Source organism: Rousettus aegyptiacus, unplaced genomic scaffold (genome assembly GCF_014176215.1).
Source record: "Rousettus aegyptiacus isolate mRouAeg1 unplaced genomic scaffold, mRouAeg1.p scaffold_m13_p_1, whole genome shotgun sequence".
Lineage (NCBI taxonomy): Eukaryota > Metazoa > Chordata > Mammalia > Chiroptera > Pteropodidae > Rousettus > Rousettus aegyptiacus.
This window is the reverse complement of record NW_023416284.1, coordinates 30,758,931-30,903,109: the sequence shown is the minus strand read 5'-3', so window position 1 is coordinate 30,903,109 and position 144,179 is coordinate 30,758,931. Positions and strand designations below refer to the sequence as shown.

Sequence of the window (144,179 nt, the reverse complement as noted above, 5' to 3'; positions counted from 1 at the left end):
TCAGTCCTAACATCCGTGCAACTGCAACTCCAAAGATACTTCTAACTGCGTAGACAGAAAAGCCCCCGGAGGTGAGACCAGCCTGAGATGATTTTCCAACATCGGGGAAACGAGCAGAGAGCACCAAGTCCCTGGCTCCCTACGGCAAAACGCGCAGGACTCCTGTAGCGGCGGCTAAGCTCATCTTCCTTGTCACCCGGACGTGCCAGGTCTGATGCGCACCCCTCCGGGCCGCGCAAGTCCAGTTGGCTGGGCGGGGGAGGGGGAGGCACGGGACAGGTGAAGACCAGGACCCTGTCGACCCCCTCCAGGAGGACGAAACTGCAGCGAGGAGGCTGGCGAAGGCGAGAGGAGGGTACCCAGCGCAGACCCCTGCCGCACGGAGACAAGCAACGGTGCGTACAGCGAGAGACTTCCGCTTGGAGTCCGCGTGGAGCGAAAAGAGAGCGCTCCGCAGAGACCCAGCACTCAGAGTTGGGAGTGGAGCGAGGGTCGGAAAACAACCCCGACAGTGTCAGCGCCCAGTCCGGCCTGGGGGCACAGGCACCAGAGACGACTGCCTTCCTTCCTCAGCAGTCCGAAGCTTCGGGGACTCCGAAGCGGCCGCCGCCTCCCCTCCTCACGGCTTGCTGGGCTACGAAAGGAGGCGTTGCCCGCTCCGCCCCGCGCGGCGCCGCGCCCACTAGCTGGCGGAAATATTCGTTCCCAAAACCAGAGCTAGGAACCTCTGTCCTTCTTACAGTTTTCTGTTAGGACGTGTCTCCGCCGACCTTAAAAAACAATAATTCCGCTCATAAACTCCAATTAACATTTGTTTTGCTCTCAAATACCCTGGTAGATGAAAAGCTTCAGAGGTCAAATTATCCTGTACGACCTCTGCCACCTTTAGTCCTCTTTCACTATTTCTCCAGAAATCTCAGAGAGCCAGCACCCTGGACCAATGTGAGCTGGGTCTCATCATCCTGGACGGTCCTGGACACATCTCCAGGTCCCAGCCTAGACAACCTATTGGACCACGTATCCGAATAATTTAGGCGCAAACCTAAACTCTCCTCGCTTCTCTTTGGCCGGATGTGCGGGGTTTGAATTATACTCCGAATCTGACCCGTAAGGACCCTTTGAGAGCAGCCTCCTCCCACCGCCCCCTAAACTCGAAATCCTACGAGGCACGCTCCACACTCAAAATCTCTACTCCCTTTCTCCTGCAGGGACCCTCGTTTAAACAACGTCGGCGTCTTTATTCGCCTGACCCAATGCGGAGGAAAACCGGCCCGATCGGTCATTGTCTGGTCCGCGACCGCCCCCACCCCCGCCGCAATCAGTGTCACAAAACGGCCCTTTCAACAGATTCCAAACCCTCTTCACCCGGGCTCACCGAGCCTTCAACTTCATTAAGTGCGCGCTGTGGCGGCGCTGGAGGAGGCGAAGTTTAAATAAACCCGAGCGGAGAAGGAGGAGGGGTGAGCCTGGGGAGGGTTGCTAGTTGAAGGGGAGAGAGTGAAGTGTTTTTGAAAAGGGGAAAAAAGTCATCAGGGGAAAAGCGCTTTGTAACCACGAAGACGCGCCTGCTGTGGCGAGAACAAATTGGATGTGGAGGGGAAGTGTCCGCCCCCACCTCAACTCCCGCTCCTGGGTGGTCCAGGGTGCCCCAGGAGAAAGAAGGATGGGGAGGAATCAGCGGTGAAAAGAATTAACCACTTTAATTGGCCTGCAAGAGAGAAGTGGGAAGACGTTCACCATGTGCCTCGATCACCCAAACCAAATACCCTTCAATAAAATAATATAAAATAACTGCCCTTCGCCGTGGCAGAAAGAATGTCAAAGTTCGAGAATCGAGGCTGTTCTCAGGCACAGAAAATAAATCTGCAAGATGGGAGAAATTCTGTCCGGAAAGACCCCATCCCCCTCCTTGTGGCCTCGGGCCTCCAGGCACCGGATGAAAAGGAATGAAATTGAACGAAATTGAACGAAATGAAGTGAAATTGACCGGTGAAATTCGCCAATTTTCTTCCCCTTTAAACTGCCCGCTCTTGGCAGCACTCTCTGAACCCCAGTCCGATTTCTTAGCATTTTTTTTCTCACCTCGAGAGATAAAGGTGTGCCCTGGATATTTTCTTATTATTGTCACCGATTGTTGGGGCCCACCGGGTCAGAGCTCAGCTATCTCCACCTAGACAGCAAGAGAACCCACAGCAGCAGCTGAAGCCGGGATGGCCTATTTCTCCTCCCTGGAGGCTGGCCTTCTAAGTAAGCAGCCTCACACTGAACATCCACCCCTGTGCATCCACTGGGTGGGAAGGAGCCATTTATAGGACCTGTCTGGTCTGGGGAAGAACCCTACCAGACAAACCTGCAACTTCCTCATCCTTCTCCTTGCAGCCTCCCTACAGTCTGGGTCCCAGGTGGGCTTTCGCCAGCTCCTAATTAACAAGTTTCCTGGCCCACACAACCTAAAGGAGTCCCAAATTCCTAACAACCTTCTTCTCTCCACCTTCAGCATGCAGATCTCTCAGCAATTGTTTTTATATTTTTCAAAGTCAATTAGGTATCAGTGGCTTCTTTCTGGCCCCAGGCCTCACCCATAATTATATCTGGCCCATATCTGGCCTTCTTGACCCCTCAGGGAAACCCAGCTCTGAGTTATGGGTCTGGGGTCCCAAGCCCCTAGAAACCCCTGCAACTGTGCATCTCACTTTTCCCTAATCCTTTTATTTCTGCATTTTTCTGATACAGACTCTCTGACAAACACATAAATACAAAGCAATACACTCAGATAAATTCTCACACACACACACACTTTCATTAAGTCGCATTAAGGAATCCAGATCTGCTGCTTCTCCTGGAAGGTGGTAGTTGTGGGAGTATCTCATCTATCCATCCACCATCAGATATGAATTCTGGCTGACTTAATTTTCTCTCTTCTAGAGAAGAAAAATCAATTGATAAAACTTTAACTTGAAGCCCCAACCTAATATCTGGGAGTGGCATATTCATGGTAAGTGAGATCCCGTAAGCCACAAAGTGTTTTACTGAGGGTGAACACAGTCATGTTCAACCTTCCTCAAGTGAAAAGAAAATCAAACCCAGCAACATAAGTCAACTAAGCAGCCAGAGACCGTGATCCCAGTATCAACAGATACTCCCTCTTTCTACCATGGAATCTAGCCTTACTTCCCCCCGGGCGATTTGATAAAATCGTGGCGAGGTAGCCAACTGAATTTAATCTCCCTCCACTCTGCAGTCTCCCAACAAGATGGAAGAGAGGGCACCTCACCTCTGACTGAAGGGCTGCATTTACCATATGCACCCTAAACCTTGTCTGAGGAATCCCAACCACTCTTCCTCAGCCCTGGTGCGTCCTTCCTACCCTGACTCTGACCCTCTTCCTACAGGGCACTCTGTCCTCATTCTCCTTTGCCCCTACTATTGCTAATGCCTGGTAATCTGGTTAAAGAGACCTATATGGCTTCTCCCTACCTGCCCAAGTTCTCCACATCTGTCTTTTTCCTTCTGTCACTTGTCTCCCAACCCTCACCCTCTGCATGTGTCTATATTCTGTGAAAGCTGAACTGCCTCTTCTGTACCTCCATAACCTCAGTAGAATTCGCAGAGAAAAGAGCTATAAAGTAACCATCTTTGTTTCACCCAAAGCATCACCTCTCACCCAACATGCTTGCAAGTCTGGCACAGGCATCAAGCTGGGAGGGTCAAAGAACTTATGTAAGACTCCAGCCAGCCCCAGTGGCTTTGCACTGGAGCAATAAGTTCTATTTATGAGCACGGACGTTTATCCTAAGTTCATGGCTTTGAGAGATTTACCCTAATGGAGTAGGACTGTACTGACTCTTTCCTTTAGCACACAGTGAACCTCTAATCTCCTTAGACTGGAAAATAGAGGGGTTTCACAGTCTCCAATTCAAGCCTTTTATTCCAACTGCCCCACAGAGGGTAGGGAAGGGGGTATCAAAAAAGGCCCCACAGTGGCCAAAGAGAAACGTCTCTCCTCTTAGGGACATAAAAAGAGACAGTGACAGAGAATCGCAGAGACACATTCACGAATACAAATAGAAAAACACAGATATCCTGAAATACAAGTCACCCCCCCCCCCGCAAAGAAAGACAATAAGGCGCAGATATGTGATGACCCAAACGAAACGAGCACAAACACAAATCACAAGCTCCATAAAAGCCTCCGCACACAGAAGCACACAGAGGGCACATAAAAAAAGCATCAAAAAAACAAAAAAAACCAGACACTTGAATTGTACTTAATGGGTGTAGTATCCATATGCACTGGGCACCCAAATCTGCTGAGATCACTCTAAAGTCTAAACCAAAAAAAAAAAAAAAAAGACTCCCCAGGTGCATTTGAAACCAAACCTCTCTGCAGAATCCCAGGCAGAAACCTTCCTGGACCAGAGCGAAAATGAAAGTGCTGAAGGGGTCACAGGCTTCCCAGAGTCCTGGCCCATTAACAGTGAAGGCCCATTAACACAAGGCCACAGTATCCCCTGTACCTGATAAGCCCAAGCCCTCCTCTGCCTGCCTGAGGCTGGCCAGGGCTTTACCTTGGTCCATCTCTGCCTGGAAGCCGGGGGTCTTCTGGGAGAGCCCAGACTGGGAAAAAGGGGAGTGCAGGCAAGCAGACTGAGCTGGTAACTGCTGGAGTTCACATACATTTATTCAACTGACACCAATGGGAAGTTGGGGGAGACAGATTTTTCTTTTCTTCCACACAAACCATCAGACGACTTCAGAGTCTCCTCGCAGTGGAGAAGTCTAAATCAATGCACACCCAGTGGACGGAGAATGCAGATAGCAGCCCGCTGTACAGATATTTACACATAATTACAGGACCCCCTGCCACAGGATGCGCCCTCACCCACCCCACCCCCACCTCTCCAGCCCCTGATCCAGACCCTCCTCTCCCACCCCAACCTCATTGCCTTTAGCCACAATAAATATCCCAGGGCCTGGGACAGCGCAGAATGCTGAGAGGGCTGCTGGCCCTGGTTGGCTGGACCCAGCCGGCCATCGGAAAGGGGGAAAGTTCCTTCAAAAGCACCCCAACACAAAAGAGGAAGGATGTTCCCCAGTGGAGTGGGATCCAGGGTTTCCACAGGGATTGTGGAGACTCCTCGCTTCACATCTCCGTTCAGCTTCGCCTGTGCAGACAGAGCTTTGGGTTTCAGAGATAACGAGCTTCCTTGGAGAACAGCAAGGGTAAAAAAAGTTGAATTTTCCTTTAAGCACGAAGCGGATAATGGGTGTCTTTAAATTATAATATTGGACAAACAGGGCCTCAAAGTAGGGGAAGGAGTGAGGGAGAGGCAGAGAGGAAGACCTCTGCGCAGATGGTGTTTCTGGCGGGATCCGCAGGGCCCGGGCGGGCATCTCTCTGGGAACGCATTCTTCCGGGGCTGCCAGAGGCGCAGAGGCTGGGAAAAAGCGAAGGCTCCCCCCTCCCCCTTTTACAGTTCAAAATGAAATGGGATCCTGGCTTGCGACCTCGTCGCGTAGACCCGAGCCTCTCCCTGAGCGATGAAGCCCGCTTCGTCCCAACTATCAGATTCTGAGCGTGGAGCCTTAAGTGCCAAGTCACGCGCGCCGGCCCAAGGTCTTCATAAATAGACTCCCTGAGTTCTGGGACGGCAGGAGTTCCCGGGAGAGGCTGAGGAGTGCGGGCCTAAGTGGCCCTGAGCACGACGGGGTTCAGAAGTGGCAGCCACTGAGACCGGCGACTTTGCTGGCAAAGGGGGGACCTGAGGACAGGAGCGCGTCCCCGGGGTGCGAGAGGCGGATGTGGCCGGCCACTGGAGCCAGGGCCGGGGCAGTCAGCATGGCCAAGACCTGGGCTTGACCCCCAGGGCCCACCGCCGCCGCGAACGGCGATCCCGGCGAGCCCTCGCCTCCGCCCGGGGGTGCTGCCCCGCCGCCACCGTGGCCCATGATGTGGTCTATAGAGAAGGAAGGCCTCTGCCCGGCCCCAGCGCCCCCGCCGCCCGCACCACCACCCGCGTCCGTCTTGAGGCCCTGGCGCAGGAGTGCGGTGGACAGACCAGCCGCGGTGCCGGCTGCGGGAGGGCTCAGTGACGCGGGATAGAAGGCTTTGGCACAGCCCAACTCCGCGCCCAGGAAGGAGGGCAGGCCTGCGGGGCCTGGGCCCGACCCTGTGCCCGGGGCAGGCGCAGGGGCCGGAGCCGAGGCTGCGCCCGCGAACACCGAGGCCGTCGGAGGTCCGGGTGGAGGCGCAGCGGCACGGCCTGGGGGGACCGACAGCTGGCAAGGCGCAGCGGCGGCTGCGGCAGCGAAAGCGAAGGCGTGCGGGTGTGAGTGCGGATGCGGGGTCGGGCCCGGCGGGGGGGCGCCGTAGGCCGGGAGCGCCAACCCGTAGCCATAGCCGTAGGCGCCGTAAGCGGCGAAGCCCGGCAGGAAGGCGCCCGGGTCCCCCGCCGCCGCAGCTCCGCCACGCAACAGCAGCTCCGGATGAGGGTGCGTGTGTGGATGAGGCGGCGGTAGCGGCTGCCGCTTGAAGCGCTTGCGGCGCCGCAGGAAGCTGCCGTTGTCGAACATGTCGGCCGACTCCGGGTCCAGCGTCCAGTAGTTGCCCTTGCCCGGGTTGCCCGGCTCACGGGGGATCTTGACGAAGCAGTCGTTGAGCGAGAGATTGTGGCGGATGCTGTTCTGCCAGGCGGGGAACTTCTCCCGGTAGTAGGGGAAGCGGCCGCTGATGAACTCGCAGATCTCGCTCAGCGTCAGGCGCTTCTTGGGGCTCTGCAGGATGGCCATGGTGATGAGTGCGATGTACGAGTAGGGCGGCTTCACCAGCGGGCTGCGCGTCGCCGCGCTGCCCGACGGCGGTCCCGGACCGGGCCCAGCCGAGCCCCGGGCCGCCGCCGCGCCTGGCCCGGGGCTTCCCGCTGAGGCCGCCGCCCCCCGGGACGCTAGAGCGCGGGGCTCGCCGTCCGAGCAGCCGCCAGACTCCTCATCTTCAGCTGCGTCCGCCTCGGCTTCCTCCGAGGGAGGCTCGGGGCCGTGGGGGAGCACGTCCCGGGGGGCGCGGGGCCCGGAACGGACAGGGAGCTCCCCCCCACCGCTGCCGCCGCCTCCGCCCACCACGTCTATGTCTGCTTCGGCCTCGGACAGCGCGGCCGGGGAGCTCTCGGAGGACATGATCTCGCAGCAGCAACTGCCCAGGGTCATGGTGCCGCCGCCGCCACCGCCGTTCTCCGGCTCCGCTCCGGCCGCGGCTCCGGCTCCGCCGCGCTGCCTCTAGGGCGAGTGTGTTTTGCGCGCGGGCGGGGAGGGGGCGGGGGACTGAGGCAGGCGGGGAGGGGTGTCCCCCAGCGCCGCAGCGCCCCCTCGTGGCCCACCTCGGCCGCTCGCACCTCTCAGTGAGCACCGGACTCGCAGCTCTCTCCGCTGCCCCGGGAGCCCGAGCTCGGGCCTGCACCCGGGGCGCGGGAGGAAGGAGCTGAGGCCTCCCCTCGACCTGACCGTCCTCGGCCCCCAGTCTTTCCCGGGGTGGGGGGTCGGGGAATTCGTCCCTCCCACCTCGCGGCTGCCTAAGGCGGAAGAGCGTGAGCCTGGGGCGGAGCTCCCTGGACCCGGTGGGGCGGGGCGGGAGGGGGCGGGCGGAGTGCCTCCGCGGAGGGGCCCGGCGGGAACGAACAGATGCCGCGGCGGGAGCTAGGCTTGGGTGGCCCGAGGCGGGTCCTCCTTTTCCCCGCAGATCCTGCAAACCTTCCATTCCTTGGAGTCTCTGCCTTCAGTGCGCTCGGCCCCTGGATGTTAGGGTTCACGCGGGCGCCAGTCAGGAGAAGTAGCGACAGTCCCCACCCATCATCTCTCCCCAAGGCAGCGCCCGGACCAACGCCACGGGAGTCAGGCCTGCTGGAGCCCGAGCGGCTTCCGGACCAAGGGGAGACGCACTTGAGTGATCGCAAGGAGCAAACTTGGCGCTCTCTTCGGGCCTCGGAGAGGTGAGAAATTTCGACTGCTCCCCTCTCCTTTAAAGGCGGGAACCCCGCCACCCCTTTCCGCGCAGTTGGACTCTGGAAGCGGGAGTGTGCGCGGGGAGAGCGTGGGAGTGCACCGCCTGCCTTTCGCTTCCTCCCCGAAACTTCTGTGCGGTGCCCGCATTCCGGGAACGCTGACCGGTCGGTCGCTCTGAGTTTGCCTGTACTCAGATTTTTTTCTGTCTCGGTATCCATTTGTCTTAGTTTCTGTGACTCTGTCTTTCTGGCCTTCGGTGAATCTTTGTCTCTGTTTCCTGTGGAAACCCTGCATTTGCTTAGATGTCTCTTCGTGGGTCTGGGAATCCCTCCCTCAGTTTTCCGCTCTCCCCTATTCCTAGTCTCACTGAAGGGCTGCCCCCCCCCCCAACTCTCTAGGTGGATTTGTAGACCCTACTGACAGGCAGCAGGACCTCCTTCATAGAACCCTGACCGCAGCCCCGAGCCAGCTTTGCCTTCCTCTCTCAGAATCCTATGCACAGAAGGTTGGTCCTGTGTCCTTTTTCTTGTGGGCCAGGTTTCTTATCATCCCGTTAGGCCTCTTTTTCCCCCGACTCCCTTTCAGGAACCCAGCAATGAGTAGCACTAGCTCAAACTGAGCCCATCTCAACCTCTGGGAGGTGAAAGGGGAGATGAGCACTGGACGTGGGCAAGAGCTGAGCTGATGGACCGGCCGCTGCCCCGACAGCGCCGCGCAGTGGTCAAAGCTGGGCATGCGAGGCCTGAGACAAGGCTGCGCTCCACTGTCACAAGACTGTTTAACAGTCAGCAGGTTACTTCATCTTCCCAGCCTCAGTTTCCTTCTCTGCCTAGTAATTAAGAGCAGAGACCCTAGAATCAGGCTGCTAGAGTCCCAATCCTGGATTCACTATTTACCAGCTCTGTCACCTCGGATAAATTTCTTAACTCTTTGTGTCTGTTTCTTCCTCTGAAAAAATGAGATTAAAAACGCCTCCATCGTGACTAATATGCAGAAGTAACCAAATCATTCTGGGCTACTTTTGAAAAGGGTATTGCAAGACTTTGCAGACTTTTGGTGAGAGAGAAAGGATTTGGGTGCGATGTAGTCTCTCCCACCTGATCTCAAGCCCAGGTCCAGCCTTCTCCAGTCACTGTACTGAATTAGATCCCCTGTAAATAAGCATACTGGGAACAGCCGGGGGGGGGGGGGAATTTGATGATAGGCTGTATCATCAGGGTCTATGTGAGGGTGGACGAATACTCCCTTTCACCTAACAGCAGCCTCTAATCTATGGAATAAGCTAGTGTAAATCTAACTCTCCCATTCCATAGGTAGGGCAACAGAGGCCCAGAGTGGGGAGGGGCTCCCCTAGGCTCTTCCAAGAGAGAGCAGGGCTTGGTGCAACTTAGTCAGGGAATCCTCTGATACAGTTCTTCATCCTCCTGAGCCAAAGGAGGGTGGAAGGCAGGTCTGGCTGTTCATCTCCTGTGAGAGCAAGTCCTCTGCTCCCCCCGCCCCATACACACACCTCAAACCAAGGAGATCCCCTTAGTGTGCCGGACCTGCATGAACACCGTCTTTGGGAAAAAAAGAAGTCCAGTCCTCAAGCCATGGACAGGAAATTAGGCAGGGACTAGTGACCCTGGAATCAGAATTGCCTAAGTGATAGGGCTGTCCAGGAAAAAAAAAAAAGGCTTTGGGGAGAAGTTTCTTCTATGAGTCCAGATAAAATCACATACATAGGATTGCTAGATTTAGCAGATTAATTTTATGTGGCAACCCCACACATACCCTAAGCTTGCTCTTTATTACATGGAGCTCCCCCTCACTTCACAGACACCCAACACTGTTTACCACACATCAACACCAACTGAGCTCAGTTCTGCTAGTGTCTAGGTAAATGGAGAGAAAAACAGGAATGGCACCATTCTACTCCATCTCACCTTCTAAATGTCTTCATTTCCAAAATGGCAAATGTGAATAAGTTGTTTTCTTTGTTGCCAAAGCTCTCCTGGCTCCCCAGACTCTAGGTCCCCTGCCCTGCTTCAGGGTAAGACTAGCTGAGGCATTTGCTGCCTGGATATCTTGGTTCTAATGCTCTAGGCAGGGCTCTACAGAGTAGCTGTTGCCACCAGCCCCTTCCTCTGCCTGGCCTTGCTCTGCAGGTGCTGCTGCTGAGACCTTGTATCCCTTTGGTGAAAGGGGATGCAGGCTCCCACAGCCCCCTCTGTTCGGCAAGGTGGGAATTTGCATGATCTCAAGGAATCACCCACCCCCTTCAAACACACACACACACACACACACACACACACACACACACTTTTACTGGAGTAGAAACTGTGGTTCAGGAGATCATGTGACTTGCTAGGCTTTTGAAGGGCTCAGAGTTAGGTTGGACCCGAGTATGTGGACTCCTGGCCCAGATCTGGTCTGTTTATCCAAATGACTGATTAGCCCCTTGCTGAGCTCCACTCTTGCCTGAGGAGAGGTATTTCTGTGAGCCTCTCACCCCTCCTAAGGTTCTGGGCCAATTTGTTTTGAACCGTCAGGAGTGAGTGAACCGGGGGCTGGGAGAAAGGAGACCTGGGATTCTTCTGGTTTCTGCCTTTCTCCCGGGCTCCAGCCTTTACTGCCTCTGCGACTCTGCGTGAGTCTGCCACTCCCTTCCGCGAAAACCGGGATGCTTTTACAGGAGCTTGGGCTCCAACACCCATGCCTGCAGCCTCTAAGAAGCAAGAGGCAGTGGGCACTGCGGGTCTTGGTTACAGTGTCACCGGTCGTGCCTCAGCCTCTTCCTTCGTCTGCCTCGCTGTTTGGCTACCTCCCCTGAGCAGCTCAGAAATGATTGGGAGGAAGCGTTTGTGGAGGGAGGGGGGAGCTCTTTGGGAATTTTCCCGCTCCAAAATTTTCAGATAAGCGGGGAGAAGTCGTTGCGTGTTTATTGAGATGTGTTATCAGTGGCATCCTTCTCCTTATGGCTCCTCCCTTACCTTCTTGTAGTCCGGGTAGACGTGCTGTTCTCAGCTCGGGGTGGGAAATTAGTGCTCTCTAGTGATTGTGAGAGTATAATTAAGTCAGTCGCGAAACTGTCGAAGCGCGGTGCTGATCTAGCTAGAGGTGGGTGGCTGCGCAGACCGACCGCACGCGGCCTAGGGTTCGAGTTCCGCAAGCTCAAAGGTCCGCCCATCGGTGCGGCGGGGCTGCAAAAAGCAACCTGAGCTGAGCAGGGGAACACCACGCCTGAACACTTCTTTCATTTTATTCAATAACCTGGCCAGCCCGGAGGAAAGCGGCGAGACCTGCGCAGCCGCCCCTCTTTGCGCCCCTCCACCGAGCTGCAGCTCTGGAGCCAAACGGTTGTTTGGCGGCAGACGCTACATCTCCCTACCCCAGCTCTTTGCCCGCTTCAGAGCGATCGGCGCCCTCTGCCCAGCTGGGAGGCTGGAGACTCCAGATTATGTGACCTGCAGAGCGAACCTCAGACAGTTGGGCTCCTTACACACAGCGGGACTCCGGATAAGAGTTCAGGAGAGGCCGGACCCTCTACAAGCACAGTATTAACTGGACCTCCAACGTGTGCGCTTACACCACCGCAGCCCATCTGCCCACCCCCAAACGTCCGCAGGATGCCTCTGCGGCGTCCACTATATTTGCGTACCCTCCACTTCTCGAAAGAAATATCTGTCTTTCCTTACGTTATGCCTGCCCACGGTCACCTCCCAGCCCCACCTTCCCCGGGACTACGATACGAGGTGGGAGTCTCGCTAAAGCACCTTGTGGCCCGCGCACTGCGCTGCGGTTGAGACCAGGGCTAGCTGCGGGGCCTGTCGACTCGCGTTCGTGGGAAGAGGGTTGCGGACTCAGGAGACGGTGGAAACAGCGGAGCTCCCAAACGGCCCTGCCTAGGGACCGGCTTCGCAGCGACCTGTGTAGGGCTGACTCCACACTCTTGGGAGACGTGCACGGGAGCAAGGGAGTAAGGCCTATGTCCAGGTGCGTCCGAGAGCGAGCCTAGGTCTAAGTGCCCCTGATGTGTAAGTGCGTCCTGGGTTTCCGGGTCCAAGGGTCTCTTTCTCTGTCCACGTGAGCGCTCTGAGTTCTCCAGTGCTTCCCTGAGCGACCCGCGCCTGTCCCGAATCCTCCGCTTCCGACCGCATGATCTGTGCCAGGGACTGCCCTGAAGGACTTGCCTTTACCCCAGGGCCTGAAAGGGCGCGACCTGGTCGGGGGATTGCAAACCCATTCCGAGCACGCAGCGAGACCTGGGAAGAGAAGGAGCTGGGAGGGTGCGAGCTTGGGCAGAGGTCTGGGACAGTGGCGGGGAGAGGGGAGAGAGCGTACAGGGACCGCGCTGCAGACAGCCAGGCCGACTGTAGCGGCGGCCACCTTCCGACAGATTACGCGCCGCCTGCTGGAGCAGCAAACCTCGGGAATCTGACGGCCTTCCCGAGCCTTGAATTGGTGTGGGGTAGCAAGGAGGAGGAGGCAGAGCCGTCCGAACCCGGCTTCCTATGCAACACACACACACACACACACACACACACACACACACACACACACACACGTACGTTCGTTTAGCCTTGGATCCCCTGCAAGGTAACCTGTAAGTCTCGCCTGGGCGGGGAACGTTGCTGGCTGCCTGAGCCCTCGGGAGAGGATGGCGAGCCTCGTAAGCCCCGCAAAAACAGCGAGGGACCAGCGGGAGTTCTGGCTTTGCAGCTCCGACGCTGGCGAGGGATTCCTAGAAAACAGCGCCCTCTGGAGGAGCTGCGCATCCACGCGGAGTCAGAAACTGGACCGCAAGGTCGGGGACCAGAGCTTCCCTTCCCCACATCATCCCTTAGGCAAAGTTATCTGGAGACTCATCACCTCCGAACTCCTCTTTGCTCATGCTTGCTTCCTTTCCCAACCTGTACACTTGCTTCAAAACCCTCCTCAAATCCCGCCTCCTCAAGAAAGAAGCCTTTTCAAGAGCCCAACCCATCTTCCCCTCTTCCTGCTCTGGGCATCTCAGAACCTGAAGCCTGAACCCTCGACTTCAGCGCTCAAACGCACACGCCGCACTGCACAATCGACCTGCTTCCTGCCTCGCCCTTCTCCAAAGAGACTGTTAATCCGTCCACTCCACCCACCCATTGCATTGCATACTGTTTTTCTTTCCCCCTAGTAAAGTAAGACTGAAGTCATTTATTCCAAAATGGGACTTTTTGGTTTTCAAAGTTTATTTCCTATATGGGGAACTTGAGACTTTGCCCAGCGTCATACAGCAAATTGGTAGCAGAGGTGGAACTAGATCCCTAGTCTCCAGTTTAACAAACCAGACCCCTCTCCATGTCACCTGGATGAAGAGCAGGTAATGTGGGAAAGCGCTTATTTTGAGGAGTGGAGACTGGTTGGAGGAGTTTTGACATAAGACGGGGAAATGCAAGAGGGAACTTGGTGTGCGTGTAGGGATGGGGGGGTTAGGGCTCCAGGATGGGGCAGTAAATAAGGACAGTCAGACTGCTCCTTCTCCCAACCCCACCCCAGATGAAGCTACTTTGATGGGCTTCAGATTTCAGGGGTTGGCTGGATGTCTTACAACAACAGACAGGTCAGCTGGAGGCTGGGAACAGCTTCAACTCAGGCAAATACTACCCTTCCCTCTGCCCTGGGAAGGTTGGGCCTAGAAACCTCTGCTGTTAATACACACCCAGAGAGTGCTGCTGATCTCTAGATCAATGGAGGAGGCCTTCTGGTCCTTGCAATTATGAAGTTAAGGGAGAAGCTGGGAGACTGATTTGCATGTGATTTGCATGAGGCCCCAGCTGACACCTGCCCTGAGGTTTGAGGCCTCAGAGATGCTAACAGTGCTTGTCCACACAGGCTACCAGGCAGCCCAGTCTCTGCCTGTCCAGCCTCATGTCTAACCCCTGTACCCCACTCACACCTGATTTGCTCTTTTTTACCTCTTCACCTTTGCACTCATCTCACTCCTGCCTGGCCTAATCTTTCTAATATTTTGTCCATTTCAAATGTCAAGCTTTATGAACTGTTTCCCCCAACACCACCACACACTGGTCAGGCTGTGAGGGGTTCTGCCTCTGAGCCAGAGACTTAACTCCCTATGTTGTTATGGTTTGTTTTCCAGTCCGTCATCCTCTGTCAACTGTGAGCTCCTTGAGAACAGGCATTATATTGTATTTATCCTCATTTTTCCTCCTCTACAAAATGGGGATAAGAATTGTACCCTCTCATTGAGTGGCTGTGAGAATTCAATAGAATAATGTATATAAAGCACTTAGCCTAGTGCCTGAAACTTTGAAAGAGCTCAATGAATGTTTCTCATCATTATCATCATCATTATTAATCACTCTATTTTCTGCCAGGCACAAAATTCAACACATAGTAGGTACTCAATAAATGTTAGATATTTGGACACATGAATGAATGAATGGTATGACATATCTCTTCCTCTTGACCAAGACTCCCCAGAAAGTTAGCTTACATCATCAATAGGAATATATGTTCTCTAAGGACAGAGATTGTTTTTCCCCCATCAGTCCTCATCCCTGAAGGAAGAAAAACATGTTCCCCTATCAGAGAAAGTTTTTTTCATGGTCCCTGACCCCAGCAGTCATTGGATTTCTCTCTTGTACTCTGTCTCAGTTTCCTTTTTTAAAAATGGTACTGAAAACCTTCCAGTTATAAAATAAGTCATGGGGACGTAAAGTAAAACATAGGGAATAGACTCAATAACATTTGTAATAACTGTATGGTAATAGATGGTTACTAGACATATTGTGGTGATCATTTTATAAGGCATATAAATGTTGAATCACTATGTTGTACACCTGAAACTAATATAATACTATATTTCAATTATAATTAAAAATTAATAAATTTTTTAAAAAATAAAATAGTTGTGACCAATTATATCAACCAATCCCTGCCAAAATCTTCCAGGGTATTCCCACTGCTTATAAGATAAAACTCAATCTCCTTAGCCTGGTGAGCTGAACATGTTTACAATTTGGGGGTATGCCACCTCTCTGTTGGGTAAGACATTCCCTCTCATAGTCCATGTCATCCTGATGGGAATGTCCAGTCACCATTTCCCTCATATTTACCTCCAGGAGCAGACAGGTAACCTGGCTGGATGGAACAGCTTTGCAAGTCCAAAGCCCAGTGATTGATCCAGGCAGCAGTAAGTTACCTAAGCCGAGTCAATCACTCCTACCAGATTTGATATACAGACTCTGGGACCTGGGAGGAGTGCTGCTGCTTTTGGACCAGAAGACAAGCGTGCAGGCTTAGCTGCCTACAGCCGTCCTCTGCAGAGCACTGTTTGCCATGAAAGCCTATCCATAAAGGGAAATGCCTCAGGAGAGAGACAGAGCTTAATAACAGTGTTGAGTCCCCCAGCTTTGCCTGGAGCTAGAACCCTTAGACTTTCCAGACATTCTCAGAAATATCCTCCCTTTGCTTAATCTAGGTCGAATTGAATTTCTTCTAATTTGAATTGAATTTCACAAATAGAAGAGCCACAAGAGAGAAAGGTCCTGGGTCCTGAGACCACTGAGGTGCCATACCACCCAAACTGCCTGCAGAGACTCTTATGTGAAATGAAAATAAACTTCAATCTTGGTTAAGCCACTGTTATGGAATATTCTTTGGGGGGCGAGGTGGGTGGAGTCTAATATTCACAACTGAACTTAACCCTAATTAATACAGGGAGGGATGGGGAAATGTTCTGTAGAGAAAGAAATGATCTGGGGTTGTTAGCCTAGAGAATACGGGGCTCAGGGTTGACATGTCTGCCATCTCCATATCTGTACAGGACTGACCTGGAACAGAGAGACCAAGGCAAAAGGGAGCCTGAAAGTTGTAAAGAGATGCAATTTATGAGATTCCACTCAAGGAAAACATTCCAATAGCTTTCTCTCAGAGACGCAGTGGTCTACTTCGGTGATAGTGAGTTCCCCGTCACCGGAAATATGTGATTAGAGGCTGGATAATCATCAGGTAGGAATCTTAGAGGCACCCAGGTGCAACAAACAGAGTGCAGGATCTTAGATCTTAGAGTTGGGTTCAAATTATACTCCTACAACTTACACTTTCAGGCAAATAATCTAAGTCTCAATTTCGTCATTTGTAAAGTATCCAGATAGCTGGATTGGAGACAGAGACCAAGAAAATATCCTGGCCTGCCACTTTGCAGGGACTCCTGAGACCTCATATTGTAGTTGGAGCCAACTATGGGTCAGCATGCCTCAGTGAGGTTCCTCACTCTCCTCTCTGACCTTGACATTTTTGAGGGAGGCTGCTCTAACCTACCAGGAGAATGTACCTCCCTGGTTTGTTCATATAGCTGGAGAGGAGCGGTGGAGCCTAAGCTGAGAGTCCTGTCCCTGCCTTCCTGTATAACTTCAGATATGCCTCTGCCCCTCCCAGGTCCTCAGTTTCCTCATCTGATGTGAAAAGTACATCATCTGTCTGGACAGTCTGGCTCCAGAATCAGGGCTCTTATCTTCTGTGCCCTACCTACAATTCCAAATGAGGGCAATTGCCATTCACAGCAACAATAATAATAATAAGCACGTTTCTGCATGCCTTGCCCTGCCTAAGATCCTGATCATTCCCAAATGGTGCCAACTGCTATATGAGCCGACATCACAGGTCTGGGCTGACCCAGAGGTTCCATGGCTACTGAAGGCCTTGTTTGCAGCCATGAAGTTTGGATCCCCCTGTCACATGTATGCCTCTCACAGGGGCTCTGCTTGATCTTCTTCCGTCATCTCCTTGCTCTCACAAAGCTGGGACCAACTCAGAGTTGAGGGATTAGAGACAATGAAATGGGAAATCCAAGGTAGAGAGGAGTGGATCTTAGAACATGATCCTGTGATCAGCAGAAGGGAATCAGAGTTGGGACCCTGGATGGGGCAGGTAGGGAAGAGGAGATGGCCGTGTTTGGCAAGGGGCAGTTGAGGTCAGAAGAGCTAGCTCTCTATGCCTGCCACTGATTCCCAGGGCTTGGAAGCAGAAGGGAAAAGGAGTCATCACCCCTCATTGACCCCACCTAAGGTGGAGCTGTCAAGTACCCAGGCTTCCCAGATCCAGAGGCCAAAACACCTGGTGAGGGACTGATGGGAAGCCCACCGGGGAGGAGGGAAGTGAGGTTTGAGAAAGTGAAATTCTGACTATGGTCACCTAAGATCTATTTGAAAAATAAAAATGGACAGCTGCCAAATAAAGCCAGTGTGAACACACAGGGAGCTTGGTGTCCTGCCAAGGGCTGTGTGGAAATGCACTTTAAGAATTTTTTTCTTACAGGTATACCTGTACACATGATACATGTACAAGGTTTCATTGCAGCGGGGTTGGGAATGTCAAAAGGTTGGAAACAATATAAATGTCCCTCAGTTTGTTTAACTGGGCCCAGTATAAGGGAATAGTACGCTGTGTAAAATAAGTTTTTTATGTGTTGATCTGGAAAGAGCTCTTATATGTATTGCTGAGTGAAAAGAAAAATCAAGATATATAACAGTGTAGATATGCTTCCAATTGTGTGTGTGTGTGTGTGTGTGTGTGTGTTTAAAGGAGAAAATAATATTTGTTTTGGTTTGTATATGCAACAAAAATATCTAGACTGATGAATAAAAACCTAATAACTGATTATCTGTTGGGGCAAATGGGGAACAATAATGAAAGAGAAACTTTTCACTGAATGCTTTCTTACACTTTTAAAGCCAAGTATAGATATTACTTATTTAACAAATAAATACTTTAAAAGAAACAAAGCAATCATTTGAAAATAAGGTTGAGTGTGCAGAACATAAAATAAAAACTGTTACTATGTGATGAACACATTCTATAGGCCCCAACCTGAAAATATGGGCAGTGGCTGTAGTGCCAAAGGCAGGGCCCTGAAAGCCCAGCCTGGTGGGTACCTGTGAGCATTGATTTGATGCCCTTCAGGTAGGGATGTAAGCGAGTCTGCTAACTAGGACCCCAGATTTTCTACTTTGCACTGCTCTTCTGTTCCTACCCCTGTCTTTGGCTCCTCTCTTAGTCCCATCTAAATTGCTTTGTAAAGTCAGACTTTTTCAGTCTGCCAAGATGGACAGGGATTAGGATGGAACAAAGGGATTTTCATAGGAACTAGAGCAGCAGGCTCTCTCTTCCTTTCTTCAAAACCCAAACCAAAGCTCACCTTCAGGAAGTCTTCCTTGTGAAGGCCACAAAGCCCCCACCCCTTCCACAACTCAGGGAAATGACCTAGTGCCCAGGGTAGGGTCTATGTTTCCCTCAAGTAGGGTCCAGGCCTCTTGTCTCTAATTCTCTTCAATCCCCTAAATCCCAAGCCTGGCCTCCAGACAAGGAGTAACTTAGGCCAAGGCTTGGTGTGCCCAGCCCTAGCCAGGCTGCCCAGTGAGGGAGACAGTGGACAGAGAAGACACAGACCCAGTGCTGGGATACACTCAGGCTGGCAGGATAGAATATCCTCACCCATTATTACCATGACTTTAGCAGTTAAAAAAGCCATCCCACCCAGGAAGAGAGTACAGGGCACATTCTCCCTGTTTCACAGGAGCCTAAGGCTAAACCTGGGTCAGAAGCCCAAATCAGTGAATGACCAAGGTGACCTAATAGTTGCCTCATCTTGTCAGCACTCTGCATGCTATATTGATACACACTGATATTTGAATGTCTGAGCAAGGTAAGTGTCTAATGCATCTCTGAGTCTTCAGCTGGGGAGGGGCACATAATCCAGGAGCTTGAAGAGAGTTGCAAATTACCGTGAAAGTCAAAGGAAAGGCCTTGCCTACGTGTCTGACAGGGGTCTAAACCTCAGGTTTCCTGATCCCAGCCCAGCACACTTTCCTCAATTTCCCTCTTACAAAGCAGATCAATTCTCTGCGCCTAGGACTGGCCGGCCATTCCAAGCCTCTCCACAGTCGGGCAGCTACCAATGGATGCCAAGAAGAATAGAGGAGAACAGAAGATCTGGGAGGGCTTCCCAGAGGAGGTGGAAACGTCAGCCAGTTTTCCTCTCCCACATCAAATAATTGGGTTCTGCACTAAAATAAAAAGTGCCCTTCAGCCACCTGAAGCCACCCCCAGCTCAAAACAGTATCCAAGTGGATCTTGGCCTCATTCCACTGATTTCCTGCTCAAATCAGGTGCACACAAGGTGGCCAATAGGTGGCGCTTTTGTCTCCACAAAATTGATGAGAGAAAAGGCACGTTTCTGGATCCGGACTATGGGTGTGAGTGGGTGCAGGAATATTTAAATTAACTGAGGAATTTTATTGATGCCTGGAGCTCTCCATCCAAGTTTCCACCTCAGCTGGCCTCTTCAGCTCAGAGAAGGAGAGTAACTTTGGAATCAGGCAGACCTGGGTCAAATTTTGAATCTGTCATTTTGTACCTTGATCTAGATAATTCACTTTGCCTTTATGAGCCCCAATTTCATCTAAAAAATGGAGCTAGTAATTTTAATAATGCCACCCTGCATTCCAGGAATAAACTGTATTTGATCATGCATTTTTGTAATACTCCAGTGGATTCAATCCGCTCATATTTCGTTAAGGAATGCTGCATCTTCTTTTGTATGTGAGAATGACTAGGTTTTGTGTGCTCAGCCCTCCTTAACTTTAATCAGGTTTTGATAACATAATGAAGTAGACAGAATTGGGATGACTTTCATTTTTTTCTGTGTTCTGGAACAATTTATATAACTAGAAAAATAAGTTCCTTAATGGTTTGACAGAATTCACAGGTAAAGCCAGCTAGCCTAGGTGCCCTCCAGTAGGTTCAATGGAGGAATAGTCTGACAGTGTTTTGTGTTTGCTCTCTACTAATAGATCTATTGAGATTAATTACTCGCTAAGTCGGTCAGGCCATACCAGGGTGTCTACCAGCCAAATGACCACCCTCAAGCTTTCAGGGTCAGCGACATGAAGCTGTGATTAAATGGAAAAGTGAGTAATCTTCATGAAATAGGAGGATTTTAGCCACTGGCTGAGTGTTTCTCTACCTTTAATTGGTCTCCCAACCCCAGATCCCTTTTAATGGCATATTTGGAGCTATGACATTTCCTCTAAGCACAAGTTTGACTACATCCTATGGATTTTAATATATACTCTTCTCACCTTTATTAATTTATAGTCCGTGATTTCACTTTTCCTCTAACTTAAGAGTTATTTAGATCAGCATTTTAAAATGTTCAAGTGCTTAGTTCAAAATGTGGTCCAAGAACATATTATACATGTAGGAATTTATAAACATTTTTGAATGTTCTGTTCATTGCGATAATAATCATAAAACACATTCATATAGCATATTCTAGGTTACTTAGATGACCTCCTGATATTATCATAAAAGCAGAGACTAGATACTCAGTCTTCATTTACATTTGTTATCAAGTAGAGCTACTTCAGCCTTGATTTGAGGCAAAAAACAATGTGGACTTTATACGTAATTGCTGCATTTGGGCTAGTTTATGGCATGGCCTGCTATATGAAGGAATGCTTGCAGTTCATTCAAAAGAAAAAAATGATGGATGAATTTAGCCATCACATTGCTCAAGACATGCCAGGCTCCAAAAACCTAAGATGGGGCAGTCAGAGTAGGCCGCATTCAAGGTGCAAGTGATTTCATTTCAGCAAAACAATATCTTCTTTCACATTTGATTGTTATGAATTTGAATTTTTATTTTGCAGCTGTTTGATTTTAATTCTTTTAAATTCTGGTTTATAGTCACATAAGAGATAAGTCTAAGGATTTCATACTTGCCCATATTAAATGATAATCTAATTAAAAAAAAAGACAATACTAGAGGTCCACAGAATTTTTTCCTTTAGAAGAAGACTACTTTAGCTTCCTGTATATTGCATAATCCTCCGCCCCACTCCCCTCCCCCATTTGCCACAACCTCATACTTCTAGGATATCCCAAAGAGATACTTTACATGGGCTTAAAACCAGCCCAGTCATGATAATAGAGGGTTCTCCACCTTGCTCATTTTTCCTTCTGCCTTCCCAGGTGAAGCCCACAGCCTTCAACATTGCCTGAAGGAGCCTCTTATGTTGCTATGCTTCCATTGTCGCTGCGAAGGATGTCACTTCTCTGTGTACTCAATTTTCCATGTGCCAGTGATGTTGGCCTCTTTCCAGCAGATCCTCTAACCAGCTCAGCACCATCCTGGCCCAAAACCATCTCTCTCGTGCTCCAAGCCCCCTAAGTTGGTAAGCAGCCCTCTCAACTCATTTACTCCTATAAGGAACTCCGAACCATTCCCCTGCCTTCATCTCACCGCCAAAGCATATGCCTTCATTTTCATAACACTGAGCCACCTTCCTGCCTTCCTGCCTTCCCTTCCCAAAGTTAGTGAGCACTGAACCTGGAAAACAACCTTCCATTCTCCTCTACCTCATCCCCCAACCCCCCCCCCCAATAAAAGCACAAAAGCACAGCTTTAACTCAACCGTTTTTGTCAAAGTATACGGTACACACTCAGCTTCTCATGCTAAAATAATCATCTTAATTTCAGGTGTGCAAAATTTTCCCCAATTTACCTTGACTGAAACAAAGAATTCAACAAAGAAAAAGGGAGATATGGAATCCAGAAAGCAGAGAATACAACACAGGATAGAGAGGGAGGGAATTCCAAGGAATTCCAAGAAAAACAGTGAAAGGAAATTATAGGTCCACATCTGTGCAGCAGACATGGAGAGCAATCAGCCCAGACTGGAGCTGGACAGAGGGCTAGGGGAGAGGCGCACTCAGGAAAGGAAAACATAACAACCAAATGCAATGACAGATTTCCTGAGAAATTTGACCATGTCAAAATTGTACCACAGTGCTATTGGAAGATATGGAAAGGTTGCATGCGCGCGCGCGCACACACACACACACACACACACACACACACACCGCCCATAAATTGTAGCCATGGTACACTGGTGGACTAACAGAGAACAACATTTATATTGTAATAATATGTAAATGCTATAAATGAATTTGACCAAAAGGTGATAATTTGGGTGGGAATGGGAAGAGAGAGAGATTTTAGAGATGATCGATCATCTATCATAGTAGGAAGTTAATCATTACTGTTTCAAGAGATTAATATAAGCATGGAAATATGAAAGTATATTCCAAAAGAGACAGATATGAATTGAAAGTAGATGCTCCTAAGGAAGAAAGCAGGGTCCTGAGAATGGGCAAGGCACCATTAAAACCCCTTAATTGCTATTTGATGTGTTAGATTAATGCTTGTTTCAGTTCAATAAAAACAAAAATTAAGTGTTAAAAATGTGTCCTCAGATTAAAAATGACTTCTAGGTTTCTACAAGAATGAAAGAACAACTATTTGCTTAACATTTCTGAAGTTTCCATTTAGATTATTCGCCCCCCCCAAAAAAAAAAAACAAGGAGAGGGGATGAAACTAATATTGACATCTTGCTTCTAGATAAAAGTGCTTAGTGCTTTGTAAAGACAAAGTTGGAGCAAGGCTTTATTTTGTGTTTTCAACATCTACCCAAGTGTCAAAATTCTTAGGGGATTCTAGGACATATAGGTCTCCAGACAACGAATTCCAAGGGCATCAATAATCTCATATTTGTGTCCTTATGGGCCTCAGAGCCTAGCATAGGACCTGGCACACAATGAGCCCTCAACGCTATTGAGTCGAGGAAAATTAAAGAGGCATTTCAAAATAAAAAATAAAATCTTTCTGGTTTTCCAATTCAGCAGGGACCTTTCTAATATTTACAAGCAGACACTTCCCACCTTGTCCCCATTATTTCAAGATCCCAGGGACAGAGACCTCAGGGCAGTGACAAGAATGAAATTCAGAGCTCAAGAAGCACTTCCTGTCCTCAGCACAGTGAGAAGGGTCCTCTCCTTCCCTGGAAATTTCTTGGACTTGGAAGGAATTTATCAAGAGGTGCTCTGAGGCAGGAGGAGAGGCTGTAACACCATTTCGAATAAAAGAAAGTTTGTGTTTTGTTCTTTTTAGAGCTCTACTCCTTAGAGAACCAGGCTGGATGTTGGCTACCTGCTGGGCCCTAGGGAGGGACAATTTTCTCATCAAGAAATGGGGGAAATAGCCTCCACTTCCACCTCTTTTGCAGGTCATGGCAAGGACTGCAAGTAAGCATGGACGAGATGTGCCAAAGTACTGTCAACCCAGTTATTATTCATTAAGTCAGGCACAATAGACACTGGGGATTCAGTCAGCCAGTCATTTAACAAATATTAAGAGAAGAGCTGCTTTTACATCAGGCAAATGAGATCTGACTTTGCTCAAAAGGGTTAACAGCTGGGGAGGAGATCTACCCAAGGCATTTCACACCAGACTATGCATACCTACTGCCCTACCTCCAAAGGCTACCTTCCCTGCCTCCTCAGATTTCCTGCACCCTTCTCCTCCATGAGCTTCCAGCTTTCCACCCTCATCCTGCATCACCACCACCCTAGAGCTTCACACTCTTGTATCTAAGTGAAGTGCATCAGGCTTGTCCAATATGCAAATCACATTCACCCTGGGCTAAAAGCTCACCAATCTCTTCCCCAGTCATTTCCTAGAGGTAACCCAGGCCCTACTAGACTGGGGAGCTCTGGGACAGAGGAGCTCCGGAAAGCCTGATGCTTAGCATTTGAGTCCACCGGAGAGTAGGACAGGGTCAAGAGCCTACTCACTCCCTCATATGGCAACCTGAGTCTCTGCTCATTGCTGCCCTGTCCTTGGTGCTGGGGATAGTCACGAATAAGCTCAAATCCCTGCTGCCCCAGCTTCCAATTTCGCAAAGGTTAAGACAGGGGTCATAACTGATGGTGTGGGGCCCAGCGCAAGTGTGGAGGGGACGCGCAGGGTTCTGCAGCCTAGTTCCACCCTTTAAATAGGGAGTTTTAGCCTTTTAAACTGAGCCCCCAGTCTTGGCTCAGTGCCTTTCCTCCAGAATAGTGTGCATACTAATCACCTGTAAATTTTGTTAAGATGATTCATTGGTTCTGAGGTCGAGCCTACGATTCTAACAAGGTGATGCATTTCATTCATCCCAGGAGCTAGTGAAGGTCCATGGGCCACACTTTGAGTACAAGGCTCTAGAGCATTTATCTCATTTCTCCGAGGAGTGATTGGTAGTGTGTCTTCCCCACTGGTCTCTAAGCACCACGAGGCTATCTTGTTCATTGTTTAGCGATGTATGTATTCCCAGTATCCGACACAGTGCTTGAAACATTCAATAAGTACTTGGTAGAGAAGTGGCCAATACTCTTTTATCCATGGATGCTGGGAGTAATCTCACACAGCAAACCCACCGGCCAAATACACTCATGTGCACACCACATCTCATCTCTACCAGCCTCTGGGATGCAGCGGGTGATGGTGTTTACTAGGCCTACTATGTGCACAGAGCTATGGTTTAATCCCATCCTAATCCTACTTCATTAAACTTCTTTCTGATGACTCACACCATGTGACAACCTAAAGTCCTAAACAAAGTTCACCCACTATCTCCCCAGACCACTCCTCCAAGTCACCAGCCAGCACACCAAGCCCAGATATAGGTTTCTTCTTTCTTTTTAATCAAACCAAGTTTAATTAAAAAATAATAACCTAATAAGTCCTAAGTTTTCCAGTTGGTGGGGAGCTCCCCCTTTCAGTCAAGAGCCCCTGGTGCTGCTTGTCTCAGAAATCTCGAAGAACTGTCCTCGGAGCTCGGAACAGCACTGCCAGGTGTGTCTGTGTGGAAGGGGAGCACTCTCCTCTTAAGAAACTGAGGACAGACAGGTAAGTGGTGTTGGGAGACAAACGTGGGGAAATGAAGGGAAGAGAGCGAGAGTCAGAAACCCAAGGAGTCTGACTTCTAATGTGTTGTAAAAACACGAGGGAAGGTTGAAGAAGTAAAGAGCCAGTTGTGGAGGCGCCTTGAGATCGAAGGTCTGGCTTCTGACGGCTTGCAATTCACCAGAAAAATGGGGTGGGGGCTCACGTGTGGTGATCCAGCTCGGGGACACGGAACCAACGGCAGTGCCGGGCGAGCGCAAAGGGAGAAGAAATGAAGGGCTCACACATGGCGGTGGGGGTAGGGTGGAGGGTTCAGTCCAGTGGAGAGAGTATTCCCAGGGATGGGGGGTCAGAGAAGGAGGTAACAGGTGTGCTGAGTCCAAGAGGCGAGATAGGGAAGCTCAGAGGTGTGCCCAAGCCAAGGGGGAAGGGGACAGAGAGAGGGGGCGCTCCCAGGCAGCGCCCAGTCCTGAAGGCTAGGGACCCCCGGAGGCCCCTGTCGTGGTGAAAGGGCTCACAGGTAGCGCTCCAGCCCCGGCGCGTAGCCCGGCTGCCTCAGGTAGGCCTCCCCCGGGCCGAGGGGGCCGAGCGCGCCCGGGGGCCCCGCCAAGGCCAACAGCGGCTCGGCGGGGAGCGGGCCGGAGCCCGGGCGCGTCGCGGGCAGCCCCAGGCGGTCCGGCGCGGGCGCGTACAGCGGCGGGGAGGCAGCGGCTGCGCACGGCGGGAAGGCGGCGTCCGGCGCGGCGCAGCAGGGCGGCTCCGGGGCGCCCAGCGCCGCCAGCTCGGGCGGCAGGCTCACCAGGCTGTCCACGCTGAAGAGGCGCGCGGGCGGCGCGGGCCCGGGCGCGGCGGGCGGCGGCGGCGCGAGCAGCGCGGGGCCGGGCGCGAAGGGCGCGTAGGGGCAGGGCGGCGGGCCGGCGGCGGGCGCGGGCGGCGCGGGCGCGGGCGCGGGCAGCTCGGCGCGCTTGAAGCGCTTGCGGCGCCGCAGGAAGCTGCCGTTGTCGAACATGTCGGCGGCCGCCGGGTCCAGCGTCCAGTAGTTGCCCTTGCCCGGGTTGCCCGGCTCGCGGGGCACCTTGACGAAGCAGTCGTTGAGCGTGAGGTTGTGGCGGATGCTGTTCTGCCACTTGCGCGGGCTGTCGCGGTAGAAGGCGAAGCGCTCGGTGATGAAGCGGTAGATGGCGGCCAGCGTGAGGCGGCGGCCCGGGGCGTGCGCCAGCGCCATGGCGATGAGCGCGATGTACGAGTAGGGCGGCTTCCCGCGCTGCAGGGGTCGCCGCCGCCTGCGGCTCGGGCCCGGCGCGGGCGCGCACTCCGGCTCCCCGCGGCCCGCGGCCGCCTCCTCGGGCTCCGGCCCGGGCTCGGCTCCGGCCCGCGGCGACGGCGGCGGCCCCGACGGCGCGACCGAGGGCAGGGCCGGGAAGCCGGAGAAAGCAGCGGGCGGCTCCATGTCGCTGCGCCCAGTCATTGGGAGGCGGCAGCCCCTGCCCGCGCTGCTCAGAGTGCAGGGGCCGCTGACCCGCCTTATATGGACACAGCTCCCCTCCCCCACACCCCTTGACCAGGGCACAGGGCTTGGACCTTCCCGCTGACCAACACCTCTCTCCTAATTTGCTTTCCCTATACCCTTACCATGCTCCCAGCACCCCGCCTGACATATGCCCCTCCTTCGGTCTCCTCCCTTTAAGTCAGTCTTTCTCAGACCCAGCCTCACCCCTTCCCCATCTCCATTGGGTCAGTCCTTGGCCCTGGGCCCCGGCCCCATCCCACCTGCTTCAATCAGCTCTCTTTCCTTTCTACTCCTCCCTCAACCTCCTCCCTTTTGGGTCAATGCCAATCACAAGTCCACCCATTCAGCTCACTCTCTGGGTCCTCTCCCCATTATGCTTCTTCTAGCTGTGTGCTGTCCCCTACATCCTTCCCTCCTAGCGTCCTCCCTGTCCTTCCAACCCCAGCAGGGGCAGAGATGAGAGCCTCCCAGGACCGCTTTGCCAGCCTTCAGTCTCCTAACACTGCTGGTCAGGGCTGTGTGAGGCCCGCACTCAAACATTAGGCAATAGAGAAGGGTAGAGTGGGAGGGAGGGAAGAAGCTGGCTTTGTCCCAAGGGAGGATATTCGGTGGCTTCAGGGTCACCGTCTCTCTCTCTCTCCCACTTCTCCATGACCCTGTCCCATCTAGGGCACTTGCAAGTACCCCTTGAAGGAACAAAATCATGAAAAGTGGCAGGAGACTGCTTTAAATTAAGAGCTCCCAGAAAACATAACTTAGAGTTGCCTTTTCTCTATGTCCCTTCTGGTCTAGAAAAAGGGCTCCCTTATGCACACACAACATTCACACTGGGAAGATGCACAGAACATAGGCCCACATAGCCTAAAGTTCCAAGGAGCAGTTACTGGGTCAGAGAGAGACCCCCAAAGGCTTCCACAGACTGGAGGTCTGAGAGTGCTGCTTACTGATGAAACTGCTACACTCACATTTCACTGGGGCTTGGAGTCGTGGTGGGTCTTAGCAATTTTTTTTTTTTTAATTAAAAATTCACTCTGTGAAAGGCCACCAACCACCACCATCCAGAGGTGATGCCACCCTGGTCAGGAAATCTCTCCAAAGTGACAGGAGAGGTAGCCCTGGCTTGGAGAGAACCAAAGGGTGAAAGAGCCTTTGTCTTAAAGAGGCTTGTCTTGAGGACAGGCAAGATCAAGGGAGCAGGGCTGGGAGCAGGTCAGATAAGTGTGGTGCCTAAGGCCTAAATTTAAGGGGGCACTCATTCTCAGGGTGGTGAAAGTGAAGGGTAGGCACTTGAGAGCCATGGCCTCCTTAAATTTGGTGCCTTAGGTGCCTCACCCTAGTTTTGGCCCTGAAGTGGACTGCCCTTGGACACAGATGATGGAAGCTAGCCACAGTAGGCCTATGGCCTGAGGCTTCAAAATCTGAACTAGAGGCTCAAGGACCCCACTCTCACAACTCCAGTCTCACCTGATAATATACCAGCCACCATTACTATTGAGCATTTTGTATGTGGTAAACACTATATCCATCTAAATGTGAATACCTTCCGAGATAGGTACTATTATTATCCCTGTTTTACAGATAAGGAAACTAAGGCTTTGGAAAGTTAAGTGGCTTACCTGACTTCGCACAGCTGGTAGATGGCAGAGCTGAAATTAAATCCAGAGTTCAGAGTACCAACACCAGACTCTTCTAAGAATACCGTATTTTAAAGCAAAGACTGTAAAAATCATTTACTATAGAGTTCTTCCAGCCTATAGAGTTCTGATGCCTAGCCTCACTCCTGACCTCCAAGTCAGCATATTCAAGTGTCCTCTGCACATCACCCTCAACCTAGCATACCCCCCAACCCTATACCTGCTCCCTTTCCAACAAATGGACTCCTTGCCCCTCACCACTCAGATCAGAGAAATGGACATCATCTTGGGCTCCTCCCTCCCCCATCACTCCCCACAACCAAGCAACCTGCAAGTCCTGTGAATTCCACATGGACCCCAAGTCCATCCCTCCTTCAGTTCTCCTGCCTTAACGTAGCCCCACATCATTCACCAAGCACTTTCGCGCCAGACATTTTGCCAGGAAAGACAGAGATGAAAAGACAGTCTGCGGAGAGATGGACACACAAACGATTACGGCCGTGAAAGAGGTGGGCAGGGGAGCTGTAGAAGCAGAGAGGAAGGAGATGACACTTGAAGATCTAGAGATAATCTTCCACCCCACAACAGTGAAGAATCTGCTCAGTTTATACACAAACAGGTCCCACCTCATACCCTCTTCACCGTGCAGTCTACCGCCTGAGCACAGTGAACACAAGACAGTGCTATCACAATGAACAGCTCACCAGAGGAGGCAAGACAAGCAACCGCAGCAGCAGAGGATTCTGTCCCAGAGCTGAGTGACCTGGGGCCACTAGCTCATTTTAACTCCAGTTTCCTCACCTGCCAAATGGGGCCAATAATGAACTCTCTTGGCTTTGTTATAAGATTCAAAGGAGATCATGTATGGAAGGGCCTAGCCCACACTGGCACTTGGTAATAGGAGACTTTTTTTTTTTTTTTCTACTATACAACTGGCATTTCCAGAATTAAACTAGGAGGGAAAGGAGAAAGGCAGAGCCAGAGAAGTGATGTTGGAGCTTGCATATTTTCAACTAATTCAACCAGGTGCAGCATAATTCTGCAGCTAGATTCAGGCACAGATCCAGAGCCAAGATCTTTCCCACCTTCCCTCCGAAGCCCCCTACCACAGCCTCTGTCTCACACTTCCATATTAGGGGGAGGGGGGTGGGTAGTTCTTATTGATCATGGCAGACTACAGTTTTCTTATACTTTCAATTTTCCAGTACATATGTAAGAACCTGGGACATAGTATATGTTCAATAAATGATACTGAATGTACAGTTGGCTGCACTAATCCTGGGGAGGGTGGGGGCAGGGAGCTGGGCCAAAGGGGTGAGAACCCAGACTTCACCAGTTCTCGGTGCCTGCCTGACCCCCTCCATTGGGCCTGTTTCCCGGAGCCAAGAAGGCCAGTGTCAGGGGGTAGCCCAAGGGCTAATCCATGTTTTCAGCGTGGCTGGGCCCTCTTTTCACAGGCCCTGGGCCGGACGGGATGCGGCTGAGCATCCGGGCATAAGACGGCCAGTGAAGGCGGCCCCTTTCTCATGGGCCTGGATTCCAGGCGGCCCACTGTCTGAGTGGAGCCCCTGGGGCGGGAGGAACACAGTGGCTGGGCCGGGCAGTCCTTTGTCTGACCATGCTGGGTGGATATTCGGACTGGCAGGAGGGATTAATGGCCAGGGATTGGCCCTGGGGCCGGCCTTCCCACTGCCCTTTGGAGGCCAAAGGCCCAGGTCAGGGCACACAGTGTTGATGGCTCCCTAGATAGGAATGGAAATTCCCACCCTGTGCAAAGCTGTTAGCATTAGCCCGCAAGGCTCCCTGCCCCCAGCCCCACCTCTGCAGAGATGGGCTTTGAGGCAAGGCGTAGCGGGGAGGGGACCAGAGCTTTCCCACCACTCTGCCTGGGAGACGGGGCTGAGGCTGAAAGTCAGTTTAGGTCCTTGCCCTGAGATTTGCAGCTCCTCTAGGAGGGCCCTATGATTGCCCCTCTAGATCTCTGGGGAGAAAGAGCTATGTTAACCCAAGGGGCTAATCTGAGCTGTCACCAGACCCCATAAGGGGTACAGAATATGCCTCAAACACCTCCAGTTTGACACTGTTCCATAGTCGTTTATTCCTAAAGACCTCATCATAGCGTTCACTTATCCCATAGCCCAAAGGCTGTAGAAGGATGCAAGAACCAAAGGAAATCTCAGAAACATCCCCATCCCACCCCCTGCCACACAGGGACCCTGAGGGCTGCTGCAGGACCCCTTCCTCTTACCCCACATCTAGAACTGACTAGGATACTGCTCCTTCCTCAGAAGCCTGGCTGGGGAGTATACTGAGCCCATTCTGATGTAGTCTTTTCTAACTAGGCTGCTCCTGAACTAGGGATAATAGCAGCAGCACCAGCCCTATCTGTATGGCCTGACCCTTGCGGGGCCTGAGCAAGGCTCAAAAAAAGGGGAAAGGGTAGGCCTAACTCTGGGGAGAGTGTCAAGGAACAACCCAGGAGAATGATGCCACTCCTCGTGACCCTATTCCTCAAGAGTTTCCATCCAGCAAATCCTAAGGATTTGTGTCCAGGCTGCCCTAGGCGTGGGTCAGTGATGAGTCGGGCTGTTTTCTGCCTTCACTGTGCTCAGGAGGGGGCAGCCATATAGTCACACCCTGTATGGGGTGATCGGTGTGTGATATGGCAGAGAAGAAACTTGCAGGAGCACAGAAGAGGGACCTCACCCAGTTTGGTGAAGTCAGGGAGCCTTCCTAGAGCAGTAAAACTTCAGCTGACTAGGTGGTACAGGCCCCAGGCTGCATTAGGGGCTCATTCTCTGTGTTCTCAGCACATCTCTGTCACTGTCCTTATTTTATTGACTCTTCCTGTGTCTGTCTCTGGCACTAGACTCTATGCATTGGGGACAGGTACCATGTTTCACTTAGTACAGTGCCTGGCACAAGGTGATGGTCGATAAGCAGGTATCAGGTGTCTAGAAGAACAGCTGAATACCAGGACAAAAAAGCTGTGGTGCAAGGGTCTGAAGGGCAAGAGAGGATGTAGTCCATTCTGAGATGTGTAAGACTTTCAGTGTTTTTACACTAAGAATGACATGAGCTAATAATATATGTAAAGTTATTAGGACACTGCCTAGAACATATCAATTCTGTGTAAGTATAAGCTTCTGTCTTTGTTATTGTTGTTGCTAATATTCACTATGGCTAATGTAGAGGGTCAAAGAACCAAGACAAAGAAGGTAGACAAGGTCAGATTGTAGATAATCTTATTTGCCAGCCTAAGGAGCTAGGGTCTTTCTAGAGGTGGCTGGGAGCCTTTGAAAATTCTTCAGCAGGGGAGTGACGTGATCACCTCCCTTGTTTGGATCAGTGTGGCAGCAGATAGGCAAGAGAGGGAAGAAGCTGGAGGCTGAGAGCGAAGAGGGGAGGTTGGGCATATGATGAAGTGTGAACCAGGGCTCTGGCGGAGGGGTGAGGGGCGGGGGGCATACACCACACCCTTCATTCTCATTCACTCCAGACCAGAATGGAGAGAGAACCTCCAGCTGTCCATCTCAGACAGTTTAAACATTGACTCTGTCACACGGTCCAGGAGCTGGCTATCATCCTCTACTCCTTTCTCCCTCTCTGACCACCTCCAGTCACGAGCCCTGTCAACTCGCAGAAGTTTCTCTCAGATCCATTCTCTTTTCTTGTCCCCTGTCTCAGTCCTTGTTCAGGTCAATATCAGCTCTCACACTGCCAACTACAGTAGCCTCCTGACTGGGCTCCCTGCCTCGCCCTCTGATTCCTTCTTTACTCAGCAGCTAGTATGACGTCTCATCTGTTGCAACTGCTTAAACACCTTCCTTCAGTGGCTCTCCATCACCTCGGGAGTCAGACCAAGCCATTAAAATGACCTGACCTGTGGTCCCTTACTGCCTCACTTCTCACCAACCCCTTGTGCCCTGTTTTCCCTGCAGCACACCCGTGTTCTATATGGAGCTACTTTCTGCCAAAGGCCAGATCCTCTCCCACTTCTGAGCCTTTGCTAATCCAAATGAGCACAACTCACTTTGACAGCTTTAGATGCAAATACAGTCTCATCGACTTTTCCAACCAGCCCCCTCACCTCGATCTCCTAAGATCTTCATTAACAAGAAGTCTCATCTGTCCCTCCAAAAGATTCTACCTCCATAGTGTTGAACAAATAAGAAGCAAATAAAAACCCTGAGCATTTTTCATCTTGAAGCAGAGAAGAAATTCATCCCTTAACCCACTGGCCCCTCTGCCAGAAGTCCCTGTCTTCCCTGACCTGCCTAGTGTAGTCCTACTTGTCCTTTGAGAATCACTCACAGAAAATAATCACTTCAAAAACATTTCCAAATTTCTCCTTTTTCTTTCGCCAGTCAAAAAGCCTGCTGGCACCTCAGGCCTGATTGTACCAGGAGAGACTTCAGCACATGCTCTGGTCTGCCTCCCTCTGTGCCCAGTCCACCCTTGGACCCTATGCCAGGCTGCAGAGCTGCACCTCTGAGCATTTGCTGAGTGATGGACTACCTTGCTGAATGAATGAATGATGAATTAAAGAGCTAACAAATGCCCACATGTGTCTGGAAAGGCAGAAGTTCCCTGCCTCTGATTTCCAGCTGGGGCTCTGCCTTTTGCTCTTGCTGCCTCTCTGCTCAGCTCTGTGGCCCAGGGCTGAGACCCCCCATGTGGTCCTTGCCTTAGCAGGGTTCAGACTCCCGCTCAGGCTCAGACTCAGACAATGTAGGCTCAGCCCCGAGGGTGTAATTCCAGCCGCTCCTAAACCACACACCCGGCATCTGAAGTATGTTCTGTGTCATTTCGGGCTGTCAGCATTCTGCGTTCTGCCATCTACCTCGGCCTGCACTCTAGGCAATCTCAGAGTTCTCGGATCTCTCTGCTTCTCATTTCCAGGGAGGCCGAGGGGAAGTGGTGCTGTCAGCCAGGCTGGCTGAGCCAAAGGAGACCAGGCTGGAGGAAAGTGCATTTGAATCCACCACTCATTTGCTATGTGATCCGGAGCAAGTTGCACAACTCCTGTGGCTCATGTTAGACACGTCAGCCCCTGGTGCCTGAAGAACTCTGAAATGATCTAGGCCAGTGATTCCCAACAGATGGGCCCCTTAGCAAAAGCCAGGCATCTGGAAATCACATGGTGCCCAGGGCTGTCTGTGAAGAGGATGCACAATGTGTCTCACATACATAAATATGAATGTCTTTCAAATGGATGTCAATGCTGCTGTGACTGGTAAGTACCCATATTTAAAAGCTTTGCAATCATTTTTATTTTTAATCCATCAATGGATACTAAAAGCACAACTACAATCATATGGTGTAGCTGGGAGGTTTTTTAATCCACATTCTTCAACTACTGCTCGAGTCCAATATGTCTTCTTATAGTTTGGGATATTGAGGTCCAGAAAAAGGAGTGACTTGCCTAAAGTCACAAGGCAGATCAGTGCGAAGCCAAAAGTGGATCCCAGGGCTCTTGCCCCCACCTCCTTCCTCTCTTCATTTATTTAACAGTATTTATAAGTACCTGCTTTGTGGCAGACTCTATGCTCAGCACCAGGGACCAGTGATGAAGACCAAGGGTCCTACCCTCAGGGGCTGACATTCGTGCAGGAGGGGAATAGGTAAAATGCAGGGAGAAGAGACATTGCACAAAGACTTTATCCTAACTGCTAAAGGAAGCCACTGTAGGTCTACAATCAGGAAGTGATACGATAAGATTCCTGTTGTATAATAACCACTGCATTTGCAATGTGGACAGTGGTCCAGAAGGGTTTTATCATTTTAGGATATTTTTGGCTTTAAGTAACAGAAAGCCTCAACTCAAAGCGAGTTAGGATGTAGGGAAATATAATTTCTTCCTAACAAGAAGGTCAGAGGCAGGATGTGATTAGGGCTCTGGTTCCCCTGTCATGTGATTCTCCTGGCTCTGTTGTCCCTCGTGGGTTAGCTTCACTTTCAAGCTGGTGATAAGATACTTATAGCACCAGAACTACAATGCCTGAGTTCCAAGTCCAGAAGAAGAGCGATGTCTGTTTCTATGCCTATTTTTTTAGAAGAGAAAAGCTTCCCTTGCCCAACCCCAGCGTCTCCTCAGCTCTCATTGGCCAGAATTAGATCACTTTCCGATTCCTAAACCAATCACAGGAAAAGAGGAAAGAGATACAGGTTTGACCAGGACTAATCAGAACTCTCTCACTCTGGGGGGTAGGTCACTTTCCCATTACGCAGGTTGCTGTGTGGAAAAGTAGACATTGGGGGAAAAAATGGGTTTCCTTAGGAAGGAGGAAAAGAACCTTCAGCAATGTCTGCTACAAAGAGAGAAAAGATTGACAGCCCAAACTGGAGGCTACTGAGCAGGGCAGCATCTGTTGAGCACTCACTTCTCCGCCTTGTATAAACCACTCACAGATGTCTGCCTCCCCACTCAGCTCTCAGTTCCTTAGGTCAAGGCCTGGTACTCATCCACTTGTGGATCCAGGCACAGGTATCTCCAAAGAGGTAGAAGAGTGGTTAGAACAGACGATGTATATCCACAGCAGAAAGCAGGGTTTCCCATCTCAGAAGCAGGGGTTTCCAAGCAGGGACCAGGGAATAACACCTTGTGAAGGGTCATCTGGCCAGGTGACCTGGGCAGTCATCTTGACCACCTCGAGGCTCGGTTTCCTATTTAGAGAACTAGGAAAGGATATTCTCATTTTCCAGGAACAGTTACCTCCCACGAAATGCTCAGTCTATGTTCTATCACCTTGGATGAGCCTCGGGGTAGGGAATTCTTGGGGAGGGGTTAAGAAGAGGGAGAATTGGGCAGGTCAAAAGACAAGAACTGGGGGTGCTGGATCAGCTTGTGAGATTATGTGACTCTCCTCCCAACTCTGTTTTCGGAGACATGTTGGTAGTTTGAAATCGGCCATAATGAGAGCTTTTATACCACAGAAATTAACAAACACTACAAATCAGAACCTACTTTCCACCCCTAAGATCCACCCATTAAACAATCACCAGCCCACCACTTGGCAAGACCCTAATGATTAAAATAATTAAGCTCAGACAAGACAGAGATTCTCCTTTGTGGCTGTCAGGAGGCTCCAGGGAGGGATGGCCTAGAAGGCAGGGCCTCTAGGAGGAGGAAAAGCAGGTATTTCCCTGTCCTTTCTCTGGGACCTCTTAGCTCACACTCGTGGAGTCCATGTCTGTGACCAGCACTAGACCAGAGCCTTATATAACATCTCTAATACAATGGCCCTATGAGTTAGGCCGGAACCTCCCTGTTTCATCCTGAGTTTTAATACAGACATGTGTCACTTAAAGATAGGGATACATTCTGAGAAATGCCTCATTGGGTGATTTTGTCATCATGTGAACATCAGAGTGCACTTACACAAACCTAAGTGCTATGGCCTACTGCACACCTAGGCTGTATGGTATAGCCTATTGCTCCTAGGCTATAAGCCTCTAGAGCATACCATGTGGCCAATACTATAGGCAATTACAGCACAATGGTAAGTATTTATGTATCTAAACCTAGAAAAGGTTCAGTAAAAATACTGTAAAAGATAAAAAATGGTGCACCTATGAGGGCACTCACCGTGAAAGGAGTTTGTAGAACTGGAAGTTGCTCTGGGTGTGTCAGGAGTAAATGTGAAAGCCTAGGACATTACTGTCACTACTATAGACTTTATAAACACTGTCCCACAAACTTTCCCCTGCGTCCTTCTGACAGGGTCAGAAATAGAACATCGAAGTGGTCCATGCTACTCCATGAACAGGGAAGTGGGCTGGATTAATTGGAAACATTGAGGAGGAACTGGCCCGGTTGGACGTAGATCACCATAATAGTGACTGTCAGCAGGGAGTGAGAGGCGGCCTGATGCTCGATAGGAATAAGAAACCAAGATGGAGTGAGAAAGGAACACAGGGGATTGTCATGGCAATGTGGTTGTAGCTATTGCATGTTGGATTAAGGAACTTTGTGGTACTCATTAAAAAAAAAAAAAAAAAGAGTGTTTAACATGAAGAAGGGGTAGAACTGAGGACTTGGTATTTTGACTTTGAAAATTTGTTTTTGATTTCGTCGACCCTATCTATCAAAAAGTGCTCTCTTTCTCTCTCTCTCTCTCTGGCATTAACTTGATGGAAGAAATCAAACTTGTCTATGCTTTACATCATTACAACCTAAAAACATTTCCAAAGTTCAAGAACAGGCTGGATCCACATGAAAACTTTTCCTGAAAGTGGAAGTGGCATGTAGTACTTGTTAAGGCAGCTCCTGTGGACCTATGTCTTTGTACAGGATCTTATATCCTCAACAAAGAATTTACAGCAATGTACTTGGAAGACAATCGAGCTGGATCAGACAATCGAGCTGGATCAGGGAATATGTCGGGTTGGGGGGACAAGGCTCTTCTGTGCTAAACAGGTCCGTGGCTGACCGATTGGGATGCCATCTGTACACTCAAACTTGAGGTACTGTGAGTAAGAGAAAGTCTATTGCTAAGCCTCACAGATATTGCTTCCATCAGAGGAAAAAGAAATTCCTCCTGAACCACATATCTTTCTATATCTTACAGGAAATTCAGCTCTATGATGATCTAATGGGACCACTGTCATATATGCAGTCTGTCATTGACCAAACGTCGTTATACAGCACACTATTCTATAGATGGTACAATTTGATTTAGTAATTCCTCTGCTAGGAATTCATCTTGAGGGCCATGCATGTTCAAAAGATAGTCAGCACTGTGTTATTTATAACGGGAAAAATTGAATCTAGTGTCCTGCAGCGAGATTGGTTCCATTCCACCAGAGGAACAAAAAATGCTAATTTCAGAACTATTTCCCATTTACAGATGAGGGAGTGGAGCTTCATGGAGGTGGAGGGAGCTGCCCTGAGTCACTCAGCCAAAAGATAGTTCCAAACCCCAATGCTTGTCCAAGTCCTGAGTGTGTTTGGCACTTCGAGTTTGCAAATTACTGCTTCCTTACAGATATTACCACTAGATAGATAAAGAAACTGAAAACACTCAAGTTTATAGCCCACCTCCCTCAGCCCTAAGTCACCTAAAGCACCGGCTTCCTGCCTACCACCCTTCTCCTGCCGCCCCACCCAGCAAGCAGGCGTAGTCTCCACAACAGTCTATTAAAGCAAAGACCCCTAGACTGTTACTGTGAGGCCCAGAGAGGGTAATCACTTACCCAAAGACCCCTCAGCTGACCATATGTCTCCCAAAGGACTAGAACCCACGAAAGAGTACAGAATCCTTTGGGCAGAAGGAAGGAAGAGCTCTCCTAGAGGCAAGAAGCAGCATCTGGAATAGTTTTTGCTTTGGAGCAGGCGTGCAGTCATTAGTAGAGTTTTGGCATGTTTGGGGACAATAACTGCATATTTTCTGCAGGGTGCATTATGAACTGCCTTTGCTCAGAATGAAATGAGTATGTTTTCTATGGGGGGGGGGGTGCAAAATTTACGCTCCTCTCAGGCTTGACTGGGCTGCTTTTCTGCTGTCTGCTTGGTGTTAGGCTAACTATTTTTGGATGGGTCCAACAGACAGGACCAGCTGCTAGATGTGACTGTGAGCATGGCTTCCCTGATGGGACAGAGGATCAGTGGGGCAGCCTACTGAGGGAAGAATCATTCGCTCCAGTGCTTTACTGTGGTCAAGAGTCACTTCTTTTCATCCCTGTTCAAAGACTCCGCCCTGGGGACTTTCCAAGCTTAAAAAATGGAGGGCTTTGTTTATTTCCCCCTGAAGTTACATGGATGGAAAATACAAATAATTTCACCTTTCGTGTCCCTTCTCCTCTGGCTCCAGGCTGCCACTTTCTCTCATTCTCTTTTGGGTCTTTACCAAGGTAGGTTCTTCTGCCTGGAATGCTCTTTATCCTCTCTCTACGCCCACCCCCATCAGCTCGTGCCGACTCCTCCAGGAAGCCTTCCCAACAGGGCTACTTCTCCTTCTCTGACTTCCCCACAGCATGTGTGCTTCCCTCAGTCAAGGCAATTTACCCACTCAGTACTGAATGCCTGCTTAGCTCCCTCCTCTGCCCAGCTCTGTAAGTCTTGAGGAATGGAGATGTGAATTATTTCTCTAGCAAGAGTCCCAGTGTCCAATATAAGACCAGGGACAGACAGAACAGTGGTTGCTGACTAACTAAGTGATGGACTGAATAAATTGATGACTATAGTAATAGAGCATCAGAGATAAAGGGGACAGGTTGCAGGAGCTTAGGGAAGGGAAAAGATAGTATCAGGGGTCATTGGCTGCAAGTGACAGAATACCAACTTAAACTAACTTAAGAAAAATGAGTAGAGGGTGTTAGCTCATAAATCATGGCAACAATGAAATTGGATTTGGAAATATCTGGAACCAGGTACTCAAACATTCTCTTCACGTCAGCTTCATTTTCACAGGCCACTTTCTCCACGAGGTTGGGGACCTAGCTATTGGCAGCTTCATGCTCCCATCCTCACAGTTCTACAAATGGACACAAAAGAGCTGCAGTTGGGAAAAAAAGCTTCAGAGAAGCACTCCAAGTGATCCAGTTTGAAACTCATGCTCACCCCTTGACAAATCACTGTTGGAGGATGGCAGCTCCGAATTAGAGGAGGAGCAATTCTCCCAAACACATGGATGTATCACAGCCGTGGCTTTTAGGGGAGATCATTGTGATCTGGGAAGTCGCCCAGTTTAAATCTAGTAGAGTCACTAGATTTCTTGAGCATCTCTCTACCCAACCCATATTAGATATTTTCATGCCCAGTGTCTTATAATAACTCTGTGAAGTGGATATCATCACTCCCATTTTACATATGAAGAAACTGAGGTTCAAAATGATAAGTTACTGGCCCAAAGTCTCAGAAAGTTAAAAAGCACAACAGAACACTTAGTCCCACCCTCCTCCGTATACAAATTAAGATACTGCAGAGTAGGGACTTGCCTGAGGTCAGTGGAATAGTCTGGAACTGGAATTCATGAGCGTTTAGCCACATGACATTATAGATATGTAAGAGGAATTGTTGAGGTATCTGCTATGCTCATGACAATTTTTCTTCTCTCAGAGCAGCTCCTACCCCCACCAAAAACCCTCAGAGGAGTAGCCTGGCAGTCATGTTAGTACTATGTGACCCCACTCCACTTCCCAAAGCTGATTGGGCCAGAGTTGTACACCTGCATCAGTTGGGCCAATCCCCTTCTCTTGGGAATTCGGGGACTTTTTTTCACATGGCAAGACCTGTTAGGTGCCGTGAGCAGCCATGTCTTCCCCTATCCGATCAGAGGGGCACATAAGGCCCATCTAGGAAGAGAAACAAAGAGGCAGAGACAGAGGCTGGGAGGTACCTCATCCCCTGAGTTTTACATTCAGGTGAATCAGATGCTCCCTTTCCTCGTACCACACTCTCCAAGGCTCATGAAGGGCCAGATGAAAAGAGACTGGATGTTAAGGGGTTTGACAAAAGGGAAAGGAGCAAGATGTGAGCTAGCACTTGCCGAGTACCTACAGATTCCAGCTCTGACAAACCTTTCAATTGTTTCTCACAACAAGCCTATGAGCTATTTATCCCTTCACTGTCTTACAGAAAAGGAAAAAGTGCTCTAGCACTGAGGCGGCTTGCCCCAGGGTGAACAGCTAGGAAGTGGCAGAGCGAGGACTTGAACCCAGTTGGTAGATGGCCACCCTCTCATCATGGAATCTCATTGCCTTTAGAGGGTCTAGGCAACCTGACCTTCTCCAGCACCTTTTCCTCCCCAAGTATCATGTCCTCAAACTCTCCTCACTCTACACGTCCAATTCTCTCATGCAGCTCTCAGGGTTCCTCAGGCTGGCCTCTCGGCCACAGTCAAATCACCCTTATTACACCGGCCACTTACCCTCCAGCATTTACCACAGTGCAGTTCTTAGTCTGGTGGGTGACTGTCTGCCTAATGCCTCCCTCTACCCTGAGACTATAAGTTCCATGAGGGTAGGTAGGGGCTTTATCTTTTTCACTGCACTATCCCCATTTGTTCATCCCCTCAACAAATGTTTACTGAGAGCCCATTATGTATGTGACAGCCACTGAGGTGGGTGTTTGGGATACAACAGAGAACAAGAGCCACAAAAATTGTTGCCCTTTGGATCTTACCTCCTAGTGTAGACAGATAATAAGCAAACCTTCTAGTCTTCGAAGGTAATAAGTATGATGGACAGAAAAGTAGGGAAAGCTAATTGAGAGGGTGGAGGTGAAATTTGATATAGGGGGGCCAGGAAGGGCCTGGGAGGAAGTAAGAGAGGGAACCGTTTAGATGCATGGGGGAAGGGCATTCCAGGCAGTGGGAACAGCAAGTACAAAAGCCCTGAGGCAGGAAGGTCCCTGGCATCTTGCAGGAAGAGGAAAGCCAGTGTGTCTGGGACAGGGTGAGCAAAGGGCATGAGAGCTGTGCCGGACACTGGAGGGGTTTGGCCTTCCCTTTGATTTGGGAGGACACTGGAGAGTGTTAGAGGAGTAACTTGATCTGATTTAGGTTTGAAAAGGACCACTCTGGTTACTGTGGTAAGACTTGGTCATTTCTGACACACGTTAGGGATTAAAGAGATATTTTTGAATGAATAAAAAGAGAACAGTGAGAAGGAAGAGAGAAAGGAATCGCAATCAAGGGGAGAAGCTGGAGAGGCTAACCTGGAGGGCATTTCTAACCTTGACACTCAGGGATTCTGAGTCCAGTTATGAGGAAATGAAAAAGAACAGATATTTTCTGAACAGAGGGTAAAACTTCTTGCTGTCAGGGTATCTTAATAAATGTCCCAGGAGGTCATAACATCTCACAAGAGAGGCCCATGTCAAGACTGGATGGCCTCAGAAGAACCAATGAGTCGTGGCTTTCCGTAGGCCGGGGATGGCCTGTGTGTTTGTTGACCTCTCCTCCTGTCCTTTAGCTCAGATGTTACACGTAGACTCATCGAGGCTCCCGTCTCCTCCATCAGGCGCTCCATCTGACCCTCAGAGATGGCAGGCCTTCTTGGTGCGTCAGTCTACCTCCGCATGCAGTACTGATGACAGACGAGCCCCAGGTAGCAGGCTTGCAAGGAAACTGGCAACAGAGCATTTGGAGCAATATTTGTCTGGGCCAGGAGGCTGTCCAGGGTGGCAGCCTCTCTGTGGGCTAAGTCCTGGATTCCAGGGAGCCAAGGCCAAGCCAGGCCAGGAATTCCTTGCCTTAATTTTGCCTCTAATTCCTCCCAGAAATGAGGCATGTCAGTCATCAAATTCTCGGGTTTTTATGAGGCGATTATGGTGATTACTATAAACCTCCTGTGTGTTGTTTTCAAAGGAGCAATTAAGTAGAGGAACCAGACACCATTTTCATTTCTCATTAAGTGATTAGGGTTTGTTTGGCAAATCCAACATATGTGGCTAGAGGCAGGCTTTGCTGAGCTTGACTTGGGCAATGCATAGCCTCCACACACATCAAGCATCCAGCCCTTCCCCTCTGCTCTGGCTTCTCGTAGCCTGAAGGAGTTGGGTGGAATCTTTCATTGTACAGATGATGGAAAGTGGGGCACAGAATGGGGCATCAACCCACCAATATTGCCTCACTAGCAAGCAGCAGAGCCAGGTTCCGCCTCTCGCAAGACTGCAGCCATTATAGCATGCTTCCTATCTAAAGAAGGAGCTTTCAGTAAACTCCTTCTTAATAAGTAAACTGAGGCAGCTTTGCTTCGGAAAGGAGCAGTGAAGGCTTCTTCTTTAGCATGGGTCATTTTCCTACCTGATTCTTCTTTCTCCTAGAACAACTACCACATCAACGAGTATGGTAGACATTGTTGGTTGCCCACCCAACAGTCATTCCCAGTCTCTTTTTCTTTTGCCTACCTCCCACTAAAGAGACTGTACCCAGCCTCTCTAATGGTTAAGAGAAACTACATGACCCAGTTCTGGTCAATGAGATACATGGGAGATTCTGCTGGATACTTCTAGGTAAGATATTCCTCCTCCTTTAAGTCACTCAGGGAGAAAGCCTTTGCTCCGTACCCACTCCCTCACTTCTGATTTTAAACGTGGTTGTTTGCAATGATGCTTGGAGCTGAGGTGGCCATCTTCTAAATTGAGGCAACATGCTAGAGGAAGAAAGCCAAATGTTCTAATCATCTACTGCTGTATAACAAATCACCCCCAAAATTCAGTATCTTAAAACAACAATTTATTATTATCCATCACCATTCTGTAGGTTGACTGGGCTCAACTAGAGGGTTTACACTTAAAGTCTCTTATGTGGTTGTAGTCTGATGGAGGCTGGGCCAGGAGGTATCTGAAGGCTTGACTGAGCTGGATGGCCTGGGTTGCTCATGTACACACCTGGTAGTTGATGCTGGATGTCCAGCTAGGGTTTTGACCAGGATACCATGGCCTCTCCATGGGGCTTGCATATCCTATGGCATGGTAGCTGGTTTTCAAGGACAAGTGTTTAAGCACTAAGCATTTTAAAAGGCTCAAATGCTGCAAGGCTTGTGACCTAACTTAGAAAGTTCAAAATGTCATTTCTACCACATTTTATTGGATAAGCTTGTCACTAAGGCCAGCCCAGATTTGAGAGGAAAAGCGTTAGACTCTACCACTTGAGGAGCGAATAGTAAGGTCACATTGCAGAAGAGCAAGTTGCATGGATACTACTACATCCATCTTTAGAAAATGGATACTACTGTACTCACACCCTGAGGCAGATGACGTGGTAAAATGGAAAAAGTTACTGTTCTTGTGATCTATGAGCTGCTGCACCAGCCCTGGGCTATGCCCTCTGGACTTATTAAGGAAACAAATAATGTCCTAAAGAGTTAAGCCATTACAAGTTGGATTTTCTGTCAAAGATCTTCTGGAGAAAGTAGGACTTAAACTGGACGTTTTGAGTCCATTTAAAATTCTTAGACTGTGGCATCATATACTTTTAGGTTTGAGTTCTATTTCTACTAGCTGTGTGACTCTGGGCAAGCAAGCCTCTCTGAGGTTTGCTTTCCTCATTTATAAAAGGAGAATGATAATACCCGCTTCTAAGGTCCTTCTGAAGATTAAATGAGATGACACACAGTAAGAGCTTAGCATGAGACCTGATGCATAATAAGTGGTTTGTAAATGTTATTTACATTCATTATTTTATCACGTTATTGAGATGAGAAGAGGAACCCAACTCAATTTCTGTGATTTCTGAGGTCACTGCTGGGACCATTGAGGGGAAGTAGCAGGAAAGCGCTGTGAGGGAGGCTGCCTCTGGCTGTGCCCAGCTTCCATGTCTGAGGGCACAAGCAGAGCTGAAGGGCCGTGAGGGAGGCTGCAGAGGAGCTTTCACCCTAGGCGAAGCTGCACTGTCTTTTCAGCTCATCAATGAGAAGTGAGTCTATATTTAGGAATTGGTTAGAGGAACCCAGTTGGGACCCTGAGCAACCAGCTTAGAACAGTCAGTGCGTCCCCCTACCTTCCTCTGTGGAAACCTGCCTGAAGTTGGGGATGTGGGGCAGGAGGCAGGGGAATAATAGTTCTCTGCAGGTAAGGTGGCTAATTCTTCCCAGTTTGCCCAGGACTCTCCAGTTTCAGCATTGAAAATCTCACATCTTGGGAAGCCCTCTCAGTACTGAGCAAACCGAGCAAACCTGGATGGTTGGCCAAAGCCTGTTGGCAGGGCACCTTCTAGGTGGAGCCCTCCAGGATGCTGGGACACCTGGTGAGCCAGGCTGAGGGATAGCACCCTGGTCCAGCAGGCCTGCCCCATGCAGACCTGGGATGCAAGGCCACTTCCAGTCTTTACGGTCTCATAGGTCAGGGACAGCAATGGCCCCCTCAATGAGTACAGGCCGCATGTCCAGGTCTGGGGATGGAGGGTGTAGTACAGGGTAGCAGCAGCCTCTCCCCAGCCACAGCTGGCCTGTCTCAGGCAAGAGAGTCACTCTTGTGCTATTATCGCCAGCAAGTAACAGGGGATCATTTTAGGGGCTCAAGACATGTGAGAACTGTGCTCATGCCTGATATATAGCTTCCCCCAAACAAGTCCTGGAACTGAAACCTCACTATTTACTCTTCTTTTCTTAGGTATGAACCAACAGAGAGTATGTTCCCGGAAGTCCTCGCATGACAGGCACCCTCAGAGTAGAGAAGTCTCCAGTCCTTTGGGAGGAGGAGAGAGCCTTGAAAGGTGAGGAAGAAGTGTCTGGGGCTAGGGGAGGAGAAGTGAGCATGGGGGTCCTGAGACATACTTTGAGGATGTCACGTTTGGGACAGTGTGGTAATGAGAGGGATAGAAGAAAGAGGTTAGGCCGATGTGTCACCGGGGGCGACAAATTGACTGCTTGTTCATTCTCCTTTTTTTAAAAGTCTTCTAAAATGACTCTTAAGGAATAAAAAGGTTATAAACCTACAACCATAAAGGAAATGGGTGAAGTAATCTCACAAGATAATACAACAAATTGCGGGACAACAGAAAGCAGATGGAGGAGTGGTAACTGATGCAGCAGGGCAGAGAGAGCCTTCGTACAGTACAGAGAGGAAGATATAGCCAAGAAAGGAAGTGCTGGAACCACCAGCAAGACATAGAGCTTAAAAAAACGGATTCATTGAAAATCTGTACATCGGACAGTCTCTCCTTGTACCTAGGCACGGAGCACCAAGACTCCAGGAACTACTCTCCAGGTGGGAGATCAGGGAGTTTCTGGAGAAATCTAATGTCCTCAGAAGAAAGACCTTCATGTTCTGTCATTGGAGTGGGGGTGGGGAAAGGAAGTCCCCTGCTATAGTGGTTCCTAGTCAACTTAAGGCATACTTGCTAATTGGCAAGCTTTTTAGTTCTCTGTTCTTAAATATAAATGGACGAAGATTACCACACATTTGAGGAAAGCCTCCAAACTGAAAGAAAGTAAGACAAACAAATAAAATGACCTCAGAGGAAATGGAAAAGAAAAAAAAATTTTTTTTTACATTCTCCTCCCAGAGATTCAAGAGGTATTGTATCAATAAAAACTGATGGTATGAATTAAAAACAAAAAAAAAAAAAAAAAAGAACAAGAGAGAGCTCTTGAAAATGTAATATATAATTTAATATAAAATATATACATATATATTTTTAAATTAATAGATAATAGAATGTTTTCAAGTTATAAAAGTTTCTCAGAGTGAAATAAAAATGAGGTAGAAAATGAGACATAAAGGAAGTTTAAAATCCAACAAATGGGAATTCCAGGGAAACAGATTAAAATGGAGAATTATTTAAATGTTACATATGAAAGTTTCTCATAAATAAAATTCATAGTCTCCATATAAAAAGTTTAATATGTGCCCCAAAAATGAATTTAAAAAATGACCCACACTATAGTACAATATCCTGACATTTTTGAACACAGGGATAAAGAGAAAATCTAAAAGCTTTCAGAGGAGAGAAATGGAAAAAAAAATTTAAAGGCCACAAAGGAATCATAATCAGAATGCCTTCAGCATTCTCAGCAGCAGCACTGGATGTGAGAAGTCACTGGAGAGATGCTTCAAAGTGCTGAGAGAACATAATTTTCAATCTAGAATTCCACGTAGGCTGAACTATCAATTTTAAGGATATAATAAAGACATATGGAGACATATAAAAAGTCAGGATATATATGTCCTATGCAGCCGTCCTTAGGCGGTTCCTTGGAGGGTGTGCTCCATGCAAACATGGAAATAAACCATGAAAGAGGAAAACATGAGTTTCAGAAAAGAGTGGACTCCATGCAGAAAGCTGTGAAAGGAAGTCAGTGTGACAGATGTGCTGCTGGGTTGAACACTAGCAGACCAGACTGGAATAGGAGAGTAGAGGGTCTTCGAAGGAGGTCTCTGGGGAGAGAGGAACTGTGGATGAAAGAAAGATTGGATAAACATGAGGGAAAGCTAAAGGGAGGAACTGCAGAAAAGAAAAAGCGGGCGTAAGAAAGGAAATGCAACCTAGTAACTACCAGCTCTGCCGTGAATGATACTAACACAATTACACAAAAAACACAGTTTATTAGTTTCTAAATTTCAAAGTGCATCTATCACCAACCACAGCAGACTTGATTTTCTGGCTAAGGAAATCAGAGCTTGGAAGCATGAGGAAGATCCCATCTGCCTTTGTTGTTTGGAAAATGGAGGGGGCATGTGGAAAGGATCTGAGCCCAGCCTCTAGTGCCAAGAGTGCCCCACTAATTCTAGTGCCTTGGAATACACAGCTCCTCTCTTCCAGTACAAACCAGGCACCTCCTGATCACCAGCAGCATGACCATCAGTCCTACAACCCCGAGGAACTGAATTCTGCTTATAGTGTGGGTCAGTTTGGAAGTGGATTCTTTCCTGAGCCTCCTGATGAGAGCCAGGCCCAGCTGATAGCTTGATTTCAGCTTTGTGATACTGGGAACAGAGAACTCAGACTTCTGACCTAAACAACAGTGAGGTAACGTGAGGGCGTTAAGTCGCAAAGTTTGCCATGGCTTGTTACACAATAGAAAACTAAAACACCTGGCATGCCCTTTCCCACCTTGCCTGACACCAAACTCTTGTTTTGTTTATGTCATAAGAGGTGTTCTGGACTAGTGGTTAAGCTCTCAACAGACAGGCAGACCTGGGTTGGAATTTTCCCTCTATGACGATTAACTGTCACAAACACAGTAAACATTCAACAAACGGAACTGTAATTATTGTTCTTATTCATTTTTTGAGTCTCTATTCAGCTTTCACTCCCTCTGTAAATGTTTCCCCAATTCCCTGCCTCACTTGCTGTATTATTACATGCTGTACACTTGGTTAAAGGCCCTCACCAGACTGTTAGCTTGTTGAAAGACAGAAGTCTTGTATGTTCAGAGCCTGCCACAGCCCCTGTCATGGAGAAGGAGCTCTGAGAATGTTTATGGAGAAGGAAAATAGAGGAACTTTCTAGAATTTTGAGCCACTCAGTGAGGACTGCTCAGAGAGGGGCAAATTCTCTGTTACTAGGATAGCTACCTGTCAAGGATGCTGAAGGAATTGACTTAATGACATCTTGGACTTTCTATCCTAGCCTGTGTTTTGAAGCCAGGATTTGTTTCATAGAATCACACACAACAAGAACTTGCAGGCAGGTGTTGGAGGATGAGAGACCTCTCCAGCTGGGGTTAGTAGGGAAGGCAGAGTCAGGTGTTGAGCAGGGCATTCATTGATTCATTCAGTTATTTTACCATGCATTGTTAACTTTCGCAGTCCATTACTTAGAGATGCTGAAATTGACTTTGAAAAATAGGTGGGATTTTCACAGCTGCTCCTGGAAGGGAAGGTTTTGGGGGAGGCCACATTATGATTAAGACCTGACAGATTTGTTTCTCCAAGTAGTAATCTCAGGACTGAGCAGGGGGCTCTGAAGTATGCATTCAGCTAGGAGGCAGGAAGGATGGGGAGTTGTGGTTGTTTCAGTGGTTTGGGAGAGGGAAAAGGTGAGAATGAGTACATTGGATCCTAGAAGACTGGGGCTGGAAGCCAAGCGCCTTCCAGGCTTGCAGTGATCCGGAACAGGAAGGTGCAGGCTTGTGAGTGCAGAAACAACTAACGGGCTGCAGAACCAGGGAAAGGTGGCTGCAGGATGGATCCTGGGTGCCCCTTGGTGGCCACACTGAGTAACTACACCTGTTACCACCCAGACACAGACAATACCCAGCTAATTGAGTACTTCAGTTACCTCTCCACTGGGAGGACCCACTTCCCTACCAAGGAAGACTACTCATTACAGCAAAAATGACTTTTGAGAATGTATGTGTCTGGGGTTGTGTGTCTGTGTGGCTGTGTTACCCAAATGTGTAGGTGTATACATGTTTACAAGCGTATGCATGTGCATTTGTGTATGTGTCTGAGAGCGTGTATATTAGTGCCAGTGACTGGGCTCATGTGTGCAAGTCATGCATGCATTTATGTACTAGAATGTATTTGTGAGCACTGGTGTCAAAATGTTCATCTGTACGTTTGTATGTGTATGTATCTGTTGGTGTGATTGCTTGTGTCTGAGTGCATGTGTGTTAATGTAACTTTTGGGGCCTTGGCTTTCTTTTCTGTTACACATTGAAATAGTTAAGCTCTATAATCTTATTGTTTGTTTAAAGTTTGCTCTTGGATGCAGTCCTGTTCCAGAATAACTAGCAGATGCGAAAAGCATCCATTATGTATTTTTGCAATTAGCCGAAAACCCAGAAACTTTTCTTAAATAACAGACACAATTCTGTGGGTTGCTTATTGCTGGGAGCCACCTCCTGTCCCCAGCTCTCCTGAGCTGGCCGGCCCAGGACCCAGCCCCACTCGGGCCAAACCAGGGACAGTTTGCAAACTGTCCATAGTGAGATGGAAAAACCATTACAGGTTCAGAATAGAACTCAAGGGACAGCTTACAGTAAGGAGGAGAAAGGAGAATAGAGAGAGGGAAAGGAGGAAAGTAGGGCAAAATCTGAGAAGGCTTTGTCAAACTGACTCGTCTAGCCTAGCAGTTACCCAGCATTCTAGTCTGGACCCAGCTAATCAGATACCAGACAAATCCAGATTCCTTTACCTGTTATTAAATATATTATCCCACCTTTGCATATTCCAATCTCCCATTGTTTAGTACGTGGACTCCCACCCCTCCAGGTAGTTGCGTCTCCCTCAATTTTCACTCATCCTCACCACCAACCTTTTGCTGTTTTCCTCTCCCCAAAGATACTGCTCTTCTCTTCCAATACAAACCAGGAACCTCCTGACCACCCGCAGCAAGGCCACCAGCAAACTTTATTGAGTACCTGTCCCAGGGAGGCAAAAACAAAAGCTAAGGGAAATCTCTCAGTATTTGGGTTTTTGTGGGAAGGCGCAGACTCTCATGATGTTCCTTAGCCTTTCCTCCTGCTTCCATAGACAGGGAACTGGTCTGTGTACTGGGTTTCAAGAGGGCCCAGAGAATGTGGCTGGGGTTCCAGGTGGACTTAGAGTTAGATAGTGACAGCTTGAACAAGATGGTCCCAAGCCACAGAATCGCAGGGCCACAAGACTCTAGGACATCCTGCCAAGTAGGCATCCACATTCCACTTGCATACCTCCAATGATGGGGAACTCATCATCTCTCCAAGCAGCTCGATAGTGTCACTGTTGAGCGGCTCTACCTTTCAAAGGTCTCTCTTGCATTGCTTCCACTGCCCTACCTGCCCTCAGACCCACACTGACCATATCTATTCCATCTCCCTTCAGATGTCCGGAGATTGACAGTGGCTCCTGACCTCTCCTCACTTTTTAAGACAGTGGCAGCTGCCAAGTGAGATCAAAACAGTTCTACTATGTCAAGTTGGTATTTATTGGACAACTTCTTTAGTGGGAGAAGATTTGTGATTTTCTTGCAGTACTTTCCTGCCTCAAAACAAACCATGAGCTTCAAAAACAAGGCAACTGTTTGATTAGTGAGCTTTCACTAAGGTCATTACCAATTTGTCAGTTTATCAAGCACTATGTACCTAGTCTATCCTAGGCACTGGATACAAAAACCTAGAAGGCTTGGTTCTTTGCCCACAGAGATGCAGGGCTGGGAGTTTCCAAACGTCTGCTCTGATCACTTTGTTTAGTACAGTGTTTCACAAAGTATCAATATCAGCATCACCCAGAACTTTATATAAGACATGCAAATTCTTGGACCATACTCCAGATCTACTGAGCCAAAAACTCAGAGGGGGTGCAGGGGGGGTGGGGTGAGCCCAGCAATCTGGATTTAACAAAACTTTAAAGTGGTTTGGATACACTTGAAAGTTTGAGAACCACTGGTTTAGATTCACCTGGAGAAACTTCAAAATTAGGTTAGAATTTCTGGGGGTGGAGCCTGAAGCATTGGTTGGTTTGTTTCTTAATGCGGTTTAAAGTATATGCTCAACACACTGAATGAAGTGGCCCTGAAACATCCCAAGATATTACTTTGCTTTTCCAGGTCCCTGTGAGGAATGATGGAGGTTGAAGCATGGTGGTATTGAGGAATGGAGCTGAGAGGAAGGCAAGCTGGATGGTAGGCCTAGTTCTGTTTCTAACTACTGTCTGGAGGACTTTGAGGTGGACACTCTCCTTTTTTCAATATACAATGAAATGTATAGGCAACATATTAATCATAAAATGTATTAAGAATCTACTCTGTGCCAGGTCATTAAGAGAATAGAGAACTACAACTAAGACCTGTAAAACCTCTTTCCCAAAGATTCCATTGACCAATAACTAAAATGCATAACCACAGAGGAGAAAGCAGGCTGAAAGCTTCTCACTTAATTATTCCCTAATTCAATAAATACAGTCAAGTGAAAGCCGAGCATGCACTGTGCTCTTACAAGGTTTCCCGTAGAAATGTATACTAAGCAGCTTCAGATCTGTAGCTTGATCAGAAACTATAAAAAGTCTTCCTAAAGCAAAGATTTTATGTCATAACACAGTAACACTGAACTAGAAATACAATAGGTCAAAAATCTATCAACTAGATTGCACTATGGATGGTTGGGTGAGATTTTCACCAAAATATTGCTTTCTGGTCCCAGTTTTTCCTTGCTTTCCTTCCAAGATAGTCACACTTTAAATCTTTCTGAGTTGTGTGCTAAAAGTAGAAAGAGGCTGATGGGGTTGAAAATTCATCTCTCTTCTCATCCCCAGTAATTTATGTTATCGACTTCCAATCTGCAGGGGGAACGACAGGGGAATCCTAGGGAAACTGCTCGCAGACCCAACTGGGATCCAAAGTTTGGTGAGTCAACCTGTAGCTATAGCAACAGTCAAATAATTTTCCTTTTCAGGTTATTTTTTCAACAAACACTTACTGCATGCCTACTATGTACAGGCACTGGAAAATAGATGTAAAAGACAGACATTTTTGCTGTCTTGGCACTTACAATCTAGCAAGGGAGATCAACAATAAGTAAAAAAAATAACTTCACAAATTGCACATATGTGCAATAGAATAAATAAATGAGGGTAATAGGCTAGTAACTGAGGAAACATGGTGAGGTCTTAAGAGGTCACACTTTAAAACTGGGCTTTATTACAGATAGGCAGCAGGGGCTGCTAGGAAGACAGAGAAGGCATTATTACAGTCTGTGATCACATCTCTGGGCAGATCTCGTAAGACCCAGAGATCAGGATTCCAGTTCCAGACTCATGACTATCTAGCTATAAAAAACTTTCTTTCATTTAAACAAACAAACAAACAAAAATGCTTAGAAGCAAGAAGTATTTAATTTAGTTAAAGCATGCAGATGGGGCAATTGACTCAGACTCCCTGGGCCTCAGTTTAAATAACCATGAAACAGGAAAATCACCATCACAATTTGCTTCATTGGAAAACAAAATGAGATCATAGAGGTAAAAAGTTTGCATTAAAGCATTAAAAGCACTATATAGAAACACAATACAGTTAAGAAACCACTAGACTTGAGCTTAAATAGTGAGCTTGTTGAAGGCAAGGGTTGTGTTACTGATTGTTGTATCCTTAATAAATCTGTCTCAAACGTATCTTGAATGAATGGCCAGTTTTTTTGTAATGTCATCATGTTAGTGCTATTGTCATCTCCTGGTCTTGTGACACATTGCCAAAGGAAGATACAGATTTCCTGTAATAAAATCTCTGATCTCAGTCACAAGTTAGTTAGCATCTCTGAAATCTCACTTCCTAATGTAACCAGTTAGCTAAGATGGCAGGTCCTTCCATGAATGTGATCACAGAGAGTAATAATGCCTTCTATATGCATCTAGTTATTTTAACGATTGACCATAATCTGTGTATCTTTACATAATTTAGCTGATAACTATAAACAGATAATTTAAGTCAAATACACAAGCTAAAATCAAAACTATCCATAAAATTACTCAAATCACAAGTTAAAGATAAATGCAGATAGATGGTATTAAGGGAGTCACATTCCTGAAACCCAGTTTCATCAACAAAATACTCATGGAGAAGAGTGGGAATCTAGTCTATGATCATGAGGCTTTTGGACAGATTAGGAAATGGTGTTTGGTGCATGTGATTCTGAATAGAATAAGTAAGCTCCTATGAGAGCCATCATGTATGAAGTAGAACTGGACTAAACCAATTGTTGCTTCTCTATTCAAATGGTTTTACCCTCCCAACCCTCATCCCATTCCATCCCTTAATTTCTGCATCTTCCATTAGCACATAGTAGCAACAGCCTCAAGTCCAGTAGTTAACTTCTTTCCCTACAACAGCACTGATCCAGACCTAAATAAAGGCCCTTGATAGAGGAAGAAATACAGTCTTTGCTTGATCATGTTGGATACTGGCTATGACACAGGCATTCTGACACAGCACTTGACGCCAGGGAGATTTTGATGCAGCTGTTTTAACATGGTCGTCTTGACGTGGGAATATTTTGACCCAATCTTAGTCATTAAACTTTAGCATTCTCCCTCCCCCACCTCCCACCCGCCTCCACCAAATAATGTAAATAATGTGTCCATCTTGACCATATCCCAGTTGAGGATAAAATAATGGCAGTGCCTGTTGTGCACATTACCTGGTAATTAAAAAGAAAAAAGGTGTACATTTTAACAAGGCCATTTTGATGCAGCCTTGTCGTGATCATATATCTCTGGCCAAGTTCTTGAAGCTGCTCTGGATCCACTTGTAGAAATGCTTCTATACACCAGATAGTCAAATGACATTTTGTTCAATGATCAACATGGATGGGATGTTGTAGAAACTTCTCATTTTTGTCAATTGGCCTATGGTAAAACTGGTTTCATTATACATCATTTCACTTAAAGCTGTTAAGTGAGGACTTATTCCATAAAACTAATGAACAACCTGGGGTAAGCCATGCACAACAGCTTTGTGCTTCTAACTGCTAAACTAATTCAATATCTTTTCCCGCTAGCTCTGGAGCCAGGTGGCTGTGAGAGGACCAGTTCCACTCAGAGTCCTCAAAGGACTGCAAGGGTTTACAAACTAGCAGGGAAACTTAATCATCTCAAGGGTTTTCTTGGAAATCCATCTTGGGTCCACTGTATCAATTTTCCCCTATAATTTTATAGAAGCAGCTACTGAGAGTATATTTCTTCCAGGAAGCCTCTATAGGATAGCATATGAGCATCCCAAAGCTCACATACTTGGCTTTATTTGAATTTTACTTTCTCTTTTTAAGTGTGGTTATTCAACCAAATGAGAATACATCTGCTATTTATATGGTATACTGCTTAACTGCTTGATTCCACTGTGCAGGAGACAGTTCTTAAGGTTTGCCTGGATTATCTACCATTAGGGTGGAATGTAGTACTACCTCTGCAGATGCTTTTCCTCTGGTTGGTTAGGGTATCAAAGGCCAGTGTTAGAAAGTTGCATAGCTACTACAAAATGCATCATAAATAGAAAACAATTTTCTGCGGTTGAAAGAACCTCACATGGAAAAATGTTGATTTGTTACCCTGTAAATAGTACAAAATAATTAAGCCCTCTATGCCTGTCTTATGCCAGGTTCTTAGGAGGACAAGGTCATGAAAGAAAAGTCTCTTTGAGGAAGAGGGACCCAAGAGAAGCAGGTTCTGGTCAAATGAATGAAGAAAGCAGGGATCCCATTCAAGTCTGAGCGCTGGTAAGAGCCTGCAGTCGGTATGGCTGACATGGGGTATAAGGAGGTAGCCAGAAATTCCCAGGACGGGAAAGATGGTGACATGCAGACCTTAACTGAGGACCAGAATTAAATAAGTCACAATAACAATAACCATACCCACTCAAGGGAAAGCAGACCTGGATCCACGAGAGTATGTACATTGAGTCAGAGTATGTACATATCACAGGGATAGGTGATTAGGATCATTTTTACCTTTTTCCTTTGGTACACAATAAATGAACTTCTTTTCATTAAAAAAAAGTTTGGAATAAAGGAGTATTTAATTTAGTTGAGGCATGCAGGTAGACTAGGGAGAAGTGCAGTAGGCCATACAAGAATGATTGAAGTGATCCAACAGAAGACATCTGAAGGTCTATCCACATCAGAGTTTTAGTTTTAGATAGAAAACCCTTGGAAGGCAGAGAATGTGTCTGTAGCACTATGGCTTGTGCAATTCCCATGTGTTTGAAGATGAAGGACCAAACATCCAGGGAAAGATGCTGATCCATCCTGGCTAATATTTCTAGCCACTATTATCTCCAGGGACCACTGGAATGTCAGGCAACCACTTATATTACATGGACAAAGCCACAAACCCACAAAAAACCCCCGCATCCTGAGATACACTGCCTGCTGCCAAGTTCCCCCTCAAAGAGACAAGGAATTGATGCTGCAGGCTGGTAATGAAATAGGCTACTTGTGCCCGATCCAGATTACTTCTTGAAGGAATGGGATAAAGTCATGCTTTCTGCTTAATTCAAGACACACAAACAGAATACACAGAACAGAAAATTCTCCTGGATTCTGAACTCTGCCTTTGCTGTGTGAGGACCCACATGTTAAATATGATACTTCTTGATTTTCAATAAGCTTGAGAGAACAGAAATCTGAACCAGCAAACAGCAAAAGCCACAGCACAAAATTTATTGGGATTATTTACTAAATAACTCATATATATCCAACATCACTGAATGAAAATAATGCAGTTAATTTTTTAAAAATTCCCAAGACTTCCATTGGGGTCTTTCAAGAAAGTCAAAAACTTCTTGGTTGACTCCATCTTTAATAAATGGAATGACCAAGCTAGTGAAATGTATCTCAACTCCTAAACTCAATATTTCCAACATGTTTTTCTACTTGAAAAGTAAACAAAAAGCAAAGCTTCATAATTTAGTAATTACTATGTTTCTTGGTTTTGTTTTCAAATGCCACAAGAAGATATTTGATAAAAAGAAGCCAAGCGCCTCATCTCAGCAGTTTTCTTACAAACCTTCAGGTTGCTTTCACAATATCAACATATTTAGATTCCCTATATGATAGATTTCTTCACTTATAAGTAGGAATGAACTCAAAACCTTAAGTCTTTATTCTTGCTTCGTACTAAAGCTGTTTGATTAAATTACCATTAAAATCTCTCTTTATTGGCTGGACTGAATCACTAGATAAGAATTTATTACAATCTCTTCTAAGAAACCAAGATAATGTCAATAAAAATTTTAGTGGCTAATATGTTACAGTACTTATGGATACTTTGTTTTCTAATAGTATTTTGAAAATTTGTCATTAATAATTTCATAACACGCATAGAAATAAATCTATTATAAGACATCCATAGGTTGTCCTCACTATTCCCAATGACTTTAAGTATAAAATCTAATTATATAAAGCCAAAATTCCTTGCTTGATTTAACCCTGTATACCAAACAGTATAAATGCTGAAGATGAGAAATATTTTAATAAATCTCATAATAGGAACCTAGGATACCATTTTGTATTAATGATGGCAGAAAAAAAGTAAGAAAGGAAAAGACAAATTTCTCAGAGATTTTTAAAGGAAGAATAGATTTAAGAAAAACTTATTTTGGACTTGATAATCTTTTTTTATTCTGTACCTTTCCATACTTCAATATGATGTGAAAGAAAGAAAAGAAACAGAAAAAAAAGATAAGGGAGGGAAGGCAGGAAAGCAGGAAGGCAGGAAGGCAGGCAGGCAGGCAGGCAGGCAGGCAGGCAGGCAGGCAGGCAGGCAGGCCGGCAGGAAGGCAGGAAGGCAGGAAGGCAGGAAGGCAGGAAGGCAGGAAGGCAGGAAGGCAGGAAGGCAGGAAGGCAGGAAGGCAGGAAGGCAGGAAGGCAGGAAGGCAGGAAGGAAGGAAGGAAGGAAGGAAGGAAAGAAGGAAAAGAATTTACTGAATAAAATTAGTCAGGAAGGAAATCAAGCATTTATAAGATATATTTATTTTTTTTCTGACCAAAGTGCAATGATTTTTAAATCTTCTTTAACAAATAACTACGAAAAAAAAGTATTCAAGAAAATAAAATACAAATGGGAAATTTAACCGTTAGATTCCTTCAATTTTATACTAACCTTATATTTAGTCAAGAAAACAAACAAATCAAAAAACCATTTTACCATAAACCTAGTACATGCATTTTAAGGTTCCACTGCTAGGAATTTTGTTAAGATCAGTTTAATTATTAATAACGCTAATAGAGCATGAGGAACACGTTATTAAATGTGATCCTTGCCCCTTATCCTCAGATTTACTCTGCCAGGCTCTGAACCCCCAGTGCCCCCATCCCGATCCCTGGAAGCAAAGACTATGCCCTGTCACACAACTTTGTACAAGCTGTAGTAAAACAAAGCCTAACTTTTCTTACCATCCTATAGAAAATGGTCAGTTATTTGATAAATACTAAAACACTTCTAGGAATTCATTTTATGAGTTTGTTTACCAAACACATTGTGCAAGAACTGACTACACAAAAAGTTCCTTTGAAATTGGTCCACAAATTCACTTAACAGGTTGGAAACTTAAAACCTGCAAGAAAAAGAGGAAATGAGGAATCCTTAATCCCAACATGTTGTAATTACTAAAGGGAGATACCTATATACTAAAAAATTTTGCTCACAGAATGCACAAACTATGAAAGGGATATTCTTTTTGAATAAAAACGAAGAACTAGCTAATATCCTTCTTTGTTTTGTGAGCACCATAGCTAAGATAAAGTTAGACCTGAATTCACTGTCTATTCCTGTGACCTTCCCCCGCAAAATGATAAAAATTTTAATTTGTCTTACTACATACTTTCTAGCCATTAATTGTGTTGTAATTATGAAACATTAAAATTGCCTTAAAAAGGGATTGTGACAGCAGCTATATCAAAGCAATATTCAAGCATGATTTCAAAGATGCCTTCAGGTTTAGAGTTAGCCTTCTTTGTCAAAAATCTTCACAACTTCATCAAAAACCTGTAAAGGAAAAAGATAATAATAATTTTAAAAGCAGATATTATTATACACCATATGGCTTAAAAAATATATCAACATTATATTAATTTTCAAAATGGATTATTAAAAACATGATTTCGTGGTTTCATCTATTTTACTTTAGAAGGCAATATCATGAGTAATATATATAAAGTTATGAACACATGCAATTTTATTGTTTTTAGGATAAAACAAAACTACTTGATAGGCTACCAATAATTTGATAAAATGTAAACTGAAGTGGCTTATTTTCCTAGATCTTCTTCTAAAACACTTAAGTTTGGGATGTATTACCTCACCACTACACAAAGTGGCAATGGATCAAAACTAAAAATAACTATACAATAAAATAGAAAGGTCCAGAGAAAGAAGATTTAGGTGAGTTAAGTAAGGCACTAGAAATAGCTGCTGGGCACTGAGGCCTTGCTAACCACATTTTTTTTTTTTTTTAGTATAGGTCCTAACAAAGTGAGCACTTGCAAACCAGTTTCGAGACCACTGATTCATGAAGGAAGAGAACAGTGTTGAATTATGGAAACTCTGCACCTCTGGAGCTATGTGCTCTGTGCTGGAAGAGATGAAGACAGCCTGGGGCTTCTGAGCTAGATGACTTGCTACTCACATTATAGATTGTTAAAAAATGATTATGGTCTGAATTATAGTTCTCAAAATACCAATTTCCCAGTGTTTGAGAAAAGAGGTTTGGAATTAATAAACCACCCATTTCTCATGAAGAACAAGTCTGAAGTTGTAAAAGAAAAGAAAGAGAAAAAGCCTAACTTTTTATTTAGTTTCCAGTGTCTTGAAAAGCAAACTAATCTGTCATAGTATTTCTCCTGCCTAAGCTGTGCCCATTATCCAAATTACATTTTTACTTGACTTTTTTATTTTTAAGGCAGGCTAGGGATACTCACTTCATCAACGGATTTAGAAGCATCTATTTTCTTGACTTTCCCCATTTCTTCATATAAGTCAATAATTGGCTTTGTTGACTGAAGATACGTTTGAATTCTGCCAAAGAAGCAAATATTGCAAGGTTCTAAGTATCCATCCATTCTCCCCCATGTTATAGGACAGCTCAGAGGACCATACCAGATCTGACTCAACTGACTCCTTTATCACTTTGTTAGACAAGCCATTTTACATTTTTAAGCATGACATTTTTTTTCTTTCTGGACCAAAATGAAATAAGTATTTAATCTGCTACTCAAATTCCAAACTGAGATTGAGATAGCTATGTGCAAAAACTGCAAAGTACCTCTTTTCTAAGCTCTCTCTGTTGTCATCGCTCCTACCACTGCTCTTTCCCCTCTCAAGGCATCGTTCAACACAGATCTAAAAAAAGAAAATGAAAAATTATTTTTTTAAAAAAGATATGAATTTGTCATTCTTTTATCCTGAAAAGAAAATGTTTGAAGTTTAAAAAAAAAAAAACACCCTGCATTAAACCCAATGTGTCTAATTCATTAATCAACATGCAAAGTCCATTTAAATTTAAACATGTGGTTTAATTTATATAAACTAGGCTAAATAAGTACAGAGTATAATAAGAATTCATTCATGACTCAGTTTTTCCTGTGTATTTCTTTTCAAACCGCAATAAAAAGAAGATCTGTATATGTATGGTTCCATCTCGAATATATCATTAACTTATTAGGTATGAATTACATGCCTCAAACTTTGTTCTATTTTTGCTTACTCTTCAATAATTCCATAAATACCTAAATATTTAAGAATCAACATATTTGCATTTGAATAAACTATCCCTTGTTAATCGTGAATAAACATTCCTTAGTTATAAAGCTGTGGTAACATTCTAAAGTTAACTTTGAAGAATAAGTGAAAACATATTTTTGGGGGTTGGAAAAAGAGTTACATTTTAAAACAACTCAAAGCCTGCAGCAAGTCCCTCCACCAGAGGCACATCTGCAATTCAGCCTAAGAAGTACCAATTTCCTTCAAGGCAGTACTTTAGATTTTTATTCTTTCAGGCTGTTGGCCTTCACTTAATGAAGTTTACAGGTGTCAGTCAGGACTTTTAATTAAATAATTCTGAGAAATTCATCTAGTTATTCAAAGGCATGTCTGAGTATGTTACTTGAAATACCAGAAAGAAAAAGAACTCTTTTCTGCCTTTTTTCAAGATCTTACTCTGAGAAGACAAATCAGGCTGCCTTGTATGTTCCCTTAAAACCAAAAGTGTTCCCAACTTCCCAGAAATGAGTTTCCTTTCCAATAAACAACCATCCTAAGGCAAGGCACTCTCTGATAATAGTGCATACTAAGTAATATTACCTAACATTGGACAAGCCAATTCTTACTTAAAAACAAAGAAAAATGAAACAAATTCTTATTTTGAAAATAAAGCTATTTTTAAGTCTATGAGCTTGATGTCAAATAGTGTTTAACATTCCAACAGAAAGACAGTGCTGTTCTGACCACCCAGTGTCCCAATTCAAAAAAGTACGGCTGCCAATAAAAAATGTAAATATAATTTAAAAAATCACTTTGTATTTCTCTAACAGTTGACCATCATTGCTTTCTTACCTCATTATTACAATCGAAAAACAGAACAAAAGCTACATCTGCCTCCCCATCCATGGTCTTGTTCCAACCTTGAAGGTTGTCTTGATTTCTTGGAAACCCATCAATCAAGAATTTATTCTTTTGAGCATTGGTAGCCATTGTCTGATCCATTTCCTAAAGGAAAAGGAAGATTTAGGGTCAACACTACATTAACAAAATACAACTTTTTAAGCTGGGTGGTGGATATATTGGTGTCTGTTTTATTATTATTCTTTAAATCATATGTAAAGAGTGAAGGATGCATGGAAGAAGATTTTAAGGAAACGATCCAAAGTATTAATATAATTGCCTCAAGTGGAAATATGAGTATGTACCCCTACCCCATTTTATACACACACACTCACATTTTTTTCCTGTAATTTCTGAATTTTCTGTAGTAAACACAAATTACTTTCACACATACAGTCACAAGTTATCAACAGTAAAAAGAGAAAAAAATAAACATTAACCAATATCTTTGCTCTAGTCAATAGAGACCCTATCTTGTCTTCTCTTTCTTCTTCCCAAGTCATTTTGCTGTGGTGGGAAGTATACTACTATATGTACTCAGATTCTCTGCAATAATTCAAGTCCAACTGCAAAAAGTTTTGGACAAAAATAAAGATATTGGTAGCATTAATTATTAGTGTAGGAATCATTTTTCTTTTTAACTGAAGTTGATTAAACCTAAATGTCACTGGCTACTCTAAAACACAGGCAGCAAAGGAAACACATTCAGAAAAATAGTAAGAGAAACATATTTCACCATCCTCTATGGAAGTCTGAATTTAAGTAGAGTGTGGGAATACGTGAATGTGAGATAAGCTCTCTAATTTCCAAATCCTTACCCACTACCAACTACCATGGCATAAGCACAGATGCATTACACTGACAAACACCAGAGGAGCCTCAATTTCAAAGGAAACCAATATCTAGTCCCCTTCATGTTCAAACTGTTTCCTAGTTCAAGAACGATGGCTGTCAGAACCCCTGATTCATTTCTGAGGGCTGTCTTTATCCCAGCATCTAGCTTCTCCGTATTCACAAAACTTCCATAGAACACTATTAGGCCTCTGCTATAGCATTTCTACCCCAATTATGGTAGTGGAAGATATATTAGGAGGTACATAAATATTCTACTCACTCAACACAGATTTATTTGAGGCCCACTTAAGGGAACATGACAAGCAAGGTCATGGCCCCTGGGGAGCTCACAGTCTAGTGGGTGACAAATACATAAGTAAATACGCTAAGTTCTAGGATGCTAGGATAAAACAAAGAAGCAAGCACGAAGTACCTGGAAACTCAGAGAAAGCTTTACCTAAGAGGTGGCAGCAGAGCAGAATTGGTACTTCAGACAGTATAAACTAAATGAATAAAGGCTCAGAAATGAGAAAGCATAACAGCTTTGATGAATCTGAAGTAAGCTGGTATAGCTGAATCTTAGGATGTGTGTAGAAAGTGGTGAGAGCCATGACATAGAAAGTATGTAGGGGAAAGATTAATGAAGAACTTGTTATGCCACCCTAAAGATTTGGTTTTTATTCTGGAAGCACTGAGGGATTTTAAGCAGAAGAATATGCTCACATCACCTTTTAGAAAACAATCACCCTGACTGCACCATGAAGGATGAATTAGAAGGGGACGAGGATGTTTAAGGCAATAAAGACTAATGAGGAGGCTCTAGTGATGGTCAAGAAGAAAAGAGGATCTGAACTAAGGGGATGATGGTAATAGAAAAAAAAGACTAATAGTAGAGAATTAAGAGAAAGACAAAGGGAAGGATTTGCTCACTGAATGGATTTTAGAAAATGAGGGAGAAGCGAAAAATATAGGAGGGCACCCAGACTTCTGGCTTGGGCAGCTGGGTAGATGGCAGAAACCTTAACTGAGACAGGATAGAAAGGTGATCACATTTTAGATGATACATTCAGTCTGTGACATGTTGATTTTGAGATACCTGTTAGACATTCAGATAGCAGTTCGTTAGAAATATGGGTCTGGAGTTCAGAAAAATGACTTGTGCTAGAGCTTTGGATTTTGGCATCAATAGCGTAGTGAGAGCCTTAAGTATGACTAAAACCATCCAGCAGGATATATATAAAATGAGGGGAGAACCAAGAATGAAACCCTGAGAAGCATATGGTTTAGGAAACTTGCAGAAGAACTATCAAAGAGACATTAAGAAATAGCAGTTATTGAAGTGGGAAAAGAATCAAAAAAAAAAAAAAATGGTGTCACAGAAACCAAAGGAATGAGTTTCAAAAAGACAGTAAGTAGAATTAAATGCTATAAGAAAAGTAACTAAAAATATCCCCCAGATTTGACAGAGAAGCAAGAACATCAGCAAGAATAGTTTCGATGAAGATGACTAGTTTCAATAGTTTTCGATAGAAACTGACTGCAAAGGGATGAAGAGTAGAAAGTGAAAAAGTAAAAATTGTAGACTAGTCTTTCACAATGTTTAGCTATAAGGTGGAGGAAGGGCATTATAACCAGAGATTAAGGAAAGAGGATGTATTTACTTTGAAATGAAAGCAGGTCACTCCAATCTCTGAGACAAGAGACAAGAGACAAGAATGTATGTGATGAGCTACTCTTCATCCTCGAGCTTCTCTGATTCTATCCAGATGCTCACATCAATCTTCAACTATTTCTTGCTCTTTCCGCTGTTGCATTTCTTCTTCACTCTTTCTTATATGTGAAAATACCTATTAATAACTACAGTCTTGGGAATCTATAGTGGAGAGTTATCATGAAAGTGCAAGGTATCTGTTTTTAAGATGGCACATATTTTAGTTTGATAGCTGTTCGTCTTAGCATTTCATGATGAAGATGGTGATGCAGGTACCAGAAAAGGAGATATCAAAACTGAGAGAATAGCAACAATGGAAAGGTCATAGGAGAGAGGGAGAGAGGGAAAGGAGGGGAAAGAGAAAAAGAAGAAATAGAAATGAAAAGAAACCAATATCCAGCTCCCTTGGTGTTCAAACTGTTTCCTAGTTCCTCAAAAACAATGGCTGTCAGGACCTCTGTCTGAATGTTGGGGGTGGGTCAAAAGTGTACTCAGATGAATATTAAGTGGAGCTGTAGTTGATCCCAGATGAAGGCAGAGGATGCCTGCTATTACTCAACTTCTTTCCAGGCGAAAGTAGGTCAAATACATGGCCATTTTCTACAAGCAATAAATTCAATACCCTGATTTTTTTTCATTACTTAAAACAAAAGGTAGGTTTAATTTCTTATTTTCTTGCTGGTTTAAATTGGTTGGCATTCATACTCCTTACCCTCTTTAACAGACTGATGGTTATTTCAACTGGCACAATCCTTCCATCTTTAATATACTTTTCAATGAGTTCACCATACTGTGAATCTGGGTTCTTCCTTTCAACGCGAAGAAGTTCTCCTGCAGATAGGTGTGTATAGCCATACTTCTGAAAGAAACAACACACAGGAAAAAAAATCAGCATACATTCAACCCAGTGGTAGAACTATTGGTTTTATTCCCTTCATGTTAATTTCTAGGTTCCAATTTTTCTTACAATAAAAAAGCTTTGCTTGTATATTTAATAAATAATTTATAAATTTAAGAGATATTTCATACAATTTCTCAGTTTGCTTAAAAAAAATGTCCCTAGCCTACACAGGGCATGGAAGTGCCTAACAAAAATCTATACAATTAAAGGCAAAAAACAAACAAACAAACAAACAAAAAATCTTACCACTGTTGGCTGTACCCACCTTCTATAAAATCTGCCTCCTTTCCTTAAATTCAACATGTCTAAATTGAATTCATCAGCATTTAAACAAACCCCATTCTTCTGTACCATTCCCTTTCTCAGTAAACAGCACAAGTCCTACCTCCTTCACAAAATTACCCTTCCTCATCATTCCCGAGAGTTGTCACATAATCAAATAGCGTCTTAAGAGTACCACTGTCTTTCCACTTAGACCAGAATCTTCCTAACTAGTCTCAAAAGTCCAATTCCTACTTCTCTGTTTGGAACTAGATAGATCTCATATTAAAATGGGAATATGATTACCTATTTTATAAGTCAGTGGTGATTATTAAATGAGATAATACACAGAAATTGCATACCAGAGAGCCTGACACAGAGTAGGGGATAAAAGACATCAATTATTTTATTTTAAATAAACTAGAAGCATTTTTAACACACACACACACACACCCCATTTTTATATTATAATGTGCATAAATGTATTCGCTTTAATGGTTTTGACAGAAAGACTAATTAAGGGGCTTAAGGGAGGTAACAGGTGAATATCCTATGAAAGGTCAGTAGTACAGTATTATAGTTGTGATGACTATTATCATTAAGACTTACAAATGATATATTAGGTCAAAGAATAGGGTAGTAGTTGAGCTAAGTCATATAAGATGCTATGATGTTTTTCTGCCATTTCCCCAAGGTTGAAATTAGAAAACAATACATAATCTAAAAGACAATTCTGAATACCAAAAAGTTCCTTCCTCCACATGAACTTACACACTCTCTTTTATTGAATCAAAAGACCCATAAAATCTACTTTAAAAATGTTTTTACTTCCAAATGTCAGGACACTCAGAACTATATTCAATGATCAGGTATAACGATCATCCCAAATTTTTAAGACTTCCTAAATGGGTTTTTATCTTATCCATAGTAAGTTAAATTTTATCTTTAATTTCAATGTTAAGATTTGAGGCAGCCCACATTTCTACTCTCCTTTTAGAATGTTTCGACTGTATATTTTACAAAAAGTCTTTCAGCTGTCCAGGTGAGTTTTCTCTCTCTCTTTTTTTTTTAGATTGCAAAAGCCATATATTCTTTATCCCTTTACTGTTTTGAAAAATTATTGGCTAAACTTATTCTTGCCTACTAAAGGAAACTAACAGTGAGGTATTCAGCAAAGGGAAACAAATTCTAAACAGTTTATTTGCTGACTAAAATTGGATATAAAGTTTGGTGAGAATAAACAAAAACCATAATATCATTCATGCCTCTCTTAGTCATACAGCAGCTTTCATTAGGAGAAATGATCAAAAGTGTATTTAGTTGTTGTAATAGACTTCTAAAAAATTCCCATCCTTTAAAGAAAATGGAAATATGAAAGTGTTTAATTATTTAAACTGTGACTTTAAAAATTATTTTCACACCACACCATTTTCAAATGTCTACTTTGATCACTAAGTGTAAGCAAACTTTTGAAAGATGGGTGCGGAAAAGCCTTTTTTAAAAAAATGAGATGTGACCTACTTTCCCATTTACTCTGTACAATTTTCAAAAAGCATTTTGCATATACTGTCCACAAATTTTTATAGCAGCTTCATCTCCCACTGCTTACGTTGACTCCTGCTTGGAAGTCTATGCTTGCCAGACACTCTCATCTGGTCTAGAGATTACAGCATATGGTAATATTGAATAAATATTAGAGACAAACAGTACTAAACAATGGCAAATGCTCAGTGAAACACCAATACAAATTGCTCTGTACAAATTGCCTCTGTTGTATGAACGACATAGACATTCAGAAGCCCAGCTTGTAATTTAGAAATTAGTACATAAACTGTTTCTCGACATTGCAGAGCTCAAATTTGCAACCTTCATGTTGTATTAAAATGGGTTTTGGCATATCACTTTTTAAAAAGAGAAACTAGTTATATATAAATTGTAGAGGTATACAAATGACATTTTAAAAACAATTACACAGTTTGTCAAAAGAGGGAGAGAACAACCTTATCTGCAAAGTCCAAGGAAACAAGCAATCTAAATAAATATAAAAATGTCACACCTATACATGTATCTATTTCTCATCCACATTCCATTTTTTAAAAAATTTTTTTATTTCCCACTTACTTTTCTATATTTTTCTTAAGGATTTGCTGAAGCTTTCTTTCCTCTTACCACAGAGGTTATACAACAAAAAAGCAACTATCAGTTACATACTAGCTATTATAGGATCTTACTAATAACTACACTTTAAAGTACATGCTTTCAAAGCATTCTGCTGTCATTAAGTAGTCACTGTTGCCAATTTTGAGAAAAGCAAGAACAGCTATATCCCAGGTTTAACCAAAACTTTTTCACATTCTCTGAAATTTCCTAGCAATTAAAACCTAGTGATCACTAACTGTACCCTTAAGAAGAACATTCAAAACCCACAACAGGTTATAAATACTATAAACTATAATAACTAAGGTTACACGCTACTATTTAGCTAAAAACAATAGTTTTATAGCTACAAATATATAAACTCAATCTGTTTAGAGTAAATGTTTCACTTTCATTTTCTCAGTTAAGAAGTTGAAAAACAAGTCGATAACTTATGAATCACATACTAAGATCTGGAGGAAGAAAAAAAGCATCATGTTTTCAACAAGTACAAAATGGTACTCTGTATTACTACAAGTAGGCAAATGTAGAGAATTTTATGGTATGATATCTCAATCATCTTGGTCAATTTAGCTCACTTCTTAGCAACTGTCTTTCCTTCTTTCTAAATTTAATAATGTGGTTCTATGTGGAAAAAAAAACAATAAAAACAAAATAACAAATAAACAGTTCAAGGTACAAATGATGCATAAATGGCAAGTCCTTGGAGGCAAGAAGAGATCCACATGCCAGGTGGCAACTCCTGGTATTGTGTCAATGAGAAAGTGCCATGGGACTGCTACTGAGCCTTACATTACATATAGGGCCTGTATCATCAAGATACTAGATATAAATATATTTTTAAAGCAAACTATTGGGTTAAAAGTATTGGGTGTCCTTTACACAGTTCACACATCTATGAAGCATTTAAGACTAAGTTTACTTTGCATTCCCTATAAGATTAGTAAACCTTAAAATCTAAATTCTGATTATCTACTACCAGTAATGTACCTACAGCAGAACACCTGGAAATGCTAGTACTATCCCAAACTATCCAGACTTACCAGTGTGGTACTTGTTGCAAACAATAGATTTAGAGCCTACAGCATCCAAGCAACACTTTATGTAAGGCTATCGTTTATTTCAAAGGCATTTGCAATAGAACTTTTTCCTATTACGCTAATTGAGATGTCTGGTAAGAACGTGAGGAACTTACTTTTCAACTGTAAGAACAGCTACGTGACGTATAGGTAGTATTTAAAACTGGCCAACTATTTAGGGTTCTTCCAGTTCACCCACAGAGGGTTAGAAAAGGGTTTTAGGGTTTTTCCTATCATCACTATTAAAGAAAGGTTAACACTGGGGGGGGGGGCGGGGGGGCGGGGGGAAAGACTATCCAGTGGAAGAAAAGCTAAGTGCAATATTTAACTTAAATTGCTAGCAGATTTTCAATCCCATTTTTAGACTGCTCTCATTATATTTCCAAATATATGCACTGCATTTGACCATGCCTACTTAATTTAATTACAAATCTACCTATTAATATAAACTACAAAAGTTATAAACTCAGCTAAAGCTCTTAAGCAAAAGCTTTAGCAGATAAACTCCAAATTAACATGAAGCATACTTCTTTCTCCAATTAAAGAGTGCTATTTTAAAAGCTTACATCTGCAAAGGAGAAAAGAGGATACATATAAATCAACTATAGACAATTATAGCACTATTTCATTTTCCTCAATGTTTTGCTCTTCATGTAAGAAAATCTCAATTCAGGCAACAGCCAGAACTTATTTTCAATTCATATATATTTATGGAGTGTCTACAACGCACCAGGCAACATGCTGATTCTGGGAAGGTAAAAGGTTATATTCAAAAAGGATGTAATAGTGACTTGCATTTATAAAGTAACTTGAGACTTACTGTTAATTAATAAAGGCAATTCTTCATATTTGCATAACTTTCCCTAAGGAATTCAGTTTTTACCAGCAACTGTCTGCTTGGGGAAGGGAAGAAGCTGATTCTTCAGAGGCAGTGGCAAGAAGACAGAACAATAAATAAAACGTAAAAAAAGGATGGGTTAGAACCCACCAAACAGGTTTCCTCATTTGTGTAGGTCTGGATACCCCTCTAACATTTTGCAAAAGGCTTCTCAGGTAATTGAGGATTTTGGTATCTTATATACATAATAAATGGCCCCTATAGCGAACTGTGAATTGAAATTTTCACCTTCCAATTTCATTCCAGTTGGTCATTTCCAGTATTTTTATTTCTTTTAATTCATCTCAGGCCTTCTGAACCAATCTGCTTTCCTTATATTAGAAGCGGATAGAAAATGGCCAAAAATGAAGACCAGGCCCAGAAACCTCGGGAATTCCAAGAGCTCAGGAGCAATAATTTAAAAACTTCTAACATTGATGGATAGGCACAGAGGTCTTATTAATTTCAGGAAATCGCTCATCTGATCTTGTTAATTAAATGATCAATTCTTACAGTCGCAGCAGAGCAAACAACACACTCATATCACTACGACCCAAATATTGTTGCAGGTGTTCTAAGAGTCTAAAATTCAGTTAATTCAGTTCCTGCGAGAACACACAGCTGTAGCCTTAGCCACTGCTCTTTCAACTTATGAAAGAGAGGTTTCTTAAACACTAAGCAGGCCCGACTCTACTTGTTTCTTATTTTAAAAAGGTAAATAACATTAAAATGAGAATATCATTTTATCCAGGAATACTAAAAGAAAGTCACCCTAAGAGATATTCTCGAGAATACTCGAGAAAGCGCCTCATCACAAAATAGCCACAACATTTTAATACATCAGGTTCTCTTTGAGAAACAGAATTTATTTGGATTTATGAATCAACACGAGAAAAATACATAAAGGACACCAAACTCTGAATTCAATAATAGATGCAAATATGACCATCAAATATCTGCAAAATTACCAAACTAATGCAGGAATGCATTTAGAGAAACACACAAAATTCAGCAAAGATCACAAGAACATAAGAACCTTGCATGAAGTCATATACTCGTAACACTGAACCAGAAGTTAAAAGATAAGGGGGTTTTATAACTAAACTCTGTCACAACCCAGTGTGACGCTGGGAAATTTAACCTTTCTTATACTTCAGTTTCTTCATTCGTAAAATAGAAATAGCATCTATACTACCAGAAGCCATACACAGCAAATATCATTTTTAGCTGTTACAACTAGATGCATCTCCTGAAGAACACACTCCTGAAAAACGTGGTCTTCGCTACTAGATTCAAGACCTACTGGGGAATATTCAGATATATCAGGGAGGAGTCAGACAAACTCATACAGGTTATTCCTGGAGCAGAGTCCGAAATAATCAATGGCTAAACTACAAATTACATATGAATAAAGGAAGAGAACCACCAAACTGACTCAACAGCAAATGAAAAAATACAAGAAAAGAGCAAAGTCAAAGAATAACTACAAAACAGGTAGAGTATGATACAACAAAATTCAATTCACTCTGCAAATAGCTTCAGACACAAAGGCTCCAAAAATTGGCATCGTGGATATATATGAGTACATTAAAAAATTTATGAGAACCAACAAGAATTTACCCTGCTTACTATCTTCTTATAAACAAGGGCTTTTCAACCAACTAATGACTAATCAAAAAATATACATATTAAAAAGACCCTATTTAAGTCAATTATGCCTCAATTAAAAAAAAATCCTAATCAAAACAGCAATAAAGAAGTAAATTTAGGGATGAACCTAAAACTAATGTAAAAACTCTATGAAGAAATTAGAAACACTTAAAACCAGTATCGTAAAAAGAAGGTATTCTGTGTTCCTGGATAGATTCAGTACTGTAAATATTTAAATTTTCTACAGGTTATAAATTTATTGCAATCTCAATCAAAATTCCACTGGAATTAATTTTTTAAATAAAACTTGATGAGTTCATTCTCTGGTTTATCAGGGTAAATATGAGAGAATAGCTAAAACTGAAAATATTAACAACTACAAATAGGAACTTGCCCTACCAATCATATATACTATCCTAATAATCATAAAATAATATATAGCTATAGTAATTAAAAGTTTAATACTGATATAAAAATAGACAAACAGAACAATGAAACTCAACAGAATCCAGAAACAGACCCACGTACAAATGGGAATTCAATAAGTGATAGAATCAGCATCTAAAAATCAATGGGGAAAGATGAACTATTTAATAAATGATACCTGTGCAACTGCCTACCCATCTGGGAAAAAATTAAATTAGATCCCTGCATCATATCATATGCAAAACTAAATTCCAGGTGAATTAAAGTTCAAAACAACACAATACAAGCAAAAAGCCCTATGATAGTACTAGAGGAAAATAATTGTTAAGATAGGGAAGGGCATTCTGAAACAAGTACCAAAACAGCTAAAAATTATGCTTGACCATGTAAATAATAAAAACTTCTAAAGAAAGATATAAATATTATCAAATGACAAGCAACCACTTGGAAGCAAATGTTTCACCATACAAAGGTGACAAGGGATAAATACATTGTCTATAAAGAGATCCTACTAGCAAATAAAGAACAAAACTCAATACAAAAATGAGCAAAGGATAAGAACAAACAAGTCACATAAAAGAAAAAAAAGGACAGATGCTCAACCTCATTGGTAATCATGAAAATTCAAATTAAATAATGTGGTTCCATTTCCCACCCATCAGGTGAGTTAAAATAAAAAAGACATATCTGGCTATGGCAAGGATGAGAGTGTAAGGATATGCAACATCCTTATACTTTGTGGGAGTGTAAATTAGTTCAGCCTTTTTTGAGGGCAATTTGGCAGAGTCTATCAAAATTTAAGTTTGCACACCCTTTGGCTCAGTAATTGCATATCCAGAAATTGGATATGCAATTACTAACTGAAATAGCTGCAGGAGTGCACAGTTATATGAACAGAAGTGCACGGTAATGTTCACACCATTAATTGTAAGTAAAAATTCTAAATGCTCACCAGTATGTGAATGGCTAAATAGAAATTGTATGTATTATGAATACAGTAGATCTATATGTTCTGATGTGAAAATCTATCCAAGATATGCTGTTAAGCAAAAAATGCAAGTCACAAAATAATAGGCAATGAGTATGCACACATGTGCACATGCATTATATCTGTCTATAAATACATCAAAAAAGGATCAGAAAAGCAGACATAAAAAAGATGATCAATGATTACATAAGGAAAATAGGCTGAGTTTAAGAACTTTCGCTTTTTACTTTATGTACTTTCAAACTATTTTCATCTTTTACAACATACGTATGTACATTTTTTAAAGCATTATTTAAAAAACCATATATACGATCTACACATCTCTAAATGGTAACTACTGCAAAGTAAGATTAATGACTTAAATGTTTTACTAATATTGAATTCTAAGAGAACAGCATAATGAAATTCAAAGTAGTCTCACATTAAGGATAAAAATCCCTATGCAGAAAACATCACCTGATTTCACAAAAAAAAGGAAACAGTATCTGCACTATCAAAAACTTATTTAAAATTAAAAACTAAATCACTGCAGAGAATAGCAGCAAAAATCAATTCAAATGTTTGGAAAAAATTTCTCTGGAAAGTGATCCAATCCTTAAACAAAGGAGAAACAAAAGTATAATATAGCAACACAGAAACACACTGTATGGGCATAAAGTCAAGAGTTATAGAAGGAGACAGAAAACAGTCCAGTTTTACAGCCTAGAACCAGATGGAAATTTAGACATACTTAGCTGGGAGGATCCAAAAGGCACAGCAGCAAAGGTTTAAAAGGAAACGTATTTTAATGAAGCCCTACTCTAGACACTAGAGCTCAAAATTATAAGCAAGATGTTCTGGAAATGAAACCTCCACAGCAAAGGCAATATACATTACTTCTGGTCTCCAGTCCAACTCCTTGGAGTGCTTGCAGAACTTTATTGTGCCACACAACTTCTCTCAACTAACTTTTTAGAGAAACTTAATCTTCCTTAGAAACAAAGAATTACCTTCATTTTTAGTCCCTCGACCTGTGCTAACAAGTGTGCAAAATTATTATTTGGCTTGAAAAAGTAGTACGTTTTATTTATTTATTTATTTTTGCATAAAATTTACCTTCATGAATTCATTTTGCTCAATCAAAAGTGAAAGTCAGCATAAGAATATACATTTCTGATAAGTATAGCCATCAAATCCTAGCCCAGCCTGGGAGTTAATGTTGACCACAGATAACTAAATCCATTTATACAATGCAGAACAGAATATTATAAGAGAATCCTATTTCTTGATTAGAGCCTATCTTCTTCATGTAAGGGAAATGTCCTAAAAAGTAGTAAGCTTATGGGAAGTTTTTATGGAAAATTTTCTTTCCTCCCATGACTACACAAGAGGAAGAATGTGGAAACCATTTTGTGAAATGGCCAACTTCTCCCGCCCCAACTAGTCTGATTTAACATGGCCCCAGTTATGCTCCGGAATTGGTCAAGGAAGTAAGAAGAATCTGTTACATCCACTCTTCATTTCCATCTACCATTATCCCCTCTTTCTTCCACCCTCAACTCTCAGTCCTGGAACAACACAGGCACTTACTAGTTATACCTCTTTTGTAGTTTTGGAGTCACTTATCGGTCTTTTAATCTCAGCACCACAAGCAATAGAAAGCACACTATGTTCTAATGTGCAAGATGGAAGACCTCATCAAAATTAAAAACTTCTGTGCTTCCAAGGCCACTACTAAGAAAATGAGAAGACAAACCACAGGATGGGAGAAAATATCTGTAAATCATATATCTGGATAAGGGACTTGTATCTAAAATATATAAACAACTTTAAAACTCAATAATGAAAATATAAATAACTCAATTTTAAAAATAAGCAAAGACAATTTTTAAAATGCAATATCTGGGGGTGGGGGAAGACAAAGGATCCAAATAGACATTTCTCCAAAGAAAATACACAAATAACCAGTAAATACTGGAAAGTTGCCCAACAGCATTAGTCATCAGGGAAATGCAGATCACAAGGATAATAAGATACCACTTCACTTCCACTATGATGGCTATTAAAAACAAAAATAGGTAAGCAGTGTTGGCCAGTATATAGAGGAAGTGAAACTCTCATACCCTGCAGGTGGGAATGTAAATGGTGCAGCCACTTTGAAAGTCAGACAATTCCTCAAAGGTTAAATATAAAACTTTTGCACATCATATATCTAATATGGGCTTAATATCCAGACTATAAAAATAATTCCCATAACTCAATGACAAAAAGACAAACGAAATTTAAAAATGGATCAAGACGTGAATTGACATTTCTCCAAAGAAGATATACAAATGGCCACTTAAATGAAGATGCTTACATCATTAGGGAATTGCAAATCAAAACCACAATGATACCACTTCACACCTACTAGAATGGTTATAATTAAACAAACAGAAAATGGCACCCTCAAACACTGATGCTGGGAAGGTAAAATAGTGCAGCTGCTGTGGAACAGTCTGGTGGTCCCTCAATAAGTTAAATAGAATTATCATATGACTTAGCAATTCCACTCCTAGCTACATACCCAAAAAAACTGAAATGTCTTTTTACAGTCAAGCAATGTCTGTATGCCAATGTTTGTTGCAGCATTATTCACAATAGCCAAAGGTATAAGCAGGCCGTGACCAAAAACAGATGAATAAACAAAATGTGATATCTACATACAAGTTAACACTATTATAGTCAGTCATAAAAAGGAATGAAGTTCCCATGCATACTAAGATGGATGAATCTTGAAAACAGTATACTAAGTAAAAGAAGCCAGACACAAAGGGACAAATATTGTTTGATTCCACTTGAAGTACCTGAAATAGGCAAATTCATAAAGGCAGAAAGTAGATTAGAGATTACCAGGATGTGGGGGAAGAGAAGAATGGGGAGTTATTGCTCAATGGTACAGAGTTTCTCTCTAGAGTAACGGAAAACTTTTAGTGGTGATGGTTGCACGACACTGTAAATACCATTAATGTCACTAAATTGTACACTTAAAATGTTTAATATTGCCACAATTTTTAAAAATAATGTAATATATCAAAATCATTAAATCATACACTTTAAATGGGTGAATTGTACAGTATATGAATTACTATACTTAATCAAGTTATTTCTTAAAAAATAGAATACAATCTCTGAAAAATCAGAAACAAAATTTCCAATAGAGAATTAATTAACGTATACCTAATCTATAGACTACAATGGGAATATAATGCTCCCCAAAACCACTTTTATTCAAATTACTCTTTGATCTCTTTTCTATATATCTTTTCTAAAATATTAAATGTTACCATTTACATATTTACTGAGTGCTATGTACCGTGCTAAACACTGTAGAAGCATTCTCATTTCATCTTTATAACAACCTAGTGAAGTCGGCATTATTATCACTTTATCAATGAAGATACAGAATCAGAATTTAAGCAACATAGACATAGGTTGTAGACTGAGATTCAAACAAACATCTGACTTCAAAGCCTATTTCAAAAGCTATTTCTTTTTCCTCCTTTACACATTCTTTCTTACCATTCTGAAGTTCTATGTAAGCATAAAATGCAGCAGGAATTTATAAGTCCTTGTTGCTCTCATTCCTATAGCATAGAATGGCAAAGATGGTACACATATTCATAGTGATTTGGATAATCTGCCTCTAGAATGTAACTATATTGGATTGCATACTATCTAACACCGATGTCTGTGGATACAGACCTGTTTTAGGGCTGGCAAGACTACCTACACTTCCATATCCCTCATTTTACAAAAGGGGAAATGGAGATGAGCTGACATGCCAATTAGTGGAGAAGAAACAGACACTTGAAACTGTGTCTCTAGAGTCTCAGTAACTATTATTCTACAGTAGGCCCCTGAGTTAATTCCTAGATAACAGAGGTGGGGATAGTCTTTTGACTTCAAGCCTTTGAATATAGAATCTGTTGCTGGAAATTAAAAAGGAGACTAAAAGTCGGTGGACTTTACTATTTTGTTGTATCCTAGCATAGAGATAAGATTGGAACTTTATCCATACAGAGCCAGGCATATGTGACCCATCATTCAGTCTGATTCTGACCATCCATGCTTCATTTCTTTCATTCTTGCCTTTCTCACTTCTGACACCATTACCGTTTCTACATTCCACCTGTCTCATCCAATAATCATTAATCAAGAAACAAAAATTTCCACTATTTAAAAACCTAAATTACCATTAAATCACTTCCTAATTACATAAGCAAAACATCATCTGGGCTGTCTACTTCCAGTAGACAACAAAAAAACAGAAATTCATGTTTGTATCTGCCTAAACCATACATAATTATAAAGATAAGTCCTATAGGTCAAATTAAACACAATATTTTCCAATGGAAAACATCAATGACTAATGTATTATGGAAGTTCCAAACAAAGTGGGCAAGGAAGCAGTCTTTTCTGTAGCCCCATGTTAGACATATTTAATTGCTTGTTGATATAGGATATATCCTAATAATGAATGGAACCAATTTATGAGAAGACAGAAACTAGGCATGGAATATATGTTTCATGGAACTCAGTCCTTCAAAGTGAAAGTTTCTGAGAATGGCAGGTAACAACTGGTGCTTTTTCCTTTACTAAAGTGATGTTTTGTTAGCTCTGTTCACCAGACAACATAAAACTGTCAGCAAACAATAAATACATCCAGTCACACCTGTTCTCTATTAAGTTCTAAATGCTCTTATCACATGTTTAGTCTGTAAAAATGATCTTGATTTGTTAGGTAAAAGCAACTGAACTGTTAGAGCAAATACATTTTCAAACGGCTGCTGAGCTAAAAGCATTAACTTTAAGGTTACCATGAGTCAGTGTAATCAGGCCAACAGGACACAAAGAACACTGACAGTTATCTCCTGTCTCCACTTTTTCTCTCCTACCTGGTCTAAAAGTCCCACTACTAGAATGACTTCTCTGAAATGCTCTTTCAATTCAGGACAACAGTTAAAATACTGTACCCTAAGGGACTTTGGGAAGTCTTCAGTGACTTCAGTCCTCTCCCATTAGCACCTTAACTGGAACCACGTTTAGATTAACCTATTATTGTCACTGACACTTTAACTCAAAGGATGTAAATCAAGTAGATTTCAAAGGGAGTAAGGAAAAGGGGAAGAACTGATATTGAAGAGGGGCTTTGAGCTAGAGTAGACTTAGGCAGAGGCATCTCATTTTGATGGGGGTGGAATATACATACGCATTCAGAGAAATCCCTTCCAGCCCAGCACACTCAACTAGTTGGATGTGTGGGTGAGTGTATTTAAAAGAATGACTGAGCTAGTGAAAAATCAGAAGAGTAATTCAGATTTAGATAAATTAGGAAAGCACAAATCCAGAGGGCTGAGTGAGTGCTGGAGCTGTGGCTGCCCTGGGACCTTCGTGACTCTGAAATCACTGCCGGCTAGAGCTTGGATTTAATGGGCCACAAAGTAGGTAAAGGAGAAAAAAACTAAGGCCTATATAGGACTGGGGATCAGGACAAAGAGTTCCACATAAAGTCAGGACCCCAAAAGGATGCCACCCTCAATATTTGAACTAGAAAAAAAGAACCCACCATGCAGAAAAAAGAGCAAAAACTCCTAACCACAAGTCCATACTGATTAAAGAAATTCCTAAAGGATATACTTTAAAGAAGGAAAATAATCTCAGAAGGAAGACTTGAGGTACAAAAATAAATGGTGAAGAAAGTGGTATGCATGCAAGCTATTCTGCACAAAGATTTCATCTTTGTTATATAAAATGTTAACATATTTGTGGGGATTTAAAAAAAGTCAATATAGAATTAAAATCCTGGAAAACAGGTTAAAAAAATAGAGTTAAGTGTCCTAAGGTATTTGTATTGTTTGGAGGGAGAATAAAAATATTAATATTAGACTTAAGTTAAATAATATGTGTGTTTAAAATTTCCAGGGTAGAGTAACCAAGAAAAACAAGAGTGCACAACTTCCAAAGCAGGGGAGGGGAGTAAAAAAATCTCAAGTCAAAAGAAGGGGTAAAATTAACACAGAAAAAGATAATAATGATAATAAAAATGATAGCTAACATTATATAAGACTTACCATGTGGCAGGCACTGCTCTAAGTAACTTTACATATATTAGCTTATTTAATCCTCATAACAACCCTATGAGGTAGATACTATATATTATTCTCATTTTATAGAAGAGGAAACTAAAGCATAGAGAGATTAAATGATTTGGCTAAAATAACACTCATGGTTAAGAGTTAGGGTGAGAGTCAAATCCAAACAGTCTCACTCTGGAATCTGAACTCCGCATATTGCCTAACAGACAGTGCATAGGTATGACACTTGGACATTCATTTGTGCCTTTCAAATCAATTTTTTTTTCAGTCTAATAACCAAGAATGCCTACCAAAGTGTAGCTACTTATACTACTAGACATTTAGTTCATCAGCTATTTACAGATAAGCACAGAATAGGCAAGGAGGACAAGGCAAGTGCTAACATATACGAAGTACATAATACGTGTTAGGCACTGTGCTAGGTCACTTTTTTTACATGGGTTCTCTTGGTTAATCCTCACAATCTCCCTGTAGATTAATATCCCAAAAAGCCACACATTTAAGTAACTCACTAAAAGGCAGGAACCCAGGTCTGACTAGCTTCAAAATCTACTTTAAAAACCTTCATTGAGCATCAGTTTATTTATGCCAGACATTGTGGTAGGCGCTAAAGATATGAGAGTAAATTTAGAAATCCAGGGTTTTCACCCTTATGGTGCTTACGGTCTAATGGGAGAGACTTTTGGTTCCCGGACCCAATTCCAACGTGGCAGGGTGGTTTCTCCTACACAATTTTTGGACACCAGTGGGCTGTCTGAGAATTCAAATCAGTTCTGACACAACCCACCCAGAGATGGCATCAGATTCCACAGGTTAAGGGTTTGCTCCTATAAGACTGTCCCTCTATCTCACTTCAAACACTAGTTGAAAATCCACGATGTAATGTGTACTAACCCCAGTCCTCTTGGGTTTTTATGGAGGCTTTTTTATACAGCTATGATTGATTAAGTCATTGGCCATTGGTGAGATTCAACCTCCAAGCTCTCTCTCTTCCCCACATATGGTAGGGGGTGAGGGTGGTACTGACAGTTCCATCCCCCTAATCACGTGGTCAGTTCTCCAGACAACCAGCTCCTTTCCTTAGGTGAGGTCCAAAAATCACCTCATTAACATAACAAGAAACACGTTTATCACTCTAGACACTTAAGAAATTCCAAGGGTTTTGAGAGCTGTGAGTCAGGAACCGTGGTTGAAGACCAAATACAGTCAAATTCGAATATAGTCACCTAACTATGGGGATACATTCTGAGAAATGCTTCATAGGGATCCATTTTGAAAAATGCCTCATTAGGTGATTTCATTGTTGTCTGAACTTCACACAAACCTAAATTACACACCTAGGCTATATGGTATATAGCCCTTTGCTTCTAGGCTACAAACCTCTACAGTATGTTATTGTAGTGAATACTGTAGGCAATTGTAACACAGTGGCAAGTATTTCTGTATTCAAATTAACATAGAAAAGGTACAGTAAAAATACAGTATAAGATAAAAATGGCGCACCCGTATAGGACATTTACCATGAATGGACCTTCCAGGACTGGAAGTTGCTCTGGGTAAGTCAGTGAATGAGTGGTGAGTAAATGTGACATGGCCTAGGACATTACTGTCACTACTGCAGACTTTATAAACATTATACACTAAGGCTACGCTAAATTTGCGAAGGAACATGAGATTAAAATAAGCACAAGAGAAAATGATGCAACCAAGAGATGTAGGAGGCTGTTGCTAGAGTAACACAACTGTTTTATAGCAAATGTTTTTTTTAATATAAGTAGAAAAAATAATAAGTAAAACAATAAAATGTACAGCATAGTAAATACATCAAACAGCAACATAGTCATTTATTAGCATTATCAAGTATTATGTAGTGCACATAATTATATGTGCTATATTTTTATATGACTGGCAGCATAATAAGTTTGTTTAGACCAGTATCACCACAAACAAGTGAGTTAGGACTGCTATATCACTGAGCAATATGAATTTTTCAGGTCTGTTATAATCTTATGGGACCACCATCATATGTGTGGTCTGTAGTTGACTGAACCGTCAATATTAGAGCACATAACTGTATATATAAGAAATATATTTTGGTCATCTGAATGACCAAATATACTTTTCTTATAAATCACAATATCACAGGGAGACAATCAAATAATCATAAAAATAAAGGTGAATCACAAACTAAAAAATCTGCTGATGTGCCGTGAGAGCATTCAGTAGAGAAATTTGACTTTGTCTAAACACGTGAGGGCTAGTTTTGCTGAGAAAACATTTAAGCTCATGGTTCCCAAACTGTAAGTCAAAATGCCTGGAGCACAGCAGTGAATTCACAAGAGTGGCCTGGGTTTACATTTCTAAGACAGCAATATTTGATGTGTATTAGAGATCTGTGAACTAGCAGCTCAGGGTATTTCATGGTTTCAACTTAGATCATGGCACATTCTTTCTGAAGACATATCTTTATGATGCTGTGTTTTGGTGGGCAGTTGCTGTGATAAAAACAAGTACCACTTAAAAATTAATATTGAAAAGGAAATGAGGTATGATGAGAAACTGTGCAGTGTCCAAAAGGCATTTACATCCCATTAGTAATTGTGGAAAGAAAAGTGCCACCTTTTCTTTTAAATTATGTGTGTTATTTCTTCAAACAGCTACTAAATTGTTAGAAAATACTAAGTATTATTTGATCTAATTAATAAAGATAACTATTAGATATTTATTTTGGACTGGGGTAGTCATAAAAAAATTTACTGAGACATTAAGGACACCATGAATAAAGAACTTTGGGAATCTGTATTAAGCTGAGATCTGAAGAAGTAGGTATTTCAAACACCATGCAGAAGTAGCAAAAGACAGGAAAGACAGAGTCCTTACCCTTGAAGACATTACAATCTATTTAGGGAGGCAAAACTAAAAGCTAAAATGTTTTAAAACAATTTAATGTTAAACTTTAATATTTGCAGAAACCTTTCATATATTTTCTCGTGGAATTCTATTAAGTGTGTCTAACTCCTCTCTAAATTGAGAGCCCCTAGGAGCCTATATCCATTCCACACAGAGATACAACACACTGTTTGCATTCAGGAAGTGTTTTCTGGGTCAGTCTCACTTTTATAGGTTTACTCCCATTAGGCCTTTCTCAGAAATGAAACCTCCAATTACCCTATGCATGGGTAACTTTGCTTTAAGTGTTCTCAAATGGCCCACATCTCCCTGCTGCTTCTTTCTTTACTATCTTTCAAAATTCACCTCCCCTGGGAAGACTTCCCTGACCTAATGGACTGAAATTTAAATGTCCTTTATCTAAATAGTATATTTGGACATATTTCTACCATACGACTTACCACTCTACCCTATAGTAGTCACTGATTAACTTCCTAGTCTGTCCACTCACCATAAACTTCTGACAGCAGGGTCTATGCCTTATTCATCTCAACAACTATCACAGTGCCTAGCTCTTAAAAATGTTTTCTGATAAATGACAAGTACAGGGAAATTTTTTTTTTTTAAGTCTCATTAGGCCATTTCACCTTAATGGGCTTCTTGGAAAAAATGAGGAATTTATTCAGAAAACTTTAGAAAGGAGATCTACAAATTTGCAAAAAATGAAAATGATAATCATCCAGGGCTGGTAAAGAATCATACAGTGCTAACAGAACTGTAACATGCAACAAGGATAATGTTTTTGAAAAGTACTCTGACAATTCATTATGAATTAAAAGTGCACCTATCCTCTGACTCACAAATCCCATGTAGGGGTTCTGAACAAGTCACCTCAAGATGTGCCTCTGTGGTATACAGATTATTTTGAGCTAACGGCAACTGAGACCTACTTTTAGGAACATTACTACTTTTACAAACTTTATTTAACAAAAATCGAGTATCCATATGCAACATTATATTTACAATGAAGTTTAGTGAAGCACTGTTTGCTATAGCAAAATAATTCCTGGAAACTAACCTGAATGTTCAATAAGGAAATGGTACAACAATGCCATGTAACACTCCCATTACAGAATATTCTGAAGCTACTAATGAATTAAATCTATATGTAAAGAGCTGACAGGATATCCATGATATCCCATGATACATTTAATAGAAAACAGAATAACCCAATCTGGAGATAAAAAAGATAAATATTTGCATTTTCATTTGTAAGAACATTAAGAAAGAGAGAGCAGGAAGCAGTTAATACCAGACAGTTAATACTACTGACCTCAGAATTGGAGATTAACTTTTCCCAACAAATTTGTAACTTTTGTAATTTAAAATAGGCAAAAAAATGAGGAGGGTTTCAAAAGGATAGTAAAATCTTAATATAGTCTCCCTTCCTCCAATGTCTTAAAAAAATCCTGTTAATGAAAAGGTGGTGCTTCAGAAGAGCCAAGAATTCTGTGGACTATCTCCTTTAAAATTTAAACTTTCTTTTCAAAAAAACAAACCAATAAAAAGTATCTCTTACTCTACCCTATCCTTTCGAAAGGAGAAAGGTCTATTCTTACAAGTTTAAAGTTCAGTGGACCTTCCTATCTAGTTTCTTCTATGAGTGGTAATCTGCTTCGGGGATTTGTAATCAGGAGCTTGGAAATTTTAGAATGCTCATTAGATTTTCACAATCGTACCATTTATTCACTGAGAGTAAACAGAAGTGTTGCATGAGAAACTTGAGTAAGACAGCTAGGTCTCACTGAAACACTTATGCCCTAAACTGGGAGAGCTAACTGCTACTTGGGCGCCCCCTGGGGATCAAATGTAATTTTTTTTTTTTTTTTACATCTTTAAGACAAACTAGTGTCCTCTAAAACTATTCATTCAGTCTACAGCCATACCACCCTGAACAAGCGCGATCTCATCTGATCTCGGAAGCTAAGTAGGGTTGGGCCTGGTTAGTACTTGGATGGAAGACCACTTAAGAAGACCAGGTGCTTGTAGGCCTAAAAAATAAGGGATTGTAAACCGACAAGGTCTTTGCAATATGTGAGGTCTATCAAGGGTTGCCTCGCCTAAAAAAATAAAATAAAATAAAAAATTTTAAAAAAGATAAAAAATATTCATTCAAAGAATAATTAAGCACTATGTGGCGGGTATAATATTAAACACTTGAGACACAAAGATAAATAAAATCAAGTTTCTGATTTCTATATGCCTAAAGTCAATATCACCGAAAATTTTCTAAGCACAGTAAGGATAGCCAAAGTATAAGTTACCCTTACAAGCCCTAGAGGAAGTTAAGGCACAGAAGATGATTAAGAATGCTTTTGGGGTGCTACAGAAAGCAATTTGGCATGGATACAAGCTTTAGCATAGTTTATGTAAGCAAAATGTTCACCACCTTAAAAAGAGAAGGTTTAAATATCCCTTCCCGGTAACATGTGGAAAATTGTAGTTGTTATTTTTAAAGACAAGTTTAGGCTATGGCACCATAATTTTTCTTGGGCCAAAACAATATACACAAGGCTTAGTTTAAAAAATTCAAAAATGATTCAGCATCCCCATCAAGATTTTTTAGTAACAAGTTATTCCACAATAACTCCACCCTGAGCACTGAACTCTAATAAATTATTGCACTCTTAGTAAACAGCTGATTTTCAAAAACAAACTGAGTATGAGAAGACATAGAAAATGGAAACAATTAAGCTAGAAAATAAAACTGAAAAAGACCCCTACCAAAAAAAATGGAAAAAAGTCAACCCTAAAATCCCCCTCAAACCTCTTCCTCCCAGTTCAAAACACCTTCAGAAGATACTGTATCAGATTTGCCTTTTCTTCCTCAGAGTCTTGGAAAGCAAGTAGCAGAAGTAGAAATAATTCTCTAGAAAGAAAAACAAGTACTATTTCCCCTCCAGTTTTACCCTTATCCCCAAAAGCAACAAACACCCCACAACATTAGAGGGCCAGATAGTCTCAGGTACTATATAGCCAAGGCCCTAAAATGTACTTCTGGCAGCCTGAGTTGGTAATCGATATAATTTTCCCAAAGAAACAATTCTATTTCAAACACATTTCAGGTACACTGTGAGCTAAATTAGCAAAGGCATGATAGTTAGGAAATTTAACTGTGATTTATATAACTTTTTCCCCACAGAAAAAAATTTAGTTTAAAATATTACAGAGTCATATTTAGAGAGTCAGCTTATGTTTGCCTATACAATAAAATATTGAATCCAAATACAAGAGACTCGTGAAGCAAAAAAAAAACTCTGATGTAACTGACCATAGACATTCCATTATTTATTTAGTCAACTACAAGATAGCAATTGCTAAATTATAAACTACTTGGAATTTATAGATATCAAGTTAATGTTTACAGCAATTAGAACTGAGAGCAACTCTTTTCATGAAAGATGACAGTTTAAAACAGTTTAAGCTCAAATAACCATTAAATCTTAAAGAATAATGCATTATGAGACATATCTCATCATGGAAATCTCGCAATAATTAACAAGTTTAAAATAATACCTGTTGTCAAACTGAACAGAATAAATGCTAGTTACTGAATGTGTAGAATATTGTTAATCCAGTGAAGTAATGCTGGTACTAACAATTTAGGTGTGGACATTCTAAGCCACATTATGATTCAGAAATAAAATAATTAAATGCATTCAAATGTAACAGTTATAAACCAATTTTTAAAAATACTACTTCAAAGTAAAAATAACCAATCTCATATATTAAGAAATCTAAAATGGAGAAAAAAATTATTTGCATCTATATTTGCCAAAGACTGTACTTCATTTACTATTCACAAAGACCATACTAGATAGGTATTATTTCTCCCTTTATACAAAGAAACTCAAGATAAAAGTAACAACTTCTCTGGGACTAAAGAAACAGTATATGGCAGAGTTACAGTGTGAATCCATATCTGCTTAACTCCAAACCTTCTATCATTTTATTTACATATAAGAATCACTTTATGTATCAAAAACTTGAAATCATCCAACTGTCACTTGTCTTTTAAAAAGCGAAATGAAAATGAGGAGAAAAACATTTATGTATTTTTGGCTGAATCAGTTCCACTTTGATTACTAAAAACGATCAATAATGATAAGTACAGCACTAGAACTCATAATGAAGTAGATGTTACTGACGGACTTTTTCGGGGTGTTCTTTAGAGATTAAAATATAGGACAGGAGTGGACTGTATGCACATAGAAGTAAAAACCCAAAGCTAATATAAGCCACATCATGCAAAGAGGTAATTATTTTAGAAGTTCTGGGTCAAAACTTCTGTAGGTGACCAGTTTCACAGGGATTCTTTGGATGTTTTACGGCAATACTGGTGGCCTCTTCTGTTTCTATTTATCTTGTTTTCCTTATCTCCTACATATTCCCCCAATTTTTCCAATAAGCACTCTTCAGCGTCACTAAAGGAAACCAAGAATCTGTTAAAAAATTGTTAAAAGAACTGAACTGGTAACCTTACCACGCCTAGAAGTAAACAAAAGTAACACAATTTCGGAGTTGGGAGGTATTCTATATCGAGTTTAAAACTAGGTGCACAGCCTCTTAACTTCTAGAGGGGTCATGAGACTCGGAGAGGAAGTGACTTGGCAATGAACAAAGCATGAAGTTGGCAGCAGGGCCAGAGGTTGAAGCTTGATGTCAGTACTCGGTTCCACGGCTTTTCCAAACCACACAAACTTAGGCGGAGCCTCAGGACTGGTATTGCTCATAGAAGGGGCCAGAAAGCGCTATTGGCAAATCACAAAACACCTAAAGTAACACCTTGAACGCCGGGGCTCCTTTCTAGGATAAAGACTGGTTAGGTGAAAGTTCGGAGTTTAGAGAGGTTGCAGGAAGGGACAGAATGAAAAAAGCGGTTTCCCCTTCGGGCAAGCAGCTGCGGGGGCACACCGCCTCTAAAATAAATCTGAGCTCTTGCTGCCTCCACCACTCCACACCCAGCGACACGTTAACCTCTGAGCGCTGTGTGATTCCCTGGAGGCTGACCCTCCTGGATCCCTCTCGCAGCCCACTCTCGGGACGAACATAGTCCCCAAAATATAAGGAAAGAGGGCACAGGAACAAAGCGACCTCAAGCGGTTCCCTTCCATTCCCCGCGCCCCCGTGGCGAACAACGTGGACTACCAGCCCCGAAATGCCGAGCTCCGGGGGACCCACCACTACCGCTAAGCGGGCGGCGCGATGGTTGCCGGGACTCGTAGTCCGCGGATCCAGGGGGCGCAGACGACTGGGTGCTACGGGACAAGCTGGCCCGGCGTCCGGTCAAGCCAACGTAGCCTGCCAGCTGCCCGAGCCTCACCTCGACAATGCGGGTGCACTGGGTCCCCTTGCCGGCGCCAGGACCGCCGAGAACGAAGACGACCAGCGGCTTCATGAGGCGGTGAGGGCAGAGAATAAGCGGCCGGCGGGTAAGCAGCGGGAAGCTCAGGCCCAGGACTTGCAGCAGCCGGCGGCCGCAGCGGCTCAGCATACACCACGTCTCTGCCGGAGTGAGCTGACAGCAACCCGGCCGGCGGAGGCGCGGGGCGGGGCTGCGAGAAGGGGGCGGGCCGAGCCGGCGCTCGCCGCGGCCCCGCCGCCGTGACTGCCCGGGAGTCCGCACCACGGCCGGAAGGGGAGGGGCTTCCGCTGCTCGCTCAGCTGCGCAGCGTGGTTGCCACCCGGGCGGGGCCGCGCCCCTCTCCTCCCCTCCTCCCTGAGGGCTCATTTATTTGCTCAGGCGCCAGTCCCTTAATCTTGCGCCTCCTTGTGTCAGGCCTGTGCTGGAGTCTGGGATTTGACACACAGGAGAGGGGAACCCTTTCTTTACTCACAAGGAGTTTAAGTCCCAGCGGGGAGGCAGCCGGCCTGAACAAGTCACAAGAATAAGTAAATAAATACGAATAGCAATATGAGCTTTAAAGGGGGGGGGGGAACGGAGGAATAACGGGATGGATGTAATTTGGGTAAGATTTTACCTCCTTCCAGGAAGCTCTCTAAATGCCCAAAACTGGGTTAGGTGCCCCTCTTTGTGCTTTTACACCCCCCTCCTTCCACTTACTACATCCCTTGTTTCCTTCTCTGGTAGCACTGTGGTGTATTGTGTATCTCCACACTAGATTTAGAGTTACTTGAATAAAGGGTCGATGTCTCATTACTCTTTATACAGTATGACAATATATTATTGTTACAACACATTCACTTTTTTAAAGGAACTCCCCGGTTCTTGGAAGGTTTATACTAAATTGTGGTGAAACAGAAAATCTGAACAGACAGATTACTGGCAAGGAGATTGAATTAGTAATAAAAAGAACCTCCCAACAAACAAAAGTCCAGGACCAGATATATTCACTGGTGAATTCTACCAAACATTCAAAGAATTAATACCAACTTTCTCCAAAAAATAGAAGAGGAAGGAACTCTTCAAAATACATTTTACAAAGTCAGCATTACCCTGATGCCAAAACCAGATAAGGATGCCACAAATAGTTGCAAAAACCCTCAACAAAATATTAGCAAATCAAATTCAACAGTGCATTAAAAGGATCATAGCTCATGATCTACTTCTTATTCAACATAGCACTGGAAGTCCTAGCCATACTAGGCAATAAAAGAAACGGGCATTCAAATTGGAAGAAGTAAAACCCCCTATTTTCAAACGATGTGATCTATATAGAAAACCCTAAAGACTCCATCAAAAAACTTAGAATAAATGAATTCAGTAAAGTTGCTGGATACAAAATCAATATACAAAAAATGAGCAAACTATCAGAGAAATTAAGAAAACAATCTCATTTACAATTGCATCAAAAAGAAAATATCTAGGAATAAATTTCACTGAGGAAGTAAAAAACCTATATATTAAAAATTATAAGATAATAATAAAGAAATTGAAGAAGATGCAAATAAATGGAAAGATATTCTATGCTCATGGACTGGAAGAATTACTATTGTTAAAATGTCCATACTATCCAAGGTAATATACAATTCCTATTAAAATTCCAAGGGTATTTTTCACAGAGATAAAGCAAACAATCATAAAATTTGTATGGAACCACAAAAGACTCGAAATAGCCAAAGCAATCTTGAGAAATAAGAACAAAGCTGGAAGCATCGTGCTCCCTGATTTCAAACTATATTACAAAGCTATGGTGATTAAAACAGTATGATATTGTCATAAAAACAGATACACAGATCAATGGAACAGAATAGAGAGCACAGACATAAACCCAAGCATACATGGTCAATTAATTTACTATGACAAAGGAGTTAGTTTCCTTAACTGCAAAATCAAGATGATGGTACATTAACTCAGACCAGCAAATACTTTCAGAGAATTTACTGGTATGTTATTTGATTATTCTAGTCTTCATGCCAAACAATTGAAGCCTTAAAAACAAAAACAAAACATGATTTAGCACATAAATTGTTGTTGTTACTTCTCACAAGAGGCTTAATTATCTCAAAGGAATTTTGCTTAAATTGACAGATTAGCAATCCCCTTAAAAATAGATGTTCCTTAAAAGTGAAACTAGTTGTTTTTAAAATGCAGTAGTCCAGTTTAATTTAGAAGTAAGTGTAAACAGAGGAAGGGAAAGTTGGGTGTGTGAAGAAATTTGGTAAATAAGTAACAGAACTGGTAATTGATTCCAACTTCCCTGTTCCTGGTGATAACAATAGCTCTTTAATTCCCAGGTACGTCAGCTTTACAACACTGAACATTTACCTGGTCTAATCATAAAGCCCATGTCACGTAAGGAGGGACTGAAAGGGAAAAAATGTGAAAATGAAGACAATGAATGTGTTAGGATGTAGAATTTGGATAAATTTTCCCCTTCAAGTATTTTTCTTGTTATATTTGTTGCATTGTTTGTGCAACAAATTTGTACATTTTTAAAAGTATGATATACTGGAAATGGTTCTCTGTTAAGAAAATTAAAGCACTTGCAAATTTGAAAAATAAGACTGGTAGCTTTTCTCTGTTAGAGCCAAAAGCCATAGCAATTTCATACTGTCCTGAAATGGCATAAATATATATAAATAGGCATGAAAGAATAGCACGGTATATATTCAGTCTATTCTAACAATAAATCATATTTGTTTTGGATAATTACCTCTTATTACCCCACCTATAAAATTGTGCCTTCCTTGTTCTATGCTTGTCATGCCCTTCCAATTCTCCATACCATCTAGCACAAAACTTAGTGTGTAGTAGCTCCTAGGTATAGCATTTGTAGATTTTATTTCACTGAGCTTATTCTCTCTGTAATTTAACAAATCAGTCCCCTTTATCTCTATGAATGTATGGCAATGTGTTGCTCATTTATTAACACAGTCAATTGTTAGCACCCCTGGACTAATAATATATAGGCAGCTTTTAATTAACTTTCACACTCATTATGCAGTCAATCTCTTTTATGATAATGTACAATATGCAAAAGAGGGAAATCAATCTTAGATTAAAAGTCAGAATTGAGACCAGATCCCCAAAGCCAATGCTTGTTATATTATATCAAGAATCAAAAAAAATTTTTTTTTACTATCTAGAGAATAAGCCCTTTAGGCACGTCCAATTTGTGCTAACAATAAGGCTGAGTCATTCCAATCCTAAAATGAAGGTTACTTTTCTCTTCATTCAATTAAAAAAGTATCTACTGGATCCAAGTCTCCACTGCTTCAGGTTTGCTCAAACACCAAAGATCTAATTGCCACCATGAGCAGCAATAATTGTTTCAAGTGTGGACAATGTGGCCATGAGTCAGGGCACCTTGGGCCCAAGAATGCTCTATTGGTGGAGGCCATGGTCATGGAATGAGAAGCTGTGGTAGAGGTGGTTTTACTTCAAATAGAGGTTTCCGGTTTGTTTTCTTGTCTCTTCCAGACATGTTATCACTGTGGTGAGTCTGGTCATCTTTCCAAGGATTGTGATCTTCAGGATGATGCCTGCTGTAACTGTAGTAGAGGTGGTCACACTGCCAAGGACTGCAAGTTGCCCAAGAGAGGGCAAGAGGAGTGCTGCTATAACTGTGGCAAACTAAGCCATCTGGCTCGTGACTGTGACCATGTGGATGAGAACTGCTATTCTTGTGACACATTCAAAAAGACTGCACAAAAGTAAAGTGTTACAGGTGTGGTGAAACTGGTTATGTAGCCACTAAACGCAGCAAGACAAGTGAAGTCAACTGTTTACCTCTGTGGTGAGTCAGGGCACCTTGCATGATTAAAGCCACAGCTTAATTATTTTACTTTGTCAACCCCTCCCCTCTTTTTTCTGATTGATGGTTGTATTATTATTGTCTCTGAATCTTCTTCACTGGACAAAGGTTGACAGATAGAGGCCACTCCAGGCCAGTAAACTTTATTGGTTATGTAAAACAAGGAAAAAGGTAGAAACAAAAAGGTCAACTTTCTTCATTGAACTACAAAAAAACGTTTGTTTAGTTTGGTAGAGGTGTTATGTATAATGTTTTGTTAAGGAGTTCCTTTTCCTCACCATTTGCGAATAGGGATTGATGAATATGAAGAGTTGACTCAACTGGGTAAGCCTATTCTGGGCTTCTTGAATATGTTCCCATGTAGGAGGTAAAAACTCATTCTGGAAGTCTCTGTGAGCTTCCATAAATAACTTTAATTTTAGCATAATGATGGCCTTGGATTGTCTGAGCTTGGAAGCTATTAAATAATATCAAGTAATATCTGTATCAGGTCCTACATAGAACATACAGTTAAGTAGAAGTAAACAAAATAAAAAAAAAAAACAAATGTATGTTAATGTCTGTGAGAAAACCCTGGTTAAAAGCCTAAACAGGAACTTCACAGCACTGATGCTAGATATACAGATGCTGATGGCAAAGATTTAGAACACATTTTTTTTTTCAAAGACTAAATCCAAAACCCAGACTAAACATCTATGCTCAGAGTTAGCATAATTTGGAGCTAGTAAGGAATTGCAGAGAAATGCATTTTCACAGAAATCAAGATGTTATTTTTGTCTACTCTATCACGTAGACAACTGTGTTTCATTTGCTGTAATCAGTATTTAAAAGTCAGATAGAAAACGCAACTGAAGTCCTAGAAACAAAAATGTAATTTTAAACTATCCAATAAAGCTAGAGGAGGAAAGGGGGGAAAAGTATCTACTCCTTTCATAGCATAAGTGTATATCCTGCTTAGAAGTCCAGTAGTAAAATGTTTAATTGAAGTTCTTTTTGGTATTTGAGTTATTATTAAGCAAAAAAGATATTTTATTGTTTAAAAAATTAGCATATGCTCCAACTCTCCTCTTGCCCTTTCCTTTTTTCTTTTTAACAGACTTTATTTTTTAAAAATTTTAGATTTACAGGAAAATTGGTACAAGAGTTCCCCTATGCCCCACAGTTTCCCCTATTATCCACATCTTATATTTAATATGGTTTATTTGTTACAATTAGTGAACCAACATTGGTATATTATTATTAATTACTTCATAGTTTACTTAGATTTCTTAGTTTTTAACCTAGTGTCATTTTTCTGTTCTAGGATCCCATTCATACCATATTACATTTAGTTGTCATATCTCTTTAGGCTCCTCTTGGCTAGTTTCTCAGACTCCTTATTTTTGATAACTTTGACAGTTCTGATGGAGTACAGATCAGGTATTTTATAAGATATCCCACTATTGGCATTTGTTTTTCTCAGGCTAAGACTAGGGTTATAGTTTATTGGAAGGAAGACTACAGAGGTAAAGTGCTATTTTCATCACAGCATATCTGTATATACTATTAGTGTGACTTATGACTGTTAATGTTGGCCTTGATTATGTGGCTGAAGTAGTGTTAGTCAGGTTTCTCCCCTGTAAAGTTATTCTGCCCCTCACTTTCAATACTGTACACTGGAAGGATGTCAATATGTCCAACCCACACCTAAGGAGTAGGAAGCTATGTTATGCTTCCTCTCTTTCTGTATAACTCATATCATCTTACATTTCTCTTTCAGATAGTTTTAAGTAGTTCCAAAGAGAACCATAATTCATGAGGGGCCCACATAAAGTCCTTTTCTTTTACACCCTAAATTTAACCTGTAATCAAATTCTATTGATTCTACTTTCCAAATATATCCAGAATCCAACAACCTCTCATCACCTCCATTGCTACCCTTCTGATTCAAGCTGCCATCAATCTCTCCTCTAGGTTATTGCAGCAGCCTTCTAGTCTCCTTGCTTCTGCCCTTGCCCCCTACAATTTATTCTCAGTGCAACAACCACAGTGGTCGTTTTAAGATCTAAAATCAGATCTCGTCGGTCTTATTTAAAATCCTCCAGTAGCTTGCTATTAAACTGAAGAGTGCAGCCAAGTCCTTTTCATGGCCTATAAGGCCCTACGTAATCTACAAACACTTCTTTTCCCTTGAAATCTTGATACCTCACTCATTCTGCTCAGCACATACTAGCCTCCATGCTTTGTCTCAAAAATGCCAGGAAGCTTCTACCCCAGACACTTCAGGCAATTACTGAGCACAGCAAGGGTTCTACCCATTTCTAACTAATGTGGGACTCCCCTAAAGGGAAATCTTGGCTCCATGGGTCTCCACTGGGTTGGCCAACACTTAGATATGCGCTGCTGTCTGAGCCTCTTCTTGCTCTCACACCAAAGCTGAGGAACTGACCATCATTTCCCTTAAAATGTGTGCCCTAATTTCCAGGATTTTTTTCAGTAAAGTTGAGAATGACACTGAAACATACATTTCTTGGTTAGTTTGAAACATTTTCCAAAAACAGTGTTGTCACTCTTTCAAAAGGGTGTATGCCTATTCAGAACAAGATAGCCCAGGAATGCAGTTCAGACCTTAAGACACTCCCATGTTGCTCAGGAAACTAACAAAAGTAGAATTAAAAGGAAAGTAAGTGGCATATCAAATGCTGACTCTGCACTAACTAGCTATCTGTTCTTTTAAGTTTCCTACTTTGTTGAATAGAGATAATACCTCTCTACTTCGGTTGTCAGGACAATTATTTAAGATAACGGCAGAGAAGGCCCAATTACCAATACTAGCTGTGGAGATGACTATAAATCATCGTGCCAATATTAATAACATACTATACACAAAAAGTTTAAACATGTTTATGTTATTGAGAAGAGAGGACGCTTCTTAAGAAAGAAATCTAACCTCTCTTCTGCTCATTCAAGTAAACGGTTTCACCCACTTTCAGTAGCGGAACGACCACGAGGGCAGCGAACACCTTTCGCTTCCTCTCCCATCCTCACAGCAGCCTAGCTGGGCTTTTCATTGCGCGTGTGCAAGGCCCGCCCCACCCCGGAACTTAACCGTTGAGTATAAACAATCAAGTGTTTAAATCCTCCGGAACCTGATCCTGCAGCGCAAGTGCGCCCTTGTTTCTCCAAGGAGACTTGGGATTGGTCAAGCGCTGGACCGCTGCGAGGCTCTGATTGGCTGGCGCACCAGCATGACACGGAGACCGTGTATGACGCCTTCAGCACCGCCCCCGCACCGGATGGGTCGGGTGTTTGACCAGTCAGCAGGCGCGGCGCGGGCTTCGGTTTCACGAGCCTGTGTTTGCCGCCTCAGTTCCCGCGACCCCAACGTCCCAGGAAGGAGTGGGCGGAGGCGCTCCTTGGAGCCGACCTCTGTTCCGGCCCAACGAACAGACCCTGGCTTGGAGGAGGTTGCAGTAAGTGGGACTTTGTGCTTTGGCTTCCACTGAGAGGCGGAAGCGGGGCCCCTGGGGAAGGATGGTGAGCAAAATTCAGAGCCCTCTTATGGGTTCAGCTCTCCAGGAGCTTGGGTTGATAATGTGAAGGGAATCTAGTGGGAGAAATAAGGGGACCACGAATTCCTTGGGGGTCATTTTTGGTTAGGTTTGTAAAAGAGGTTTTCAATTGATAACGTTCCATTTTTGTTGTTTTTAGTGTGAATATTTCTTAAGGACTGTAACCATGTATGCTCGTCCTTGCATTCCTCACATTATCTAGCTCAGACAGCTACATAGTAAGAAATCAGTTAATGTTTGAAGTTTGTGGTCTGCTGTAAGTAATATGTAAACAAGAAGGTGTGAAAATGCTATGTGTATGAACAGCGGCGGTAGTAAAATCGCCGTGGTGTCTAGGAGATGATTTCACAGAGGAAATGACTTTAGAGTTAGATTGCGAAGGATGATGGGCGTTTACCAGGGCGTTCCAAATAAAGGGGACAGCCTGTGCAAAGATGTTCGGGAAACTGCAAGTAGTTAATTTTGATTGGGAAGTAAGATGAGTGGATAGGGGATAATGTTAGAATAATGGGGTGGGGACAGATTGTGAATTTTTAAAATTCCGTTTGTTAAGAAGAGCCATCGACTTTTAAAACGAGGCTAAGTACATCAGATTTATATAGAAATATTTTTCTAGCAGCACTGTGGGGACTTTTCAGTAAATCTGGTGAGAGTGATGACAGGAACTACTACTACGGTAGTGGGGACGGAAAGAATATAGTGGAAGAGGGAGAAAGGAGAGGTAAGGATGAGTTGGTTTCCATTTGATACACGATGATGCCATTCTCCAAGGAGAATACATTTTGCTAGGCATAGGTGTTATGTGGTTTTAGCTTCACTAGTTTTAATTGCTTGCATGATACTGTCAGAATATACTGCCTCGTATATTGTTTTAAAATGAGAAATAGATCTCATTACCTTTTTACCCTAAAACGTAAAAGAAGAGGAAACATAATATGGAGTTTTAAGACTTTTCTGTTAAAGAAAAATGGAACTTTATATACTTCTAGAGTTAGTTATAAAGCTGAATACTGTTATCCATAACAACAAAGTGGCATAGAAAGACTTTGAAGTTTAAAATATACATCCATAGAAGTTGCAGAAGTCCAGATATCTCCAAGGACTTTTTAGTCAATCTTACAAAGGGCACTTTCGATAGCATTTTGTTCTTGAAAATATTTTCAGTCTCTGACTTCATCTAAAAAAAAAAAAATCTCTTAATTACTTCTGCACCTGAGTTTAACTCTTTCCTCCCTTATTTTAACTTCAGACAATTCCTTTTTTCTAAAATCAAAATAGAATGTATAGGGCCGAAAGAACTCTTAAGACTTAAAAGAATACAGGAAACACTGAAGTGTAAAGAAAGAATTTTGAGGTCTGTATTTTGCTTCGATAATATGTAGGTGGAGATATTCAGTGGTCAATTAGAAGTATAGGTTTGAAACTTAGAAGAGAGAGGGAAGCTGAACATTTGTTGTATACAGATGGGTGTAGAAGCAATGGGAATGGGCAAGAGTACCCAGAGAGAGCATGTAGAGCCAAAAACAGAATGCTGATTTTGCACTGAAACAAGTTAGTTTTGGGAATGCAGTGTTTTCCATTTCCACGATATTGAAAATTCATTGACTTCATTATAGACCCAATAGATATCTAGCCCACATTGTACCTCTCTGCTGCTTTGTGTGTTTTTCTTTCTTTCTTTATTTCTCTCTCTCTCTCTCTCTCTCTTTCTTTCTTTTTTTAATATTATGGGACTTTTGGTCAAAATCTCATATTCAGTACTACCTGCTCACTTAGTCAATACAGTGATTTTGGGGCAGAATCTATGTCTTTCTTAATGAACAGATATATGATAGGTTTTGCTGCCTAGAATAAATATTAACAATAACAGAATGACTATAAAGAATGAAAATGATCAGAACCCACAAGCATTTTCTTATTCTATAGATGAAAACAATATATAATTAACCTAATTTTGTCAGTAATTTGTTAATATGTGGTTAAATCATGTTTCTTCTTTCTTGTTTTTGTCACTCATTAGTAATATTCTCATCCTTAGGATACTGAACAGTTGAAATAGAATAAATCTATCATGGAGCCTCCATATCCTCTTGTGGGACCCCAGATGAATACCAGGTATAGACAGACATATTTTTACAAAAATTTTTTTCACAGCTACTCACATAACTTGGGAAGGTAGGTTGGAATAGAAGAAAAATACTTTAGAATAGGAAGATCCTGGGTCCATATCCCAGTTCTGCCACTTATTAGGTGAGTGACCTTGATCAAGTTAATTAAGCCTCAGTTTCCTCATCTAAAGTAAATTGAGGATAGCAATCTCTAACAGAATATTATTGTGAGGAGTTCAATAAGATTATTAAACTAAAGGGTTTGATACATAGCGGGCACTTGGTAAATTTTAATCTCAGTCCCTCATTCCCTTATTTTAGTTTCCCAGAGGATCTCTTTATTGATGGAAAATAGTACTAGAACGCTTGAGGCTAAAATTTACATACATATTTATTTACATCCTAAATAAGTGGGAAAGTGATTGGGTTCTTTCCCTCTCTAAACTCTAATTCCTTAATAGGAAAACTTTCACATTGGATATGCCAAGTTTCCTTAAATGTCCCTAAGCCTTTTCCCACTGAAGTGTAGTAGAAGGAGCTTGCCATCTGTTACCTAATTTTCTCATTCTGTTAATACTATGGGACCATGCAAATTGGCTTGTGTTATTTGCCTCTTTGGATCATTTATTCTTTTTTCCCCTGGGGAAGAATAATTAGTGCTGACAATGTGACTTTTTTTTTTTTTTTTTTAACTAGAATTGCATCAGTCAGTTACCTTTATTCTCTATATTATTTTCTTTATGCCAGATGTTCTCTATGAAGACAATGGAAAACATGACCCAAAGAAGCTATCATATTTCTTTCCCTTAATTTTGGCCCTTCTGTTCTACTGCCACCTCTTATTCTTTGAAAATTTGTCGACTTCTGTTCTCTTTTTATTATTGGATCAAATTTATTCTTTACATTCTAGGTAAGATAATATACCCATGTGATTATTCCTGGTATATTCAACTCTATTTTTTTTTTTTTAACTCATACTCAATTCTAGCTTTTTTTGTTTTGATTTGTTTTTAACTGAAACTTTGGTTTTCAGTAATCTATTGGCTTTAGGGTAGCAATTCTGAATTATTTTCGGGTTTGACTATCTGATAGTCATGAATCTCATTTCCTAAGAAAAAGCATATATATACACATATACATACATGCACAGTTTTACACCCAATTTAAGAATGTTTGTGTCTGCCCTGCCTCCAAAGTCTACTTGTGTACCTTAGATTAAGAAAAGGCTAATAACAACTTATATTGAAATCTTGCTATGCCAGGTTTTGCATGCATTATTCTTAATTAATCTTCACAACAAATCTATAAGGTATAAACACTTATTATCCCCCTCTTTTTGTCTTAAATGAGGAAACTAGCATAAAGTAGTTAACCAACCTATTTAGTTGATAAGTGATATAGCCTGGATTTAAACCTGATATGACTTCTGCTCTATACTATAAGGAAGTAAACCTGAAGTAGTGTAGATTGGGCTCTAAAGGTACTATGGACAACTAGGAGCAAAAAGAAATAGCTAACACTCAGCACTTACAATAAGCCAGGAATTTTTCTAAGCACTTTACAAAATTGACTCATTTAATAGTCAGTATAGCTATAGGAGATACTCATATTATCCTGTTTAACTGAAGAGGAAACTGAGGCACACAGGCATTGACTAACTTGATCATGATCACACAACTAGCAAATTTTGAAGCCAGATGTCAGACCTGAGCAGTCTTCATACTTTTTGCTTTTAACCTCTGCCATATCTAGCAAGTGATAAATCCTGCTATGTCCAGCGCAGCCCTGGAAAATAAACCTGAGTGGGAATGGTGGGAGATTGAGAAAAGAAAGAGGACGGAAAGCGGGGATCAGGAGGTCCACTTCCCACTGGATGGACAATGGCCCAGTTTATTTTTTGCAAGCTGCTTTTATACAGGATCATACAATTGCTGCTGTCATAAGCAGTTTCTCTAAAGCATAATAACACTGTTTCTTCTGTTTCTCTGAGACTACGTATTCTCCTGGCCTTAGCTTTTTATTTGTCTATGGCTATATTTGTATTATCTTGTTCTCAGGAGGAATTTGTGGAGGTGAAGTAATCCTTGGTTACCTTCGTAGTTTGCAAGGACCTTGTCAGCTTACAGACTGCTCTCCACAAACTTCTACATCATATTGCCTCTCAGCAATTGGTAAAAATATATTAGATATAGAGACATAGATAAGCTGACAGTTTGTCACTTACTAGCTTTGTGACCTTGAACAAATTTCTTAATCTCAGACTATGTCCTCATTTCAAAACAGGGAGATTAAAAATCCTTCTTATTATGAGCTCGAATTGAAAGCTCACAGCTAGGAATGTGGTGGAGTCAGAATTTGAACCCAGGCTCTAAAGCACTACACCATAGAGCTGGAAGTATAAACTTTGAAATTAGCCACACTTAGATTCAAACCCCAGCTCTGCTACTTAATTGCTATATGAAGTTAGGATAGTTACAATTTGTTATCTATAAAGTGGACAATAAAATATTTCTGAAACAGTTTTAGTGAGAAACTTACTATGTGTAAGTACATAGTAGGTAATCGGTAATATTGTGTATGTACATAGTAGGTGATCAGTAAACTAGGGCTAGTATTTTAGTTGAGAAGCTTCATAGATAACAACACATGAAAGTAAGATTTAGAACAAAGTATTCTTTGAGTTCAACTTTGTAACACTTCGACACCATATAAATGCCCTGCTGTAGGCAGCTTACTATCAGAGCTTTTTGCTTTAACTACAGGCAACTCTGGCTGATATTTTTTCCCCAGTCCTTTCTTTTTCATTGTCTTTTTTATTGTGGTTTTCCTATGTTACTCATTTACGTGAATAACTTTGTGATGATACCCTATATGATTGAATATTGGAACCTTGCTTTATACTGCCCCTAAGAGCTTTGTTGAGGAATTATTATATTGACGTCCTTTTGATGCTTCAATAATTAAACTTATGTGATCAGGCCCAAGATACCAAATTTGTAAACACTAAAAGACTCTATTAAGTTTTTCTGTTTTTCATAAATTTTTGGGTGTTATCTAGCAATTATGTAGAAATTAGTTTTGAAGGGACAGATTTTAATTTTTAATTTAAATGTAAATTCTTGGTTTATACTCATTTTTGTTACTTAAAGAGGATTTTATAAGATTAATGCTCCCAGTTCTTTTTTAAAAGCTTGCGTGCATATAAACTTATATATGCATAAGAAAAAAAGACAGAAAAAGCTATACCTAAATTTTGAATGCTTATTCTCTTGATAGTGGTAACAAGTGATTTTTTTTTCTTTTACTCTTTAAAAATATTTTTGGCTCTACTAAAATTAACAAAAATAATCTGAAAACCTCCATCATTTAAAGTAAAACTTTTTCTTATAAAATTTCTACTAAGTTTGCTTTTCATTGTGCTTTGATTTGATTTTCCTTTTTAAGGTTTACTTCAAGCAGGATGGTACCTTTTTACTTTCCTCCATCAAAATGTGCACTTTGGAACCCGATGCCAATTGGAGATTTCATCTACTTACATCTTAATTATTACAGGTATGTTTCTCTTTTTAAATCAAACAGTATAAACAGGAGTCAAATAGATGTATAAGGCAAAATTGATTACTCCCTTCAGATGAAATAATCCCTTCTGCTGCTTTAATCTGTTCCTTGTGCTTTTGAGAAATAATCTTAATTTCACAGTTAAAATATTCTATAAACCTGAAGTTCTAAGTATTATAAGAATTCAGAAGAGACAAAAATAATAAAAACTGAAAGTGTTTTTCATCATGCTTTAGCATGATATCTTTGTAGAGCATTGAGAAGACTGAACTGATTTTGAATTAAATAGACTGTTTTAGTAAGTAGTCTGCCATGATGAAGTAACTGCTTGAACTTAAGCCAACCCAATAAATAGACCATTTTAGAAGGAATATAAAATATGGTTATGGCAAGACATAGAAGTTTCCATGTCTTGAAGGAAAGACAGAAACTTAGACTTAAAGTAATAGAAAAGAGAGATCCATTGAGTTTTTTTATGTAAGGGAGTTACTTGTTGAAAGCAGAATTCTAAGGCCGGATCATTGGAGGGATAGAGCCAGCCTAGCTGTGAGGTGATTTTCTATAATCTAAGAAACATAGATTTATGCCATAGTGGTTTAAGGTGCTATGACTGGAGTGTCAAATCCTGATTCTACCACTTCATAAATATGTGACCTCAGTAAAGTAGCCAAGGGTCATTTTCTTATTTATAAAATAAAGATAATGATACTTATTTCATAGTACTCTTTTAAGGATTAAATGAGACAGACTCTGTAAAGTAGCAGTTGGCACAGTGCCTGAGACATAGGAAGTATTCAATAAATGGTAGCTATTAGAAGGACTTAGAGCAGTGTAGCAGTATTGAGATAAAGAGCAAAGAATGAAACAAGGTCATTTTGAAGGAACAGTTGATAGCATTTGATGATCTACTGAATAGAAGAACTATAGGAAAGATAAAAGTCAACCAGTTGACAGAGAAGGGTGATAACATTGACAGAAACAAGGGAGAGTCTTATAGAAGTTCAACTAAGTATTTGTTAGACTTGTTCATTCTTTTCTCTGTGTCTCTTAACCTATCTTTTATATTTTCTATTGTTATTTTTCTATCCTATATTTTGAGTAATTTCTTCAACTCTATTCATTTTCTTTATTACTGTGCTTAGTTGCCATCTAACCTGTTCATTTCGGTTTTTTTAATTGTGGACATATACTGTATTGTTTATAAAGTATATGCATAGTTTATAGAACAATAATAAACATTTGTTACCTATCCCCAGTTGATTATATAATCCATTGAGTTTTTAATTGATTATATTTTTAATTCTACAAATTTTTTGTGGTTCTTTTCAAATTTGCCTAGTCTTTTTTTGATAGTATCTTGTTCTATGCTCATATTTTAGAGTCTCTTTTATATTTCTTTAAACATTTGAATCATTTATTTATATTCTATGCTCATTAATACTGGTATCTTAAGTCTATAGACAATATGTAAACAAATGGATGTGACTATTTCAATCAAACTTTTTTTACAGAAACAGAAGGCTGACCTCATAGTTTCCTACTCTGGTTCATAAAATTAAGCAAATGTCTGGAGAACAGCTGTAACTTCAGTGTCTGTTTATTGCAATTCTGGTTTCTAGACAGTCCTCTGTACTCCCTTTACCCAGCCTTTGACCCGAGGCTTTCCCTACAATGGTCTTTTCGTACATTTTTAAAGACATGTGTGATATTTTAGGCAGGATTATATGATATGGCCAGAAGGTTTTTTAGGATATCAGATCCTCTGGATTTATAAAAACTTTTCTTGTTTTTCAGAAATCCGAAGGTTGTGGTAACAGAAAAGACCATCCGACTTGCTTACCGTCATGCTAAACAGAATAAAAAAAACTTGTCTTGCTTTTTACTTGGTTCACTCACAATAGATGAAGGTAATATACTTTTAAAAAGATAATTTTTATTACTGTAATAGAATTTATGTCTAATGATTCAGCCAATTATTGTAATGTACTTTGTGCTGATTTTCTTTGCTGTATTCCAAGGCTATGCAGATGTGTAAAACTTGACAGTATCCACCACAGACTTTACAGTCTGATCAGGTGAAAGAATATATAACCAAGTCATTTAGTATACTATTAGTATAAACACAATGTTTTGTTATAATGTAGGCTTGCTTGTTGATTTCACAATTTTTATTGGCATGCTGTATAATAACTGCTGTTTTTGTTCTTCAGATGAAGAAAGTGTGATATTGACAGTAGATCGCTTTGATCCTGGTCGAGAAGTACCTGAATGCTTAGAAAGAACACCTACTGCTTCTCTTCCTGGGGACTTTGTGATTCCATGCAAAGTTTATACTCAAGGACTTTGTTCAGAAGAAATAATAGTTCACAATGAAGATGACTTCAGTTCAGTTTTTAAGGTGAGATTTATTGCTATTCTTAATTCAGTATGATCAAACTATGTATATTATGTTGCATGGTAATAAACCCATATTTAATAATTATTCATAGTAATTTCTGATTGTATGTTTGCAGACCTAAAATGTAATTAAACATAGTATCTGAGGGCAGAAATCCTAGGTAGATAATATAGATAATGTTCCAGAATAGGAAGCAGTGTGACCAAGATAGCAAAATGCAAGATATGCTCAGGGTGACATTAAGGGTATATATTTTTACTGAATTTATGGGCAGTCATACTGAAGTATTAGTTTGGCCATATTATGGAGAGCCTTGTGTACCAGGTTAAGAAATTTGAACTTCATCGAATGGCCATGTAGAGTCATTGAAAGTTTCTTAAAAGTGGAAATACTCTTAAATCAGGGATAGTTAATCTGATAGGGCAGATGACTGAAGTCGGAATAGTTAAGCTGTTCATTGCAATATTCAGGTGGGTATTAGACAGGTACATTGTAGCCTGTAGTAGAGTGGTGGCAGTGAGACTAGAAAGGACACAGTCGGCATGAGCAACTACAGAGGAAGAACTTACTTTACAATTTTGGATAATAATAAAAGAATCAGAGGATAGACTTTAGATTTTTCTGAGACTGAGTTAGAGTTCTTTACATCCATTTTTCCCCATGTAATATTTATTGGAAGTGGCATTCTCTAATAAGAATGTGAAATCCTGCCAAGACATCTAAGTTGGAAAGATATGATGGAGCTTGGTACAGTAAATCTTATTTGCTTTGACAAAATTATTGGTAACTTTTTGGTCACATGGAAGAAATGAGATAATTGAAATACTGCAAGTCAGAAATTGTTTAATTTTGTTAGTGCACGATATGTATGTGTATATGCACCTGTATGATATAAAACCTTTAGAGATATGAACAAATTCCAGTCTTAAAATAATCGTACAATATTGATTCCTCAGGCTCTGCAGCACCATGTATGTAGCAAAGATTCCTTGGATTGTGGTAAAGTGCTTTCCCTAAGAGCACATATCACTTCTAAGGAGAGTTTGGACAATGTGGATTTTGACTTGCATTGGGCAGCAGTAACTCTAGCAAATACCTTTAAATGCACACCTGTGAAGCCCATCCCCATTATTCCAACAGCTCTGGCAAGAAATTTGAGCAGTAATATGAATATTTCTCAAGTTCAAGGTACCTATAAATATGGGTAAGTAAAAGATAGTTGATCCAAAATTTTAAATATTGGCCACATTAGCATATTTTCATGATATCCATATAATATGAAATAATTGTGCATTCAGTTTACATGCCAGAGATCTGAAGTGGCTAGGCGAATAACCAAGGAAAGTGAAAAACGAAGTTGTTAATTTTTGCTGAATATAGTTTTCTTTCAAAATGTTGTGCCCACCACCACAATAAAAATTAGTGATAAAAATTATATTACAATTGGTTGTATGCGTGTGTGTGTGTGTGTGTGTGTGTGTGTGTTTAGGTGAAGCAACCCTTGGTTGACCTCACAGCTTTACAATCCCTTATTTTTTATTTTTTACGCCTATGGCACCTGGTCTTCCTAGGTGGTCTCCCATCCAAGTACTAACCAGGCCTGACCCAGCTTAGCTTCCGAGATCAGACGGGATTGGGCACGTTCAGGGTGGCATGGCCATAGACTGTATTTTGTAATTTGAAAATATAAGAAGTTATCCTTTATCGTTTTGCCCTTTGTATTTTGCCTAGTTTTTAAGTCATCATTTTTTTTTTCACTATAATTTGTTCATAAGTCTACAATAGGCTTGAGAATTTATTTATTATATGAAGTTTTATTTATGATTAATGACCATTGCAGATAGAGAAAGAAGATAAATAAAATTTTATAGTACTCTTGCTTACCAAATTGTCAACCACTTGAGGGCGGAGTTTCCTCATATAGCTGGAGCAGCATCCTTTCTAGGTTCCTATCACCACTCTGAATTTCTTCGGAAATGGAAGCCAAATTGCATGCTTTCTGCTTGGCAGTCTGCTTCCCTGAATCCTTGTCCACTTTCTCTATCCACTGTCTACTGAGCTATGTTAGACAATGTAAGCACCCTCTGCTTTAAAGTCTAAGCAATTCACTTCTGGCTTCCTTTCCTCTTAGACTCCACCCTAGTTCCTGTTAGGTCTCCAAAGCCAAAACTGTCTGCCAAAGTACACTCAACTCCAAGTCTTACCCTCTAAAAAAATTCCTCTTCAAAAGAGCATAAGGAATAGGGAGGATCTTCTTTTCAGAGGGTCCTTGGAATAACAAGAAAGATATCATTTTGAGTCCCATATGCTGACTGAAGCATCTTTCTTGTTGGAATAGCACAAAAAAAAAAAAATGTGTTGGCATATTTCAGAATCATAGGATGATCAAATATGATGGTGATAAAAAATGTTTGAATTAAATGAAACACTTCATTCTCTTGGTGTAATAAAGTGCTCTTCACTTGAGACAAAGAAATTCATGTTAGAATAAAGCAAAATATTAATTTATTTTCCATAGTACCTGTACCCATCTACTAGTGAAGCATGACTTTACCTTTCTCTAAATTATCCTCTGCGACCCCTTGGCATTGCTAGTAGTAACCCAAGATGTTTAATATTCCATCTGAGTGCCTATTCCCTTTGTCTCTTCTTACCTATAATTCTGTATTAAATTTGTGACATATGCTCTTTTCCTTGACCACAGTCATTCGTCTACCTTAGTATTTATTAGGATCGATCGATCCATTGTGGAGTAGATATTGTGTTAGATGTTGGAAGTAAAAAAGCATACTTACCATTCATGAAGTATAATAATGTGTAAACATGATGTGGATAAAGATAATGGGGTTTATATACAGTGCAGCGAAAGCAGGAAGGTGTGTCCAAATATCTGGGAAAATCATGGAAAGCCAGAGCTGGGGTTCTTTTAAAGAATAGGAATTTTCAAGTAGGTAAAGTGGAAATGCTTTTAAAACAGGTGTGCCATTGTTTCTATATAAATCTGCCAACTCAGGCTTAATCATCTTGTGCCATGGCCTGATAAATTCATTACCTTTGTGTGTTAAGGTTATTATAGCAGTAAAAAATATCCTCAATGAGACTATTAAGACTTTATATCATGAATGCCGTTTTTATTTTTGTATTTTAAAGCCATAACAATAAAATTAACTCCACAATTCTGCAGTTATGTTCTTAAAACTTACTGTCAACAGTAAACATAATAACAAAGTATAAACATAATGTCCTTTTAGGGAATAGTGAGCTTTTGAGTTCTATCATGATGGTTCTCAAGTTCTTCGATAGTGGTTGGAAGAATATAGTACATAGAAAGTCGAATATACCTCACCTAATTTCGCCTTCTTCAGAGAGAAATCTCATCTGTTGCATTCTTGTCAAGTCACCTGGATACTTGAACAGTAAAAGTAACAGGAAATTCACTTCTCCCGAGGAAACCTATTTGGTTATGAAATTATTAGCCTTGATTTCAGTTCTTTTGATTAAAATAAGTTGTCGACACTTTTAGAACAGAACTTTTTTAAAGGGGGTGTAATTTTCTGTGAGCATTTTAATGGCTAGAAGTTTAAAGATATTGAATCTCTTTAATCTCTTGCTCTTACCGAATTCTTTTTTATACTTTGAACTGTTTTCTTTGTGTGTATGTGTGTGTGAGAGAAAGTATTCATTTGAATTACCTCCCCTGCCTAAAATGTGCTGCTTCATCACTCAGATGATCTCTTTTAAAGGTAAAAAGTACATACATTTAGTTGTTTTTACATGAATGTCCTCTCTTTAGATATCTTACCATGGATGAAACACGCAAATTGTTACTTTTGCTGGAATCTGATCCTAAGGTTTATTCTCTACCATTAGTGGGAATGTAAGTATTACATTATTTATGAAAACCTTTTCAGCCACATATGTATTCAAATGTATATATATGAGAAGCATGTGAATTAGTTGTACTGTAAATATATAATTAATGCTTAGATCACCTTATAAAGCCACAAAGGCTTATGATTCTTAAACTTCCTTATTTTAATAGCAGAATCAGTTAAAACAAGATTTTGTCCAATCTTAGGAAGAACTTCAATGTATAAAACAGATAAAGGTAAAGCATGAGAGCCCTGTTTCTTTAACTTTCTTCACTACCCGCTGTCCTTAAGGTACCTTCAACTACACCGGACTAGAATAACTTTAAAATTTAATCAGGCAGTTTTGCAGAAATTCCCCTAAAGTATTAATGGCTTTCTCCTTAGAGTTAGTGGTTAATGGCATTTAGACAGATTATTCAGTCAGAAATGTATATTCATGTCACATTTATTGAGTGCTTACCATATGCATAGTATTATGTTTGGTACTGTGTTAGGATTTAAAGCTGCTCAAGAAATTTATAATCAAGGTGAGGTGATAAAATATTCAAATATTCACACATAGGAAATAGTAAGGAAGTACATGATTTGCTATGAAATGAGCAATATCGATAGCACTATTAGTACTTGTAAGAGAGATGATGGGGACATTTTCTTAGAGAAGGCAAACTTGAGCTGGATCTTTCAGTGTTTGGCTAATAGGGAGGATTGGTGGGGGAGGGAACCCACGTGAAGAAATACTGTGTGCAGAATTTAAAAATAAGAATGCACAAATGTCTGTGGGTTATGAAATCTATTTACAGTCTGTTTGCTATGCTCCTGGTATTGGCTGTGGGCTTTTATGCTGAGTGAATATCAAGAGCCTTCTGTATTTCAGGTACAGCATTTAGTCTTCTCAATAACTATAGTTTTAGGCTGCTGACTTCACTCTCCCTAATTCAGTTCATTCTTCCCAATCCACGCTAATTGATTCAAAGGAATTCCTGCTTTCACTTCTATTGTTAACCGTTTTATCTCCTGCCATTTTTCTTTTTCCCTTCATCTCAGGTGGAGGACAGAGAAAAAGAAGCTCTCTCTCTATATATATCTATGTCTGTGTCTATATCTGTTCTCTTTCTTGTCAGCATGGTCTAGTGTTCATAGATGTCTTAGCTATGAGGCCTTTAATGTATTGTTTGAGAATGCCAAGAATCTCTGCCATATTACCCTAAGAAGAATGTAATCTAAAGTGTATTATTAATTTGCAAATGACTATAGTTTTTAATTTCTGTTTTTTCTTTCAGATGGCTATCTGGCATTATACACATCTACAGTCCTCAGGTATGGGCTTGCTGCTTGCGATACATGTTCAGTTCTTCTATTCAAGAAAGGCAAGTAATATTTTTTTCTGTGGTATTTTACTTTGATCTTTTTCTCCATTCATATTTTATTGATCTCATTTAAAATTCATGTGATGCCTTAACTTTTTATAATGCTTATAAAGCAGAACAAGTACATTAAGAAAAACAAACCTTAGAATAACACCAGACCCCAAAAAAGATGAGGTTGTACTGTATTTGGAAATATGAAGGAATTTACTTGCCTAACCACAGAACTGTAACACAGAAGATATACTTTCTAGGAGTGGGAAAAACCTTAGAGATCTTCCACTCTAACTTCCTATTTCAGTGAAACGACTGAAATAAGTACGAATTTGTTATCTTAGAAGTGTTTTATTAAGTTATACAGTGCTACTACTAGCACTTTAAGAAACATCTGAGAGCAAATGTTTAATTTTCTTCCTGGAACTGAAGCACAAGCATTAGAACTAATAGGGAAACTATTTGTAACCTCACCTCCTCATTTAATTTTGTTATTTTGTACATGATACTATTATTTGCCTCTTACCTTCTACATCTATTAAATAAAAATTCCGAGGTCTGTTTCTGTCTATCTTGGGGGTCTATAATATACTTTAGAAAAGAACTTTATTGAAAAGACAGTGCAAGTACATTGTAATATATTAGACATAAATAAAAATAAGTCTCTCTTCTATCCTATTTCCCCAGACATTATCCACAGAGACAATCACTATTAGACAGCGTCTTTCCTTCCTTCCTGCAATAATCAGTGAATAAATATCACCCTTCCCTGGCCTGTAAAAATTAAATCACAAATGGAAGCATACCATTTTTTTTCTGTATGTTGCTTTTTTCCCTATATCACTATCCTTGTGAATCTTTACATCTTGCCATGTACAGATTTAGTACACATTTTATAACTGCATAGTAAATAATATCTACTATATTTTTTAAAATTCCCTTTTTGTATATATCTATGTGTGCATATCCTAGTATATTTGTAGAATAAATTCCTAAAAGTGCTTTTTCTGGTCAAAGAGCGTAATTTTGAATTTTGGTAGACATTGCTAAATTACCCTTAAAAAGACTGCTGATTTATAATCTTTCCAATGATGTTTGAGAGTGCCTGTTTTCCCCATCCTCTCATTAACACCAGGAAACAAATAATGTATTTATCACTTGCTATGTACAAACAATGTTCATGATATTGGGGACAAACAGTAAAGAAAATAAAGACCCTGTAAAGCTAGGCAATAAACTAAATAGGTAAAATAAGTAATATTTTACAAGGTGATAAGTACTGTGGAGAAAAATAAGGGTGGAGGATGTTGTGTATCTGAATGGCAGTGACAAGTAAAGAGTTACAATTTTAGATATGATGATCAGAGAGCAAAGACTTGAGGTGAAGGAGTAAGCCATGTGGCTGTCTGGGGTAGTCCTGGGCAGAGGAAACATTAAGTACAAACACTGTAGGCGGAACATCACCTTGCATCTTCAAGGAACTCCAAGGAGGCCAGTGTGACTGGAGAGGAATGAGAGAAGGGGAGAGTAGTAAGACCTCAGAGAGGTAATGATAATGGTCTTTTCTGATGTTTTATAACCATATTCTTGGACCTTAGTACTGCTCATGTCTCTGGCCATTCTCTCAGATTTTGCATATTTTTCACGTTGCTTCGAAAGAGCTCTCTCTATTCTGTATACAGTCATGTGCTGCATAACTTTTTGGTCAGTGACGGACTGCATATGAAACAGGGTATGCCACACAGCCTAGATGTGTAGTACATTATACCATCTAGGTTTGTGTAAGTGCACTCAGTGATATTCACATAATGATGAAATTGCCCAACAGTGCATTTCTCAGGATGTATCCCTGTCATTAAGCAGTGTATGACTGTATACATATATTTAACATGTAAAATATATAGAGAAAAAATACTTATAAAAATATACGTGGCAAAGCTTTTTTCCCCCCTAGATTGTTATTTCACTTACCTTTGGTTAACAATATTTTCTCCAAACAGACTTTTTAAAAATTCCAATTTATCAATCTTTTTTTCTATCTTGCTTAGAAAAAATTTGCCCACTCCAGGAGTATTTGTTAAAATAAAAAAATCTTTTGTATTTCCTTCAGATGCTTTTAAAGTTCTACTTTTTACATTTTATTTCAACTTTATAAGACAATTAGTCTTATTCGAAATAAAATGAATTAAGTGTTCATTTTAGTGTATTTGCTCAATTTTATTATCAGTGACTGGTCTTTAAGTTCTTATTGACAATAAATGCTCAGTAAAATTAATTTTAAATCTCTCAGTTTGTGTCCAGTCTGAAGCAATGGGCAATTTCTTTGATACCTGAACTCTTTAATTATCTTTCCAAGGGAAATTTGAACCAGAGAGGAGTCAACATTGCTTAGCATAGCTTAGATTGATACTTGATAGCATTTTGAGCAGTGGTCTTGTCTGACTCCAGCAGAAGAATTGAGCAGAAAAATAGGCATTCTGCCTTTCCAACCTCCACTGCTTTGTTTTTTTAGCAGTGTAATATATATTCCAAATATTTTTCATTCAATATTTTTCAAGGTAGCAACTACTAAAAGTAGTTTTAAATAATTGGTTTTAGTATATATTTTAAAGACTCCTGATGACTTTATATTTGTTGAGTCATGTAGTGAATAATAAAATGAATGTTCATTTTATCAGTGTTTATAATAGTGGAATATTATCAACACTGTAATTTATTGATTTTTAGAAGTCTAGGAGAATCAATAATAGCACATCCATAAATCAGTACTACTTATAGTCACTAAAAAAGAATTAAGGAGGCCTGAGGTATAAAATAGAATAGTGACATGGAAATAAATCTAGGACAGTCAAATAAGAAATAGCAATTGCAAAGAGTGTGATAGTAAGGTCTCATTTTTGTTAAATTGTATAAAATGTTTTTGTATGCCTAGGAGAAAATTCTGGAAGTACATACACTAAACTGGAGAGTGAGGTGGGATGGTTTTCATTTTCTATTTTTGTTTTGTTTGAAGTTTTTACAAAGAATATGTATTTCAGAATAAAATATTTGAAAAATTAAAAATCAGTAACATTTAAAGTAAGCATGAATTTGCTTCCTAGTTTTTTTCCAAAAATTAGATTGTTTCATCAGTCTATTAACTAGATTCAGAGACTCACATAGAGTTCTTTGAATATACTCTTGTTATTAGTAAATTTTAATTAAGTGGCATTTTTTTATCCAGGGTATTTTCAGAATCGGGAAATTTCGTTATAGTTCTCTATTCTGTGACACATAAGGACCCCGAGTTTTATGAATGCCTCCCTCATGATGGCAGGTTACCTGACCTTCAATTCCAGCTACTAACCAACAGGGGAACATTACAACTTTTCAAAGTAAGTGATTTGGTCACCTAGTACATTAATGACCTTTTAGGGTTGCATGTTGGCAGTTTAAATCCAAGATCTCTACCCTTTATAATAGTAACTCAAACTATTTGGCTTTGGGTATTTATAACCAGTCTTACTGAATATTAACTTTATTCATTTATGGTTAATTTTGTTTTGTAAATTTTAGATCATATCTCCAGAATAATTTAGAATACAGGATCAGAGGTTATCCACAGAATAGCTTGCCAGTGTTTTTCTAAAACCTTTGAAGAATACATCAAGAAATTATATATTATGTCATTTTATAATATTGAGAGTTAATTTGTGATTTCAGTGTTTTCTTTGCTCTGTTATTTTTAAAATCTAAGGGTATGACAAATGGTTTCTCATGTTTAAAAGTCAGTCTTAATAATAATATATAATTCTAGGAATCAGAATAGATTGTTGCTATATGTAATAAAAATACCTAAATGTCATTGTGTAAAAACGCTCAAAGACCGCTTTTCAGTAAAATGGTTAGTTGTCCTTTGTCTCAGACCAATAATAAAAACATTCTATACTTTGTTACAAAAATATTGAATAACCGAATAACCGTATATTTCCACTCAGATCTTATTTTGTGCCTTCTTTCATTTTATTTGTAGGTCACAGCAGTTCATGAATCAAGTTTTTAATTATAATTATAAATATTTTAATTATAAATATTATCATTTTAAATGAGATCTAATAATTTATTTCTATTTTAGAGACATATATTATTTACTCATTCTTTAGGTTATATCCTCAGTTCAAAGTTGTTATTTTCACTGAATCCCTGTTTATTAAATGAATTACATAATACAGGTGATTAATTTTTTACTTTCACTTTTGTAGCAGGGACATAGACACTATATAAAAAATGTGATTGCATCTAAATAGAACTGCTATGTGATCCAGCAGTTCCTCTTCTGGGTATTTATCTAAAGGAAATGAAAACACTAATTGTTCATTGCAGCATTATTTGCAATAGCCAAGACAAGGAAGCAACCTAAATGTCCATCAATAGATGAATGAATAAAAATGTGGTACATTATTTATATAATGGAATATTATTCAGTCATTTAAAGGAATTCTTGCCATTTGCCACGACATGGATGGACCTTGACAACATTATGCTAAGTGAAATAAGTCCGAGAGAAAGACAAAGAGCATGTGATCCACTTACATGTGGAATCTCAAAATAAAAAACTCATAAATACATAGAACAAATTGGTGGTAGCTGGAGGTGGGGATTGAGGGATAAGATAAATGGGCAAAGGTAGTCAAAAGATACAATCTTTGTTATAAATAAGTTCTTTGGATTTAAAGTGTAGTATGTTGACTCTATCATATACAGTGACCCTTGAACAACGCAGGTTTGAACTTCACAGGTCTACTTATATGCAGATGTTTTTCAGTTGATCTGCACAGTTCAAACCTGCATTGTTCAAGGATCAGTTCCAAGATTGGGAATCTGTGTATGTGCCAGAGGGCCAACTGTAGTTATAAGTGGATTTTTAACTGCTTAGGAGGTTGGTGTTCCTAACCCTCATTTCGTTTAATGGTCAGTTTTATTTGAAAGTTGCTAAGAAAGTAGATCTTAAAAGTTCTCATTATAAGAAAAAAGATTGTAACCATATGATAATGGATGTTAACTGGACTTACTGTGGTGATCTTTTCATAAGATATACAAATCATAATATTGTATACCTGAAACCAATGTGATAAGTCAATTATATCTAAATAAAATAATTTTTTAAATGAGGTTACAGTTATAGAAATCAGAAGTTCCCCTAACCCCAATGTTTCAGAGCTACTATTCATCTAAATAGAATTCTCTGATGTTTTAAGTCACATCTCAAAGTATAACCTACTTCATTTCAGAATGTTGAACCTTCTGACAAGAATCCAATCCAGTTTGAACTAAGTGCTGAAAGCCAAAATGCAGAAACAGAATTTTTTAACAAAGTTTCCAAGACTCTTTCAATTAAGAGGTAAAAGATATTTTTATTATCTGTATACTTTTTAATATTATTTTTATTTTTGATGACTAAAGTAACTCCCCAGTTATTTCTGATGACACTATTTGTATATCTTACATACCATAGATGTCTATCCTTTAAATGCGTACCTTCATACTCAGAAGTTGGATGATAATTTTAATGAAGTGACAACTCTATTTGAGTTATTTTTTTTATGTAGGGGAAAAAGTATTTGTCAAATAGTTATGCTGCTTAAGAAGAAGGATTCCGTTTTTATTTAGTTTGCAGTTTACTTGTTCTTCACTTGTAGTTTTAAACCTGGGCCTATCAAATAAACTATGATACAAAAATAACCATTATACCTAAAAAAGAAATAGTTTGTTTTGAAACTTTTAAAGTAAATACACTTGGGGAATATTAATTTAATAACAGTTTGTGACTTTGGGGGTCAGTATATACCTTTTGTGGTAAAGAAGATATTACCTTGTATTAATCATGGTTCTCCAGAGAAACAGAACTGATAGGGTACATGTTTGTCGGGGATGTTAAGGATTTAAGGAATTGGCTCACAAAATTGTGGAGACTAACAAGTCTAAAGTCCAAAATCTTCAGAGTGGGCTTGCAGATTGAGAAGAGTTACAATTGGAGCCCAAAGGTGATCTGTTAGCAGAATCTCATCTTCTTGGAGAGGGATTCTTTGTTCTGTTAAGGCCCTTAACTGATTGGATGAGTCCTATCCACACTCAGAATCCACTGATTTAAATGTTAATCTCTCCTAAAAAAAATACCTTCATGGGCATATCTAAGATATATTTGACCAAATATCTGGGTATTGTGGCCTAGCCAAGCTGACACATAAAATTACCCCTTCACATCCCTTTTCCAACTTTGTCATTTTATTCTGTTATATGTTGGATAATATGCTAAGGGCTGAGGATATGGTGATATTAAAAACAGTTACAGACATAATCCCTACCCTTATGGAATTTATAGCCCAGTAATAGAGCATTGAATGTTCTCCATATTATTTGAAAGGTCCTTTAAGTTAATAACTACCAAATATTAAATAACCTCATTAAAAAGTTACTTAGAATGCTGATTTCTTCTTTGACTCTGTAGTTCAGAGACTTGTATTTTTAACTTTCTCTAGTAGTTGCTTTTTCCTTTTCTCAGCTGTTTGACTCTAACCTTAACCTGTCTTTGGGCTCCTTTAATACTATCTGTTTAGTATCTTACATGAGAAACAAGCAGGTAAGGTTCCTTATAGATTATTGTAATTACTGAGAAAGTGGCTTGACCTTTTTTAAATATCATTCATTCATCTTTCCTTAACACTTGATTCTGTAGGTGGAAATTATGGTACAAGTTTAAAGTATATGCCAACTATGCCAACTATTTATATAAGCAGCATAACATAATAGTTGTGAATTCCAGTTATAGTATCAGGCATACCTGTTTTCAAATTCTTTTAAACATCAGTATCCCGTCTGTAAAATGGGAATTGTGACTGATATTTGTATTAGTTTCCTGTTGCTTCTGTAACAGATTACCACAAACTTGGTAACTTAAAACCATACAAATTTATTATACTTATGTAGGTCAGAAGTCCAAAATGGATCTTTGGGTCTAAAATCAGTGTGATAGTAGGATGTGTTTCTTCTGGAAACTTTAGCAGAGAATACATTTATCCCTTTTCGAGCTTTGAGAGGCCACCTGCATTTCTTATCTGGTGACCCCTTACTCCATCTTCAAAGCTAGGAACATAACATCTTCAACTCTCTCTCTGTGGCCTCTGTTTCCATCCTCACATTTTCTTTGACTCGGACCCTCTTGCTTCCATCTTATTAGAACCCTTGTAATTACACTGGGCCTACCTAAATAATGCAGGATAACATCTACATCTCAACATTCTTAATTTAATTACACCTGTAAACTTCCTTTTCCCATAATGCCATAACATAATCACAGGTTCTTGGGATTAGAGAGATATCTGAGGTATAATCTCTCTATCTTTGGGCACTGAAAAATATCCTTGAAACAGGTTAGATCACCAGAAACTATGTTATTACACCTTTGCAAGAACACCTTCACTACCTTAAGTTTTAAGGCTTTCTTCAAGAGTTTGTTGAATATTTATAAGAAAAAGCCAAATTAAAGAAACAGTTGCATTTTCTTTAACATTGTTATTGAAATCCTATTTTCAGCTCTGACCAAAGCTTTAATAAGGATAAGTCATTTTAGATTTTAATAAAATGTTTGTCTTGCCTAAAGAACCTAAAAGTTTTTTCTTTTTGCCTTGGGTGCTAAAAAAGCTCAGAAATTAATTTTATTGTTCAATGGTAAAAATTTTGTATATGTATGTTTGTGTTTATCATAAGCACGTAGCAGATATTAAATCCTTGCCACAAACTCAAGTGCACAAAAAAATGTGACTTTTTTTTCCTTTTTAACAGTCATTGAACTTAATTTCTGTTTGAGCCCTTACTCATTATGCTGGGTTATAGAAAACAATGTTCAGTCAATTCAAGGTCTGTTCTCTTTCCTCTGGGATTATATGTAATTTAGAGAGGACTAATGCTGTGCCAATACTGGCGATTTGGGGTGACATGATTATCATTCATTCATACTGCCATCTGTTGAGGTGTTTTCATTTGCATCCGGTCTTTGGCAGTAGGTTTTGACAGGTTCAAGCTGAGACCTCCTTAACCTGTTCAGGTCACTGGCTCTCTGTGTCAGGCCCATGTTGCACTGAGGCACACAGGATATCATTTTGTATTCTCCATGTCATTTTTGGATGTCGGAGAAGAGCTTTATTGGATAGATACAGGCCTTTCTGCTTAAACACACCATAATGGACATTCTGACTGTTTTAGTATAGCACCTTGGCACAGAGTGTTTGCCTCTCCAGACTACAAGGGTTTGGGGCAAAGGTCTTACCTGCTGTCAGATCTTCCAAATGTACCTGAGGGTTTCTGTTGTTCTCCTGCTAGGGAGACAGGATACAGGACCCCTTCTTAGGGAATCAATGTCTAAGCTCTCTTAGCTTCTTTCTGGCTTGTCTTTCCTCCTTCCTAACTCATTCTATTGAGATTTTATCTAGTTTAGGATGCAAAAAAAAACCCTAATACATATAGTCTTCCAAATTTTAGTCTTAAACTCTAATTTCAACTTTGAAACTCAGTACCAGCTCTCAGAATTTTTCTGTGTTCTTTGCTGGGACATGCCACCTATGATACAATGATTACAACGGACTGAATGGGAGGAGGTACCTCAATTAAAGTCTTAAAGTATTTCCCCGTCACAGATATAAGTACGTAGGAAAATGTAATTCCTTACTTGATTTTCCTTTTTAACACGATAACTTTAATAAAGTGAGTGTACATCTTTATCACCAGAGTATAAAGTTTTTGATGGTAAGTGCTGTGTCTTATTTATTTCTGCATTTCTCAAAGTGAGTAAACAATGGATGCTCAGGAACTTGGTTTATTGTGTCATTAAGAATAACTGAGTTACAACTCAACAACAAAAAACAAACAATCCAATTAAAAAATGGGCAGAAGACCTGAACATATACTTTCCCAAAGAGGAAATACAGATGGCTAATAGACATATGAAAAGATGTTCAAGGTCGCTAACCATCAGAGAAATTCAAATTAAAACCACAATGAGATATCACCTCACACCTGTCAGAATGTCTATCATTTAATAAAAATCAACAAGTGTTGGCAAGAATGCAGAGAAAAGGGAAACCTCATACATTGTTGGTGGGATTGCAAATTGATACAGCCACTATAGAAAACAGTATGGAGGTTTCTCAAAAAAGTAAAAATGGAGATACCTTTTGACCCAGAAATTGCACTTCTGGGTATTTACCCAAAGAAAACCAAAACAATTCGTGAAGATCTGTGCACTCCAATGTTCATAGTAGCACAATTTACAATAGCCAAGATAGGAAGCAGCCTGAATGTCCATCAACAGATGATTGGATAAAGAAATTATGGTTCATATATACAATGGAATATTACTCACCCATTAAAAAAAAATGAAATCCTACCCTTTGCAATGACATGGATGGACTTAGAGGTTATTATACTGAGTGAAATAAGTCAGACAGAGAAAGATAAATAACGTATGATTTCACTTATATGTGGAATCTAAGGAACAAAAAGAACAAACTAATCAAAAACAGACTCACAAATATAGTGGACAATTTGGTGATAGACAAAGGGGAAAGGTTTGGGGGGCTGGGAGAATGGTGTGAAGGGTTAAAGAAGTACAAATTAGTAGTTAGTTGATAGTTAGGCACAGGGAGCATGGCAGAGGGAATGCAGTTAGCATTAATATGATGGCTTGGAGAAGAGCCAGCGAGGGAGGAAGCAATTGGGGAGGATCATTTTATGAACTATATAGATGTCTAACCGATGTACTATATACTTGGAACTAATTTAAATAAATAGATTTTTTTAAAAAAATAATAACTGTTAAACTTGCCATGATTAGGTAAACATGAGTCTGATTGGGCCAGCTGTCTTGGGCAGCTAACATTGGCCTAAAAAATAAAATAATCTATGGTTGTCAGATACTAAATTAAATGATCCAAATACTACTAGGGCTTATTAAGGACTTTATTCAATTCCAGAAAGAAAGTACAAACACTAGATTGCTGACGACTTTTCTTGTCTCCCTCTCTACTATTTTAGATCTTCCCAAAAGTTATCTTCAGGGAAAATGACAAAAAATGATCATGATTCTGGTGTCGAAGATGAAGATTTTTCTCCAAGACCAATTCCTAGTCCTCATCCAGTAAGTCAGAAGGTATACACTGATCTTAAAAGTACTTGCCTTTGTAGTTAGAAACCTAAAATTCTCTTCATGTCAAAATACTCAATGATACAAGCTAAAACTTACTGAAGTTACATTCTAAGATAAATCTAGCTCTCTATATCTAAATGGCTTTATTTACATATATATACACATACATATGTGTGTGTGTGTTCCTCACAGGTATACATAATTATTATATCTAATAGTATATATGTATACATATATGTTATAAGTACATGTAATTATTCCCAGAGAAAATTGAGGCACATATTGTAAGTTACTTGCCCAGGATTGTAAAACTAGTAGGTAATAAAGCTAGAATTCTGAGTCAGGAGGTTCGGTTTCAGAATCTCATGCTTTTAACCCATATAGACTCAAAATTCTATACTATCACCAGAGCTTGGCATTAGTTCTTATTACTATATTCTGTGAAAACATTCTACTTGCTTTTAGAGATTACTAATAACTCTCATCATAATTTTTTGACTGCAGCAAAGCAGTGAATTATTTTTATCTTAATTGGATTAATTACTTATTAGAAGAAAAAGGAATAGGAAATATTTTTAAAAATTAATGTCAAATTATACCCAAATTCACCACCATAAATATTTTGTTTACTCTTTTCTACTCTCTTCCAACTCTTTTGGTTGATATCAGTAGAAAGAATAACAATAATTTCACGTGGAAAATATTCTGAAATATTTATTGGAAGATCCTTTGTTATTTAAGGTTCAGAAACATTTGCTACTAAATCTGTCAACGAATTCTGCTTTTTTTACCAGAGAGAGGGTAAAAAATGTCCACTGTAAAACAGTTTCTCATATTGTGTTCTGTGATCTAAGTAACATTAAGCAACATTTCAATAAAGTGAGTTTCATAGTTATATAAGTTTGTGAGAAGCTTGATTCCATTCTTTGAAGGCAAGGACCTTGTTTATTTTGCTCACTTTTGTATTTCTAGTACACAGCACATAGAAGATGCACAGAAAATACTTATCAACTCTATATAAAGAATAAACCCTTTTAAATAAGTAACGGGGTATAATTTGGGAAATACTGATCTAAGGAAGTAAAGCATGTATCTTTCTCTTAAAACATATTTTTCTGTCTTTCATTTCTTTCCCGTTTATAGGTTTCTAAGATCCAACCATCAGTTCCAGAACTTTCACTTGTGTTGGATAGCAATTCCATAGAATCAAACCCTCTGCCTAATCCTTTGGAAATGGTGAATAATGAAAATCCTCCTTTGTTAATTAACCACTGTGAACACTTGGAGCCACTGCAACCCCAGCTTTATGATGAGAAGAAACATAACCCAGAAACTGAAGCTGGAGAGCCTTCCTTGAAAAGGCTACCAAATCAATTAAACCAGGGCAATACTCCTTTGAGACACTGCAAAGTAAGACAGCCATCTACCTGTAAGAATGGGAACCCCCATATCAGGAACAGTGTTGAACCATCTTCTCTCAATGGGTCATCTCCTGATACATGTGAAAAGCTTGAAACAGTTTCTTCTGGAAATGTACAGAAAGAAGAGTATCCTATGAGATCTTCCACATTTAAGTCCAAGCAATCTTCTCTTGCCCCACAGTCCCACCCACACAATTTTGTTTTTTCACCATGTAATTCAGGAAAACCGATGGAATTTCAGATGCCACCACCATCTTACTATTCCACAAATGTTTGCGGTTGTTGTCAGCATCATGGTCATATTCAGTATAGTCCAATAAATTCTTGGCAAGGAATGAATACCGTAGGATCCATTCAAGACCTCCAGCCTGAAGCCCTTCAGAAACATTCATTTTTTCACCCAAGTGGATGTCCACCTTTGTACCATAATGCATTTTATTCTTCAAGTAGTCCTATACCTTCGAGACCTCAGGAATGCATGAGTGGTGGTTCTCCCCACAGCAATGTAGAACCCTCGCCTGTGACAAGACTACCTTCACATGTGAATTCATGTAATCCATGGCCTTGTGCAGTGTGCATGCACACACCCAAGACTGGGTCAGATAATGGAATGATGGGTCTATCTCCAGATGCATATAGGTTCCTCACAGAACAAGATAGACAGCTGAGACTACTTCAGGCACAGGTTTGTGGGGATCTTTCTTAGTTCCTTTCAATTCTTGGTATTAATATGGTTTCTTAAAAATAGCTGGCAACTCTACAGTGATTATACTTTATGGAGTATAATTCTAGAACATCAGAACTAAAAGGAACCTTAAAAATTGAATTCTAGTCTTAGTTTCACAGATAAGTAAAATGAGGATTAGAAAAAATGATTTTTTACCCAGTGACACATTGCTAGTTAGAAGTAGAATCAGGATTGGAAAACAGGCCTTCCTTTATCTTTTACATATCCTAACCTACAGCATAATTGTATTTTTCTTTCATTTTTTGCCTCCAGTGAGAAGTCCATATAAGTTAACTAAACCTTTGTAGACAACTAAACATAAAGACCGCACAGTGGATTCTGATACAGGTCTAGTTTGTCAACCCTAACATACAAAATGTCCAGAATAAGCAAATCTATAGAGACAGAAAGTAAATTGTTGATTGACAGGAACTAGGGAGAGGGGCATTGGAGAGTGATTGCTGATGGGCACAGAAATTTTTGGAGGGTTGATGAATGCAAACTTTGTGAATATACTAAAAGCCACCGAATTATATTCCCAAAAGGGACAAATTTTATGGAACGTGAATTATATCTCAGTTTAAAAGGAGAAGGGGAAGTTTTTGGTGTTTGGGCCTCAATTTGCTACTTGTTTGTTATGTGACCTGAACAAGTAACTTAATTTTTAATGCCTCAAGTTTCCTTATATGTAAAATAATTTAATAGTAGTATGTTCTTCATGGGGTTGTAAGATTATACATAAAAGCTCTTACTATAGTATCATGTAAACAGGAAGTTCTCAGTAACTGTTAGCTATTGTTATTAATATTTCCAGTTTCAGCATGATCAAACTTGGGTAATTCTGATTAACCTTTATGAGAAGAATCTTGTGTAAAAGTGTCCAATATTGGTTACATGAATTCAGGGTATACCTTCTACTTTACTTTTGATTTTTAAGTGAAATAGAAATAAAATGTTGGTTTGAATAGTTAACATTCAGGCTTTTCTACATGATAGTCAATTTCCAAATGCTAATTTAAACACTTGTGTGTTTTCACTTTTAAATGTATAGAGCCCAAAGTGCTTATGAAATAATGAATGATATTTCTATATTGAATAAGTTTCATGGAGTTTTGTGGTATTATCTAATTGAAATTTGAGAAAATATAGTTGAAGATCAGTTATTTATAACTAGAGCACTTTGTTATTCATATTTAAACTTGGCTGCGAATTTTGTTGATTAAGTATGTTTTTAACTGATGCAGATTCAGCGTTTGTTGGAAGCACAGTCTCTTCAGCCCTGTTCCCCTAAGACCACAACTATTGAAGACACGGGGCAAGCTGCCAGACAAATGGAGTTGGTTTCCACGGAAGCACAGTCTTCTCCTGGTTTGCACATGAGAAAAAGTGTAAGCATTGCCGTGAGCACAGGTAATTTCTTTTTTTTTTTTTATTTGTAAGGATTTAAAAAAAAATATTTTTCATATCTACTTAAAATTTTTTTACATTGAAATTGGTGCATGCTAAAATAGAACCAAAACTAAAGTGATGAGAGTATAACTTTTTTAAGTCTTCGTATAATTTTACTCTTTATGAAATAAAACTATACCTGAAAACAGATGTGAAACTAGATAACATAATATATTGTTTCTGCTTTCTCAGGTTGGACCCAATTCTAATAAGAGGAATCATCCATAATTTGAGGGATCAGGGAAGGTTTCATCTATGCAGTGTTATTAAATCTGGGCCTTGAAGGGTATGTAGGATTTTACTTAGTAGATAGGATAGAGAGATGGCAGAACAGATTGGGTAGAAAAATAGTGTAAGCTCAGTGAGAAAACACAGGGCTCTGAGTTGTTCAGTATTCTACATTACTGTAATATGGAACATTACACAAGGGAATATCTACTTTATTTGATAAGCAAAATTATTAAAGGTTTTAAAAATCAATTAATAATAGAAATGACATAGTTGTTTACATGTTTACTCACCACCAGAGCATGAGATCTTTGTGTCCACTAGGGTGTCTAGCAAGATGTCTAGTACAAAGCGTAGTGGTGATAAGAATGAAAAAGAAGATTCATGTAGGATACTGATAAGATTTGATAACTAATTGGTTGTAGCAGTTGAAGAGGGAGGATTCAGAAGTTACTCTAGCTAAATGCAGTGTAATATCTTGGATTGGATCCTGAAACAAAAAGAACATTAGACAAAAAAAATTTTGCTGAAATCCAAATAAAGTCTACAGTTTTAGTTATGCACCATGGTAATGTAAGATGTTAACATCAAGAGGAAATAAGTATATGGGAACTCTGTGTATTATTTTCTCTATAAATTGTAGTTATTTCAAAATTAAAAGTTTATTAAAGATGAAATAAAAGTTACTCCAGGATTTTAAGCCTGGTTGTATTAAATAGAAGGAGGCAAGTTAGAGAAGCAGAGGAGAGAGGTTGAGAGTTCAATCTCATCCGTTGAGATTAATTTTTGGAAATGAAGAGAGTGGTGCTCAAGTCAGAAGAGTAGAGATGGTTGATGACATAAGACTTGCAAAAGTAACAGATGAGGATTTGAGCCCGGAGAATAAAAATTTAGGAGAGATAATAAGGAAAACTGAGTTCCATATTCTTTTTCTGAACTATACGTAAAGGGGAGCAAAGAGGTAGGGTAACAAGAACTTCATGCACATTTATAAATTCAGGTATTACTCAGTATTCATTAAGATTCTTTTGGCTGCAACATAACCACCTTGAACTAATTTAATAAAGGAAGGGAGTTTATTGGAAGGATATGAGGATGTTTCATGAAACCCAAGGCCAAGAATAGGGCTGGACTTCAGGGAAAAACCAGAATGAAAAACTGGAATACTGTTAGGACTGTCCAATTACTCCCCCCCCCCCCCCCCCCCCCCGCTTTTTAATGCCTACAGCACCTGGTCTTCCTAGGTGGTCTCCCATCCAAATACTAACCAGGCCCGACCCTGCTTAGTGTTGGGATCAGACGAGATCGGGCGTGTTCAGGGTGGCATGGCCAAAGTGTCCAGTTATATTCTACATGGCTGTTTTACTCAACTCTATCTGCTGTCTTCATTGCTTTACATTTTTACATGTAGCTGACACAGAGTTTCAAAGTTTATGTTACACAGTTCTAGCCATATGTACAAACCAGGTTACTATCCTTCAGTCCCAGTTTCAAGTTGAAGAGAACCTGAATGGCCAAGTTTAGATTAGATTTAAATCTCTGGTTCAATGGTAAGGAGGTTGAGAGTCACTTAATAGGGACATAGCCACTGGAGTCCCGCCTTTGTTGATTGCAGAGGGTGGCGATTCCCAGGGAAAGTGTGTGTGTTGTAGAGGGGTGGTGGTGAAGCTGTGGGCATTGCGAGCTAAATAAGCATACCAAAAAGTGCAGTTTCCTCCTATGTTCTCTTGTAAAACTCTGTACATAACTATATTTGAAACTTCATAGATTCATATTCAGCGTTATTTCTTATATACAGAAAAATGAATTATTAATAATCATTTAAACTAAATGGCTTTTACAAGCACATTTATTCTATGATAATACATAATTTCCAAAAGTATGTATATGTATTCAGGAAGAGTAGCAGTACTTACATAACTTTTTCAAAATTGTCCTTTTTAAAAAAATTTTTTAAATGTTTAGTGATTTATTAATTTTATTAATTTATTTTCATAAAATCATCTAAGTTGACTCTCAAAGTGCAAATCATTTTGACTTAGATTTGCTCTTAAAATCATTATATAAAGCAGTATTTCCAAAATTGTAGAACGCATACCACTCAGGTTCAGAAGATGATTTGGGGTGGTATACAGATGAATATTTTATATTCTTAAAAGTATTGGAAAATGTAGCACATCATATATATGGTTTCATAGAAATGATGAAGCTAGGTAAAAATAAAGTGAGTTGACAAAGAAAAATAACAAGCAAATAATAATACATGCAAATAGTTCTGCAAATAATTGTGTAACTGATCCATAAGATTTGGGAAACACTTAATTTTAAATACTTGTCTGATATTATATATGGCTAACACATTGCTAATATAGCCTCATAAATAAATCATATTTAAGGACCAAAATCAAAGAGCCAAAGGATTTGTATTTTATGTCTTTTCTCCTGTTTTTCAGAACAGCAGTTTTCAACACACACACACACAAATTGTATTCAGAACCTTAATCATTTGAGAGCCATACCTCTTAAAGAATCAGGGTCCAGAATATCCCCTTCCCTTCATATCCCAGTTTTCTGTCTTTCCACCTTCCACTTACCTATTTGTGACATTTCTAAGGAAATATAATCTGAAAACAGTTCTAGGTAATTATGTTAAAATAATATAGCTAGTCTTAATAAAGGTTTGTGAGAATTATTTTCATAGCTGAATACCTCTTTCAGTATCTGTTAAAACATGTAACTTACAGGTGCTAGCTTGTTTTGGAATGCAGCAGGTGATGAATCTCAGCTGAAGGAAGATGATACCAAGATTTCCAGTGAGGACATGAATTTTTCTCTTGACATTAATAATGAAGTCACAAGTCCTCCAGGTAGTGCATCTTCATTAAAAGCAGTTGATATTCCCAGTTTTGAAGAAAGCAACATTGCTGTCGAAGAGGAATTTATTTCTGTATCCAAGTAAGGTCTTTCATTCAATATTTATCTTAATTCTTTTTTTATGTTAATATTAAATTCTAATATTTTTTTTGGTGTTATAACTCATGTGCATGCTAACCCATGGATACATATACATCTACACTTATTTCTTTATGTATTTGAAAATCCTTGACTTCATATCAATCCTGATTCTAATCCTACACCCTTTTTTTTTATTTAAAATTTCTTTTCTTAACAGTGAGAACCTGGCTCTTGTTATGTACACTATTCTTACTTGTTTCGTCATAGTGTACACATAAAGTAGTTTCAGAATTGCTAAGAATTATTAAACAAATTCACTAGGGTATATTCGTTAACAGTTCTTTTTATCGTTAGCCTTATAATATCCAATGAAAATACCTCTTTCATAGTTATTTAGTTTAGTTTTTTTCTTATCTATTCCCTTACATGGTTATGTTATTTGTTTGTAATGCTATTAGGTGTTAGTGTTTGTATTCCATCATGTGGTCTCCCCACATTCTAATTGATTTTTTTTTTTCAGTATGTGAAACATCACTATGGATCTAACAGATCAAACTGTAGAAAAAGATACATACTCAAAGAATTGTTTTTCTCTTCTTATCCCTTTATTCTCCTTTTTCTACTCAGTCTCTTTAGTTGATGGCTTATCCTTTTTGTATTTCTTTTGTACATGTGAGCAAGTATGTATATTCTTACGTTGTTTCTGTCTTACACGAGTGTAGAAAAGTAGCACGTAGCATACTATAGCTACTCTCTTGTACTTTTCTCTTTTCACTTAGTAGTGTGTTCTGGAAATCACTCCAAATCAGTTCCTAGAGATCTTCCTCATTTTAAATAGCTGTATAGCATTCCATGGTGTAGATATACCATAGTTTAATACAACATTCTCCTATTGATGAACATTTTTTAATATTTTCCATTTATAAACAATGCTACAGTAAATTACTTTGTACATGTGTATTTTTGAATTGTTTTAGAAGTGGGATTCTGGCATCCACAGTTAAGTGCAAATATAATTTTGTTAATTATTACCAAATTTCCCTGCGGAAAGGTTTATCAGTTTGCATTCTCACCAGGATGTATGACATTATCTGTTTCCCCACAGCCATGCCAACAAAATGTGTTATGTTTTTAAAAAGTTTTTTTACCAGTCTCATAAGTGATAAATGATATCTTGCTATTGCTTTAATTTTCATTTTTAAAATTATGAATGAGTTGTATCACTTTTTCATGTTAAGGGTCATTTTGATATATTTGTGAATTAATCTGTGTTTCTTATATTATTTTTCTATTAGAGCTTTATGTCTTTTATCCCTCAATCTTTTTTTTTTCACCCTTCAATTTTTAAGCATTTTTTTATATATTAAAGATATTAGCTCTTTGTGGTATATGTTGTGAATATTTTCTTTAAGTTTATCAGTTGTCTTTTGACCTCATTTGTTGTGTTTTGCTGTGTAATGTTTTTTAAGTAGTTGAATTTATTGACTTTTTCCTTAGAATTATATCTTCACTAGTGTTTTACAAAGATTCAGCTAATATTTATTGAAATTATTATGTACCAAATGAGCATTTGGCACTTTGTATCAAGTTAAACAATATGGGAAAAATTGGAAATAAGCTGAGTTTTAAAGAAGAGGAATGCTTGGAAAAATCACACCATATCTATGAAATATGTAAAGATTAAAACTTGCTTTTAAGAATATTTAATTAAATGGGAAGCTACTCATGATATAATATTAAGTTTTAAAAAGCAGCTTCCAAAACTGTCTCTTATATGATATTGTTTTGGGACAAAATACCTATCTATAGAAAAAAGCATAGGTGGTAATACTCTAAAATATTAACTAGTTATCTCTAGGTATTAAGTTACCTATGACTTTTATTTTCTTTATATTTAGTGTAACTTTGAGCAGTTACCTTACCTCTATGCCTCAATTTCTTCATCCATCAAATAGGGATAATATATAGTTATCTCTCTCATAGGTCTTTTTGGTAAGGATTATGTAAGATGATGCACTTGAAAACAGTGCCTGGCCACTAATAAGCTCGCTGCTAGCTAATATTTATTATTACTTTTCTCTGTTTTCTACAGTAGACATAGATTGTTGTTCTTATAAGAATGTTTTTTAATATTACTGTTCATAGTTATTTTTAAAATATATATTTCTATTCTAATTTTGAAAGTAATAAAGGGTCATTGTATGAAATTTGAAAAATACACATAAAAACAAACAAGAAAAGAAATGCCACCAAATATATGATGTGATTATAAATGACAACTTAACAAACTCTCATTTGACAAGGATCTTAACTATATTTTAAAACCCGAAGTAAACAAATAATATATTTTAAATTTTTAGATACTCTAAAAATTACTATTGCATCAAAGTTAGCAGAAATCAACAGGTTGTTTACAACTTTCAAAGAAAGTTGTTTAAATATAAATAACAGCTCAAAAAGGTAGCATGATCCAGCTTATATACAGCCTATCAAGATGGGATGTTCATCACTAAGAGTTGAAAATACAAACCATAATGCTACTTGAATCTCACCCCTTTCTTCCAAAGTTACTGTACTTCATATATATATATGTTAAAGGTACCTTAATACTAACATTTACATTATATATATCCTTTCAAGCAACTCTTCTCCAGTTGTGAGAAAAGAACCTGATGTGCCTGTGTTCTTTCCGAATTCCCTGCTGGCAGAGAATATAAACATGTGCTTACAGAGTGAACCAACAGAGGGTGCTAGTAACAACTCTGCAATATCAGGGGAACCAAAAATTGAGCAAGTAACACAACCCTTGCCTCATCAACCATCAGATCACCAGAAGATATACCAGAATTTATTGGTAAGAAAGTGTAAAGCATTTCATCTTTTTGTGAGACAGTTATTTAGTCTAGGATATACTAGTTAAGACTTTTTTACCTTTAAACTAATTGAGACCTTAATGTAAAAAGATTTTCTGCAAATTAATGATATATGATTTATTTCTTTTAGCTTTCTATAAATTATGATAACCTAAATTTAGTTATATACTATAAACTTGCCAGTTATCAGGTATTTAGATAGCCAGGGGGGATAAAAACCTTATTTTAAAAATATAAGTGTTGATATTCTGCCATATTCAAACTAAAGTTATTATCATAAAAAACAAGCAAGAGTTTGCAGGAAATTTGAACATCGGAAAGAAGTACAATACTTATGATAATATTTACTGATTTCAGTTCAGGTAAGCAGATTTTTATTGAATACTTAGCTTAATCTCAGAAAGTGACTAAGTAAAGTGGATAATATAGACGACTATGACAGTCTCTGCCCTTGAGAACCTAGAGGAAATAGCACATGAATACTAATAACAGATAATTATAGGACAGGCTGAGAAGTGCTATAAGCAAAAGCAACATCTAATAAAATAATTCTAATTGGAGGAAATAATTGTCTTGGAAAAATTAGAATGTGAATTGGGACTTACAGGTCAAAAACCCTGGCTGTCACTTCCATCTAAATTGTGGACTTTGAGGACATGGTTCCATAGTGTAGTGGTTAGCATGTCTGCTTTACTCTCAGAAGGTCCTGGGTTCGTGCCCCAGTGTGAGCCACAGTCCATGGTCTATGGCCATGTCCCCCTGAACAAGCCCAATGTCTGATCTCGGAAGCTTAGCAGGGGCGGGCCTGGAGACCACTTAGGAAGACCAGGTGCTATAAGCATAAATAATGATAAATAATTATAAATAAATGAATGAATTGTAGACTTTGGAATATTTGATTTCTTCATTTAATATTGTAGGCTAATTAAGCATGTTTCATAGGGTCCCGAGTATTCATCAATGAACATATACTTGTAATTTTCCTGCTAGATCCTAGACTGGTATGATCAGCTGTGTGCTCAGGGAATGAAATATGCCTTCATGTCAGGAAGGCAGAGATAGTATCATAGGTCATTCTCATTCAAAATGAGAAAAGAAAGGAGTCAAATTCTGAAAGTAAAAAAGATCTATATAATGTATAACTGAAAGTTACCATTTTTCAAATGAAAGCATGATTTAAAACATCTGTTTATAAAGAATTTACTATAAGTCCTTGAAAACACTTGAAATATTATGTAAATAATTTTGTCTATTGGTTTTAAAATGAATAAATTCTGAACAAACATTCTAAGTTTCCTCTAGAGTCTGATGAAATCATTCATTAGGATTAGCTGCTTTTGTAAAAACCCTATAATACTTACACATGTACTTGATACTTTGTAGAATTTAGCAAGATATTATTTTGCTTTCCCTGGCCTTCTGCTATTATACTTACATTTTTGTTTCTTAAGATTGTTAACAGTGATTTTTCAAATATATCCTTTCTTTTCATCAGGGTCAAGTGAACCACCTTTTAAATAACTCCTCTAAAGAAACTGAACAACCATCTACCAAGGCAGTAATTATCAGCCGTGAATGCACCAGAACCAAAAATGTTTACCATACAAAGAAAAATAAACATGATTCAGGACTGGTGGACAAAGATTTTGTTCTTAATGCAACCCTTAAGCAACTAAGAAGCCTTGGAGTAAAAATTGATTCTCCTACTAAAGTGAAGAAAAATGCACATAAAGTGGATCATGCTAGGTAATTTTAAATTTCGTTTTAAAAGATGAATAAATTTTAGATGTATTGCAGTGAAAATGTATAAGCTTGCCACTCAGTTCAATTGATTAATCATTCATTCCAGATCTGCTAGATGTATGATGAATAAGAAATCATTTCTGCCCTGTAGATTCTGCATTTTGGTAGGAGAGAGGGTTATATACATAAGTAATTAGAGAGAGATTATGTGATGTCTCCTGGGTAAAGATGCCAATGAAATACTCTGGGAGTCTTGGGGAAAGAAAAATGAGGTTTTATTCATTTCTTGAAAGTGTTCCTGGAAGTGACAGCATCTGCACCAGCCCCTGGGTGTATGGTTATACAGTCCTTCCATCTAAAAGGCAAAGACATTCTTTTTTCTAGGAATATGTTTCGAAGAATGTAGTTACATGAACCTTATTTATTGTTTACCACTTCTAACTTGCCATGTTCTTCTGTTCACATTCTTCTTATTCAGAGATTACCTTACCACATACTTGTTTTTAAAGGAGATAAATCTGGAAATTATATTACTGTTAGCATGTTATCTGTTCATTATTTTTGTTGTTGTTTTCTAGTTACAAAAGTCAGTCTCGTGATTTAAAAAAAAATCAAGTAATACATAAGAGTATCAGAAAAATACAAAAGCACCTACTCCCCAAACTCTTTAGTCTGACTCCTCCAAGGTTACTTCTTGGTTCTTTTATATTCTTCTTGAAGTGTTCAAGTATGTATGTTTGTGATAAGTGTGCTTTGAGTTTTTTGGCTTAACATTATAGCTTACTTTTCTGTATAGGTATATGCAGTTCTTGTGCATTTACACAGCTGCATAATATTCTGTTGCATCCATTACTGTAACATAATGAACCGTAGTCCTCTGTTAATGGCCTTTTAGGCTCAATCTCTTATTTCTTGTCTAAAACAATACTAAGTGAACATCATTCTACAGGTACTTGTACAGGTCTCTTTGCAGGATTGATTCCTACAAGCAAGCAGATCAAAGGATATGTGCATGTAGGGCTTTGGTAGATGTTGCCATTGCCCCAAATATATTCCTCCCAACAATGTAGGAAGTAAGATTAGCTTTTTTTTTTTTTTTTTTAATTTTTAAATTTTTTTAATAGTGACATTGGTTAACAAAATCCAATAAGTTTCAACTATACACTTTAACAGTAAGACATATATATATATTTACACTCTGTGTTCACCTCCCTTGGTTAGGTTTCTTTCTGTCACCACATATTTGACCTTCTTTACCCCATTTACCTCCCCACTCCCACCTACTCTCCGGTAACCACTAGGCTGTTTATTGTCCATGTCTGTTAAGACTAGCATTTTTGAAGGTTTTATTTTAATACTGTGAGAGAGGCTGTATAAACATCTGTTGGATTGCACAGATCATCCTTCTGTCTGTGTGGATCCCTTACGTTTTGGTTAGCTGTCTTTGAGGAATAGTTTTTAGGTAATGTATTTCTTCACAGTAGCCATCCTATTTTAATGTTTCTAGTGAGAAACATTGAAATTAACATATTTAGTGTATAATGAAACCAATTCATTTTTTAAAGCCTAGAATGAAATGGAAAGTAAAGCCTTTTTGGTATATCAGTGTGGGATAGTCATATTGTTTTAATCAAGATTGTTCTGCTCTTAATTTAAATGACAATTTATATTTTAAATAATACATGCTCAGGATTGGAATTCGAAAAATGAAGAAAATGTCATGTGAACTAATAAGACCCCCCAAAAATTGGCATTTTAGGAAACATAGTTGCAGTTTTACTATATATATAATTTTGTTTTTATTTTTTTGCTTAACATTATAAAATAGCTATTTTATTTAATACTTGGGCTATACCCATTTTTTAAATTTGCTTATCTCTATGAGTTGAAAAACTCATAGAAAGGCATTCATATATAGGATTTTAATTTCATATAATTTTCTCAAGGAAATGAAAGCTGATGTGAAAAAAATTGTTTTAAGTTTAAAGCAATATGTTAAATCAAGTATTTCCATAGAGGGTAAGCTGGCAAACTTTTTACAATAGCATAGATATATCTTTGTATGAAAAAAGATTTTTTAAGTTTTATTATATTGCATAAATTATTATACAAAATATTATCGGACTCTGGAAATGAAGTTCGATATTTGTTTTATTTCCATTGTCAAAAAAATATATGCTTATTTTGAATATGTTGGGAAATTTTGAAAAGTAGACCCCAAAAACACATATTTGTAACATTCAATTATTATTAAAATTTTGCTTTTGTATTTCTTTTTAATATTTTTCTTAAATTTTTAACAGCAGCCATTTACTGAATGCACATAGTGTCAGGAATTGTGCTAACGTTTTATGTAGCATTACTTACTTAATCTTTAAAATAATCCATGTGATAGGTACTATTATTCTTCCTGTTTTATAGATGAGGAAATTAAGTACCAATTGCTAATGCTAATGGCCCCATGCTTGTGATTTTAAACCTGTTCTCCATTAACTCCAAAGTCCATCATTTTTTTGTTTGTTTTTTGGGGAAGTTGACTGCTCTACTACTTACTGCATATTTAATTTTTTTGTTGGGGTCTGATGGTGGTATGTATTTCCTTGTGTTTTGACCATGCTGTATAATATAACTGGTGTGCTAAAAGTTCCTAAGGCAGTTGTTTAAAATTGAAGACACATTTTTCCTATAGAAATAATGTTGTAAATTATAGTTCAGTTTACCATAGAAATAATCTTTATAACTTTATAATAATAATCTTACAATCCTTATAATCCATACCTGTAAACTGTCCTTTGTCATTGTATCTATATTCAGTTCCAGTTCTGGTCTCCAGGAGCAGATTCTCCTACCTAAATAAAGAATACCAGAGGCGGGGAAGGAAGATTTCCTTTCTGCTTTCCCGTTAGAGAACACTGCAGAGATTGAGGGTCCAAGAGCAGGAAAGCAATGAAAAAAGGTTCCAGACATACCTAGAAATTGTAGGGAATAAGGAGATTGTGGATTTGAGGTCTTGCAACAGCCTCGACTGGCAGACTCCAGATTGGAGTGACCTTTTTAATTCAAAACATCTTAAGTAGTCTCTGTAGTTGCTTCTTTGTTCTCTACTTAGTAGTTGAAGGCCCTATGTAGCATATTACGAGATAACTAATTGAGAGGCAAACAAGACACTAAGTTAAGGTTGGTGCTAGCTTTTAAGTAAGTTGGAAAGATTTTTGAGCTTCCATTAATAATTGGATGTGACTCATACTCAGACATAAATGGACTTTAATCATTCCTTTGTGACTGCACATATAATAAGATTTTAAAATAGTATATTTCTGCTCAAGGCTTCTAGGATTTGATTGGTGGAATGGCCTTCTTTTGCTTTTCATCTTAATTACCCTGTTGTTTCTATACATTGGTTCTGAGTATTATTGATTTGTTTTGTTTTCAAAATAATGTTTTCCCCAACCCCCAAATTGAATCTAGCTAGCTGTGTTAGACCATGAAACTTGAAGAACTTTCTAAACTGATTTAGAAGGTTAATTGATTTGCTTCATGGGACCAATCTATAAAAGAAGATCTAATTTGGGTTAGAGCTACTTTTTCTAAATAGTTAACATTGTGAATTAGAAGTTATTTGCTTTTTCAAATTATTTACATTAACATTATAGATATATATTTTCAGTATGTTTTCTGATTTAATATGCAAACTGCTTATAATTTGGAAGAAATAAGCAAAGAAATTAGAAAAAGACTATGTTCAGAAGATATTATTACTAAAATATACCACAAAAGAATATTTTCTAGATAAATTGGTAGCGTCTCTTATTAGGACAGTCTGCAAAGCATTAGGTACCAAGAAGGTTAAGGAAGAATTCCTTATAAAGACCAGCATTATTGAGCATGCCGTCCCATTGTTTGGTGATGACATCACTGGTTTCAGAGAATATTAAAGGTAACAAATGAATATACCTGACAGTTATTTGTGTCTTATGGGGGTAAGGATGCAGACAGTGGCTGACACATGTAAGTAAAATGGCTGAATTTCTTCATTAGATGATATGGGAAGTCGTAACAGTCTTTGAGAATATACTGTTTACCACAACAAGTAGTACACAAAGGACTATAATTTTTAAGGAGCAGAAAAACTGACAGCAAAATACAAGTTGCTGAGTACAGTATAGTGAAACAGTGGTTACAGAGCCCCAGTGAGTAACGCAGACCTGATCTCAGCTTGCCAATTACTAGTTGTTCATCTTAAAGGAATTATTTTAAAATCTCTATTCCACAGTTTTCTGAACTGTAAAATAAATAATAATAGTACCTGCTTCTTTTATTCATTTGGTAAATATTTATTAAGTGCCTATTATGTGCCAGGCACTGTTCCAGGCACCAAGGATACTGCAGTGGGGGAAAGAAACATAGAAATATTGCCCTCATGTGCTTTCATGGGGGAACTAAATAATAAATAAGAAATGTGAGTCAAAGATATAGATAACCATAAGTGCTAAAGAGAAAACAGAGAAGTAAGGAAAAGGAAATGTGAAGTATTAGAGTGGAAAGTAAAGTTGAAATATTTGATAGGGGTGACCTCCCTAAAAAAGGTTTCTGTGAGGATTAAATGAGATCATGAAAGGTCAGCAGAGTGCCTAGCACATATGGCATCCATAAAAATTAGCAGCTACTATTGTATACATGATATAAAGGGAAAGGCAAGTCAATTTATTAACAATGAGATAACACCAGCCAAAGTGAGTTGAAGGTTATAGCTAATGAAAGAAAATCAGTGTATACACACACAATAGTCCATATCCAGAGACTGGTTGATGTTTTTCATTCATTACAAATATGAACAATTTAATATTCTGAGCTACTCACTAAAGCTTGTAGTGTTCTATTATTGAATGTGTTTCCTTTTTGATTTTATTGTTGTTTTATTTTACCAATATTGAATGACTTTTATATTATAGGGCCTTGTTTTTTGTCTTAAAACCATGATTGATGTATAGATTTAGGAAAATTAATTTGCGTTCCTACTTTCAGTCCGTGAATCATGGATTACTTTCTATTTTATCACATTTATCTCTTGAATATGTCTGGATCATCAAGACTTAGATGTCTGAGCACTCAGATAAAAAGCACCATGAGGTTTAAAGCTGAAGACCTTTTCTTACTTGCATAGAATGACACTATTTAGAATAACACTATTTAGTACTCAAGATAAACGGGCCTACTCTGTTGTGTCTTTCAGTGTGTTGGCATGCATCAGCCCTGAAGCAGTGATCTCTGGATTAAACTACATGTCATTTGCTAACGTCGGCATGAGTGGCTTAAGCCCCAATGGTGTGGATTTGAGCATGGAGGCAAATGCTATAGCTCTGAAATATTTAAATGAAAATCAGTTGTCACAACTGTCTGTCTCTCGATCAAACCAAAATAACTGCGACTCATCTTTTAGCTTTCTACATATTAATACAGACAGAAGCACAGTGGGGCTTAGTTTAATTTCACCAAACAACATGTCATTTGCAACCAAAAAATATATGAAGAGATATGGACTCATACAAAGCAGTGACAATAGTGAAGATGAAGAAGAGCCTCCAAACAACATAGATAGCAAGAGTGAACATTTACTGAATCAGAACCTCACATCCATACCTGAGCAACTTGATTGTCAGAAGGAGTCGTCTAGGAATACCTGTGAAATAATTAATTGTCATAATGGTGAATCCATGAGCACCCACACAGATATGCCAGTATTGAGAAATATTACAAATGAAATTGTCAATTCAAAAGCAACACAGCGATTGAATGAAAATCCAGCTTTCTTATTAAAGAACCTTAAACCAAGTCCTGCAATGAACCTCAGAACTGGAAAAGCAGAGTTTACCCAACATCCTGAGAAAGAAAAAAAAAGGGACAGTCCAGTTTTTTCTGAAAGTTTGAAACCTTCTGAAAGTTTAAAGCAAATGAGTAGTATGAATTCTGTAGGGACCTTCTTAGATGTAAAGCGTCTCAGACAGTTGCCAAAATTATTTTAAACCTTTAACTTCCTGCCCTCTTGATATGAGGACAGGTGTTTTCTGCTTAAGTCACAACTTTTTGGTAGTTTTGGGATTTCTAATCATTCTAGGGGTCACCCTGTTTCTTGGTGGCAGCTGATTGTGAAGAACTGAACAAGTGGCCTGATTTGTCTATGAGTGGCTGGCTAGTAGGAGAGCTAAGTTAAGTTCCCTGTTCCAATCAAACTGTTCAACATCACTGAAATCTTTAAAAAAAAAAACAAACCCTGAGATCAGTAATTTCAGCAAATTTAGGTAAACAGACACTATCCAACTCTAAATCTGAACTGCTCTTTTATGCTGTACATTTTGAAAGATAAGTCTGTTTTCCTAGCATGTTTCACCTCTGCATTTGTCTAGTATCACCTAAAAGAACATAAAGTTATCATGACCCTGACTAAATTAGCTAAATCAACCCTTACTGAATTTAAGGGGAAATCTTTGTTTTTAAAAATAATTTAAGATCTTTTATATAAGGAGTATATAAGTCCTCTTAAATAAGGTGCTCATTTGTTAGTCTGTGGAAGTAAAACTTTTACAATGTAGGTTGATGTTAATGTAACATTTGCAACATATAGTACTATCACAGAATAAGAAAATTATTGGTTATGAATGTGTTTTATAAACATGGTTTTTCAAACATTTTAATTTTTTAATAGAACTAAAGTGTCTTTAATAAAAATGTCTAGATTGACAGTTTTCTATTGCCCCCTGTTAGAGCATATCCTTCTCTATTTTAAAAAAAACTTTTTAGACTCTCAACAAGTTAAAAAATTATTATTCGGGTGTACACTTCACCGAGTGACCCCCAGTGATAATATCTTACATAACCCTAGTAAATGATCAAAACCAAGAAACTGACATTGGGTGGGTGCAATATTAGTAACTAAACCACAGACCTTCAGGTGTCACAAGTTTTACACGCACTCATTTATTTACTTTCTGGTGTTATAGCTCTATGAAATTTTATTACTTACAGATTTGCATAACCACCACCACAGTCAGCATACGGAACTATTCCATCACCACAAAGAAACTCTCTATTGCTACCCTCCCTCTAACCCTAACCCTTAACGACCAATGGTCTGTTCTCCATCACTGCAATTTTGTCATTTTGAGAATGTTGACGTAAATGGGATCATAGTATGTAACTTTTTGAAATTGATTTTCACTCAGCATAATGTCTTCGAGTTCCATCCATGTTGTTGAGTGTATCAATAGTTGCTTCCCTTTTCTCCACCTTCTTAAATACTAAGTTTTAAATTGTTATTTCTGAATATAAATGAAAAACAAAAATATCCTAATTCAACTGTGAGAAAAAAACTGCTGCTGAAGTTAAAATAAGATGTCATTGCTTTACATCAAAATTTGACATATAAACTGGAAAGAAATGGACTTTAGATCTCTAATTACTTCCTAACCCAGCTGGGGCTTTCTGAAGTAATAAGCTGATAAAACAATTTATAGTTACCAAGACCAAGTATAGACACAGGGTAGCTCTCTGCTGTTCCCCACTGGAGCCAGGGACCTGTTTCTGAATTTTTCCTTGCGTTGTTGCTCTTTCAGGTTAAAATTAAGATGAGTTAAAGGCAATGACGATGATTCTCTGTGTTTCTCTTTGTTTCCATAGGCTTTATATGGGGCTTTAGTTATTTTAACAAATAGCATAAAAGTCCACTTAGAGATCTCATTGGAATAAATTTTTAACGGAATTGTCAATGCCAGTGTGCTCTGTTTAACATTAGCCCTCAGTGTTTCATCAAAGAAGCGAGTGTAGGTACAAGTTATATTACACATAAAAAACAGAATGTTAGTGAATTACCTGACGGCCTCATTAACTGTACCATTATCACGTGTAACCCTGTAATTTTCACACCAAACAAGAAGCTTTCTATCTGAACAATAAAAACCGAACCTGAGGCTTTTTAGGCAAAATCTAATTTCATCACGTCTGTTACCACATCTAATTTAAGGCCTCTAATAAGATGTTTAAGCAGTTTTGGAGACTGAATTTCGACTGCAGATTAATTCAACAAAACATGTCTCTCTACTAAATACATATCCAGAGAAGAGGGACCAGCACTAAAGCCAATTCTAGAAAGTTCCCCAAAAGAGTGTTTTACTATGGGAAATTATTTGGCAAATTAGTTACTATGATAGCTTTTAGGTATCTTTGGAAAAAGTGTTAGTACTGGGGAAATTGGATTAAAAGACTTCGGAGGTGATTGGCTCTCAAATGACGTTTATCTGAATTTTCTTTTATCCAGCCCCCCCCTCCCGGACTACTGTTGACAGATAACATGGGTGCTACTTCAAATGGAGCAAGGAAGTGATGGAACTTCTATTATCCAGCTTCTTGAGGAAAATACCCCTTAGTCTGAGTCCTAGCCATTTGGCATCCCACTCCCTCGCCAAACTTCCCCTCAACCTCTGAGCCCCTCGCTGACTAATTACTCCATGCTCATTTGTTCTCTGCCTCACCCTATCTGTGCTACGGCCCTGCAGATGTGGATATAGACATGTTAAGACATAAGTCTTGCCCTTTTGTCAGCTGTAAAGACTAGGGAACAGATACACCCTGGGAGTCACAGACCAGTACGTGATAAAATGCCAAAATGAGTGATTCGGACTGTAAGGAGCCACAGCAGTGTAACCGTGATAGCTTCCATCTTTTCAGGACTCATTAGGTGCTCACAGGGCGCTGTGCAAAGCACATCATATGCATTAGTTTATTTAAGCCTTCTGGCTAATCCCACCTGGTGATTGTCATTCTCATAGATGAAGGACAGCCTTAGGGAAATAATTTACCCAAGTTGCTACCTGAGAGTCAAGCTCAAGTATTACTCCAGATCTTAAGCTCTTATTAAGCCACTGAGAAATACAACTTCTCTGAGGCCTGAGGAATTCAAGAAGTTTCTTCCTATAAGAATCAGATCTTAAGCTGAATTATTTTGAATACTATAGTCAATGCTGTCTTCAAAGATACTGTCCTCCAAGCTGCCCTGCCATATTTTCCCCCCAGAAGGCGTCCCCTTGCCCTTTAACCAGGACCAGAAATGACTTTTACCCAAGTCCTGAAATAGTCACCCCCAGCTATCTATGTTAATGTTAAAGGGTTTACTTTAATAATTTTCATTGTGGTCGCCTCCTACTGTAAGGGCTCCAGGAAATTAGAGTAACAAAAGGTTTTTCTGTGCCCTTGTTTTGTAGAAATTACTCATAAGGTCAGAACCTTTCCTAGCCTCCTAGTTGAACTGAGGGTTCTATGCCTGCAAAATTAATGATAATGTCTTAGGTTGGCAGACTGCTTCACACTTTTCAAAATATGCTTTCCCACATATTTCCTCATATAATACTTAAACCAAAACCTGACTGAAGTATGCATGGCAGGCAGCATCATTAACCCTTTTTTCAAATGATGAGACAGATACAAGGTATAACTGGGCCAAAGTCACACGTTTATAGTTAATAACCTGGTGCCCTAACCCAGCAGTAATCACCTTCCACTCCCTGCCCCAGCCCCTTGTCCCGTCCCTGTGACAACAGGTAACTACTATTATGCTGGGCACTGAGCTAGGTGCTGAGCACAAGATGATGAATAAGACAAACCTGCCCTGTAGTAATGGGAGAGAGACATGTAAACATTAGTAATAGAGAGACATCAGTGCTCATAATAAAACTATAAGATGGGAGAATATATTAAGAGAAAGTGAGAGGAGGGATATTCTGAGAATGTTCTAGATTTTTTCAGAATCTTGTAAGAGTGATAGAGAAAAGATGGGAAGAGGTGATATTTCTGATAGAGGGAACAGCTTTTTGGAAAACATGGAGGTATATATAGGCACAGCACTGGAAAAGAGGGTTGTGGGCAGGAAACCAAAGATAGGAAAAGGATAAAATAAACAAGTAAAATATTGAATTAGAAGTTAGCAACAGTTGGGTTCAACTTGCCACTGCCCCAAATTCTGTGATATTGGGCAAGTTACCTAATATCACTAGGCTTTAGTTTCCCATTATTCCGGGTGAAGACGTTAGCCATGTATCTCTGACTTACTGTGATTGTATGAACAGTGATACAGAAGTAGGTTGTGAGGAATGGTTTACAAGTCCACAGGAGAGAAAGATTTCTGCAAAAGATAGCATTGGAGCTGGCCTTGAAGGATTTTCCACAGGCATAAATGAGAAAAATGGGATTTTTTCCTACATTTTAATGTTTAATATATTTCATAATTTAAAGGTAAAAGAGAATCCAGTTTTCCCCCACCAAAATGTTGAGTAATAAAATCTTTTCGAAGGGATAACAAGTTTTTCTCTAGCTCTGGATTATATATTCCCTGTTTTTAAGGAGCTCAAAGTCCAATATGGAAGAAAACATCAAACCCATAGAAAGGGGCTTTAGGGTTTGGAAGCCTGGGTGATGTTCTTTATCTCCTTTCTGCTTCCTAAACCGGAACTGTCTGGGTCACAGAGAACATCCTTAGAGGAAATCCTGCTTTCCCACTTCCTGGTCAGAGGCTGAACTCCAGGAAAAGGATGGATTAGGGGAGAGCCCTGTGTCCTGTCTCTTCATAGGAGGTCTGGGACCAGAAGGGCAAAAGGAACTAATTAAAAACATCATGGAAAAGATGACATCAGGTATCCAAGCCGCAAGGCCCTCGGAAGTCACTTGGTTCTCGTTGTGCAAGTAAAGACACTGGGACCCAAAGAAGAGGAGGGACTTGTTCAAATTCACACAGCTTAGTAAGCATAGACCTGGGACCAGAACTCAGGACTTTATCCTCCCAGAACATACTATCATATGCCGCGGTATTTAAGTCAGCTAGTTAGGTATCAAACAAACCCAGGCTCGCTCGATTCCCTTTTACACCATAAGGGGGGGAAAGGGCAGTGTGTGGATGCCGCATGTGCATGCCCACACACGCACACACATACACTTTGCAGCCTTGCTTTGCTCTCATGGCTCCTTTGCCTCCAAACCCTCCATGGGTTTGAAGCCTTGTTTACCCTTCAAAATCCAGCTTAAAGGCAAACCCCACCCTCATTCTCTTCCCATCCTGCAAGAAACCATCCCAGAATCCTCTTGTGGAAGAGATATTTTCTTTCACTTTCTATAACTCTCTCCGGTCCTCTTCTCATCCTCTTACAGATTTATTACAACCAGTTTGTATGTTGGTTATGTGTAGGCATGGCTGGGAGCGCCTCGAGGAGAGAGACTATGTATGCTCTCTTCATACAAGAAGGAGTCACAGGGACAAGGTCTGCTGAATGTGCCAGCTATGTCTGGGGCCCTGTGCTAGGCTCAGGAGAGCATAACGAAGAAAGAGAAGGCACTGTTAGAACCTGCCATTGTAAAAATGCATTTATGCATGCACAGACACGTATTTGCAGAACCACACCCATCTACCATTTCTCAAAGTCCTAACCCTGTGAAGTAACGGAAGCAAATATGCACTTTCACTGCAAACACTCATATAACCATGGAGATTCAAGACAGAAGCAGATGAAAAGACCTGCCACAAATCACAGGATCCTGGTTTGGGACAGCGGAATGAGGAAAGATGGGAGAAAGGAAGATGAGATTATGCTTCCAGATCTTTTTGAAGGTCAGAAACGACCTGTTACGGAGCCAGTACTGTTTGCTTACTGCATGGTGGATCATTAGGCTCACAGGAACTTCTGTTCTGCCGGAAGTTCTCCATATTCTTTCACTGAGTGTGTTTTTGAGATTATTCTATATTTTTATATCAGTAGTTTGGTTCTTTTTTTATTGCTGAGTATTATTCTGAGTATTGCATGAATATACCACAAGTTGTTTATTCACCTGTTGATGGGCATTTGGATTGTTTCTAGTTTTGGGCTATTATGAAGAAAGCTGCTATAAACATTTGTATACAAGAGCTCTTGTGGGTATATATTTTTTAATTCTCCCAAGTAAATATACATTTATAAACTGTATGTTTATAAGGAACTGCCAAAGAGTTTTTTTTAAGTAGAGTCATTTGCTGCATTCCCTTCAACAGTGTATGAGAATCCCAGTTACTCCACATCCTCACCAAAACTTGGTTTCATTAGTCTTTTAAGTTTAAACCATTTTAATGAGCGTGTTACAGTTATCAAAGTTTTAATTTACATTTCCTAATGCAAGTTTGAGCATTTTTTCATAAGACTTTTGGCTAGCTGTTTAGCTCCTGCAGAGTCACAAGGGGTTTAAACCAGGACACATGACTATGCTATCCACAGTGTCCAAGACTTTGAAGTGGTTTTCCCAACATAGCAAATATTATAGTCCACAGGAATGGGGAGGACATTGGGTCCAAGCTGATGTGGGTGCCAACCAGCCTGAATGATTTCGGGTGAGCTGAGCCTCTTTGCCCATCTCTAAAGTGAGGGCCACACTAGCAACCTAGCAGGGTTATTGTGGAGGTCAAAATGACAGAACAAAGCAGGGAGCAGTGCAGGCACACACAGCAGGTGCTCAGTACATATAGCCCCTCAGCGATCCAGGGTCTCACCTACAAGTATTTACATGTACATAAGGGCCAGCACCCTGTCTGAGTGACCACCAGCAACCATTTGCTAGCCAGAGGGCTGATGGCCACACACATGTTCTCTCCTTTTCTGACAGCTCTGAGAGCTGTCTGGGGCAAGACCATTGAGGCAGAGCTGTCTGGCCTTCTCTGCTTATGAGGACAGATGAGCTTAGGTGCTCTCTTCCATAAGTGTGGGGAGCAACTTCGGTCTTCCATATGTTTTTCTAAGAAGCATGAGTTAGGAAACAACTTTAAAACTTTAGGAAGCACAATGCTTTCTTAATACATTAGTTTATTTCACATTGACCTTTGCTACAGAGGATTGTAATGTAGAGCACTAGCTCTCAGATTTTTGTGTGCATCGGAAATATGGACATCAGATTTCTAGGCCTCATTTGCAGAGTTTCTGATTTGCAGGCCTGGGCGGGGCCAGAGAATTGGCTTTTCCAACAAGTTCCCAGGTGAGATTGATGGTCTACTTTGAGAACTAATGAATTAGAATGAAATCCTTTCCATCTCTGATAATCATGATGGCAGTGCTGGAGTGTGGAAGCACAGAGCTGATTCTCCCCTCATGTAAGCTTGTAATTCTGGGCTCATGCCTGCTTACTGATGGAGCAAGTATTTTTCCAGGGCACAGAATGAGGACAAAAATGAAGACAATGGTCATATGGAAGTGGAAGGGGAAACAATGACATCTCCTCAAATCGGAGTTTTTACCACTAAAAATAATCCTAAAAACATTATGATAGACTGACAATCACCATCTCCTGTCTACAGATGAGGAAAGTGAAACTCAGAGATTAAGTAACTTTCCTAGAAACATACAGTTGGCAAGTGGGGGAGCAGGGATGGGAACTAGGACTGCCTGAGTATTGTACTTGTTCTGCTGCCCTGTAGCAGCATAGCCAGACTGCCCTAGGTGTGAATTCTGGTGCCACCGCTTAGCCAGCTGGGCGTTCTCTGCATGCAAGTTGCTCAACCTCTCTGTGCCTTAGTTGGCTCCCTACAAAATGGAGGAACTGGTAGTCTCTCCTGAATGGGGCTGTTTTAAGGATTAACTGAATTGGTATTTATGAAGTGATTAGGTCAGTACCAGGCACATAGTACTGCCTTATAAATGTACGTATTTAAAATAAACCTGGCTGCCCACCAGAGTGCCCGCAGATGCCTCCCTCCAGAGGGCAAGCTTAGGGGAGAAAGCTCAGAGATCTTCTATGACCCATAGTTGAGGTAGGCAGAAACACCTGAAAGCCTCAAATTTGGAGTTTAGAGAGAACTCAGCCTTTGGTGGCAGTGGGGGTCAGGTCTTAGAGTGGAGACATTGTCTCAGGCTCTAAGCCTGTCTAGGCTGTTCTTCTCTACAGGCTGCTCCACTCCAGGACCAGACTCCAGACTGACGGGTCTGGGTCCCAACCCCCCTTCCCATCGACACCCCCAATACAGGAGCTCCACGGGTTTCCTGCCTGCGGAGGCCTCTGCTTGGGGTGGGTGGAGGAGGGGTGGCATTTCCTGGCGGGGCTGCGGACTGCGGACGGCGGACGGCGTCACCAGCTCTTGGACTCTGACAGCGCTGACCGACAGGCACCAGATGCTATTTCGGGCGGCGGCCCGCTCAGCGCGCAGTTTCCGTTTTTTCCATGGACCGTCGGAAACAGGGTATAGGGGGGATGGGGACAGGTCAGGAACGGTTGGCAGAAGCTAATGGAGGGAGATGGTGAACATCACCTCGCCCAACCGGTGAACAGAAGCCTGGGCACACTGCAGCAGGGCTGGCAAAAGCCTTGTGTCCCTGTTTCTCCCCCCACAGCCCTGGGGCAGGGTCATTGCCCTGTAAGATAAAACAACAGTCTGTAGGTGGCTCAAAGGCACCTAAAGTCAAGGAATTCAAAACCGAATTCAGACCCCTTCCCTCTGTCCCTTGACCTCCAGGTGACCACCTAGGCAAAGGAGAGCCAGAAATCCAGAAGGTTCCTGGAGCTATAGGTTTCCTGCCTGCCGAGGGTGCCTAGATTTCTCCTTCCCCTTCGCCCCACACCCCAATTCTTATAAACAGGTTTTATATCCTAAATATAGGTCATCTTCATCTGTCTCTTGCTATCTCTTCTGCTGGCACCCCAGTCCACACTCCAATCTCTCTCCTCAGACTACTGCGTTGTCCTCAGAACTAGCCTCCCCACATCCATCCCACCCACCCACACCTCTTTGCCACCTTGCACCAAAGAACCTTCTAGAAATGCCAATCTGATCCGTTAGAGCAGCGGTCTCCAACCTTTTCAGCACCAGGGTCTAGTGCTCCTATGAGACTCTAATGCCTGATGATCCGAGGTGGAGACGATCTGAGGTGGAGCTGAGGCAGTGATGCTAGCGCTGAGGAGCAGCTGCAAATACAGATGAAGCTTCGCTCGCTGGCCAGCCCCTCACTTGCTGTGTGGCCCGATTCCTAAAAGGTCACTGACAGTACCAGTCTGAGGCCCAGGGGTTGGGGATCCCTGACTTATAGGATACTATGCCCACCCTCAAACCAATTAAATAAGGTGGTTCCCTCGCTCCACTCCCCCCACCCCCAACCTTTGAATTATCCACAGGCTTGCTCCAGCCATAACCAGACTCTTTTCTGTTCCTTTCATGAACCTGAAGCCCTTTTGCTTTAGCCCTTGACCCGCTCAAAAGGCTCTACATGCTCACACATCTTCTCATCCCTCAGATCCCACTCTGAGAGCTGAATTCAGGCATCATTTTCCCAGGGAAGCATTCCCTGGCTAGGCTCTCTGCTATGGGAAAGCCAGACCTTTTTTCGCAGGGGCTCAGAAATATGAAATGACTTTCCCATCGGTGCTACAGCCCAAGGGTGGCAGAGCTGGGCTTCAAACTCAGAATTCTATGACTCGCACCCTTCCTATTGCATGATGCTGCCAAGCAAAGGCAATGAGGACCAGAGGAGGGAGAGATGAAAGCTAACTGCTGGCACTGAGGCTTCAGACAGAAGTGGCAGAAAGATTGAGAGGAGGAGGACAATAAGGCAGAAGGAGCAGCAGCAGCTAAGGCACAATGGAGGGAGAGTTTGATCTGATATCAGTGGGTGAGGTGGGGCTGGAGCCATGGGGAGAGAGACCCCCACTCAGGGTCTCTGCTGAGCAGCTGGTGTAGCTGGGTCAGGGGAAGCCTTGCGGCAAGTCTAGGAATTAGACTCTTTTTCTAAGGGCATGGATGGCCCCTCTCCCATGGGGGATTCTGTAAAAGTTACCTGCATCCACATGGCATCCTGACTCCCACCAGAGAGCTCAAGAGGAACAGAGGGGGACAGGCTGTGTTGAATTAACCATATCTTTACAGCGAGTATCTTGATGGCCAAAGAGGTGCCAGGACTCAGACTGTAGTCACACACTGGGCTCAGTCCGTGACTGGGACTTGGTCTGTGACAAGCCAAGGGGCTTTTCTCCTAATTCTCAGGTTCAAAGAGGAGCTCAAAACCAGAGATGTTGGAAGGACAAAGCAGCCTGGCACGGTGGGTAAAGCTGAGGTCTGGAACCTAGATACTTGAGTTTGGGTCTTGGCTTTTCCTCTAGGTCACTGTAAGCTTTGACCAAGTCACATCTCGCCATGCCTTAATTTTTTTCTCTATAATCATAACCAGAACCCCCATGCAAGTGCATATGATATGACATAGGGCTCTGAGCTGGGTGAGGTTTCATAGATTATTGTCCTCACCACCATCTTTTAAAGATCATTTTATTTAATCCTCACAATTTTGCGAGGTAGGTATTATCTCTCCATTTTACAGATGAGGAAACAGAGGTTCAGAGCTAAGTGACTTGTAAGATTTGAACCTGTGCTATTTCCACTCCATTGTAAAAATAAAACCAGATTCCCTTCATGGGCCAAGCTCAAGTCTCTCACCCCTTCCTGAACTCAGATTTCTTCTTGTTCCCAGCAGTGAGTTGAGTCCAGATCCCTCCTTCAAGCCTAGGCTCTAGCTACCCTTCTTCAACAGCTGGACTTCAGAGAAGACTCTGGTGCTGAATTTAGTTAAAACCCAGGCTCTACCACTCACTAGATATGTAACACTGGAAAAGTTACTTTTATCCTCTGTGCCTCAGTTTCCTCATTTGTATATTGAGGATAATAATAGCACCAACCTCCTAGGATTACTTCTGAGAATTGAGTTAATATTTCTAGAGTGCTTAGAATCATGCTTTTGTAGCAAAATTAAAACATTTAAAATATTATGGGAGGAGGGATGTTCCTGGACTCTGGGTTCAGCCTGAAGTGCAGTAGAACGGACATTTTACAGTGATCCTAAAAAACACATTCATCCCTATGTTCATTGCAGCATTATTCACAAGAGCCGAGATATGGAAGCAACCGAAGTGTCCATCAATAGATGAATGGATAAAGAAAATGTGGCACATATATACAATGGAATATTACTCAGCCATGGAAAGAATGAAATCTTGCCATCTGCAACAACATGGATGGACCAGGTATCGTACCATATGTTTTAACTTATATGTGGACTCTATAAAACAAAATAAAACAGAAACGAACTCAGATACAGAGAATATTTTGATGGTTGCCAGATGGAATGGGGGCGCTGCAAGGATGAGTGAAGAAGGGGAAGGGATTAAGATGGACAAATTGTTAGTTACAAAATAGTCGTGG

At 40.5% G+C, this 144,179-nt stretch overlaps 4 protein-coding genes, 1 long non-coding RNA gene and 3 pseudogenes across 12 annotated transcripts; 4 read left to right on the top strand and 4 right to left on the bottom strand.

Annotated features, from left to right (window-relative positions):
* Positions 1 to 4,660: 4,660 nt before the first annotated feature.
* On the bottom strand, positions 4,661 to 7,978 carry FOXD2 (forkhead box D2). Its single transcript, XM_016151339.2, has one exon. The coding sequence runs from the start codon at positions 7,201 to 7,203 to the stop codon at positions 5,713 to 5,715; it is 1,491 nt and encodes a 496-aa protein (XP_016006825.2). The 5' UTR covers positions 7,204 to 7,978; the 3' UTR covers positions 4,661 to 5,712.
* Positions 7,979 to 25,119: 17,141 nt separating this feature from the next.
* Positions 25,120 to 26,223, bottom strand: FOXE3 (forkhead box E3). The gene has a single exon (XM_016151367.2). The coding sequence runs from the start codon at positions 26,221 to 26,223 to the stop codon at positions 25,270 to 25,272; it is 954 nt and encodes a 317-aa protein (XP_016006853.2). The 3' UTR covers positions 25,120 to 25,269.
* A 5,165-nt stretch (positions 26,224 to 31,388) lies between these two features.
* Positions 31,389 to 57,679, top strand: LOC107514028. 2 transcript variants are annotated; one of them, XR_004954909.1, is made up of 6 exons: positions 31,389 to 33,135; positions 43,957 to 44,059; positions 49,820 to 49,894; positions 50,554 to 50,614; positions 53,357 to 53,474; positions 57,218 to 57,679. It is a non-coding gene; the product is annotated as an uncharacterized LOC107514028 (long non-coding RNA). The 2 variants fall into 2 exon arrangements; XR_004954908.1 differs by having other exon boundaries at positions 57,213 to 57,679.
* On the bottom strand, positions 55,705 to 84,870 carry CMPK1 (cytidine/uridine monophosphate kinase 1). The gene is made up of 6 exons (XM_016151340.2): positions 84,628 to 84,870; positions 62,613 to 62,759; positions 59,308 to 59,460; positions 58,019 to 58,095; positions 57,675 to 57,771; positions 55,705 to 56,742 (listed from the first exon to the last, which is right to left on the bottom strand). The coding sequence occupies exons 1-6, from the start codon at positions 84,796 to 84,798 to the stop codon at positions 56,701 to 56,703; spliced, it is 687 nt and encodes a 228-aa protein (XP_016006826.1). The 5' UTR covers positions 84,799 to 84,870; the 3' UTR covers positions 55,705 to 56,700.
* On the top strand, positions 81,177 to 81,296 carry LOC118605567 (annotated as a pseudogene).
* A 2,360-nt stretch (positions 84,871 to 87,230) lies between the features above and the next one.
* Positions 87,231 to 89,073, top strand: LOC107514039 (annotated as a pseudogene). The gene has a single exon (XR_001597664.2). The product of XR_001597664.2 is annotated as a cellular nucleic acid-binding protein-like (transcript).
* Positions 89,074 to 91,794: 2,721 nt separating this feature from the next.
* STIL (STIL centriolar assembly protein) lies at positions 91,795 to 133,213 on the top strand. 6 transcript variants are annotated; one of them, XM_016151346.2, is made up of 18 exons: positions 91,956 to 91,974; positions 94,112 to 94,188; positions 94,929 to 95,091; positions 97,626 to 97,733; positions 99,534 to 99,646; positions 99,950 to 100,137; positions 101,094 to 101,341; positions 103,931 to 104,014; positions 105,290 to 105,376; positions 108,591 to 108,741; positions 110,638 to 110,747; positions 115,436 to 115,550; positions 116,691 to 117,653; positions 118,940 to 119,105; positions 122,117 to 122,327; positions 124,968 to 125,181; positions 126,696 to 126,946; positions 132,177 to 133,213. In XM_016151346.2, the coding sequence occupies exons 4-18, from the start codon at positions 97,642 to 97,644 to the stop codon at positions 132,964 to 132,966; spliced, it is 3,783 nt and encodes a 1,260-aa protein (XP_016006832.2). In that variant the 5' UTR covers positions 91,956 to 91,974; positions 94,112 to 94,188; positions 94,929 to 95,091; positions 97,626 to 97,641; the 3' UTR covers positions 132,967 to 133,213. The 6 variants fall into 6 exon arrangements, with proteins under 6 accessions (XP_036089564.1, XP_036089563.1, XP_016006830.2 ...); XM_036233671.1 differs by lacking the exon at positions 94,929 to 95,091 and having other exon boundaries at positions 91,795 to 91,974; positions 122,141 to 122,327; XM_036233670.1 differs by lacking the exon at positions 94,929 to 95,091 and having other exon boundaries at positions 91,798 to 91,974; positions 115,436 to 115,538.
* On the bottom strand, positions 101,684 to 101,802 carry LOC118604361 (annotated as a pseudogene).
* Positions 133,214 to 144,179: the final 10,966 nt, after the last annotated feature.

What these genes read in the sequence shown, in the direction of transcription:
- CMPK1 (XM_016151340.2), bottom strand. Translation starts at nt 84,798, where the DNA reads ATGCTGAGCCGCTGCGGCCGCCGGCTGCTGCAAGTCCTGGGCCTGAGC. An exon ending in CCATCAGTCTGTTAAAGAGG is followed by an intron (nt 59,461 to 62,612) that starts GTAAGGAGTATG and finishes CTTTTCCTTTAG; the next exon opens with GAAATGGATCAGACAATGGC. An exon ending in TTTTCGATTGTAATAATGAG is followed by an intron (nt 58,096 to 59,307) that starts GTAAGAAAGCAA and finishes TTCTTTTTTTAG; the next exon opens with ATCTGTGTTGAACGATGCCT.
- FOXD2 (XM_016151339.2), bottom strand. Translation starts at nt 7,203, where the DNA reads ATGACCCTGGGCAGTTGCTGCTGCGAGATCATGTCCTCCGAGAGCTCC.
- FOXE3 (XM_016151367.2), bottom strand. Translation starts at nt 26,223, where the DNA reads ATGACTGGGCGCAGCGACATGGAGCCGCCCGCTGCTTTCTCCGGCTTC.
- STIL (XM_036233657.1), top strand. Translation starts at nt 94,922, where the DNA reads ATGCCAGATGTTCTCTATGAAGACAATGGAAAACATGACCCAAAGAAG. An exon ending in TTCACTCACAATAGATGAAG is followed by an intron (nt 99,647 to 99,949) that starts GTAATATACTTT and finishes TTTGTTCTTCAG; the next exon opens with ATGAAGAAAGTGTGATATTG. An exon ending in AGATATACCAGAATTTATTG is followed by an intron (nt 125,182 to 126,695) that starts GTAAGAAAGTGT and finishes TCTTTTCATCAG; the next exon opens with GGTCAAGTGAACCACCTTTT.